General features: G+C 41.3%; 1 protein-coding gene across 1 annotated transcript; it reads right to left on the bottom strand.

Annotated features, from left to right (window-relative positions):
* Window positions 1-64135: 64135 nt before the first annotated feature.
* LOC124722126 lies at window positions 64136-122857 on the bottom strand. The gene is made up of 5 exons (XM_047247331.1): window positions 122831-122857; window positions 102977-103033; window positions 99572-99783; window positions 91664-91757; window positions 64136-65147 (listed from the first exon to the last, which is right to left on the bottom strand). The coding sequence occupies exons 2-5, from the start codon at window positions 103008-103010 to the stop codon at window positions 65035-65037; spliced, it is 453 nt and encodes a 150-aa protein (XP_047103287.1). The 5' UTR covers window positions 103011-103033; window positions 122831-122857; the 3' UTR covers window positions 64136-65034.
* Between the last annotated feature and the right edge of the window lie 21322 nt (window positions 122858-144179).

The following is a 144179-nucleotide window of genomic DNA, read 5'->3' as shown; positions in this document are numbered from 1 at the left end:
TTTGTTGACGCCGACCTACATAGCGAGAAACGTTCATCACAATAAAATAAGGGAAATAAGAGATCGCACGGAAAGATGTAGTGTTCGTTTCCTCCGCGCGCTGTTCGAGAATGGAATAACAGAGAATTGATGCGATGGCATATAAGTGTGCTTTACAGAGTAGCCATGTAGATGTAGGTTCTCGAAACTCTTGGAATCTTTGGGACCGATATCTTGCCAGTGTCAACGTCGGTAGCAGGCGGAACTCATCTACATTCTCGATTCCCGGAACGGATGAGCTGTCTATACAGGTAACAAAGCATGTACAGAACCCTCAGTGCGGAAGTCCTACTGGCACCTGGCTAATTATTTTCGATAAGTTTACTTTAGACTCACTTGAGTCTTTTTGTTAAAGTCGTCGAGACGTATTTGAATGGCTCAGTGTTTGAGAACTTGTTTTGCTACGATCAGTATCAACAAGAAAGCAACATTAACATGCACAAAAGAAAAAAAATTAATCAACGTAGTAAACATGAGTGAAATTAGAATTTGATAGACTGCAATGGAGGGAGTTTGTGGGACCCAGGCGTCCCCTACACAGCAAGCAAGCACACTACCACAGATACATAGTGCTTGTCGAAATATATCTACCTTATTTTACCATATTAAACATGGGCAGAAAACTCAGAGGTCCATTTTCTCTAGAATTCTTGAGAGTTGCACCGAACTGCTTTGGCAGAGGTATATTTGAGTTTTGAGTGTCACGTACGATAAACATAAAAAGATATAAATATCCGATTGTTGTGTGGTCTCCTTACTAGATAAAAACAGGCAATGTGGTCACATGTGGAGGTACAGTTTCATTCTACTTTTTATAAGTCTGACCCATAAATTAATAAACTTTCCAGGTTCATCTTACATATATGGTACTGTGTACGATGCCTTGAATCTGTCACAGTACATCGAAACCCGCCAACATCTTAATACTGTAAACGTATAAAACCCTAGTCATCTCGAGAAAACCGGGCGTCAGACAAGGTCAAATTTAACCACGGTCAACTCCCTCGCTTAAGTTTGATTGAGGTCGGTGTCCGAGAATTTTGCTTTGGACAGGGTTAAATAACAACTTTACCGCGCTTAACTTTTAATCGTGGTTGGTGCTGTTGGTCGTTCCGCATACTTCTGATCAGATAGTGTAAGTATATAAAGCCATTTATATACCATGTAATGCAATTTGGCTGACTTGGAAAGTGTCTTGCGCTCACACGTAAACTTACATCTGCGTCCGTACTGGCTAGTCAGAGACAGTGTAATGCTACTACACTGTTTGCTTCCTTCCGTTAGAGTATGTATCAAGAGGAAAACATCTGTATGTATCCTTCTGAACTCTTCGTATCATGACTGTATGATCATTATGTGTACATCTGAGATGAAAGACTTATTGTCCTCCAGTCAGCCACTGAACGAATGCCGAAATTGCAGATATTGTGAGGAGTGATCGAGGAATAGAACAAAATTAAAGTTACCGAACAGTGGAAATGCATCTAGGCTGGATGAGATAGCTACGAGATTCTACAGAGGTTATGTGAATGAAATTATTCACCGTATAGCAGCAGCTTGTCGTTGGTTACTGGAGCAAGGTAGGGTATCAAGCGATTGGAGAAGAACTGCAGGTCATTCCCGGTTTCAAGCAAGGTGGTCAGACATATGAACACAATTATAGGCCTATATCGCTGACGTCAGTCTGTTGTAGAATTATGGAGCCTGTTTTACGTTCAGTCACTGTGACCTCTTTTGGAGAACGAAAATCTCGTCTTCAAAAATCAAAATAGATTTCGTAAACAGAGATTTTGCAAAACTCAGCTCCCTATGTTCTCCATGAGATGCAGGGGCCCGCAGTTAACGGCGCCCGGTCTGACTTCCGGATTGACTTGATGAACAAAATACCTGCTCTGCGAGTATTGGGCCAGATTTGTGACTGATGTCATCACTTCCCAGTAGATAGAACTCAACTCCTATTTCGCATGAACAGACGAAGAGACCTGTTAATTTTAGAGTTGGTTATAAATTAGTGGAAACAGTAATAACCGTAATATACCTAGAAATGACAGTTAGGACCGATCTCAAGTGGAATTCCAACGTATAACAAATTGTAGGAAAACCAAATGCCAGGCTTAGAATTATTACAATAATCTGAAGGAAATGTAATTCACCCACAAAACAAGTGCTTTACAAAACAGTCGTTGAACTGATTCTTGAGTCTTGCTCGTCAGTCTGGTACACGAAGAGTTGGAGGTTGCGTTAGATTATCTAATAGTAAGCAAGACAGAATTACGGATATTATCAAATGGTTCAAATGGGTCTGAGCACTATGGGACTTAACTGATGAGGTCATCAGTCCCCTAGAACTTAGAACTACTTAAGCCTAACTAACCTAAGGGCATCACACACATCCACTCCCGAGGCAGGATTCGAACCTGCGACCGTAGCGGTCGCTCGGTTCCAGACTGTAGCGCCTAGAACCGCTCGGCCTCTCCGACCGGCGTGGATATTATCAACGAACTGCAGAAGGGCTGTTATTCATCACGGAGAGGATTACTATTGAAATTTCGAGAGCGTACGTTCGAAGAAGAGTCGGGCAATATATTACTTCGTCCTAAATACGTCTCGCGATATGACCACGATAAAAAAATGAGATGAATTAGAGCTCTATGCAAAGTTTACCGACAGTCGTTGTTCTGCCCAATTCGTGAAGCTAACGTCTTAGACCTCCTAGCAACAAACAGACTTGAACTAGATCGAATCAGTTAACGTAGAGGAAGGTACCAGTGTTAACAAGTTGTGGTGGCAACTAAGATTATGTGAACTGCAATGTATGGTAATAAAGGTAGGAAAATATTTTTACTTAGCAAGGGAGACAGGATACAAACTGCAGAGTATATGAGTAACCAACATCAAATATCCAGAGCTGAGGACGAAGGTGAGGAGCACAAATGTAAAAAATTCGAGAGCATCGTTCAAGCGCTTTAGACAGGTATGTTCTGAGTAAGGTCTTAAAGGATAGGCAAGACTCACCGTGGTTTCATAGCTGTGTTCGGTAACTGCTACGCAAGCAAAGAGAGCTTCATCACAGACTCAAGAGAAGTCCAAACCTTACTGACAAACAAAAGCTGAACGAAGCGGAAATGAGTGTAAGGAGACAAATTAGACAAGCGTCCAATGACTTCAGAAGTAGTTTTGTCAACCGACCTGATTAAAAAAACTAAGAGGTTTTCGTCTTGGGTAAAATCAGTAAGCGGTGTGAAATCATCCATTCAGCCATTCAGTGACCATAATGGTACCGAAACGAAAGATAACAGACAAACTATAGCTGTGTGAGTCGGATACGTGTTTGAAATTAGAATCAAGTTTTCTTTGAACCTGTGTCATCTGAGTTGGAATTTCGGTAAAAGGCTCCAGTTATTATTTTTTTCCGGTTGCCAAGAATGATTTCTGCCCATACTAGCTCACAGGAACTATCTACTTCCATTTCACTAGAAGATAAACTGCTTCTAACAGCAGCAAACACCCCACCACTAACTATATTTAGCCTATCCTTTCTGAACATCGTTAGGTCCTTCGCAAAACTTCCGGCTGAACTTATTTCCAGCTTTAACCACCTTTCAGTGCCTATGACGATTTCAGCATCAGTGCTTTCTATTAGCGCTTGGATCTCTGATACTTTCCCAACACAACTACGACAATTTACAACTGTTATTCCGATGGTTCCTAGATCCACGATCTTCCTGTGTTTGACCTGTATTGAGATTGAAGCCATTTCGGCGTTTCCCCGAGACCCTCTAACCTAAAAGTCGCTCCGTCCACGCCACACAACCCCTGCTACCCGTGTAGCGCCCTCCGTGTAATGGACTCCTGCCTGTTTAGCGGAACCCGAAACCCCAGCAACCCATGTCGCAAACCGAGGAATTTGCAGCCTTCAGGGTCACAGAACCGTCTGAGCCTCTGATTCAGACTCTCCACCCGGCTCCCTACCAGAGGTCCGCAATCATTCCTGTCGCCTATGCTGCAAATTGTGAACTCCGCTTTCATCTCGCAGGCAAGACTGGCAGCCTTTACCGCTTCTGATAGCCACTCGAAACCAGAGAGAATCTCTTGCGATCCAAAGCGACACACATCATGGCATGAGCCACAACCTGCAATTTGCTGCAGCCTGTGTTTTTCATAGCACTCGGAAGTACCCGTTCCTCTTCTGAAATGACTTCACCCGGTATTCATATGGAGTGCATATTGGTTTTCTTCGCATATGTGCTAACCATGTCCCTGAGGGACCACATTACGCACGTAACACTGGAGCTCCCAACTTCCAGTAATCCAACCCTCTGTGACTGCCCGGATGTTGCAGGCTGAGAGGTTTCCTCGGAAACAGGACAAGGGACTGCATCTGGCTGAGGGACATTGTCAGCCACAGACAACACGTGGAACCTGTTCGTCAGACTAACCGGGAAGGCCTTACATTCGGCTACCCTATTGCAGTTGAGCGCCCCACAAACCAAACATCATCATCATCATTCGGCTACCCTGGGAAGAATGTTTTAATTTCAAGTTTGAGGTCGGATAACAAATTACAAAAGAAATATTTTTTGATGTCATATAATTAAAAATTAACAATTTCTTTTCCTTTACTTGTACTATGAAATTTTGCAAATTCCGTGATTCTACATCAAAGACAACTACCCTGTAGGTTTTAATGAATGAGTTTGCATCATACCCTTTTGTTGAAATCACTTAGAAGCTAGCGTTTGTTACGCCGCTGAGGGATCATGGGCCTTAGTATATGACATAAATTTCAACTTGATACAGCTACCTCTTCCTGAGAAAAGAGGGTTTTAAGAGTCGGATAGACGGACAGACAGACAGACAAAAAAATGATCCTACACCGGTTCTGTTTTTACCGATTGAGGTACGGAACTAAAAAGCAACCAAAATACAAACAAAACGGACTCGAATCACAAAAACAAAAAGAAGAACAAAAAAATATACGGAAGAAAATTTTCAGGGAGAAACATTGTAACGAAACGTGTTGCAAATTTTTCTCTTTGTTGTTTTTTGTATTTACTTAAATTTGTATAGTTTTTGGTGTTATAAAAAAAAAGGTTCGATTCTGGGTGGATTCAAATTTTTAAACAAAGGTGCATGTTTTAAGAACACTTACGTTAAGTGTAAAATACAAAGAAATGGAATTTAATTTGTAGTTTTTTTAATCATACAATCTTGATTAACAATCTTTTATAAAGGATCGGTAATTAATAATTTTTGTTTGCAATGAAAACTGGATTTTTGCATGTAGTGTATAGTTATAAATATAAGAAGCGCATTTTTCATGAAAATGACTATTAGATGTGTTGGTTGCATGTATTTGACGAATTTCATGACATAGCTATTCGAACTGAATGCGAAAAAAACAAAAAAGTAATGACCGAAATGAGACACTGTACGTTTCTTCTTTTATACTCCAGCCGCCAGTTCTTTTAGTTTCAAGAACTGATATATTCTCACCGACCAATTCTGGAAGTATATCCATCACGTACTTCTAAAAGCTTGGTGTTCTTCTTTTGTTTTGGACATGCATACTGTATATATACATTATTGTACGACATGTACTTTGTAATTTTAATTTTGAAAATTAGTGGTAAGTTAGATTAAGTAGTGTGTAGGCTTAGGGACCGATGACCTCAGCAGTTGGGTCCCATAAGACCTTACCACAAATTTCCACAATTTCCAAACCCACAGTTACGCAATAAATAAACATTACACTCCGCCAAACTGATCATCTCCGCCAAACTGATCATCTCCGCCAAACTGATCATCATCCGACGCAATCATCATTCATGGCGAAAACGCCACATTCAAAGACAAAACGTAATTTGTGCATTGATCATATATGCCTAAAATCGTAGCTAAAGCTATATTTATAACATATTTAGCTACGCCTTATATATAAAGGTGTTTTAAATATCTTTAGCTATTTTTATGCATATATGATCAATGTACAAATTACGTTTTGTCTTTGAATGCGGCCTTCTCGCCATGAATGATGATTGCGTCGGATGATGATCAGTTTGGCTGAGTGTAATGTTTATTTATTGCGTAACTGTGAGTTTGGAAATTTTGGAAATTTTTGGTAAGGTCTTATGGTACCAAACTGCTGAGGTGATCGGTCCCTAATCCTACACACTACTTAATCTAACTTAAACTAACTTACGATATGGACAACACACACACACACACACACACATTCCCAAGGGAGGACTCGAACCTCCGACGTGGACAGCCGCACGGACCGTGACAAGGTGCCCTAGACCTCGCGACTACCCCGCGCGGCTGTGGGTTTGTTACCAAAGGTTACACTAGTAATGTAATATGAAAATGATGTCGTTTTTTTAAGTCTTTCACCTTATTTTATTTCTAAACGTATGTGTATAACACAAAATCAAAATCAGCATCTTTTAGATTTGATCTTTGACTCCCTGTATGAGAGGTACAAATGCTTGGTACTGTACCCTGCAACAAAAATACGGGGTTATATACAGGAGGCCGCGCTATGTCGTCACCTCCTGGCTTTGTATGTTTCATTTGGACGCTATGTGATTTTGTAAAACAGAATTTTTACCATCGCCTGTAATGTAAAATTCATATTTTCATTTGGATGTTATGTTATTTTGTAAAATAAAATTGTTAACATTTCCTGTAATGTAAAATTTGTATATCTTTACTTTTAAAAGAAGTTATCAATAAATGAAATAGAAAGCTAATAGGCAGTCATATGCGTATGCGCGAACGTATGAGGACAACACATACGAAGGTGACCTGTTGACTACCGTAAGAATTATTTGTCAGTTTAGTTGTGCCAGTCAGATGTATAGGCTAATATGGATGCAGGTACTTGTTGCTCAAAGTATATCTTTTTGTACAGTAGCTATTCGTCCCTTTTTCCACCATATTGTATGATTAGTAACGCTTAATAACATGGATATGCATACTGTACATATACGTTACTGTACGGCATGTACTTTGTAATTTTAATTTTGGAAATTTGTGGTAAGGTCTTATGGGACCAAACTGCTGAGATCATCGGTCCCTAAGCTTACACAGTACTTAATCTAACTTAAACTAACTTACACTAAGGACGACACACTCATCCATGCCCGAGGGAGGACTCGAACCTCCGACGGGGGAAGCCGAGCGGACCGTGACAAGACGCCCTTGACTGCTCGGCTACACCGCGCGGCTTTGTAATTTTAAGTGTGTTGCTTGAGAATGGGCATATCAGCCCTGAAGCCGGTAACCACTGCATTAAAAATTTTATATCAATGCAACTGAGACTGACGAGATAAAAAAATATTATACAATCTCCTCAAAATTTCTGCTTGTCGATGAAAATGAGGACATGTGAAAATTACGTCACTCACCAGCGATTGCCTAGAAAACGCATACATACAGGCGACCATTTGCAAATTCGTATCTCTGTTAACATCTTTGCATCTCCAGGGCGCCTTCCATTGCAACACACGGAGTTAACCGCCGTCAAATGCACGGTCGGCTAACAACAGTTTGCTGATCGGCGATTAACGTTGGTGCACTGCAGAGACATTTTAAACGCGGTTTACTTTTAATAGTGATCACGAGACCTCGGTTATCTGGCTTTTTGACTGAGGCTGGTGGACTGGGCCATCAATGTTGCGAGAGGCAGATCTGCCAGTATAAAAGGAGACGGCGGGGGTTATTGCGTTGTCAGTAGAGCACAAATAACACCAGAATGGGTCGGTGCGGTGAGCCGGAATGTGGACTAGTCCCTGGATGTCACCTGATTAACTAAACTATCACGGATATTTAAAACCCTTCTAAAGCTGCCCAGATCGCCTGTTGGCTATGTGTTTGTGACGTGGTAACGCGAACAACCACAGCCAAACCGAGACCGGGCAGTCCCCACGTGACGGACAGAGCGCGTTGAGTATTACGGAGGGTGGTTGTAATAAATCGCGTGAAATCAGCGGAAGATATCAATCGTGATCTCCAAAGTTCTGCTGGCAGTACAGCTAGCCCAATGAATGTGCGCAAGGACTCGAAAAGTATAAGGTGCAACGGTCGAGTAGTTCCTCATTTGACGCGCGTTTCTGTAGTCAGTGATAAGCAACCCCTCAGGTAGTGTAAAAAAACGACGCTACTACATCTACATCTGCATGGATATTATGCAAATCACATTTAAGTGCCTGGCAGGAGGTTCATAGAACCACCTTTACAATTCTCTATTATTCCAATCTACATCTACATCTACATGGATACTCTGCAAATCACATTTAAGTTGCTGGCAGGGGTTCATCGTACCACCTTCACAATTCTCTATTATTCCAATCTCATATAGCGCGCGGAAAGATTGAACACCTACATCTTTCCGTACGAGCTCTGATTTCCCTTATTTTATCGTGGTGATCGTTCCTCCCTTTGTAGGTTGGTGTCAACAAAATATTTTCGCATTCGGAGGAGAAAGTTGGTGATTGGAATTTCGTGAGAAGATTCCGTCGCAACGAAAAACGCCTTTCTTTTAACGATGTCCAGCCCAAATCCTGTATCATTTCGGTGACACTCTCTCCCATATTTCGCTATAATACAAAACGTGCTGCCTTTCTTTGAAGTTTTTCGATGTGCTCCGTCAGTCCTATCTGGTAAGGATCTCACACCGCGCAGCAGTATTCTAAAAGAGGACGGACAAGCGTAGTGTAAGCAGTCTCCTTAGTAGGCCTGTTACATTTTCTAAGTGTCCTGCCAATAAAAAACAGTCTTTAGTTAGCCTTCCCCACAACATTTTCTATGAGTTCCTTCCAATTTAAGTTGTTCGTAATTGTAATACCTAGGTATTTAGTTGAATTTACGGCTTTTACATTAGACTAATTTATCGTGTAACCGAAGTTTAACGACTTCCTTTTAGCACTCATGTGGATGACGTCACACTTTTCAGCCGGCCGCTGTGACCGAGCGGTTCTAAGCGTTTCAGTCCGGAACAGCGCTGCTGCTACGGTCGCAAGTTAGAATTCTGCCTCGGACATGGATGTGTGTGAACCTCACACTTTTCGTTATTTAGGGTCAACTGCCACTTTTCGCACCATTCAGATATTTTTTCTAAATCGTTTTGCAGCTAGTTTTGATCTTCTGACGATTTTATTAGTTGATAAACGTCAGCGTCATCTGCAAACAACCGAAGACGGCTGCTCAGATTGTCTCTCAAATCGTTTCTATAGATAAGGAACAGCAAAGGGCCTATAACTCTACCTTGGGGAACGCCAGAAATCACTTCTGTTTTACTCGATGACTTCCCGTCAGTTACTACAAACTGTGACCTCTCTGGCTACTGGACGGTGGTTGACTGGAAACAATTGATTTGGAGTGGTAAATCTCGCTATACCCTGTGGCAGTCCAATGGAAGAGTTTGGGTTTGACTAATGCCTGGTGAACGTTACCTGCCGCCATGTGTAGTGCCAGAAGTTGAGTATGGAGGAGGTGGTATTACGGTGTGTGTGTGTTATACGTGGGGGCCGCGTCTTCATTTACTGCGCTTAAGAAAAAGTAAAATTCGCAAAGATATGAACACATTTTACAACATCGTGCACTGTGAACAGTAGAGAAACAGTTCGGAGACGATGACTGTTGTCGTCAGCATAACAATGAACCATGTCGTAAAACAGCAGCTGTGAGGCAATGTTTTGTGGACAACAACATTCTGATGTTGTCTGACCTGCCCAGAGTTGCGACCTGAACCCAGCAGAACACATTGTGGATTACTTACAACGCTGACTTCACTCCAGACTCGAGCGTCCAACATTACTACCCTCCCTGGTTTCGTATCTTGAGGAAGAATGGGCTACTATTCCTCCATATACACTCAGACACCTCACTGAAAGCGTCCCCAGAAGAATCCAAGCTGTCGTATAGGTGACTGAGGGACACATTCCATATTAACATATACTAACAGGTGTGCGAATACGATTGATCATATAGTGTAGATAAACAGAGGGTGTACGTAATTCACTGTACTGATTGTGAATGTGTGGCTATGATACTGCTATTGTAAAGATTGAATGTACCGTTCGGACTTTAAATTGAAGCAGTATGGATCACCAAAGTAACGTATTGCATTGGTAATTATGCTCGCGTCGGTTTGACGTGTCGTTTTTCTTTTTATTGCTGCCAGTAACATTCAGTAATAAATATCAAATAAAAGCTGTTTGGTATTTTGGCATTCGTAACATCTATTTTAGACTATCTGCGTAATAAATGAAATGATAATTCACTACAAATAAATTATGCTTTCTTGGCCAGCGGATTATGTAGAATATACACAGTTTTAAGTTAAGTATTTCGCGTGAGGTCTAGAAAAAGACTTACAACTGCTGAAATCGTGTACAATATTCATGTATATTGTACCGTATCCCCAGCTTTGTAGTTTGTGGTATCGATAGTAACGATGCCACATAGTTTCAAAGGTTGGCACTACCACGAGACACCGACGGCAGCGCCCTCTAGCTGGTGCTGTGCAGCTCTACGATCTCCGCTACAGATTCTCCCCCATTTCATCAAGTGCAGACAACCAGGACACTTCTCTTCAAATTGGCTCTACATACAAAGGTCTAAGACTTCGCTTCTGTACAAAGTTATGTATTCTTTCTTGCATCAGTAAACCACCTTTAATCATTGCAGTACCGACGTAATTTTTCTGCTCCTGCTCCTACCCACGCGCCACCATCCAGGCGGGATACAAAACAGTTAATACAGAATTCAATTATATCATTGTCATCAAAGAATTTCTCGAGTAAATATTCTTTTTGTGTGTAGCAGCAACAATATTTAAAGGAACCACCGAATACACGACAGGAAGGAGCGAAGCACACGAAGGCGGCCAAACGTTTCACTAACTCTGATGGTGTGTTGGTAGCAAAAGAAATTCCTGTCTTCGTAGTCATGGCATTTCGGTTAAAAATACAAATTTTTGTTTCCAATTCACTCGTTTAAATATACGGTTCTGAATCACTGTGGTTGCTTCATCATTGATGGCTTTCTTTGCGTAGACGCTTGCGTAACGCTGCATAGTGTCGCTCTGCACATTCTTCATTTTCAGTGCTTGCGTTACGAAGGAAGGAAGCGCGGTCTTCAGGGACGGAGTGCAAGCTCGTATTACGCAAGGACGGAGGTGGAAATCGGCAGTGCCATTTTCAAAGAAACCATCCCAACATTTGCCTAGGGTGATTTAGGGAAATTACGGAAAACCTAAATGTGGATGGGCGGACGGGTATTTGAACCGGCGTCCTCCCGAATGTGAATGCAGTGTGCTAGCCACTGCACCGACTCGCTCTGTCTGTGTGTTAAGTAACAAACAGAAAAATACATAGGTCTTGGATATTCCACCCATTAACCACAGGAAAAAATACCTCTCTCCTTCCACGTCACCAACCACACTATTTACAAAACTTTATTTTATTATACGTATCATCCGAACAGATAAAGTTCCAACTCCTTGAAATGAACGATTCCTAAAACTCCTTTTAAGTAACCAGATATAAGAAAATCGGTTAAAAGATAAATCAGCTGTTAATAAAAAAGACAATTGGTGATGATTATCGCGCACATGCTCCCTCGAATTTGCTGTCGTGCACAAGTCAGTGGAAAGATAATTGGTGGTGTTCCTTGTGTACTATGTTTTTGAAAATTCACTGCTGGTAAACATACGAGTAATATGAATCAACGTCTCTTCAATAGAACCTGACACCTATCTGCCAATTCCATTTTATTCGATGGCCTCAGTGTCGGTAACGTAACGAGCAAACCTTCCATATTCTCCTCTAAGCAGATTTCTACTGGGATAATTGTTTCCGATATAATGGTATTTTTTGCAGTTTATTCTATTCTTCGATTTATACAGTATAGTAATATTATTGAAAGTACTACATCACGTGATCATTTATTATTACGTTTCCTTGCTGTGTTTACCATAAATAGCTGCTAATCAGTGAAGATTATGCTGGAAGAGTTTCTCGCAGGCAGCCAACGCAACGCTTTCTCCTTGAAGAACGGAATGTTATGTTCTGATCAGCAGCTCTAGAGTTAAGACCTCTCTTGCGGCAGCACCCAATCAGGGTCTTACAGCAGTGCTCTAGATTTCATCGAGAAAGAAGACAGTAAACAAAGCCTGACATTTTTGTGTGAACCAGTGTTATGCTGCAGTTATAATGGAATTTTATACAGCATTACTATAAATGTTTCAGAGACATTAACATTTTAACAATTATAAGGTTTTTAATACAGAATTACTTTTATTTCAATATTATTAGCAATCCGTAATGTATTAATTTATTTTAAATTCGTACAGTAAACGCCATTTCTCTCACTAAAATTAAACTTGGAAATTCAAAATGGAGAAATCTGTGGAAGTAATCTGTTTTTGTTGCTAAATTGTTGTGGCACAACATTATGAGGGTGCGGTATTCTCTTGTTTCGATATGTTTGCAGAAATCCGTTGTGATCAGATGACCGGTAAAGGCTGTGTTGCATAAGCCCCTATTTCGCCGAACTGTTACCGAGTGTTACGCCCACAGTCGACGGCAGAACCAAAATATATCATAATACAGAACAACTGCAAGGTGTGTTGTACGACTTCCCTTCCAAATATCAGGAAGATTACAACAGTCGGCTCAAACACGTACGGATTAATGCTGTTATCGAGATGGTACATTTTTTTGGGCGTCTGAGTAGATGACACGAACACATGTGGCATTCGATTAGGGTAGGAAGTTAGGGTTTAACGTGTCGTCGACTCGAGGTCGTTAGCGGCGCAGCACACTCTCAGATCAGGGAAGGAAGCTGACTGTGTGGTATTTTTCTCCTTTTTCCAAATAAACCATCCCTACATGTTCACTAAGTGATGAAGGGAAACATCGAAAAACTTAAAAGTCTATGGTTCGGTCGTTGGTTTGTGAGTGGACCGTCCACAAGCGGACAGTTTGCGTCGGCAAAACGTAAGTACCCGTCGTGAGCGCTGTTCTACTCAAGTACGCTACACCATACACGACAAAAACTGTACACACATTCTGCATGCACAAATAGAAATGTCCTATGCAAATACAGAATGCTTCTCGCACAAAGCAGTAAATACATCAAAATCGGGTCGTATCGAGCCAACAGAAAGTTAAGTAGCTGGTGAAGCGTCGGATTTCAAATTGGTGTGTGTAACGCCCGAAACTAGTTCTGCGAAATAGAGAAATATCCAACTTACACAGCGATTTTCGTGAACCATGTTACAATGTGTTAAAAAATGTGATGGTGACGCTGGTAAACTTACGTGAACGTGTAGCACTCTTTACGTTGCTTAAAAAGATTTGCCTGTGTAACTGTCCATTCTTGACGATACGCAAGAAGGAAGCTTTATGACATCAGTTGGTGTAATATATTTTTCAATTGCACAGTTGTAACAATGGTAAACACAGTACACCGTATTACCTTCTTCAAGATCGAAGTTTCGTGTTGAGCTACCACAAATTTGCAACTGATGATAAAAGCTGTTGTTATTAAGTTATATTTCTGTTGCCATAATGAACAGTAAACACATTCTGAATTTGCTGCCAAGAATTGTGTTTGATACTGACATTCTGGTTTATCATTGTCCATATTCGATCCACTGCGAATATTTAGAATAAGCGTTCTTAAAGTATGTTATCTCTTTGGTCTGCAAGCACATTGAGCTACAGTTGCTTAATAAGTAATATTAAGTGCCAATATATATCTGTGGAGGACTTTACAGTGCTGGATGTTTTTAGATTTAGTCTGTACACAGAAAATGCTGCTAAATGAAACTATGAACAAGGAAGTACAGAATATTTTACGCATCCATCACATTAATTACATAATATCGGTAGGAGGACGTTAATACTGGCAATCCTCCAGCACTGGACAGTGGACTCTTTCTTTGCGGCAGACTCACACAAAACGCTTATCTCGGACCTTCACGTGCAGATGCAAAGCGACGCTTTCATTATTTCAGAAATGCAGGCAACAAAGGAAATTAAGCAATTTTCCATTTAGTCCGTTTTTTCGGCCACATGCATGTTGTCTCTGGCGTGGCAGTTAGCAAGACAGGCAGAAAGCGGGGTATAGCCGAGGAGTCGGTGTCAGTTCTTCTCAGAGGAGCAGCAATAAACATAGCCCTTCCAAAGAGGCACATTCAACATTCACGACACTGAACTTTGTCACAATGGGTCCAGTGTGAAAAACGGCGGCAATTTTCTGTTGCCACACCGATTAGAAATTTAGTAAGGATACGTTCTCTCATTAACCGATATAGCAGGCCGATCTCTTACAAAATTCGTTCCATTATTTAAAACGTAGTCTTCAGCAGCATATGTTCCGAAAAAAAGCGTCGCTTGTTCTAGTCTGTGGTAAACTCTCTTTAAGATATGCCAACATTTCTCCGGAGAACCCGCTATTACACCAGGAGCTGTCCATGAATTTCCCAGAAGGGAACGTAGACGGTAATTGTATTTTTGTGGAAATTTCGTACGTTAACGTTAATTTGTAGCAACTGGCGTAGTTGCGTGGTTATTACAGGTTCGCCATATTGGCCGGCTGCTCATCAAGTAATTACGAGCGGCTGTGGCGCTCACATGGCAGTTTTCTCATAGCGCCACATCTGATACACACGCCGGCCGCTCGTGGGGCTGGCCGTCTGTATGCACGACGCTGCCGTCAGTCTTGTTATCAACCTTCCGCGTGCTAATCCTTTGATTCTGCGTTATAACCATCTACAACTAATATTTTGTCTAGCTCTTTCCCAGTGTGCAATTGAGTAAATTTTGATGCTTCGATGGTCTAAAATGACACTGAATATCCGTGTAACTAATATGTTTGGTTAGTACCTCTCCTCTATCTATGAAGTGGCATTATCCCTCCCAATTCAAGCTATTCATGTTTTTCGACTTTGTGCTTTCTAGATTTAACGGAGAACAGCAAAAAGTGTGCTCCAGATCTTGCAGAATTTTTTCTAGAGGAGAGGCCTAGTACGGCTATTTTAGAGTAATAATGATAAAAAAAATACGTCCCCAACTCTCAGTAAGCAAGGTGTTGAGACTGAGAGTTACACAAGAAAACAAACCTCACAAAAAATAGAGAGGGAATATATCACTTATTAACTCATTTATTGATTCAAAATCAATTGAACAGATTTTTAAAAATTTAAATACTGCCACCTAGAAGTATGTGACCTTTGTAATCATTTTATAATAATTTATTACATCAGCGATCACTTAGATATATGAAAAACGTTCACATTACCGGTTCCAGCAAATAGTTGCCATCTTCAGATGTGCTTCATCCACAAAAGGGCTCGTACAGATAACAGATTATAGTTGGGCACTTTGAACATCATAAAGTCATTTAACATTTGAATCGGCATCATACCATCACATGATAAAAGACTTCATGATGTTCAAATTGCTTGACTGTATTTGTTTATCTCCACGAAAAATTTGTGGACTAGGTACATCTGAAGATGGAAACTATTTGCCGAAACCGTAATATGGATATTTTTTCTATATTAAACAATCGTTGAGGTAAAAAATGATTATACAATCGAATAGTTTCCAGTACACTGTCCTCAACGCACATTTCAACTGTCTCATCCGTGTACTTCTGTCATGCATGCGTTCTTTAATTCTAGAAGAAATATTAATAGGAGCGCGATAGTTCCGGGAGAAATTCGGGTATGCTGGCTGACAGACACGTGATCCCTGAGGATGTTCATGCATTAGAGTAAAGACAGATATTTCTGCGGTATCAACCTACGATTAGCACGCTTAGCGGTACCATCGTCATGGCAGATCAGGCTTATAGTCAAATGGAAACAGAATAAACCGATTTTACTGGGAGTCATCGTACATAGTGCCTGTGTGAGGGATCGGTTTGACGGTAGGCCCCAATAAGACATCTTCAACAGCATCACCGCACGCATCCATAGCGAAACGGTATTTTAATGTATCTAAGCATGAAATTTCACTAGAAAAAAGCTATATTACGTAGTTATTATGGAGCTAGGTCCGTACATGGGGTGGATTCATTCTACCGTTCTGGTTTCCTGTGGTTACGACACATTGCTTTATACGAACGTCAGGACGGTTTCTTAAATAAGCTGTTGGCGATTTTTCAACCCCCCCTCGGGTCCTGCCCCCTCCCCAACCCCCTACTTTTTTCAACAAAGAGTATGCTCCATCATTGATAGCTCTGATGTCGACGAGGCGTTAGCCAACAAATGTTCTTCCGCTTATTTTCAGTGAAGAAAGCCCAATGGTCTACCTGCTTTTGCTCTTTGAAAGAGCTCTATGTACCAACTTCAGATCACCGTCACCCCATACTTGGTGAAATCTGTACAAATTTTTACTTCGCAGCGTCGATAGTATCACTTCCTCAAATATATGATATTACTCCTTAAAACTCTATGCATAAAAATTCAGGGAGAACATTTCATTCTTTTCAGAATGAGATTTTCACTCTGCAGCGGAGTGTGCGCTGATATGAAACTTCCTGGCAGATTAAAACTGTGTGCCGGACCGAGACTTGAACTCGGGACCTTTGTCTTTCGCGGGCAAGTGCTCTACAATCTGAGCTACCCAATCACGACTCACGGCCTCTCCTCACAGCTTTACTTCTGCCAGTATCTCGTCTCCTACCTTCAAATCTTTATAGAATCTCTCATGCGAACCTTGAAGAACTAGCACTCCTGAAAGAAAGGATATTGCGGAGACATGGCTTAGCCACAGCCTTGGGGATGTCTCCAGAATGAGATTTTCACTCTGCAGCGGAGTGTGCACTGATATGAAACTTCCTGGCAGATTAAAACTGTGTGCCGGACCGAGACTCGAACTCGGGACCTTTGCCTTTCGCGGGCAAGTAGAGCACTTGCCCGCGAAAGGCAAAGGTCCCAAGTTCGAGTCTCGGTCCGGCACACAGTTTTAATCTGCAAAGAAGTTTCATTACTCTCTTTTGATACATTATGAACATATCGCTTATTTATTTTAATGTACTTGCTCAACGTTTGTCATCTCATTCGTGAGAGAAGAAGTCGATTTATCTCGAGTAACGGAACTGTTCTGCAACATTCCAACTAGCAGACGCTCATAGACTGACACCAACTGACCCGCGAAAGCCTGTTTACAAAGTTTCAGTAAGCAGTATTCAGCGGGGAATCAAGGAATGTATTACAACCCCTACGTATCGCTCTCCGTAGAGACCAAAATGTCAAGATTAGACTAATCACAGTAAGTCCAGACATTTAAGAAATCACTCTACCTGTGCTTCATATACGAATGGAACGGGAAAGACCACAAAAGTGGTAAAATGAAATGTGCCTAATGCGATGCACTTCGCAGTGGTTTGCAGAGAAAGGATGTATATGCAGAGAATACAGCAAAGTTTCAGTTCATTGCGCTTGCGCCAGCTAATTATAGAATCACAAATCAGTAAGACATTAGAATCAATACATTGGCTTTTCAGAGAAAATGACATTTTGGAGACTGACTACGACGTATGGACACTGATGAAAGATTGTGATTTTACCCTGCTAGCGTAAATGTCTGCACATGCCACAGTATTACTGAGAACAAAAACACATAACACAGGCATAACTGCGAGAAATACAATCCAGCAAAAATTTAATGCATGTTGTTTTCACTGTCATTATGTAAGAGAAGTTTCCATGAGATCCAAAGTTATCATTTGACAGAAGTTTTCTCAGTTCTGCCAAAACGTACATTACCTCGGCCTAAGTTGCTTCCGGAAATTCCTTTCAGTACCAGTAATTTTGTCTTCAGGAATTTTTATAGACTTCAAACGACGTAATAACATTGCTTTAGAAGTAGATGATGCCTACTTGTGAAATTTGTTTTAAATTCAACAGTGTAGACGAAGTATAATAAGCATGAAGTTAAAGCTTAGGTTTAATTCAAGTCATCAGAGCAGATAATTTGCGCTTATGTGATTGTAGTATGCGTCATTTGAAAGAATAGACGGCACTGTTAAAATAACTTCAGAAGATGCCCACTACTGTAGAAAGCAGAGGCGATGTTAAAAGTAAAAAATCTGTAACAAACGTTAGCGTAGTGCAAGTGTATCTTACGTTAATGAGCTAAGTGTTTCGCAGCGACTGAGTTGATTATGATCATGTAACTGCTGCAAAAACACTCTCTCTAAAGTAGTGTGTTGCATTTTCTCAAACGCCACAAATTATTTCTGTGTAACAACATGTGAGTTAAATGTGAGATAATGAACTTGTGCTGTGTATCGACATAGCAAGACCCAATTTAATTCTGATGACTTCAGGCTCTCGGTTTGTAATTTTTACAGATTAATTTTTGTTGGCAATGAAAAAACCTTTCATTTACTAGGACACCAATTTCTTTGAAAGTTACCTGAAACATAAATGAGAAGAACATTTTGAGACATTAACTTTTTTTAAAAATTCTTGTTTCGTTTACTATTTTAAATACACTGTCGACGTTCTTTAAATCACTACCAATATTTCTGTGTATTTGCTTTATTACATCACTAAAACTACAAATAATCTGACGTTCAGTCTGTCGTAGGGTCGGTTTTGCACGGGTGGCTCTAAGAACTAACATATATCAAAATTATTTTTCTATGTACATTTCAAGAAGACAAACTTTAGAAATTACCGATGACCTTATGTCTCATCTCTAGCAGTAGTCCCTCATGATCTAAACTTAACAGCCATTTTTGAACAGTATTTCTTAAGGTATACCGCACACATAAACATTTATCTTTTTCGTATCTTTTACGAGATCTTGTAGTACAAGTTTCGTTATGTTAGGGGTGGACACCATGAACGTACCGTTATTACATACAACGAATTGTCCAAGCGACTGAATACTTATAATTCGCTGTAAATGCTTTTAAGGCCTATCCGGTCTTGTACCATCCGTAGTTTAGTTAAAGCACTCCAGATGAATGACCGTATATGTTTTAAATTAATACAAAATACGTTTCCTTGTTCGTCCCACGACTTGAAATAAGAAGGAGACTTAGAGCTTATGGTCTCACAAGCGGCTAGTTCTTTAGTAAGATGAAATGAGGAAGGAAATGGTTAAGGGGGGGTTGGGGGATTTCTAAAGGAACCAACTCCTTTTGAGGTGTTTTAGGGGAACCACAGGATACCTAATTCGAGATCGACGGATGGGAATTTATCATACCTAAGAAAGTGACATGTTATTAATGATCTATTTGCAATTTATAAGGTTCACATCTTTAATAAATGCCCAGAAGTACTTTTTAATTTCTCTGCTACCGTATATTCTCGATACAGAAATGTAAATAAACGTCCCATGAGGCAGTTGGTAATTCTTTTCTTATTCTTCCCGTTTAAATATTTTTTGGAAAAACTTTGTATTTTCTGTGAGAATTGTTTTACTACCCACTTTCTGGGTTCGCCCTTCTTTGTAGTAAACCCACTGGAAAATTACGTAAGAACTAGACAATAGCGTGCTAAATTGGCTGGATTCAAGTGGTCTTAAGGATCTCCCATAGATTGCCTGGTTACTTTAGCAGACACATGCGAATAGTGCAGGTATGGTATTATTTTATTGATAAAGAACACACTGAAAATAACTCGTGGACTTCCTTTCGTCTTAGGTTACCATTAATGATTAATGTTTGAACATTCTGTCACGCAATTACATTTGGATAATTTTTAATTAACTGTGTAAATATTTATACCTTTTACATCATTTTAAAATTCAATTTTGTAGTTTTACCATATCGTAGGTAACATGTAATAAACGCCCTGTATGGCTTGTATTTCTTACTGACAAATAGTATTTCACCAAACTGTGCGACCTGATGTACTGTACTGTTTCATTCCGTATAAATTAGCAATAAACGTCGCCTACCTTCCGGACAAGGTTCTATTTATTCTATTCGTCTTAAGAGCAGCTGATACTCAGCAACTATAAGTGGAAAGTATTATGAAATGGAACTGTAGGAAGCATCCTCTATCAAAAACCTAATTGCTGTGAATGTATGAATGTAAGTTAAATTTCGAAATTTTTGTGGTCCAGTGTTTTGAGCTACGATGAAGCTGAATTTCTGTCTTTCACATACTCCCCATACAAATGAGTACTGAAAACCCTTAACATTAGAAAGACGTACTGCTTCTTCTTTTTCCAGTATTTGGTCGGAAAAATATATTGCACCCTAGTCACAATCTGTCCAGGTTACAAACTTCGATGTATTTGCTTCATTAAAAACAAAGTTCATTGGCTTTGCTCCATATGTAATGTGAATACTTAGCCCATTAAACTTCGCGTATCTGTATCGCCGTCGAAGACTGTCTTCTGTTCATTACCAACTTTCTTACAAAACTTAATTGTTGCATTTAGGATGAAAATAAGAAATCTGGAAGGATTCCGTCGCTGAGGTACAACAACTCGACCGTACATCTCAAGAAATCTGCAATGAAATTTTATCACTGCTCTACGTCCTTGAGACATTAAATGAACTCGTGTTATGAAACAAGTATAGATTACACTTAGGCTGTGTAAACATCTAAATTTACGAAGTAAATCTTTCAAGTTCTATCTTTAAATGTAACCACGGCACCTGTTGATACCAGAAGCATATAAGATGTGATACTTCAAGCAGAACTCTAATTTTCTATTAAACCGAAACACTTCCATAGTGAGTTACAGGATGAATAAAGTTCGGACTAAAAGCTCTATGTACAGCACCTTGTAAAATAAAGCACGATGTATGGCTAAAGACATAAACAATAGAATGAACTTTAAATGACCAATTTCGTTTATTGCCTTTTATATAAGGGCATTATATTGCGCAATTCTAGGATTAGGTGATAGGTTAGTGGAGCTGGATGGAGGATTATTGAACATTAAATTGGGCAGAATATGTTTATCAGTAGTTCTGCCTAGAATTGAAGATCAGACAAAATTAAAATCAGAAGACAGAAACACAACATGGGAACAAATTGGGAACTACATCATTTCTGAACAACTAATTTTATCGTAATTTTTCGGATATTGAAAGAATCTCAGTCAGAACAGCAACATCTGCTTTAAAAATCAACAACAGAATTTTAATGAAAATTATTCAAGTCTGTGCACCAACGACCTCGCATTCTGAAGATGAGATACATAACCTCCATGAAGAAATACAGAAACTGTGAAATGACAGAAAATCCCATTATCAGATATTAATGGGAGATTTTAATGCTAAAGTAAGAAAAAATGTGAAAACTGATTATTCAGTGGGAAAGTTTGAGTCAGCTGCCGGGAAACACTCATTAGCAAAGTCTGTGGAGACGGAAAACATGTCCACCCTTAACTCGGTCCTTCATAAGACAAAAATTTAAATTTATATATTTTACCAAACAGTTAAAATTATACAGGATATCACGGGTATGTGTTGGAAGAACGAGGATTGCAAAATAATATATAATCTCATACGGCACAACACAACTATGAAAGACAAGGCAAGAGCTTCAAGCAAACATCAACAGGGACACTACAGAAGAGACTAAATTAAAGAACACAATACGGAAATGCCTTCTAGCGGATTTAAAAACAATAATGGAATTTTGGTAACTGTAACAACTTAAAACAATGAGATTGTTTAAAAAACCGAGACTGAAATTTCTGATGGGTAGAAATCACATTTAATGCATTGAGATTGTGTATTGTGCCAGTAACTGACAACGCAGACACAAAAAATATACAAGCGTTTGGAGATTTCATTAAATTTATGTTTCAAGCAATGAGCCAAAACACAGATGATCTATAATAAAATTAACGACATTCTGGAAGTAGTCCCAGATGTAGAGTATAAACCAGTTCTAGGCATGAAGAAAAGAATGGCGCCTGGAGATTACACATTTCAACAAAAGCACTCCGTCTTCAGGCCACGAGTGGCCTACCGGGACCATCCGAGCGCCGTGTCATCCTCGGTGGAGGATGCGGATAGGAGGGCGTGGGGTCAGCACACTGCTCTCCCGGTCGTAAGATGGTATTCTTGACCGAAGCCGCTACTGTTCGGTCGAGTAGCTTCTCAATTGGCATCACGAGGCAGAGTTCACCCCGAAAAATGGCAACAGCGCATAGCGGCCTGGATGGTCACCCATCCAAGGGCCAACCACGCCCGTCAGTGCTTAACTTCGGTGAGCTCACGGGAACCGGTGTATCCACTGCTGCAAGGCCGATGATCACATATTGCAACAGAAATTATTACATCAGGAACAAAATTAACGCAAATTAAAACTCTCAACTTATTTGTTGACAGCCTTCCTAATCAAAGAATTATCCAAAACTGAAAAAGCGCTGTAACTGTACCACTTCATAAGAAAAGAGACCGACGATGAACAATATATTCACCAATATTATCACCAACGGTACTGAAATTTAATAAATAAAAAAACACTATTGCCTTAAAAATGTACATAGCGCAATGACCCAAGACGCAAAGTAAGTTTCAGAACAGAGTAATGAGTATCCTTTGCACTGGACTTCATTGACTGTAACAAATATTTTTACACATTTTCAATTTTTAATAACTGCCTGTGAGGAATAATGTAGGGATTCGGATAGAAATTACTACATTAAGTAAGCAGAACACAGAAGAACACTCAAGGGTAACAGCCATCATTCCGTATTTGCAGATCACCTTATGAATGTGAGCCACGGGCCTACCTTACGGCAAGTCTTGTCATGGGGGAAGCCTCGTCAGAGAGGTTCACAGCATGAGCGTCTAGGGAAGTGATTCCAGTAGTGGTTTCACGTTGCTTTGCACTTATCATGAAGAAATGATAATGAGGACAACACAACACCTAGTTCCTGAGCGGAGTCGAACCCGGGTACTTTGGCGTGACAGACCGCCGCGCTGACCACTCAGCTATCAGGGCGGACAACAGATATAAGCACCGACCTAAAAACTCTTAAATACAGAAAAGCCCTCCACAGAAACAAATAATAGAAGAAAATCACTATAAACAAAAAGCCATAATACAAATAAAAGAAATAATAAATGAGTATGGAGCCCTTTCTAATGGTACTACATTCTATGCTCTTTAAGAAATATCAGAAGATCCGAACACATAATAAAAGTGTACGTACACACACAATGAAGATATGGAAGCAACGAAAACTAAGTTTACAGAAATTACATACGCCCTCCTCCCCACACTCGCCAATTTACAAATCCCATCACAATAACACGTCCTCACAACATTTTCGAAACCTATTACATTAATCGGCTGGTGTCGCCGAGTGTTCCAGGAGCTTCAGTCTGGAACCGCGCGAGTGCTACGGTCGCAGGTTTGAATCCTGCCTCGGGCATGGATGTGTGTGATGTCCTTAGGTTAGTTAGGTTTAAGTAGTTCTAACTTCTAAGGGACTGATGACTCAGATGTTAAGTCCCACAGTGCTCAGAGCCATTTGAACCATTTTATTACATTAATCCAGCAGAAGATAATAAAATACGGGGGCTATTCGGGCTTGGCTAGCACTTACATGGGTCACAGTCGGGTTCTACCGAGTGCTGTTGGCAAGCGGGGTTCACTCAGGCCTCATGAGGCCAATTGAGGAGCTACCTGATCGAGAAGTAGCGACTGCGTTCACGAAAACTGATAATGGCTGTTGTGGATTGGCAAGACAGCCAACCCACTATGAGGAAGCCGAAAGGCACGCGTGTAAGCTCACGCAGGCTGGCGTGAGGTCTGGAACAGGACACGGAAATGAGACTAGTAAAAAACGTACGTAGCTTCTGGAATACTTAACTTTAATCCATAATTGGTGAACATCGCTCTTGACGGTACATGTTTTACAGCATCAATAGTAACTGGTAATGGCGCCTTGCTAGGTCGTAGCAAATGACGTAGCTGAAGGCTATGCTAACTATCGTCTCGGCAAATGAGAGCGTAATTTGTCAGTGAACCATCGCTAGCAAAGTCGGCTGTACAACTGGGGCGAGTGCTAGAAAGTCTCTCTAGACCTGCCGTGTGGCGGCGCTCGGTCTGCAATCACTGATAGTGGCGACCCGCGAGTCCGACGTATACTAACGGACCGCGGCCGATTTAAAGGCTACCACCTAGCAAGTGTGGTGTCTGGCGGTGACACCACAATGGCCATCTAGCGACGCCTAAGGCCTGCGGATGACACGGCGGCCAGTCGTTATCGTTGGGCCTTCAAGACCTGTTCGGACCGTATTTGTTTCTTTTATTCGGAAAGTAAGGAACGATCGGTCGCGAAATGGAAACCACAGTGAGAATCAAAACTGTTTTATTTGCAACAGTTAGCTACATCTTCCAACTATTCTCTATATAGTCGCCGCTCTGGCGTAGCGTTATACCAACTTTCCAATGTCTCCTTCCCTTCCCACAATTTTATACGCTGGACCGCAGCCAAAATGTTGTCTTCACAGCCAGCGGTTCATCTGAGCAGAGATGAAAATCGGATGGGGCTAAGTCGGGGCTGTATGGTGGGTGATCAAACATTTCCCATGGAAAACTGGAGCGTCCTCATTGCCCCTACAATACGTGTCCGAGAATTGTCATGAAGAAGGAAATGCATCACAGTTAGGTAATGTGACGTTGCATGAAATCAGGTGAAATCTCTCGGCAGGCACCTTACTTGGCGGGTGACTTTCTAGGCACCTTCACGCACCCACTGTGCGCTCAGAACTGAGAAGAGCGGCGTGACGCTATCTACGGGCACACTACACAGTGCCAACACATCTGCACAAAGTGTCATCGTATTTTCTCTGTGGTTTCCATTTCGCGACCGATCGTTCCCTACTTTCGAATAGCCCTTGTATAATTAACAAATCAGTGTTCACAGCAGTACAAAATAATAATAAATTTAACACAAATAGTATAGCATTAATGTAGTGCGAAAAACAAATAATTTCATCGTAAACCTGATATCTCTCATTTATTGTTTCGTGGCCTCGGTTCTATGGAGTGAAGCACTTCGTCATAAATGTAGAATCTTGTTCATTTCCGATTCCAAGCAGAACACACATATGCTAGCCAAGTTATTCCATACTTCGTACTGAACAGTCGGGTGCAGGAGTCCATCAGGATGCACGAAGCAGTATTCTCGAACTGGCGATTGATACATTACAAAATGTAAACTCTGCCGATTTTTTTTTATTGAACCCTCGAATCACGGACAGGTTTACCGATAAAATGCAGAGCATGTTCATTGAAAGAATGGTCAAGTGTCATGTTACTTCCACCCACACGACCCTGTTTATAAAATCACAGAAATTAAAACTTCGATAGAGGATTACCGACAGTCGTTCTTCCCGCCCACAAGGAACAGAAATAGAGGACATGGTACTGCGTTTTTATAATTAAAGTGCAGCTACTCACAGAGGTTTAGTATTTACTGTAATTAGCATATGGCAGCGAAACTTGGTAGATATTCTAATGCGTTGATTCGGAACCCTTGTCATGCTGGAAAAAATTTAGTTTCAATTTCGGCCACTAGGTGCAAATCTGGAGCTGTGAATGCAAGAAAGACGTATATAAATGTTTCCATACGTAATGGATTAGGAACGGGAAGCAGAAAAGGTCAAATAAGTGAGAGAGCCATAACTTTTATTTTATTATTAACCGCCGCTTACAATATGGGCACTGTAGACGTCTACGAGATGTTGCTTTCGTAAAACGACACAATCAACTGTTGCTCGCTGCAGTTTCGGTGGAACCTGAGCAACTTGTTCCTATTTACTGGCCTTCTGACCAGGCAAAGAACGAACATGTCCTCCCAGAGTCAAATGTCACGTGGATTCAGATCAGACGATGTTGCCGGCCATGCATCTGGAAAACCTCTGGAGATATCAGAAAACGGTGGTTTCCACACAGTTGGACTTTTCCAAACTGTGGCCGAAATATTATAGTTGATATGTTTTGTTAAACGCCCGGTGAATAGAATATGGACAGGTGAAGAAGACAGATCTGCAGTCAATTCGTGTACCGATGGATCTTCCGGGTATACAGCTGAGTTATTTTTTCCATTTTCTGCACAATATTTCGACGACTGACTCAGCCGTATTCTCCAGGTGCTACCATTTTTGCTATTATGTCTAGTCCAGCAGACTGTGAACTATAGTTGGTCTCGTGCCGCTGTTTATAGCAGAATTCAATACCCGACGCCCACTGCGCCCTTTGATGCTCTTTTATTTTTCAGAGCTCGCATTAACGCAAATTCTCCCGAAGTTTTCTAGCTTTATCAGATGAATACCGTATTTGATAACTACTTACCTTCGGCAGTGGCATACTATCCTTTATAATCTCCAGAAGAATTGCAGTTCCTGTTTATAGACGAAGTATCGCTTTCATTTTAAAAAGAGGTGGTAGCAAAAGAAGTGACAGTATGCTCAGGTGTTGCATATGGGATATTTTTTTAATGTAATAAAACTTGTTTTGAAATTAAATCATATCTTCTTTTACCTCTGACTTAAAAATTTGCTTCCTGTAAAGATAGTCAGCTAATGACCGTTTCCTTCACGTCAACGTCGACACGGGAATTTAAGTTTCGTCTTTGTAAAACGCCTGATCTTCATGAAAGATGCAGAAACCACTTCTACCATATTCACCGTCCGTGTTGATAATCACCTGATTGGTTCTTCATCATAAACTCCTCATATTCGGCATTAAACATTAGCTTCGAGAAGCTAAACATGACGAATTTGGTTGCGAAAATTTGTTGATGTCATTTTTCGATCTTCCTGATCAGACATAGGGCAGTCATTTCGATACTCCTCTTCGTTATCAGTACCTGCCAGTTACTATGTCAATCCTTTAGTTATCATTTGTACTAACCATGACACAACATACTAATTTTTAAAGTTAATAAAACGTTGACGTCATCTCTGACAATACAGAATAATATTAAATGTGATTTTCAAAGAGACGATAGTTATTGATGCTGTTATTTTCAAAAAGATGTTTACCGGAAAACTGGGTCTATATATTGTTATTTATTCGATGGCTTATCGCTAATATAATTCAAAAACAAAAAGACAGTGCGATACTTATTTTGTTACCACAATTTTAAAGGAGAAAGACCAAACGTGATGCAGAACTCTACGAAAATGTTGCCCGCACGAAGTGGTACTGGTAATCAGTCGAAACAGAAGAAAACAGCAATTAAACGTTAGCTGAGCATATCCAAAGCAAAATATAGCCACGAAGTACAGTATCTGATATTTAAATTCAAATAAACATTTAATCCTGTACGATCCTTTGTTTTCCACGAAGCGAAGTTAAAAAGAAAAAAAAAATTCTGTATTTATTTTATGTCCTTGAATAAAAAGTTAAAACTATAGCAAACAGCTAAAGACATTTCATCAGGTAAGTATTTCAGCTAGTGAATAGATTTTGAAACTCCAATACAGAACACTGGACTCGCATTCGGGAGGACGACGGTTCAATCCAGCGTCCGGCCATCCTGATTTAGGTTTTCCGTGATTTCCCTAAATCACTCCAGGCAAATGCCGCGATGGTTCCTCTGAAAGGGCACGGCCGACTTCCTTCCCCATCCTTCCCTAATCCGATGAGACCGATGACCACGCTGTCTGGTCTCCTTCCTCAAAAACAACCAACCAATCCAATACAGACAGAGAACTTCTAATTGCAGTTGTGTCATATATAAAACTTCGTTTACAAGTTTACAGAAGCATCGTTACAGAAGTGTCGCGGTTCCATCTTACGGCAGGACCAAGAGTCGCATTAACATATAGTTAAGCCACTTAGAAATACAGGTATGTTTCTGTAGGGGAAGACAGGGTTATTTGGTACAAGGGGCTAGTTGGCACGCAGTTTTTATTTCCTGTCACTGTGGAGCTAGAACGCTATCATCGTCCAAATGTGGAGTGTATACAAAGGTGCGCCATCCACCGTCACGAAGGAAGAACCCCTGTTTCGTCTTTTTTTTCTGACTGATGAGTAAATTTATTTTTCGTAAATTTTTTTGTCCTGTAGAGCGAACTGAGGCGCACTGATGGTAGTTTTAGAAAGAGTGGTTACTGTGCCTGCATGCATGTATGATAATGTTTTGTTTCTGATTTTTATGATTATGTAGAATCCATTTCGTTTTTGATTTCGCCGTGCGGCTAGTTGGTATAGGTAAGTATGGGATCCGTTGGAATACCTATGACAACTCACCCCAAAACCATGCCAACTAACCCCGCCATTACTGCTCATTAAAAAACAACCAATTGCTGTAAAAATGAATAAATATACATCACCCCCGAAGAAAGTCACCCTTTCCCGCAGCCGTGACACGAGAGCAATCCACCGACGGCCGATAAAGAAATTTTAGCGCTAATCTAACTGGTAGTCCTATCATAGATAGAAACGTTCTGAAAGGACCAATAAGAAGAAAAAACCGTGTACAGTTAAGAAGGGCGACATGGCTAAGGTCGGAAAATCGAAGAAGAAAATACTTTCCATGAAATGTCGATCTGAATTTTCTTGTACGGCTTCTGGTGACAGCGTGTCAGACGCTAGTTATGCCCGAAGTGACGTCAGCTTGGCCTTCCTTAACGACAGTTCACCACAATCTCTCCATGGCGAAGAGCTTAGTCTCTGCCTAGACAATGATGACGGTTCTCATTCGACAATTCCTATGAATCGTGGAGAATCTGAAAAAGATGTCACATTTTACCTCGAACAAGACCAACAACGAAACTCTCTCACTGCCAATAGCCTCCTGATGAGCCTGAATTTCATGTAAATGACTCTGCTTTGGTGAAGCACCATCCCCGCCAGTACGCTGCAAAGGTTACCGAGGGAGATGGCGCAGTGTTACCACACTGGTCTCGCATTCGCGAGAACGACGTTTCAAATTCGCATCCAGCCATCCAGATTTAGGTTTTTCGTGATTTACCTAGACCACTCCATGAAAATGCCGAGGTGGTTACTTTGAAAGATCACGGCCAATTTCCTTTCCCCTCTTTTAAATATTTTTAGCTTGTGCTCCATCTCTAATAACCTAGAATTCGACGGAACATTAAATGTTAGTCTTCCTTCCTTCCTGGAAAGATTGCAGAAACCAATGGCAACGACAGTCGCTTGTCCATTATGATCAGATGGCCAGATGAGAATGATTCAGTCGGATACGACCAAATATTACTTGTGCGGCCGCGCGGGGTAGCCGTGCAGTCTAAGGCATCTTGTCACGCTTCTCGCGGCTTCTTCCGTCGGAGGTTCGAGTCCTCCCGTGGGCATGGCTGTGTGTGTTGTCCTTAGCGTAAGTTTAGATTAGATTAAGTAGTGTGTAAGTCTAGGGACGGATGACCTCAGCAGTTTGGTCCCATAGTCCCTCCCACAAATTTCCAATTTACCTGTGCGGAAATTGAGCTCACCTTTTAAAATAAGCGAACGCCCAACTCCGGTATTTCAGTTTGATTTGAAACACTGATTTAATTCTACTTGAATAACTATAGGCAGCTATAATAATAAGCAAAATTTATATTTCTTAAATAATTCATTGTTTGTTCATACATTTAAGTTCATGCTGTTGTTTATGCATTTAAGGGGAATTTATTTTTGTTCGGCTTTTATTTCTTCACAAGGAACTTATTTTCGTGAACAACTTATACTGTATGCCAACTAACCTCGCACCCAGAGTTAGTTGGCAGAGTTAAAAGCTTTTAGGAAAAATATATTTGGTGTTACCTAAACATGTATTTAATTAATGGTTCCTACACGGTATTATAATCAACAAGTTAAGCTGTCTGTCGCATTCGCCAGAAGCTCTTCAAGTATTGCACAAAATAACAGAAAAACCAAAAACCAAAATCTGTGCCAACTAGCCCCGGTCTCCCCTACACAGAGGAGCCGCGCAAAGACGTAGCTGTAGTTTACGTACATACAGGTAAGCCATCGAGAAAACCAACTGCAATTTTAAGAGGAAAGGATAACAATTTTAAGTTGGACATCCGTGTTAAACAAAACTGATAACATAGCAACGATATGTCGGCAGCATCATCGCCCGATATCAGATTCTATAGGTCATCAACAGTGTCGATGGTTCCACATCCAGTGCTTGCTAAGACCCTGGTTAGACAGGAAAGAGTAGTGAGGGACATTGAGCAATAAAGGACGCGTATGGAAAACTTCTGGCAGATATCTCAGCAAATGCCGTGTACTATAATAGTACACGGTGATGTGTCCGCAACTAAGAGAGGAACGTTGCGATGTGTCTAGCTTCCTGAAGAACAAAAAATTATCTCACAATTTGCAGTATACGTTAGAACCTGTATTTTTTACATTATTTATGAAACAAAGAAGTAAAGAAAAAACACTTCGCGTTACGATGGAAAAGAGATTAATGTCGACACTAACCCAATTAACATTTAATTTACTTTAAGGGAGCAAAGTGGTTGTCATACATATCAGTCGAGTATGCACGCCTAAAGCGAAGTGGCATCTGAGGCTATCTACGGAATCGTCGCCATACACGCAGAAATAGCCTTCAAAAGCATATCCGGGCTATTCGCGAGCTCACCTCGGAGATACGAGAGCGTGCTGAAAAGTAATGCCGCCGAATTTTTTATGTGAAACTCTTAAAAGATTTTTAAGTAAAACAAACGTTATTGACGTCCTATGTCTTTAATCTTCATGTCTACGGATCTGCAGCCCTCTGCCGTTGGAGGGCTCCCAATTGTAGCGTGTAACATGTGTAACGTAACTACGTCGGTGCGTGAGACACAGCGTGCAGTATCGAGTTTCGAGTTTGAAAAGTTCGTCCACACATGGAGCACCCTCTCCTCCAGCATTACAATGTCAGACCACGCGCGAGCGCTGCGACATCTGAAACAATGCGGCGCCCTGGGTTCACTGTCATCGATCATCCTCCACACAGTCCCGACTTTTCCGCAACTGATTTTCATATGTTACCGAAACTTAAAACACACTTCGTGGAGTTCACTTTGACAGTGATGAAGCGGTGCAAGCAGGCGTGAGGTTATGGCTCAGTCAACGAAGTCAAACATTCTACAGTGACTGCACCAAAAAACTGGTCTCTCGTTGGGAGAAATGTATTCATCACCAGGATGACTATGCTGAGAAAGAAATATGTAGATATCAGGAATAAAGATGCATAATGTCAATAATTTCACATAAAAAAATTCGGAGGTAGCACTTTTCAGTACGCCCTCGTAGATACTTGAATTTTCTGATTGTGTTTAACCTGGAAGAACTCTGATCGATAGTGGCTATTAGTATTTCGTATGGTTTGCTAAATTCATTCCACAAGAGTTCAGACCCGATACTTACACAATAACATGACAGATTCATTCCCAAATCCTTAAGATTGACCTATTGCCGCATCTCCGGTGATAATGCAGACAATAGTATCCCTATAGCTATTTTCTGTGGCCCACAAATCGCGTTTTCAAAAGAATCGTTCAAATGACTCTGAGCACTATGGGACTTGACATCTGCGGTCATCAGTCCCCTAGAACTTAGAACTACTTAAACCTAACTAACCTAAGGACATCACACACACCCATGCCCGAGGCAGGATTCGAACCTGCGACCGTAACGGTCGCGCGGTTCCAGACTGAAGCGCCTAGAACCGCTCGGCCACACCGGCCGGCACAAATCGCGTATTGATTGTCGCACAACATGAAGACGTGAGGAATTTCCATTAACTACCTTTCTGCCATCTCTTTATCGATATCGGTGGGAAATCTGTTCTGTATGTCTCTAATCAAACAACATAGACGCTGAGCCATAAAGCCTGAATACATGCAGTGATCAGCCAGGACATTATAGCCACCTCACTAATAGCCAGTATGTCCACTTTTGGCATGGATAACAGCGGTGACGCATCGTGGCATGGAAGCAATGAATCCTCGGTAGGTCGTTGGAGGGAGTTGGTACCACATCTGCACACACAAGCCACTTAATTCTCGTAAATTCCAGGGAGCAGGGCGATGAGCCCTAACGCCACGTTCAATCACATCCCAGGTGTGTTCGATAGGGTTCAGATCTGGCGAGTTGATGGGCCAGCACAACAAGTAGAACTTGCCATTGTGTTCCTCGAACTGCTTCATGATACTCCTGGTCTTGTGACATAGTGTATTGTCTTGTTGAAAAATGTTACTGCCATCGGGAAATATCGTCATGAAGGGGTTTACGTGGTCTGCAACCAGTGTACGATACTCTTTGGCTGTCATGGTGCCTTGCACGAGCTCCACTGGACCCATAGATTCCCACGTGAATGTTCCACACAGCAAAATTCAGCCGTCACCAGCTTGTCTCCGTCCCTCAGTACAAGTTTCAAGGAGCTCTTCCCTTGGAAGACGACAGATTTCGCGCTCTCACATCAGCATGATGAAGAAAGTATCGGGATTCATTAGACCATTTAACGCTCTGCCATTGCGCCAACGTCAGTTGTCGATGGTCACATGCCCATTTCAGTCGTAGTTGCCGACATCGTGATGTTAACATTAGCACGTGCATGGGTCGTCGGCTGTGGAGGCCCATCGTTAGGACTGTTCGGTGTGCTGTGAGTTCAGACACACTTGTACTCTGCCCAGAGTTAAAGTCTGATGTTAGTACCGCTAAATTTCGCCGCCTGTCCTCTTTTTACCAGTCTGCCCAGCCCACGACATCCGACATCCGTAATGAGGGGCGGTCGCCCAACCACACGAGGTCTGGACGTGGTTCCACCTTGGTTTCGCCACGTGTTGAAGACACTCGCCACAGCACTTCTTAAACACTCAACAAGTCGCACAGTTTCCTAAACGCTCGTGCCGAACCTCCGGGCCATAACAATCTGCCTTTGGTCAACAGACAGCACGCTCACTGATACTACGACGTGCATTCAAGCTCTAAGGCCTCCGATTTTTTTTTCTCCGGACTGGAAAGTGATAGAAACATGCGCATTGTTTTAAAATGAGGCCGCGTTCATTGTCAATACGTCCCAGAGATGGCAGCACCGTACAGCAGATGGAATTTTACTGCCAGCGGCGAGAATGAGAACTGTTTTAAATACTTAAAATGGCGACGTTTTCCTTACTTGAACAGGGTGCAATCATTCGTTTTCTGAATTTGCGTGGAGCGAAACCAATTGAAATTCATCGACAGTTGAAGGAGACATGTGGTGATGGAGTTATGGATGTGTCGAAAGTGTGTTCGTGGGTGCGACAGTTTAATGAAGGCAGAACATCGTGTGACAACAAACCGAAACAACCTCGGGCTCGCACAAGCCGGTCTGACGACATGATCGAGAAAGTGGAGAGAATTGTTTTGGGGGATCGCCGAATAACTGTTGAACAGATCACCTCCAGAGTTGGCATTTCTGTGGGTTCTGTGCACACAATACTGCATGACGACCTGAAAATGCGAAAAGTGTCATCCAGGTGGGTGCCACGAATGCTGATGGACGACCACACGGCTGCCCGTGTGGCATGTTGCCAAGCAATGTTGACGTGCAACGACAGCATGAATGAGACTTTCTTTTCGTCGGTTGTGACAATGGATGAGACGTGGATACCATTTTTCAATCCAGAAACAAAGCGCCAGTCAGCTCAATGGAAGCACACAGATTCACCGCCACCAAAAAAATTTCGGGTAACCGCCAGTGCTGAAAAAATGATGGTGTCCATGTTCTGGGACAGCGAGGGCGTAATCCTTACCCATTGCGTTCTAAAGGACACTACGGTAACAGGTGCATGCTACGAAAATGTTTTGAAGAACAAATTCCTTCCTGCACTGCAACAAAAACGTCCGGGAAGGGCTGCGCGTGTGCTGTTTCACCAAGACAACGCACCCGCACATCGAGCTAACGTTACGCAACAGTTTCTTCGTGAAAACAACTTTGAAGTGATTCCTCATGCTCCCTACTCACCTGATCTGGCTCCTAGTGACTTTTGGCTTTTTCCAACAATGAAAGACACTCTCCGTGGCCGCACATTCACCAGCCGTGTTGCTATTCCCTCAGTGATTTTCCAGTGGTCAAAACAGACTCCTAAAGAAGCCTTCGCCGCTGCCATGGAATCATGGCGTCAGCGTTGTGAAAAATGTGTACGTCTGCAGGGCGATTACGTCGAGATGTAACGCCAGTTTCATCGATTTCGGGTGAGTAGTTAATTAGAAAAAAAATCGGAGGCCTCAGAACTTGAATGCACCTCGTACATGCACCGTGCATGTGTCTGACTAGCATTCATCCTTCGCCAGGTGACGCTGCTATTGTCTGGACGGATTTGTATCGATAGTAGGGTGCTGGTCATAATGGCCTCGCTGGTCAGTGTATCTGCACCCATGAGTAAGAAGTTTCAAAAAACTGAATTACCTGCGTTGAGCCTTTTAAATTCCCGGAAGTACTAATGTACCGGTACCGTTTCAGACTCTGGTAATCTACTGTTGGAATGCAACTCTAACACTGTACTGAAAGTGTTGTGCGCCAGTGACATTATATGTTTGTTGTGGTATGACCATCAACTCTGGCCACAGTTGTAGTTGGTCGATTACCGAAAAACACCTCCTGTGTCGAAAAAACTATCAGTTTTCAGTCAGTACACGGATACAGAAGGCTCATGCGAAAGTATAGCAACGTCATAAAATTGACAATAACGACATTTCCATGAACACTTATCAAACCTGAACACTTCTACATTGGAAAACCGGAAACAACTTTATACACTGCCCGAAACAGAACTGAAGCATCCAGAAGTGGAGCAGACCACGAAATTGCCGGCCGCGGTGGCCAAGCGGTTCTAGGCGCTTCAGTCCGGAACCGCGCGGCTGCTACGGTTGCAGATTCGAATCCTGCCTCTGTCATGGATGTGTGTGATGTTCTTAGGTTAGTTTGGTTTAATTAGTTCTAAGTTCTAGGGGACGGATGACCTCAGATGTTAAGTCCCATAGTGCTCAGAGCCATTTGAACCATTTTTTTGAACTCCACGGGTTGAGAGAGTATGTGATGTTATTTCAATAATTATAGAATCTGAACAAATTTACTCTGACGCGCCAAAGAAACTGGTATACGCATGCGTATCCAAATACAGAGATATGTAAACAGGCAGAATACAGCGTTGCGGTCTGCAACGCCTATATAAGACAATAAGTGTCTGGCGCAGTCGTAAGATCGGTTACTTCTGCTACTATGGCAGCTTATCAAGATTTAAATGAGTCTGAACACGGTATTATAGTCGGCGCACGAACGATGCCACACAACATCTCCGAGATAGCGATGAAGTGGGCATTTTCCTGTACGACCATTTCACGAGTGTACCGTGAATATCAGGAATCCGGTAGAACATTAAATCTCCAACATCACTGCGGCCGGAAAAAGATCCTGCAAAAATGGGACCAACAACGACTGAAGAGAATCGTTCAGCGTGACAGAAGTGCAGCCCTTCCGCAAATTGTTGCAGATTTCAGTGCTGGGCAATCAACAAGTGTCAGCGTGCGAACCATTCAATGAAACATCATCGATATGGGCGTTCGGAGCCGAAGGCCCACTTGTGTACTCTAGATGACTGCACGACACAAAACTTTAAGCCTCGCCTAGGCCCGTCAACACCGACACAGGACCGCTGATGACTGGAAACATGTTGCCTGGTCGGACGAGTCTCGTTTCAATTTCTATCGAGTGGATGGAAATGTACGGGTATAGAGACAACCTACTGAATCCATGGACCCTGTATGACAGCAGGGGACTGTTGAAGCTGGTGGAGGCTTTGTAATGGTGTGGGGCGTGTGCAGTTTGAGTGATATGGAACCCCTGATACGTCTACATACGATTCTGACAGGTGACACGAAGGGAAGCATCCTGTCTGATCGTCTGCATCAATTCCCGTCCATTGTGCATTCCGACGGACTTGGGCAATCCCAACAGGACAGTGCAACACCCTATACGTCCAGAACTGCTACAGAGTGGCTCCAGGAACACTCTTCTGAGTTTAAACACTTCCGGTGATCCTCAAACTCCCCAGACATGAACATTACTGAGGACATCTTCGATGCCTTGCAACGTGCTGTTCAGATGAGATCTCCACCCCCTCGTACTCTTACTGTTTTATGGACAGCCCTGCAGGATTCATTCTGTCAATTCCCTCCGGCACTACTTCAGATATTAGCCGAGTCCATTCTATGTCGTGTTTCGGCACTTCTGCGTGCTCTCGGGGGCCCTGCACGATACTGGGCAGGTGTACATGTTTCCTTGGCTCTTCTGCTTATCAGAATGACGTTGGACCCTCTGTAGCCTGGATGCATGTACTGATGCTGTTGGGAAGGATGACATAAAGCCACTGTATCCTCTCGCGATGCAAACTGGCCCACAGTTCTTGTAACTGGTCCTTGATAATCTGTATACTTTCACTGCGAGGGATCTGACGTCCAAGCTGGTGCCATACATATCCTATCGGTACAAAGAAATGTGTGTGAAATCTTATGGGACTTAACTGCTAAGGTCATGAGTCTCTAAGCTTACACACTACTTAACCTAAATTATCGTAAGGACAAACACACACATCCATGCCCGAGGGAGGACTCGAACCTCTGCCAGGACCAGCCGTCTATCGGTACAGATCCAGGAGTTTTACTGCCCACTGTATTACCTTAACAACACGCAGACAGTTCATACAGACAAGTGACACGTGAATTGTCCTATTGAAAAACGGCACGCAGCGTCGTACCATCAAAGTCCTCTCAGTCACTACCGTCAGTATCTTGTGATCTATTGGCTAGCATTGCTGCCTCTGGATCATGGGGTCCAGGGTTTGATTACCACCCGATTGGAGGATTTTTTCCGCCAGGGAAGTGGGTGTTTGTGTTGTCCTAATCATTTCATGATCATTTTGGAAAATGGCGAGACTGGACAGTGTAAAGATTGGGAATTTTCGACTGGAACGTAGACGACAAGTATGACTGCCCTCACGTCCCGATGTAGTCCAACACCAGGTCACTGTCACATCGAATGTTCCACAAATCTGGATATTTCACGATTCGACCAGCCGGCCAGATAGAGATCCAGAATGAACCCCTTTCCAGCTCTGTCAGGTGCTGATCACGCCGTCCCAGACGAGCACACGCCATCTCCGTGCCCTCTGAAGTGTTCACTCAACATCTGACGCTGTTTAGGCCTCTCATATACCCTAACAGGGCAGGTAGAAACAGAAACATCACTAATGCACTCTGGTGGCCGCTCAACAAGTCACAGAGAACTGCCACTCTAAACATATACATACTCACTGCAGGTGTGTACGAATACGAAGTTACATTGAAATGTGACCATGTTGTCTAGCTGCTTCACTTTTTTATTAGGCTCTGTATATTTAGATTACGAGGTAGGCCACTTGTTGGCTTTAATAAATGACGTAATGATATATAACTTGTCCTATTGCTTAAGCCCGAAAAAAATTTGCTGTATTGATTTTACTGAATCCAAACAAACCGTATTTTAGTATCAACATCGACAAAATAGGTTTTCGATAGCCGATTCAAAAATAAAATTTTACGAGCAATGTCAACTAAGAGAATTTCTGCAAAATATGTCAAATCTCCTGGATCTTCAATAGGTCTGTGCAGACGAAACAGATTAATGTATTTAGGTAAAGAATCATGGTATACATTTACATATTTGCAATAATGCTGCAATAAATTACATTTAGAGACGGTTTTAGAATAAGTATAGCGTGGCTGTTTATTCTAGTAAACTACTGATTCATTCTATACCGTCTTGAAGATTATGATTGAAATTGGAGGGAAACATATTAAAGTATTTTCGCCACTATCTCTTCTACAATGACCAATGTTCCAGCTTATGAAAGTGAGGAAGAAACAGTTACTAAGTCAATGAGAAAAAAAGATAAGCACTACTTTCACATGCCTACCCTGTGACGTCATCTTAGTCTTTTATTAAACACATTTGCGTGTAGCATTATTGTACAGGTATTAGTGAGAACTTTCTTCCCGTCTCCTACTCAAATAAGCTTCACGGTAAGCTGCAATCAATACGAAGATTCGGCTTCCAGCAATTTTACATTCTTCAAAGAAAGGGGAAGGAAGACGCAAATCAAGGTAACCGTGAAAACAAGTGGGGAGGGGGGGATGGGGGAGGGGGAGGGGGTGAGCGGGGGGGGGGGGGGGGGAGTTAAAATTATAGTTGACAGTCCGTTTGAGATATGTACATTTTTTAAGTGAAATGAATGGAAAACGAAGCAGAAAACGCGAGTTAACACAAAGAAAAAAATGTGGTTCATTTTATCAGGGAGGAAAATAATGACGTTCATAGTGAAACGGAATAGAAACCAATCAGAATACATGGTCAGCATCCATAAGAGGATATAACATAGGCGAAGAACAACGACAAGAAAATAAATAAACAAATACGATGAGAAAAAATGGCTTTGTTATATTCATCTACCAATCAGTGACGCAATATTTACGTATAATTTTCTGAAACTGTGTGTCTGAGATGTAGCGTCATACCGAAACACACGACGATCTCAACACATCAAACAAGATGGTGGCATGGTGTTCTCAGACAGGTTTCATTTTATACTTTTGTCGTTACTGACGCTAGCAATGGAATTTTCAGTTGGTCCTCACTGTCACGAAACTGATTGTGACATACTAATATATCATTCTCAGTTTTATTTTACGACACGGCCACGGATTTCACGAGATTTAGCATGGATAAAATAACATTATCAACATTTGTTGGCCTTCCTTTTCGCCAAACAACGAATGGGCTAGCTTTCTTTACGTAGACCACGTATGTAGGTTAGTTTTTCTCTCTTCTTCCTCAAAACCCCGCGTGTTGGTGATTTTTCTGATTTCATTTCTGTCATGTAGATTTGGAGACCCTAATTCTCTGAGGTCTTTTTCCGTCTGTTTGTACCAGTTCGGTCTTGTAGTTTTGTTCTTTAAAAATTTATGGATTTTGTGCGTTAACCTGTTTGCGTCCATTCTTTCTAAATGCCCCATGAATTGGATTCTTCTCATGCGCATTATGTCAGTTATTTTCGAGATATTTTTATATATTTCTGCATTGGGTTGTGGATAATGCACACCACCTTTAGTTCTTGGTCCTAGGACTTACCTCATTATTTTATGTTCTTTCACTTACAATTCCCCTTTTAGTGTTCTGCGTTGAAGATTTAGTGTCTCAGATGCGTAGAGAACTTCGGGTTTAATTACTGTTGTGCAGTGTCGTATTTAGCCGTTCCACGACAGACTCTTTTTGTTGTAAACGTTTTTTGTTAACTGAAATGCCGTCTCCATTTTCTGGACTCTTGATGTGACAGATTTCTTTTCATTATAATTTTCTGCAATCCACCCACCTAAATATTTACACTCTTTTACTCGAGAGATGTAGTTATTACCAATTTTGAGATCAGAAGGTGCATCTTTGATGTCAGTCATAAATTTTGTTTTTTCAAATGAAATTCCTAATCCTATTTTTGCTACCTGCTCTTGTAATAATTCTAGCTGTTTCTGTGCATCGGTTATGTCTTGGGCGATCAGTTCTATGTCCTCAGCAAATGCTAAACAGTCTAATTCTAGGCCCTTACGTTTTGGTCCCAGTCTGTGTGCTGGTGCACCTACTTTTCTCCATCCTCGAACAACTTTTTCAAGAGCACAATTGAAGAGCACTGGGGACAGTCCATCCCCTTGTCGTACTCCTGTGTCTATTTCAAATTCTGTGTTCAGTTCTCCCATAAATTTTACTTTGGATTTGGTCTCCGTGAGTGTTTCTTTTATGATGTTTGTTTTCTTTTGATCTAGTCCAAATTCTGCTAACACTTCAAAAAGGGATTCTCGGTCTGTACTGTCGTATGCTTTTTTAAGGTCGACAAATGTGATGACATAACTTTTGTTTGAAGTACTATGCAAATATTTCATCGAGTTTTTCAAGTTAAGGATTTGTTCTACTCGTGATCGACCTTTTCTGACTCCAACTTGGTACTCGCCTAGTTTTGAATCCAGCTGAGGTTCTGCTCGGTTTAGTAGGGCTTTAGACAGAATTTTGTATGTTATTAACAATAAAGAGAGTCCACGATAGTTGTTGGGGTCTGTTTTACTTCCTATTTTGTACAGAGAATGTATGATTGCTGTCTTCCAATCCGTGGGGATTTTTTCAGTTTTTTAGGCTTCATACATTATTTCTTTGAGTTTTGCAATAAGATTTTCTCCTGCATTTTTCCATAATTCTGCGATGATTTGGTCCTCTCCTGACGCTTTGTTATTTTTTAGTGAATGAATTATCTCTTTAAATTTCCTGTAAACTTGGTGGCTTTGAGTCTGGGTCTCGTGGTGTATGACGGAACTCAAATTTTTCTGCAGGCTTTCCACAATTCAGTAATTTAGAAAAGAATTTTGCAATAATTTCACAGTTTTCGGTGTTGGTAGGGGCAATTTCCCCATGTTCATTTTTGAATTGGAGTGATGGAGGAGAGTTTTGTTTGAATACTCTGTAGAAATTTCGGGAATTGTATTTCTTGAAATCGTTTTCCATGTCTTGCAATTTTTTGTCTTCGTGTTGTGTACGGACTGTTCGTATTGCTTTTCTGACTGGTTTCCTGGTATCTTTGAGATCTTTCAGGGTCTTTTGATTTTTGTTGCAAAAAATGGCTCTGAGCACTATGGGACTTAACTGCTGAGGTCATCAGTCCCCTAGACTTAGAACTACTTAAACCTACCTAACCTAAGGACATCACACACATCCCTGCCCGAGGCAGGATTCGAACTTGCGACCGTAGCGGTCGCGCAATTCCAGACTGAAGCCCCTAGAACCGCTCGGCCACTCCGGCCGGCTTTTTGTTGCTCAACCAATTTTGCCATGCCTGTTGTCTGAGATTTATCAGTTGGTCACACTCATCTGTCCACCATGGGTGCTTACGTGTTCTTGTTTTATATTATTTCGCATTACTTAAACGTTTTCCTGTTCATCTGAAAGAGCTTTTCTTCTATTACTCCGATTTATTTATTTTGGGGAATTTGTAATCTGGCAATAATGTAGTATTCACCCATCAGTCTCATATTTTCACCTACAATGGAAGGAATGCACCCTGTCAGTCCAAAAAGTTTGGACATTGGATTAATATTTAAAGTAGAGAAAAGTTAAGATGGTGGTTCCAGTGCTTTAGGTGTTCTACAGTCTACGTGCACTCGAGTACAACGCACAGAGAGTTCCCACAACCGTATGAAACGGCCAGAAACGTTTTTCTTTGAGATGCCTTTCAGCTCGCACGTCATATTGGCTGGGAAGTAGGTTTGTCGTCAGAGCGTTGGCTCTTCGTGTGAATTTCTGTAGTTTCTCGTTTTGTGGTAGGTTCGTATCGATAACAAGTCTCGCCGGCGGTGATGATTTTCTCTAGAAAAGAACTGTCCAGAATACACCATTTCAATCACGTCGCGGCAACCGTCCATGCGTCGTTGTTTTTGTTCGTGAGTGACATACTTGGCACACACTTCTCTCTTCTTTAAAACATTCTTTGGAATGTTTTGGACACTTTATTTAGAGATATATATCCATTACGATTAGTGACACAACAACGTTGACACACTACGGCCGCACGTACACTACTTGACATTGTCTGCTCACATCCTGCTAGTCGAATACACATTTCTTATTTATAGTTGTTTGTTCAAACTGTCACCATACTTACCACTCTGATGTCACTAATACACCAGGGTTAAAATCGACCTCTGAACTTTTTGGACCGTCGGCGTAGGTATTTCACATGTTGTCATCAGGCGTGGAACCCTAGCTGGTTGAAAAGATAGGACAGAAAATAGGTCGTACAATAGTTCAAAGATATTGCCGGGAATTTACCTGAATCGATTTACGAATTTGCCTTTGTTATTGATTAATTGCTATTTCATCATGACCTGTCCTCTTGAAACGCTATTCCAGGTCGTTAAACACACAGGTGAAATTATATACAATCCGTTATTGTTGAAACTACAATGACAAAGTTATCTGCAGCAAAATAAACCGTTAACAAACCACAATGAGTACAATAGAATGAAATGGAAAAGGTGTAAATCCACCACCAACTAAAGATAATAGCTAAACCCAATCAATGAACCACTGTTTTATTTTTTATTCTACACTTCTTCAAGGTTTCATTTTTGTGTCGGAAGAACTTTAATTTATTTATACTACAGAAAATCGAAATCAAGATGGGTATTTCGTTCCCAACGAATACTAGTAAAACTTCTCAAACACTGCACCACCACGATCGCTGGCTGAGAGATAAAAATGAAGAATTTAAAGATAGTAGGTGACACGATTCCTGTTCTAGATATGAAATCGGTAAGTTTCTGTCTTATATACACTGACAGAAAGAAATCACCACATCAAGAAGGAGTTGTGCTATATAAACGAAAATTGGTAGCCGTGTTTCTACATCTGAAAGATGATGTCTATTCAAATTTCGCGCCAGTCACATAAGAGTTGTGCTAGCAGCGCCTCTATGAAGATGTAAATTAGGTTTGCTTTAAATGTAACGGTCGTGAGCGTGTAACAACAACGACTCTGTACTATTGTACATATAAGTAATTCTTTTCATCTGATTTTACGAAAAACTTGTGTAATTGATGTTCTGATTTCATTTCTTTTTTGTTTCATGCCGTTATGTTAAGAAAACTGTAAATAAGTTTCAATGTGAATATTAATGTTTATGTCAAATTTCAAGTAATATTGTAATAGAACTGAAATATAACAAATGTTGAAAGTGTTGCAAGAAGTTTAAAATTGTAACTATGCGTCTGGTCCATACGTAGGAAATGTTTAGGATATGTAGAATGCAAAACATCGGGTGAATACCCGGTCTGTCAGGGACCGGTAAAAGGTGGATGGCAAGCGAGCGTGGGAAAATGCGCGCGGGCACTGCACGGCACAACGAGCACAGTAGTAGTTGGAGTTTGGCCCTGGTTTGAGCAACACCTTCTGGAGCGAGGAGGCTCTCCTGGAAGGCATAGCTTCACTGAGCCTCGGGTATGCCGTTTCAACGCCAACACAGCATGGCAAAATTCCATAGGCATTAAATGGAGAAGTATTGCGACACTAAGAAGAATTAAAGTGCCGATACGTCAACAGCCATAGCTGTTGTTGTATGTGTGCTCTGTGCCTCGCCATCTTGCCGCCCGCCAACCGCCGCATCGATACTAGCAGGTTGAAACTTTTAGTACTGTATCCGTATGGATCAGAGAGTGAACTCTGTTTGTTTGGTGCAATAATAACCTAAATTTTACCAGAACTTTTCCATCATTTAATTATCCTCACGACTAACCTAGACAGGGTCCTTTCCAAACGTTGTGCAATCCGAATGTCCCGAAATGAAAATTAAAAATTGTGTTAATAATTATTATTTGCAGAACTAGCTATATTCGAATGGTGTTTAAAGAACTGTTTTGTTAATGAACCAGTAAATGAATAGCGAATGTCTAACGAAATCGAAAGATAACTTTAGTATTGATATAGTAATGAAGTTTATTATTTCGGGACAGATTTAAAGGCATTTAAATGAGCAATAAATAAGATGAAAAGAGTAGTAACTTATATACTGGAAATATTGAATGAATAATAAATCCAGTAATCATTTTTTCAAATACAGCGATCATAACAGTTTCAGCCCCCCCACCCTTATTCATTTGAATTCTGAAGTGTTCTAAATTGGTTTGACCAGCAAAATTTAAAGTCAATATAAACGTCAAAATATATCAGTGTTTTATCTTTATCAAAATTGACATTTTGTGTGTGGAATTAAAGTACAATTTCTAGGCTAACCTATGCCCGATTTTAATCAGATTAATAGACAGTATAAAGTTTTGTAGTAAACATTATAGTGTAATGTTATGTATTATTGATACTCCATATCAGTACAGAACGTGAAACTATCAGTTCAATAGATTTTCTGGTTCTAAAATTCTACTATATTATGCAGTGTTACAACTTGTTGTTTTGCATGAATATACAACAACTTGTACAGGCAAGAAACTCAGTTAATGCCTAATTAGGCTGGCGACCGTATTATAGTCACTTTGGTAGCATCTTATGGTTTGCTTGTGATGCATCCTGACGTGTAATTGCATTTCGAACTTGCTTGACGGATCATTGTTATTACAGAGTGGATGTAAGTCTGATTTGCCACCATTCGGGTACACGCGGTCGATATCTATGCGAAAATCCTTTCTCGTAAGGTGAATCCCGCTCACTTATCATAGCACAGGCTTTACGGAGTACTGTGTCAGGGATTACAAGCGTTAGTTACTTTTGAGATTGGACGTGGTGAGTTGATGCAGTCGAGAATGCCTTTCAAGCTACTAAAGCACCATTATCAGTACCTAACTGAATTTTAACGAGATCATGTAATAGGACTACGAGAGCCTTTATGTTCCTTTTGCGGTATTGCACAAAGATTTGACAGGAATGTAGCCACTGTACATGCCTGCTGGCAGCGGTGGTCACGAGAAAGTACACTAGCAAGAAGACAGGGCTCCTGGCGGACGTGTGGCACTACTGAGAGGGAAGACCATCATGTTCGGTGTATGGCCATACTGCATATGCAGCAGCACTTTTAAGCAGCAGTTGGTACCACAGTGACACACAGAACTGTCACAAATTGTTTACTTCAACAACGGCTCCGAGCCTGACGCTCTTTAGTGCGCATTTCGCTGATCAGAAACCACAGCCATTTGCGACTTCTGTAGTGTCAAGCGAGAGTCCAGTGGAGGCAGGATGGAGGTCTGTTGTATTTTACGATTAAAATTGGTTCTGCATCAGTCCCAGTGATGGCCGTGTGTTGGTTAGAAGGGGTCCAGCAGAGAGCCTGTAACCAACCTGTCTGCGTGCTACACACACTGGACCTACATCTGCACTCTCGTGGTTGTCCCACGTACCCTGACTGCAAATTTGTACGTCATTCTGGTGATTCGATCTGTTGTGCTGCCATTCATGAACGGCATTCCAAGGGGTGTTTTCCAACAGGATCACGCTCGTCCACATACCGCTGTTGTAAACCAACATGCTATACAGAGTGTCGACATTTTGCCTTGGCGCCGGCCGCTGTGGCCGAGCGGTTCGAGGCGCTTCAGTCCGGGACCGCGCTGCTGCTACGGTCGCAGGTTCGAATCCTCCCTCGGGCATGGATGTGTGTCTTGTCCTTAGGTTAGTTAGGTTTAAGTAGTTCTAAATCTAGGGGACTGATGACCTCAGATGTTAAGTCCAATAGTGCTCAGAGCCATTTGAACCATTTTTTTTAGACCACCATCTTTTTTTTTTTTTTTTTTGCCTTGGCTGCTCGATCATCAGGTCTGTCTCCAATCGATCACATATGAGACATCAAAGGACGTCTAATTCAGCGCCATCTACAAACAGCGTTAACCGGCCCTGTATTGACCGACCAAGTGCAGATAGGCATGGAACTCCATCCCACAAATCAAATCCGGTACTTGTACAACAGAATGCATGCACGTTTGCATCCTTGCATTCAACCTTACATCGGTTATTAATGTACCACCTTACAGTAGATGTGAACTTGTAATGTTAATCACTTAAATATGTTTCCTAGACAAATGGATTCGCGTAGTTTCATTACTCTACATTAATTATTTTTTGGTGTAGCGTGTTTTCCGTCAGTGTATTTGGTTTGCCAACGCTGGATCCTGATATGGTTGGTAATTGATTTGTTGAGGACTTCATAACAGCAATGTCTGTATCTGAGAAACTACAAACGTTTTGGCACTGCTCAGTGGATACGTATACAGACGAAAACGCACTCATTCCTCCATTCATGGGGGCAGAACCAAGTTGCAATAGACAGAGAACAGCCAACGCTTGCGAAAGTTTCCACAGCAAGTAGAATAGTCAGTTCTACACCTGTAGCCAAGATACACACAGACTTCTTGAGGTACTCAAGCAAGTTCCACTGCAAAACAAAATTTCAATCCAGTTCTCTAAAAACAAGGAAAAGGAAATATTTTGTCTCCATTTAAAATTCTCTCATGGTGCAGCAAGTGACGAACTTCAAAGGTGGAAAAATTACAAGAATGGGATTTGTGCAATTAGTTCCATATAAAAAAGCTGAAAGTACTAACTAAAATGAAAAATAGTGCCAATTTTAAAGGCTAGTAGGACAATTAATTTGTGCATATATTTCAAAATACAAGAAAATGTAAATCTGTAAATATTTTCGGGGTGTGAGACAGTTGGCTTCTTCCCTGGGTAACGCTAAACGAGCTGCTTCAAAAACCACTAATTCACAGTTACTTGTTATTGGTGACAGACGCGAAAAAATTTTTGAAACTTCGACTAGAAGTGTGCAAATAGCTGCCTGCTTCGAACGGGAGAACTAGGTCGACCGCGGGAGGAGTGGGTTCTGCGCCCTTCTCGATTCTATCACATTTTGATTGCTGAGAACTCTCCTTCTAAGAAGGAAAAAATTTGCACTCAGGTTAATTGGGCGGAGATCGCACAGTTGCAAAACTCCGATTTAGTAAGGAACGTACAGAGAAGTAAATTGTGCGTCTTAATGAACACATCAAAACTCTAAAAATGTGGTTCTTACATAAGAGTGATACCCTCTACGACGATTAGAAGTATGCGTCTGAAACGTATACCCTACCAAAAAGTCGGTCAAACGCATGTCTCGAACAAATGTTTCACCGAGGCAGGAAGTGAACGGTTGCAGATATTATTAACAATAGTGTAGTATACGTCGAACGATCAAGCTTTAATTTTCTTTAAGACGAGAAAAACTAAGATATAACTCTCATTTGGACTACGTACCATCTATAGTGGTGAATATTTGAGTCCGGGCACGTTCACAGAAGGGAGTGTGAACTGCAGTCTATTTCGGAATACTACTCAAGCATTCAGTTTGACAAAGGAGTGAATCTGGAAGCGCTGAGCAGCTCCTGTTTGTCTTAGAGCTTGCACACTGACAGTGCTCAGACGCCCCTGTCTCTGCAATTGTATTCTCAAGTCCACTTTCGTAGCTTGATAGGAGTCTTATTCCATCACTTTATGTGACTGTGTAGAGGAAAAATTCCATAAAACTCGGGATAGACATGAATTCTTGTGTGAGATATGTGCGTATCATTCGTTTGTTTGAATCTAATGCTCGCCTGGCGTGTATGCGACCAGGCTAGTTCCTTCACTTTTACACTTCGTTTCTCCTCTGTCGGTTTCTCAGTCCTTGAACTAGTCAATATCTTTCCTCTTGTATTAGGTACCTACCATCATTCTGTAGCTGTAATACAAGATACGAAACGCCCAGTGTCTTGAACGTACCCATTTACAACTCCGAATTGTTCTCAAGCTCATTATTTATTCCAGACAATCGTCTTTGAACGAACTATCCAGCAACCTAGATTTAATCAAAGCCACGCTGCGTTCAAAAGAAGTTTAAACTTCTCCTGTCTCCTCTTCTTGTCGAACAGTGTCTCGTTCGGTTCTCTTCATCTCTGTCTCTTTCTGCTTCTTTTCTTCCCTCAGTATCCATGGTCTCTCCATCCGATTTTTCCCATTTTTTTTCACTCTTTTCTTGTCCGATTTTGTTCTTTCGGCGTCGAAGTTTTTCTGAGCATATCGTTAATCCCCGCTGACTGGAGAGATATTTTACGGGAAGCGCATTCCTGAAGAGTTAAGGGGCTTACATTAGTGTTGTAATTATATTATTATTACATCTATTTTCACTATTATTGTTATAATTATTATTATTATTATTATCATTATTATTATATTGTGTGAATGTCCAATAATGTCGAGCAATATTTCCCATATATAATGTAATGTTGTTAGCAAAAAAATTTATGAACGAGTGTCTTTTTAGATATAAGAGACAACGTGAAGTCCCCGACCTTGCCGGTTAAAAAAAAATTAAAAGTTTAGCCATAGTGACTTCAATGCTGCTTAATACGTCAGTAAATAGTTCCGTCTACAATTATCACACTAGTTACATAAAGCTGTATCATCTGCCTGGGACCTATCTTGAAATTTCGGACACTGAAACAACTAGGTGTCCTGCTTTTACGTTAAATTAATTCATTTTACGCATATCACAGAGAGGACCGAGATGCCTCAGACGATAGGTGATGTCCAACTAAAGGCAGACAGCAAAGAGCCAGTTCAAAAAAGAAAAAGAAAAATTGCCTGTGGTCGCAGGTTCGAATCCTGCCTCAGGCATGGATGTGTGTAATGTCCCTAGGTTAGTTAGGGTTAAGTAGTTCTAAGTCTAGGGGCTAATGACCTCAGATGTTCAGTCCCATAGTGCTTAGAGCCATTTGAACCAGGAAAAATTACTTCAGATAAAAGCAACACGTTCACAGTATCGACAGCTTTCTTCTCTTCCAGTGTCAGATGAGGAATTTAGTCCAAACGAAACTTTCTCAGTTTGTTTTCAAATTTTACTTTGATGTCTGTCAGACATTTTATATCACTGGGTAGGTGATCCAAAATTTTGGTTTCAGCATTGTGCACCCATTTTTGTACTAAAGACAACCTTCATGTGGGGTAATAAATGTCATTTTCCCTTCTGGTATCGTAGTTGTGTACATCACTGTTCCTTTTGAACTGTAGTAGATTGTTTACAACAAACTTCGTGAGGAAATAAATATAGTGTGAATCAGTAGTCATAATGCCAAACTCTTTAAACGTGTGTCTGCGAGATGATCGTGGGTGAGCACCACACATTAAACTTACAGCACGTTTTTGAGCAACGAAGATAAGTTACCCCAGAACATTATTCCATATGACATTACTGAATGAAAATATGCAAAATATGTCATTTTACTCATTTGTCTCTCTTAAAGATTTGCAATGATTCTAAGTGCAGATGTGGCAAAACTAATTTGTTTTAGGAGTTCCAAAGAGTGCTTTTCACGGTTTAAATTCTCACCGATATGGACAATTAAAAGTTTTTAAGTTTCCGCCGTATTTATTATTTCCTCATCATATACTGCACTTATCACTGGTATAGCACCGCTAGATATACAGAAGTGAATATGTTGTGTCTTTTTAAACTTGAGTGTAAGATCATTTGCAGAAAACCAGTGATCGTCACTTTTAAGAACTTTGTTTACAATTTCTTCTGTTTCTGTATGTATGCTAAATACAGTGTCATCTACAAAATATATATATACAGGGTGATTCAAAAAGAATACCACAACTTTAAAAATGTGTATTTAATGAAAGAAACATAATATAACCTTCTGTTATACATCATTACAAAGAGTATTTAAAAAGGTTTTTTTTCACTCAAAAACAAGTTCAGAGATGTTCAATATGGCCCCCTCCAGACACTCGAGCAATATCAACCCGATACTCCAACTCGTTCCACACTCTCTGTAGCATATCAGGCGTAACAGTTTGGATAGCTGCTGTTATTTCTCGTTTCAAATCATCAATGGTGGCTGGGAGAGGTGGCCGAAACGCCATATCCTTAACATACCCCCATAAGAAAAAATCGCGGGGGGTAAGATCAGGGCTTCTTGGAGGCCAGTGATGAAGTGCTCTGTCACGGGCTGCCTGGCGGCCGATCCATCGCCTCGGGTAGTTGACGTTCAGGTAGTTACGGACAGATAAGTGCCAATGTGGTGGCGCTCCATCCTGCTGAAATATGAATTGTTGTGCTTCTTGTTCTTGCGAGTCGATTTTCCTGGGCTGCGAGCAAATGCTTGCTTGATGCGTGCTACATTTTCATCACTCGTTCTCGGCCGTCCGGAACTTTTCCCTTTGCACAAACAACCATTCTCTGTAAACTGTTTATACCAACGTTTAATACACCACCTATCAGGAGGTTTAACACCATACTTCGATCGAAATGCACGCTGAACAACTGTCGTCGATACACTTCTGCCGTACTCAATAACACAAAATCTTTCTGTTGAGCGGTCGCCATCTTAGCATCAACTGACGCTGACGCCTAGTCAACAGCGCCTCAAGCGAACAAATGTACAACTAAATGAAACTTTATAGCTCCCTTAATTCGCCGACAGATAGTGCTTAGCTCTGCCTTTTGTCGTTGCAGAGTTTTAAATTCCTAAAGTTGTGGTATTCTTTTTGAATCACCCTGTATATGAGGAACAATAGATATGATATTATCCATTGGTTGGCTATACCATCAGTCCCATAAAACTTCAGTTCATTTAGGAGAATACTGTGATTCACACAGTCAAATGCCTCAGATAGATCGCAGAAAATACCAACCGGTGCCATTTTATTATTTAATGCTTGTAAAATGTGATGAGTGAACATGTAAATGACATTCTCTGTAGAGCAACTCTTCTGAAATCCAAACTTTGAGTTTCTGTGGATATTGTTGTTTCTAAGGTGAGATACCATTCTAGAATACATCACCTTCTCAAAAAATTTGGAAAATTATGTCAGCAGTGAAACGGTTCGGTAGTTATTGACATCTCTCTTATCACGTTTCGTAAAGAGGGATTTAACAATGGCATATTTCAGTCTCTCTGGAAAAATGCCTTGATTTAGTGATGCATTATAGACTTCAGCTAATACTGGGCTTATTGTATGACAACAAAACCTTAGTACTCTGCTGGAAACAGCATCAAAACTAGATGGGCTTTTATTTTTGAGAGAATGCATAAATTTCTTAAATTCAGAAGGAGAAGTTTGTGATACATTCATATGACTGAATTTTTTGACAGTTACTTTTTCAACATGCTGCTACAATTTTTCTCTTGGACTGTTTGTCCCTATGCTTTCAAGTATATTCAAGGAAAGATTCGTAAATACATTTGTTTCCTGTGACTCATCATTTACAGCCCTTCCATTCGGTTCAACAGTGATGTTATCCTGTTCTGTGGCTGGGTGTCCTGTTTCTCGTTTCACTAAATTCTATTAGCCTTAAATCTTTTGTCAAACTTACTGATTTATGACATTATGTGCATGTTTCTTGGTTTTTCATAACTTTTATTCGTAATTTTGAGTAGTTTTTATAGGGTACAACTAATGCAAGATCTCTACTTGTTCTTCCGAAAAGATAGATTTCCATTTTCCTTTCGACATATACTTTAATTCCTTTAGTGATTCACGGTTTTTTTGGCATGGCCGTTTAATGTCATTTCTGATTAGCTTATATGGAAAGCTATTTTCAAATAATGATATGAAATTAACATGGAATAGGTTAAATATCTTGTTAGCCTTTGGTTCATTATAAATTTCATCCCAGGTCATCTCTTCTAAACTGTTTCCGATTAGGAGTGTCCGTGCTGTAAGGCACTATATTATTTATCCGGACTAAATGTGCATCATGATCAGACAGAGCATTTGTCAATGGGTAAACAGTTATTTTCTCGCTTTGAGCTTCACCGAAGGGACCTACCGTCCTTATCCACCCGTGTTTGAAATTTAATCACTGAGATTAGATTGTAGGATCCAACTAAGATTTCCAGATCATTTTTCCTATCAGAATGTTTTCTTACAGAATCCCTAAAACCATAATGAAGTAGCATAGTGACGAAAAATATTGGAAGGCTGTATCTACTACTAATTGTGAATCAGTCTGTAATGAACCTTATTTCGTGCTAGCATTTGTGATAACGGTGGCGCATCATTTTCCATTAGCTGCTCGTGATGCAATTTAAAGTTTTGTTTCGGATATTTCCCGAACATCTATGATGTCTGTTCTGGTAATGGACATACATACTTTGGTTTAAAGCCTCAGTAACTCTTATACGTTCCTTTTCATTCTTTCTGCTATGCGAATATGTAAATTGTGAATAGAAGGATGATGGGTTTAGCATCATGTCGACGAAGAGGTCATTAGAGACAGAACTCAAAGTCTGCTTTGGGAAGGATGGGCAAAGAAACTCACTTTGTCCTTTTCAAACACACCATTCCGTAACCAGCGTTAAGGGATTCTACATCTACATCTACATCAATACTTCTCAAGCCACCTGACGGTGTCTGGCGGAGGGTACTTTGAGTACCTCTATCGGTTCTCCCTTCTATTTCAGTCTCGTATTGTTCGTGGAAAGAAAGATTGTCGGTAAGCCTCTGTGTGGGCTCTAATCTCTCTGATTTTATCCTCATGATCTCTTCGCGAGATATACGTAGGACGGAGCAATATACTGCTTGACTCCTCGGTGAAGGTATGTTCTCGAAACTTCATCAATAGCACGTACCGAGCTACTGAGCGTCTCTCCTGCAGAGTCTTCCACTGGAGTTTATCTATCATCTCCGCAACGCTTTCGCGGTTACTAAATGATCCTGTAACGAAGCACTCTGCTCTCCATTGGATCTTCTCTATTTCTTCTATCAACGGATCTATCTGGTACGGATCCCACACTGGTGAGCAATATTCAAGCAGTGGGCGACCAAGTGTACTGTAACCTGCTTCCTTTGTTTTCGGATTGCATTTCCTTAGGATTCTTCCAATGAATCTCAGTCTGGCATCTGCTTTACCGACGATCAACTTTATATGATCATTCCATTTTAAATCACTCCTAATGCGTACTCCCAGATAATTTATGGAATTAACTGCTTCCAGTTGCTGACCTGCTATATTGTAGCTAAATGATAAAGGATCTTTCTTTCTATGTATTCCAGCACATTACACTTGTCTACCTTGAGATTCAATTGCCATTCCCTGCAGCATGCGTCAATTCGTTGCAGATCCTCCTGCATTTCAGTACAATTTTTCATTGTTACAACCTCTCGATATACCACAGCATCATCCGCAAAAAGCCCTAGTGAACTTCCGATGTTATCCACATGGTCATTTACATACCGGGTGATCAAAAAGTCAGTATAAATTTGAAAACTTCATAAACCATGGAATAATGTAGATAGAGAGGTAAAAATTGACACACATGCTTGGAATGACAAGGGGATTTATTAGAACAACCCCATATTGCTAGACGCGTGAAAGATCTCTTGCGCTCGTCGTTTGGTGATGATCGTGTGCTCAGCCGCCACTTTCGTCATGCTAGGCCTCCCAGGTCCCCAGACCTCAGTCCGTGCGATTATTGGCTTTGCGGTTACCTGAAGTCGCAAGTGTATCGTGATGGACCGAAATCTCTAGGGATGCTGAAAGACAACATCCGACGCCAATGCCTCACAATAACTCCGGACATGCTTTACAGTGCTGTTCACAACATTATTCCTCGACTACAGCTGTTGTTGAGGAATGATGGTGGACATATTGAGCATTTCCTGCAAAGAACATCATCTTTGCTTTGTCTTACTTTGTTATGCTAATTATTGCTATTCTGATCAGAAAAAGCGCCATCTGTCGGACATTTTTTGAACTTTTGTATTTTTTTGGTCGTTCCAAGCATGTGTGTCAATTTGTACCTCTCTATCTACATTATTCCGTGATTTATTCAGTTTTCAAATTTATAGTGACCTTTTGATCACCAGGTATATTGTGAATAGCAACGGTCCTACGACACTCCCCTGCGGCACACCTGAAATCACTCTTACTTCGGAAGACTTCTCTCCATTGAGAATGACATGCTGCGTTCTGTTATCTAGGGACTCTTCAATCCAATCACACAATTGGTCTGATAGTCCATATGCTCTTACTTTGTTCATTAAATGACTGTGGGGAACTGCATCAAACGTGTTGCGGAAGTCAGGAAACACGGCATCTACATGGGAACCCGTGTCTATGGCCCTCTGAGTCTCGTGGACGAATAGCGCGAGCTGGGTTTCATACGATCGTCTTTTTCGAAACCCTTGCTGATTCCTACAGAGTAGATTTCTAGTCTGCAGAAAGGTCATTATACTCGAACATAATACTTGTTCCAAAATTCTATAACTGATCGACGTTAGAGATATAGGTCTATAGTTCTGCACATCTGTTCGACGTCCCTTCTTGAAAACGGGGATGACCTGTGCCCTTTCCCAATCCTTTGGAACGCTACGCTCTTCTAGAGACCTACGGTACACCGCTGTAAGAAGGGGGGCAAGAAATTCACGGAAGACCTAAATCTGGATGGCAGGCCATATATGAATGCGAGACCGAGGGCACGGCCGTGCTACGGTGTCTCCCCGCTCGCTAGGCTGGTCAGCCACTTGCTGCAAAAATATTGCTGTTAGCCTCGTTAATGGTGACAGTCAAACGTAGATTCGTTGAATGTGTGTACTTAAGACGGACAACGAATCTGAAGGTCATATTTTCAGTACCGATTTAATGTTAGCTCAGCTCCCAAAAGATCGTGTTTCTGTGACTTTCAGTGTGTTCTGTGACAACATATCAGGAATTCTTCACAATAAATGATGACAGCCAAAACAGTTGCAGGATAAAAATTTATTAAAATTCTTGACCAAAGTTTCGGTATATATAAATATACCTTCAACAGAAGTATAAAATCCTGAACAGGAAGACACTTTCATTAGCAAAACCTTAGCATCGGAAATGAGAAACACTAAAGCTTAAGTAACAGTTACCAGAGTGATACAGGCACAAAATCTTTTTACCAGAGTAATACAGGCACAAAATCTTTTAGTTACTTACTAAAATTACATCATGCAATGGAGATTAACAAAACAATTGTGCCAAAGGCGTCGTCAATAATTAAGACATCTTCTCCATTTGTACAACATGATTATGGGCACAAGGTCAATGCGAACAGTTTAGCACCAGTACTTCGCCTATGAACTATCGAGACGAGAGTGTGAAAGCACTAGGGCAGATGGTTTCGCCGAGAGAGGGCACTTCTATGTGCCAGACACTCGCGCATATTAAAATCTCGCCCTCTCTCGGCGGAACCATCTGCCCTAGTGGTTTCACACTCTCATCTCGATAGTTCATAGGCGAAGTACTGGTGCTAAACTGTTCGCATTGACCTTGTGCCCATAATCATGTTGTACAAATGGAGAAGATGTCTTAATTATTGACGACGCCTTTGGCACAATTGTTTTGTTAATCTCCATTGCATGATGTAATTTTAGTAAGTAACTAAAAGATTTTGTGCCTGTATTACTCTGGTAATTTCACTGTTACTTAAGCTTTAGTGTTTCTCATTTCCGATGCTAAGGTTTTGCTAATGAAAGTGTCTTCCTGTTCAGGATTTTTTACTTCTGATGAAGGTATATTCATATATACCGAAACCTTGGTCAAGAATTTTAATAAATTTTTATCCTGCAACTGTTTTCGCTGTCATCCTTTATCGTGAAAAATTTCAACAGTTGCTGTTTCAGCCATGTTTAAAATCTTGAAATATCAGGAATTCATAATTTCCTTTAAGTTACTGAGAGAATTACGATTAATTATATCTTCCTACAGGCTGCTAAAGCCCCGTATCTCGAGAGCCCTGAATCCTATTAAAAATTCTCAGGGAGATGACTCAGAAGGATCCGTACGCCGTTTTGTGAGAGAAAGGAGCGACCACCTCGCACCTGCGACGTCGTGTTTCCCTCTGTCTCTCAGTCTCGATGCATTCTTTCGCTACAGACATTGTGAGAATACTTAGCCACTTCTTTTACTTGAAATGGTACATCCTGCCGTGTTGCTAGAGTTTTTACGTACATTGCACCCGAAACGTTTCAAATTATACTCCATTGTGGACGCTGACCGCATAAAGGAAGTTTAATACGTAAAGGAGGAGACAGAGAGTAATTGTCGTGAAATTACGCACATATGACCCATCGTGCACATGCGACTGTTCTGTAATTACGGCGGATTGGCCGAAGCCCGCGCTAGCAGCCGTCCGCCGCTTCGGCTTTTCGGGTATTAACGGATAAGAGGCGAATAAAAGTGGTTACGCATAATGAGGACGGCCACGCGACGTGCGGCGCTCACGAAGCCCTGGCGGGTGGTCGCTGGCCGCTGGCCGGTCGCCGGTAAGCGCTCTGTCCTGCCTCAGAGCCGCACCTGCCTCTTAAAGCATTCGATCGCCAGGCATCTCCGCGGCTGTCGTTTCAGGGGAGGAGACAGGTTAAATCCCCTGCGTGTGCAGCAGCAAAGTACGTAAAATGTGGCAACACTGTGAAATACTTTGTAGAAAACGATCTATTGATACGTAACCAGCACGGATTCAGAAAATATCGGTCTCGTAAATCACAACTGGCTATTTATTCGCACGAAGTAATGAGTGCTATCGACATGGGATCTCAAATTGATTCCATATTTATAGGTTTCCAGAGATCTTTTGGCACCATTCTCGCTTCTAATCAAATTGCTGGACTACGGATTGTTGTCTGAGCTAAGTGACTGGATTCGTGATTTCTTGTCAGAAAGGTTTCAGTTCGTAGTAACTGACGGAAAGCCATCTAGTGAAAGCGAACTTTTATTTGCGGTTCCCCAGGGAAGCGTTATAGGCCCTCCGCTGTTCATAATCTATACAATCTGAGTAGAATTTTGGAACACGTATTATGTTTGAGTATAATGACTTTTCTGGAGACTAGAAATGTACTCTGTAGGAATCAGCATGGGTTTCGAAAAAGACGATCGTGTGAAACCCAGCTCGCGCTATTCGTCCACGAGACTCAGACGGCCATAGACACGGGTTCCCAGGTAGATACCGTGTTTCTTGACTTCCGCAAGGCGTTCGATACAGTTCCCCACAGTCGTTTAATGAACAAAGTAAGAGCATATGGACTATCAGACCAATTGTGTGATTGGATTGAAGAGTTACTAGATAACAGAACGTAGTATGTCATTCTCAATGGAGAGAAGTCTTCCGAAGTAAGAGTGATTTCAGGTGTGCCGCAGGGGAGCGTCGTAGGACCGTTGCTATTCACAATATACATAAATGACCTTGTGGATGACATCGGAAGTTCACTGAGGCTTTTTGCGGATGATGCTGTGGTATATCGAGAGGTTGTAACAATGGAAAATTGTACTGATATGCAGGAGGATCTGCAGCGAATTGACGCATGCTGCAGGGAATGGCAATTGAATCTCAATGTAGACAAGTGTAATGTGCTGGAATACATAGAAAGAAAGATCCTTTATCATTTAGCTACAATATAGCAGGTCAGCAACTGGAAGCAGTTAATTCCATAAATTATCTGGGAGTACGCATTAGGAGTGATTTAAAATGGAATGATCATATAAAGTTGATCGTCGGTAAAGCAGATGCCAGACTGAGATTCATTGGAAGAATCCTAAGGAAATGCAATCCGAAAACAAAGGAAGCAGGTTACAGTACACTTGGTCGCCTACTGCTTGAATATTGCTCACCAGTGTAGGATCCGTACCAGATAGCGTTGATAGAAAAAATAGAAAATATCCAATGGAGAGCAGCATGCTTTGTTATAGGATCATTTAGTAATAGCGAAAGCGTTACGGAGATGATAGATAAACTCCAGTGGAAGACTCTGCAGGAGAGACGCTCAGTAGCTCGGTACGGGCTTTTGTTGAAGTTTCGAGAACATACCTTCACCGAGGAGTCAAGCAGTATATTGCTCCCTCCTACGTATATCTCGGGAAGAGACCATGAGGGTAAAATCAGAGAGATTAGAGCCCACACGGAGACATACCGACAATCTTTCTTTCCACGAACAATACGAGACTGGAATAGAAAAAATGGTTCAAATGGCTCTGAGCACTATGGGACTTAACAACTGTGGTCATCAGTCCCCTAGAACTTAGAACTTCTTAAACCTAACTAACCTAAGGACATCACACTCATCCATACCCGAGGCAGGATTCGAACCTGCGACCGTAGCAGTCGCGCGGTTCCGGACTGAGCGCCTAGAACCGCTAGACCACCGCGGCCGGCTGGAATAGAAGAGAGAACCGATAGAGGTACACCGTCAGGTGGCTTACGGAGTATGGATGTAGATGTAGATGTAGATGTAGCTCTCTTAGGTTTTTTTGATCACGATGCTGTCGCGTACAGTCTATTAATGTCAACGAAGATCGAAAAGAATTACAAAACGATTTAGACAAAATAATTGCATGGTGCGAAAAGTGGCAATTGGCCCTGAAGAATAAAAAGGGTGAAGTCTCCCAATGAGTAGATCCTACAAAAAAAAAAAAAAAAAAAAAAAAAAAAAAAAGCAAATTTAGGCTACTCAATAACTCACACAAATGTATAGGTCCACGATTCAACTAATTACCTAGGGATTACAGTTACGAACAACTTACATTATAACCATCACATGAAAATGTTGTGTGGAAGACAAACAAAGACTAAATTTTATTGGCACTACGCTTATCCGTCCCCTTCCGGAGTATTGCTGCGCGGTATTGGATCCTTACCACATACGATTGACGGACGATATCGAAAATGGTCGAGTAAGTACAGATCGTTTTATATTATCGCAAAACAGGGGAGAGAATGTCACGGATATAATAAGCGAGTTGTAGTGGAAATCATTAAACTAAAGGCTTTCTGCGTCGTGGCGAGATCTTTTCACAAAAATTCGTTCATAAACATTCTTCTTAGAATGTCCAAACATATTTTTGACTCCCACCTACATAGAGAGAAATGACCATCGTAACCAAATAACAGAAATCAGAGTTCACAGGAAAAGATGTGTGGTTGCTACTCCAGAGAGTAACAGTAGATAAATAGTTGGAAAGTGGTTTTATGAACCCACTGCCGTACACTTTACATGTAGATGTACATGTAAAATATCTGCAGGAACGAGCTAATGTCTTACCAGTCGCGTTCTGCTTAGATTTATATCTAACTTATAATAAAATAACACGTGTACAAAATTTCACTGTGGCACTATCTATCCCTCGTGTTCAGTTCCAGGTTGGGGTTTCCCGTTACACCTTTCACGCGGTTTCCATAAATTACTTCATTATGTCACTGGTAGCAATTTTCCTGTGATGACCTCTAATGACCCTGCTAGTAGAACCGATCGGTGAAGAAACGCAGCGATTAATACCAATTCTTTCATCTTCTGACCACGGATGCCGCTGATCCAGGTATCAAGACGTTGATACGTCGGTAACCAAAAATGGTTCACATGGCTCTGAGCACTATGCGACTTAACTTCTGAGGTCATCAGTCGCCTAGAACTTAGAACTAATTAAACTTAACTAACCTAAGGACATCACACACATCCATGCCCGAGGCAGGATTCGAACCTGCGACCGTAGCGGTCGCTCGGCTCCGGACTGTAGCGCCTAGAACCGCACGGCCACTCCGGCCGGCGTCAGTAACCCATTTTTATTCAGTCTCAAGACTTGGAAGCCCTATTGTAGAGAACATTAAATATAATAGAGGTGTTCTACATCTATTCCATGCGAGGCATATATCACTTTGTGTGGCAAAGGGAGAAGGGGAGGGGTAATTCTGGTCCACATTCCTGTTCCGCCACTAATAGTGTGCGAGAAGAACCGCTGTTGGTAAGCATCCTCATCAGCTCAAATTTCTCTGATATTTCTGCCACGGTCATCTCGCGATATGTAAATGTGAGGAAATAATATGTCGCCTAAATTTTCTTTGAACGTCTACGCTCTGAATTTTAAGAGTAAATCACAACGTGATACATTTCTCGTAGTGTCTACCACTGCGGTGTAATGAGTCACCCCGTAAAACAGTGGCGCTTACTAATCGTGCCCGTCACGAAACGTACGGCTTTTCTTTGGGTTTTCTGTGTCTCCTCTATGAATGCTACCAACAATGACCAGCAGTACTCAAGAATCGGTCGAATGGGCGTTTTGTAAGCCACTTCTTTCCGATAAGAATTACATTTTATTAATATTCTTCGAGTGAGTCACAATTTATCTTCTACTTTTCCTGCAACCAATTTTTTGTGGTCGTTTGAGATTAGGTCATTCCGGATGGATACTCCTCGATATTTTACGGTCATAGCTGCAGTAATTTATTGCCAATAGCGTCATCGAACAGTAACGGGTCTTTCCAGCTATTTATACGTAATACGTTACAGTCATTGACATTGAGGGTCAACTGACAACGCCTGCAGCAAGTTTTAATCTGATAGAGGTCTTGCTGTATTCAGTAGATTGCAGCGAGCGAGCAGATTGCTGTGAGCGTACTGTAAAAGTCCTCGTGAAATCGACGCATCGGTAACACGCTCTCACTTGTGAGATAACGAAAATTGCCGCGCGGGATTAGCCGAGCGGTCTTAGGCGCTGCAGTCATGGACTGTGCGGCTGATCCCGGCGGAGGTTCAAGTCCTCCTTCAGCCATGGGTGTGTGTGTTTGTCCTTAAGATAATGTAGGTTACGTAGTGTGTAAGCTTAGGGACTGATGAACTTGGTAGTTAAGTCCCATGAGATTTCACACACATTTGAACATTTGAACATAACGAAAATTAGAACCATTATTTTTTGTGCAAATAGTGACACACTGTTTTTAAATATTTAAAGAAAGTCACGCAAATATACCACCAAGAGCCGCTGGTAAAACAGAACATTATCCGCTACCAGTTTCGATAAAAGCGATTAACAACCGAGATGCAGTTATTACAATAGCCTAAATGGTATCACTCGTAATGTTGCGCTGATAAAAATAAAATTATAAAAAGATCTTGCATTACTGTCGTTAAGGTTAATATGTGTTTATGCAATTAAATAATGTTAGTATTCTGGCCATTTCTATGGTCCCTGCTCCAATGCAGCGTACACTACGCAAAATAGCTAGAACGTAGAATTCTGCCGTATACTAAGTTTACTTAGCTGTATAAACGTATTATACTTAACGGCAGTGATATAATTTATTTTACTAACGCCAAGCGAGTGTGCTACCATAAAGGCTAGTTGATGATTTTCGATCAACACTGGAGCGAATAAAGGTTTATTTTAGCGCCAATTCTGAGTGGCGCAAATGTGTCTTTCTTTAGACATCAGAATATTTTCGTGATGTAACTGCGTAGTTCATTTTTTGAGAGATCCGTGAAATGGTAATTGGGAGGGATGTGATTCAAATCCCTGTTCAGTCATACTGATATCGATTTTCCCTGGTTCTCTAAATCATCTCAGTCTAATGTTCCGACAGTTTATTCAGAAAAGGTGTAAGCGATTTGCTGTTTCTTCTATGCTCTGTCTCTAGTGAGCTCCAAGTTCGTGCCGATAGGACGCTATTTTCAGTCCTTTTGTCAGAGAGGCAATTGTAGATTTCATTTCTACATTAATGCAGGTTGAATACATTAGTCAAACGCCCTGAAATCCGTAATATTTCCATTATCTACCGTCTTGTACATTTAAACTGAATGGAGGTTGCAGTGTCTTAGGGATACGTTGACGACGTTGTGAGATGCGAGCTGGAATAAAGCGACTATTGTTGGACATTCTATGATGGTATACAATATAATCTTCGATTACAATACATCCACATACCGAGATGAAAGTACTACCAAGCCCTCGTTTTACACAACGATACTGAAAACTACAATTTTCACGGCACATTAACTTAAGTCTGAAACAAAAGTTTTTAGAAACGCAGAGAAGAAATGAATATAGCGTATTTTTTCGTCCAGTTGTAGTCGGTAACGTCGAGTAGGTGCGTCAGCAAATAAATCAAGTGAGTCTAAATCTGTAAGTAAAGCAAAAAGGAGAGGCTATAGATGAGCACGAACATTGCACAGAAAGAATAAATAACGTAACACGTTACTACAAAGTTGTGAAAGAGTCCTTTTAATGCATTAGGTGAGTTATGAATCGATTTCGGAAGCGCTCAAGAAATAAACCCAAAACATCTCTCAGGCTCACGCAAGCAAAAACCAAACTACCCTACGGCAGTGCTGGTGCTTTGGTTGCAATCTGAGATCGTTGAATGAAACAATAAAGAACTTAGACGAACGAATACGAGGTTGTATTAGGCTGCTAACCATCATTACCCTTCCGTTATAAAGAGACTACCGTAGTACGATTCTGATATATCAAACGACTTACACAACCTCGAAACAGAGATATGGAAATCAGAAACGTGCGTTCAAAGCCACCAGGAACAGTGCTATTTCTGGTTACTTTAAACACGCGTCCTTGTGTATCGGGACAAGGAAAATTGACTACCGTTACGAATTTAAGGCGCTAAACGCTCAGTCACACTCCCCGTAGTAGGTAGTGTACTAAATTTTTATTGTCAACATTCTGCCAGTAAGGTAGGGATGTACTGTCAGAATTCCACATCAGAAGACATTTCTCCAGCGTTCTGGGTTAAATGGAAAACCTCTCCATAGTGTCTCTTGTGACATTCTTGACTGTTATCCGCCGTCGGGTTCTTCGTCTCTTTTAATTTCATCCATGAAGACGTATACGCAACTCAGGATCACTCATTACAGTCACCAAAAAAATACTGAGACTCGCCTGACACCTAATGACAAATGCAGGAAAGCGACATTCTCTAGGACAATGCGGATGAAGGCAATGGGTGATTCCCGCATCGACACCCAACGCTCGTTTTCTGAACAAAGGACTGACTTTGAATTTTGAAACATTCAGTCTGTTTAAGAACAAAGATGTGATTATAATTAAAGCAAAGTTATCTCACTAATATTGTGGTAATTATGTTTTTCATACAAAAACCTCTTCTGTCTTCTGTCAATTGGGAGTATGAAACAGGACCAACTGAAAGAAAGGAAAGACAATGGCGCAGTAAGAAAAATACCTAGCCAAGGGAAGAATGGAAACAATGGGAAAAGCCAGCAGAAAAGGCGATGATACCCACAGCAACGAATACTCAGGGGAAAAAAAGGGAGGGATAAAGATAAAGAAAATTCACGTAGATGCTTTTTCATTATTGCACAGGATAAAGATATCTGTGATATACTAAGAGGAAGGATATTCAAACGCTGACAGGAACAATTTAGAACTTCAGTTGAACGCAGCGTAGCTTTGGAAGACGTCTAGGTTGCTGAATTGTTTGTCCCACACATGGACTGGAGAAAAGTTGAAGAAAAAAGTATAGTTGTCCATGGGTACATCCCAGACGCTCAGATATATGATTATAGTTACAAAATGATGCTATATATCAGATATATAAGAAAAGTTATCAAGGTGTCCAGTTACATAAATTAGATGAGAGCAACGTGACTAAGGTTCAACGGATTTAAGTGCAGATTTAACAGGCAAATATAAATTTATTCTTTTCTTCTGTAATTAAAAGAAACTGCTAATTGGGAGTGTGCTTACTAATATGCTTGCTAACATCGCAAAGTAAAATATCCAAGCACTCTAGCTATGAGAAAACTGTAGGTTTTGTTTGTATGTTTTTCATTTTCGTTTCATTCGCAAAACACACCGCAGAGGTGAAACTGCACAGTAAACATACGGAAGCAGAGAGTATTTTGCTCGACAGAGTTTAATTAGTAGTTTTGCTGACAAATTAACTTAGAAAAATAGATACTTAATGTTTCTGTTCAAAAATAACGTACGCGAGCTATCGCACTACACGATAATTGGAGTGGATACCAAGAATTCTAAATGACGCTACTTTTATTTGCACATATTTTACACTCTGCATTTCCAGCATTAAGTTGACGAAATTTTTGTAAATCAAGTATTGAAAATTTTCTGCTTTAATTTTTAAAGCCTCCAAATATCGCAATCTATGATGTTATAAGCATACAACTATACATATTTACTATTATCATAAGCTCAAAAAGTAATAATAAATAACAATAAATTCTCTGCTAATAGTTTCAATGTGAACAGCGCCTGTTAGTAGCGAAGCAGCCAGGCGTTTGCAGAAAATCGCCCAAAATTGACACTCATATACGCAAGCGCTGTCGGTTCTGACGAGATTATACATGGCAGTAGTTGCAATTCCATTAAAGGTACCCACTGCCCCGAGGCCTATATACAAGCTACTAATGACACATGTATGAATCATCTTTGTAAATCTACAATGTATCATTTTGACGTAGCAACACCTGAAGCCCGTGCACATACGCTACTGTTCTGTCATACGCCGTACATCGAGTGTGAGTATGAGTCTATTACTCAATATGCGGGAAATCACAGTTGATGAAAGAATTGAGCGAAAACATTGCAGTTGTTTTATGTTCTACGTGATGTAAATGATCTACATTGTGTAAACATTCAGATGATTAGTACTCTGTCAGATAGACTGACGAGCGTGACAAAATACACAAATAAAATATTTGACGATCCAGTGTCTTATTCCAAAAAATTTGTTTGTAAATGAGATTAACGGCAATTATATGTAACAACTGTGTACTACTTCATAAATTATTTTATTTTTTCTTAAAACATTTACACAAAACCTTCACATAACAGTCAGCACCGCCACTCCCAGCTATGACTTTTGTCATTTTTACAGATTTCGTAAAAAACACACGTCACATCAACACTATTTCCCTACGTACTACAATTTGGTAAAAAATTAATACTGTAACAAAATGAACAAAGCACTTGACAATATAATTATCTTTTTACGTCATCCCTCGCTGTTGTCCTCGACACTCTTTGGTACACTGGTATTGCCACAACATTAAAAAATAGTAAACATTTTCACATTTATATTGATTAAAAATTAACGGATATCAATTACAATTATGCATCGACGTAAAAATTTTCAATTTTTAACTCCTTACATTTGCATGTCCGAAAGCCAGGTGCATTTAAAAAATTTCAGAAGTAGTTATGAGTATTCACAGACTCATGCACTTTCAAAACCGGAGAGACGTGTGCTGAAATTCTGGCTGAACCTTAGTATCAATTCTGAAGTTTTACCAGTTATTCATACGATAAACAGTTAGCTCAGTATACTGAAAACGGACCGTTCTCGTAACAGACATTTCCAAAGCTCTTGCATCTTACAGATCTCCAAATCAACGTCATAAATCACCAAATATTTAAGGTAAATTTTCATAGTGAAATATTTCTGTATCCTATCGTTTGATTGTCTTTATTCGAGGAACGATAAGAAATTGTCAAGAGCTATGTCTTCACATAATGTTATTCTTGAACACTGGGAGTTTCAGCTGTGAAGGTCCACAATAACTATTACGTTCTCAGTAGTGAAGGGAGAGAATTCCTTATCAAACAAGCAGATTTCATTCTTTCCGGAGTTAAACGACATCTGAGTGGCCAAGCAGTGACATCTTTGGTCATCTATCGTGAGTTATCAACTTCCCTCGTGTTTCCTGCATCGAAATCGTTCCACGGCCATAGGTCTGGATTCTCTTCAACATCACGGGCAACATCACTCCACATCACAGGCTGGCCTGTAACATTAAATGATTAAGTTAGTTCTTAACTATTCAGCTCTCAGTAACACAGGTATTACTATAAACTATCTGCCGACGGCGAAAGAATAGCTCTCCTAAGCAAATACTAGAAAATATGGAACTGGTGCATAAATATAACGGCATCTTACAAAACTGGAATTATTTCTACATGGATTGTGATATAGTTCAAAACTACAGTTTAGAAAATAAAAATAATGGGGTATTTTTGTTTTTTGTTGTTCTTGTGAGCTTAGTAACGGAAATCCGAAATCAGTATACCTCGAGCAGGAGAACTAGAAAATATATTGTTCAAGAAGTAGCCCAAAACGCCAATATCTTTAAAGCTGAAGCAATATGACGAGTTTTATAAGATACAGAAAACGAGGGAAGCATGAAGAAAACATTTCTAAGTCTGACGTAAATAGAAACATGTAGGGAAGAAGGAAGAAAGAAAGAAAGAAACTTTAGAGTGTAATAATCCGACGATATTGATGTTACCAGATACGAAGCACAAAGTCGGAGGGGTGGGAAACAGATTCAGTCTTCATCTGCTTGGAGGAACCATAACGGCGTTCGTTCAAAATGACTTAGAGGAGCTAAAGGGCATACAAATGTTAACGACATGAAAAGAAATTGTATCTCTCTTCTCCTGAATATGTGTAGTATCTTAACCGTTGAGTTGCACGTTTTTCCATGGAGTAAGGAAAGGGTGGAGCAGGAGGAAGTCCTGTTCTTCCAAATTAACAGGCTAGGACACGCAGGATAAGGATATCTACCAAAATTAAAGTCCTGAGCTTTGGCGAGGAAGTTTGCAGCATGCCACGCAGATAACTCTGTGAATAGCCTTCAGAGCCTTCAGCCATCATGTTAATAAGCCACTGTTGCAAAATATTAACAATAATTAGTTGCAAAAGATTGTAAAAACTGGTAGACGCCGATCTCAGGGAAGAACAGTTTCTGTTCCTGCGAAATACAGGCCATACTGACACTATGACTTACATTAGAAGATTGGATAAAAGACGGACCTACATTTATAGTATTCGCAGAAATAATAAAAGCTTTTGACAGTGCTGATTCTAATACATTCTTTGAAATTCTAAAGATAGCAGGAATAAAAGTAGAGAATGAACGGTTATCTACAAATTTTACAGAAACTAGACTATAGTTACAAGTCGAGGGACATGAAAAGGAGCTAATAGTTCAGAAAGGAGTAAGACAGAGCTCTACACTATCCCCATGTTATTCAGGCAGCACACTGAGCAGGCAATAAAAGAATGGTTAAGTGGAATTGGGAATGTCTTGAAAAGGGATTATAAGACGAACGTCAGCAAAACTAAAACAACTGAGTGTAGGACTTAGATTAGGAAATGAGACACTAAGAGTAGTAGTAGATAAGTTTTACTACTTGGGCAACAAAATAACTTACGATGACTGAAGTAGAACGAACATAAAACGCAGACTGGCAATAGAATGGGAAGTGTTTATGGAAAAGAGAAGTATTTTAAAATCTAATATAATACTCTTACGTTTTCTGAAAGTGCTTGGAGTGAAGCCTTGTACGGAAATGAAAAGTGGAAGATAAGAAGGAAAAGATTCTGAAATGTAGCGCTACAGAAGGATGCTGAAGATTACATGAGATTACTAGATAGGAGGCGCTGAATAGAAATGAGGAGAAAATAAGTTTTTGGCAGATTTTGCGTAAAACAAGTGATCAGTTTATTGGATGTACCCTGAAGCACGGAGGAATAATTAATTTACTAATGAAGAGAAGTAGGGCGGGAGGGGGGGGAGGTAAAAGTTATACAGGGTCACCAAGGCTTGGCTCAGTAACAAGGATCAATTGGATGTATGTTGTAGTTATGCAGAGATGAAGATATTTGCGCAATATAGACTACCGTAGGGAGGTACATCGAATCAGGCTTCCAGCTGAAGGCCACAACAACAACAACAACAACAACAACGATGGAATGTGGCACATTACGAAATTTTGTTAGACGAGCTGGCTATTTTGTGGAAAAGTCATCAACTTTCCTGTTGGGAGCCAGCCAACATTAGCATCATAGCAGATAATACTGAATGGTAAAACAAAAATATCCCTTAGAGTTACCGTATTTAATTTTGTCTTGTAACTTCATAGGCTGAACTTTTATTGATATGACACTCTGATCTATGCCCGTCGACACTGCGCTTTTTATATAACTAGTTTAGCCCGGAAGGATAAATCAGTCTTCTGCAAAATCGATGACGCTAACATTTCAGTGGGTAGAAGGGGAACGAAGGAGTTTATGTATTTTATCAGCTTGTTAAAATTCCGGTCATATACATAATAAATGAATACACATACATCGAGTACGATGGGTGGAATTAAAATTACTTACCTGAATACGTTGATACTGAGTCCTCAAGAAATGTCGTATTTGTAGTTACCTTACAGCAAATCCATTACAATGATAACTATTACTGTAATTTAGGTTTATGAAGCTCAGGTACGTTTCTTTGTCATTTACTTTTCATGTAAGTTTATTTTTGGTTGTTCCTTTGCCTGTTCCGATTATTTTGTAATTAGAGTTTTTACTTTCAACAACAGTAGTTACCTACGTATTCAGAAAAAGAAGCTCTAGAACTGGAGCGCAGATACGTCCACTTTTTAAATAATAGATATAGCAGCTTCCATCGAATTTTTATAATTTCTGTCAGTCAGTTTCTAAGCAATAAATGTCACCTACCGTACCTTTTCGGCATTTTTCAATTGTAATTTGTGTTTAGTAAAAAGATTTATTCCTTGTTTTTTGAAAAGCGTTCTCGTCATTCATGTTTAATACCGTGACGTATTAAGTAAAATGGAATGTATGACGTCAGGAATTGTTGTTAGAAGTTGACCAAAACTGGTGTCCAAGATCAAAGGAAGGGCATAACAGTTCACAGAAAATACAGTACTGTAAAAGGGAAATTTATATGGAAGATAGAATATGGTGCCTGAGACGACATAATTATATGCAGCTTTTAGAGGAGACTTAGCACGTCAACGATTTATCACTTAGAAATTCATTAATGGCTGGTTAGGCTACCTATTTTAAACACACAGCTGCATGATGTTTTACAAACATATGGACATTTCTTGGAATGCCCGACAACAATATTGCGAACGTTTGACTTTCACAGAATGCCCTATAGTCACAACATTTAGTTTGGAATTTCTCCAGCAGATGTAGTACAATGTCTTTGAAAGCACATGTCCATTATAACTTTGCTGTTTTTTAACGAGAGATCTGCGATGTTCCTCAAAATCTAGACGAATTATACGGTACTTTTGTAACCAATATGTGTGGCCACACATATGTAAGAGACCGAGACATGAAATCATAAGGCATTTTACGTAGAGAACAATTTAAAGGACACACAAAACACATCCCATGACTAATTATATTAAGTTACCAAAAAATTAACGTATCATTTCGTCGAGTTGCGAAAAAGCAATTTTTCTGTTACTGGCGCTCACACTAAAGTAAGCAAATATTTGTGGTAAATAATAACTTGGAACTGGATGCAGTTTCTAACACCAACGCGGAAAATCAAATAGTCAAAAGTTAATTATCTGACAGCAAAAATGATGTACAGGTACATGTACAGGGCAGATATGCGAACGATGCAAATTTATTGAATACATATTTGGAAACTGGCACAGCATGAAACCGAGTGTGCGTATAACATGTTAACAGTCATCAGATAAATACACAACAACATCATATTCAGCTACCAGTCCTCAAGTCACATATAGTGAAAATATTATAGTGCAGCAGTAAGGGGAAGTATGTAGTTTACAGCAGAAAACATGTAAACATAGCACCCTGGTAATGTTCGCTCTGAAGGTGTTGCCGTGCTTCTGAGTGCCTACTGCTTCTGTTAATAAAGGGCAAAATAAGTAGCAAATACTTTTATCATCATATTTTATTGCACCTATACGTAATTATCCCATTACCAAGTCCTCAACACTTAGCAGAATCGTCAGCAGAACACAGACTGACAGAATGAAGAACTTAACATTCACACTAGCTCGTAGTCAGCTGGTAAGTACACGAAGAACGACATCATTTGAATAAATATAACATCTAGCACAATAAATCAAGTAGTTTCTCAACATACATGAACTTTAAACATAAGTACCTCTAAAAGAGGAATCAGAGTGCCAAGTGTAGGACCTACATGCGGTTGCTTTAGCTACGTTGGTAGCCGCACAATGGCGAAAATGTTACTGATATCAACAAATTCATGCCACGTCATGACTGATTTGTATATCAGTCTCCAGCATATAATAGCGTATTTGATTTATGATCCTGGATTTTTGGATTTCCTAGTCATTCTGACTTTTTTTCTCTGGTGTTGCAAGGGGAACGATGTATCAACGACGAATCCGAGGAGACAGTGTCAGTGAGTGTATTTCTACCTACATCGCCAGAATGATCGACAGAAACGGTAGTGTAAACCGAAATCACTCAATAAATAAGATATCCGAACAGACTTAAAAAGTCAGTGGCTGGAAAGGTCAGCGCAACTGCCTACAACATCGGAAGCACTCACATTTTGCGCCCTTGTGTGAATAGATACTATATAACACATCAAGAATTCCTTGAAGTTCGGTGAAAGCCAGGTTCAGAAAACGTAAGAAATCTACAGGCTCGTAAAGATTTTTAAACAGACCGGACTGCGCGCGAGATGTCTAGGAAAGTTTATATAACTAACCTCAATGGCATCGGTTCTCGCCACAGCGAGGAATTACCACGATCGTGTTTTCAGTGAAGGGAGAGAGATTCTGAGGGACGACAACAAATTCGTAAGGTGAGCGATTCAAGATAAACGCAGATTATGCTTCTCATTCAAGGGAAAAGTCGTGTGTAAACCGTGCCGATGGAACCGCCTGCAGAATATTAGTATCAGTGTAATGCAACATACAACCTCCGGCTGCAGGCTCGATAGCAATACACCACCACCACTGCAAGGGGGTATTTCTTTGAGGTTACTAGTGACATGTTCAACTGTCATTTGAATAACTGAGAGACACACCAAGGAAACCTGGACAGTTTCATTCATATTCGTTATCATTGTGATTCTTTTAGTCCAGGGAGCAATGTCTTACGAAGTTCAGCTATCTATATGATTATTGTGTGGAGTCTTGTGGTACAACGTAAGTTTCACCCTTCAGACGAATACTCTTAATTTCACAAATTAATGGAGAATCCGAACATAAACTTTGTCATCCTTTACATACACTGATTTTATTAGGAATGGAAACAACGGCAGATATACAGAATTTTATATTTTCAGAAAGTCTTAGATCCGTTAGAGCGCTGTAGAATGACAAGAGAAATACATTACACACCGCAATTGCGAACTTTTTCCACGTTGTAACAATAACGCGTGGTGAAAACATGAACAGTATAGAGATACTACTTTTTTCCTTCAGTAAATTGAGGCAGTGGGCAAGTGGGAAGATTCGATACCTGATAAGTCTTATAGTCTCTTTTTTCCGCCATTATATATGTGTGTGTGTGTGTGAAATATGAAAAAGTCGAACTTTGATTTCAATATGAACTCTTTGTCCCCTCACAGTGGTTGGTTGAGCTGATGCATGAGTGTGCAAGTAGGTGAATGCCTTGTAGGGCACTGGTCTGTTCCCAGACAAACCTCAGTCAATGGTGTAGAAAGAAAATTAAATTGCAGAGGGCAGCATACATTCTGAAGTGAAGTCTGACACTCCTAGTAAGAATTATCATGTTCGTAAGCTATCTTCGCTGCATGTAACCAAATACCTGACATAAGTTTATGCTGTGGTGTATGTGCCTAAAAATGCTACTTCACTGTGACTATCCATTACATACATCATGTCCAAGACACAATACTTCTCGGATATTTGAACACGACAGTAAAGATCAGTACTTTTCTGCACATAAAACATTAGTGACAGAAAAAAAATGAGCAAAGAAAAGATTCTAATGAAACTACGCTAAATGTCCCATGAATTTCAGAAAAATAACAGGACACTTCATAATATCAGGCACATTTTATTATGTGTAGAAATGATAACGGTCAATGGCTAATGTTAAGAATTGTCCTAGAACAATAATTAATTAAATGCTCATTCCTGAATGCGGATGCATATGCTGAAAATTTAGTTAGCACCAGTATAGTAGAACGATGATCATGTGGTCTGTGCCAGTTTAGAAAACGGTCGGCCGTGGCGTGCAAAACCTCACGCAAACACGCTGTGGCTGCATGCGTGTATCCCGAAGAGCGGCGTGTCTCACCACTACTTGCTTCTTCTCGGAAATACTGCGTACGGCGCGACATTTTATTTAGCATTGCGGCGAGGCATTTTCCGGCTGGCACGACATTCTTCAGTTCGGCACAATCGTGGTGTTGGCACTGTTTACCCTTCCCTGTTTCTTCATACAGGGTGACAATTATTGAACTACATGAAAAGAAATGTAAATTAGTTACGAACTACGGCGTGCACACACTCTATTCGACATATGAACGTCACTACACATATTCGGATTTATGTTATAACATGTCCGGTACACCTGCCATCATTGGCGATGGTGTGGCTCAGACGAGTAGCGAAATTCTGCAAGACCCGCTGTAGTGACGTAACATCGATACTGTCGATGACCCCCTGAATGGCTGTTTCCAGCTTAGCAATGATTTTGGGGTTATTGCTGCACACCTCGTCCTTGCTATAGCCCCACAAAAAGGAGCCGCATGTGTTCAGAATCCGGAAAATTCGGCGGCCAAGCGAGGCCCATGCCAATGTGGTCCCCAAAGTGTTCCTCCACGACATCAAACACTATCCTGTTTCGATGGGGTAGAGCTCCGTCTTGCATAAACCGCATCTTGTCGAAATCAGGGTCACTTTAGATAATAGGGATGAAATTATCTTCCAAAACCTTCATGTACCTTTCGGTAGTCACAGTCCCATCAAGGAATACCGCACCGATTATTCCGTGACTGGACGTTGCACATCACACAGTCACTCGTTGAGGGCGAAGAGACTTCTCTAACGCAAAATGCAGATTCACAGTCCCCAAATGCGCCGATTTTGCTTATTGACGACCCCGTCCAAATGAAAGGTGCTTCGTCACTAAACCCATCATACGCATACTAATTCCCATTATGCCACCCGGTCAACCGTGCAGTTTGAACGTGCTAAGGCAAACCGTTCAGTAGTTATGACGATTTTATTTCACATAGTTCAATAATTGTCACCCTGTAATATAATGGAAGATAAGTCCAGTGGCTGTTTGCACAAAAAGAGGCAGCCCAATGGTCTATCCCCACAAGCCTTTATAAATGAAGGGAATGACAGAATAGAAGAGTGAGACGTCCCAATATCTATCATGCAGTCGCTTAATCGACAGGTACCGCAAATTTGGAATGTAGCGACATTACAGCACCACAGAAACGAATTTATAGATTTATTTGACGATGAAGAAGCAAAAATTACAACGGCTGATAGACAGGATTCATTGATCTGTGCATCAAGAAGCAACTTGTGCTAAACTTGCAAGCATGAAGCAGTTGATGAATTTGTTGATACGAATAGTAAATTTTCTGAAGTCGCACGCAGTGTTACTGTCAGTTGCAACAGTTTTAGATGGAATTGAAGGAAGAGTGTACAGATTTTATATATTACTGCAAAGTACATTGTTTAAGTCGAGGGGCATGCCTGAAACGATTTTTCGCTTTAAAACCAGCTATTGTTGAATTTGTGAAGGTAAAAGGAAAGCAGGAGCGAACATTAGAACTTCCGGAATGGATTGCAGATCTCGCATTCTTTTTAAGTGGACTTGACTGTTGATTCCCGACAGTCAGACATTCTAAGGGGAGAAACAACTAATTTCTGGTTTGATGGGGATTCATTTGAAGAGAAAATTACGTTGTGGAAGGGACAAATTCTCTATGCTCACTGGCATTAAAGACAACACCGTTTGAAGAATTCATTGTGACCTTGGAAGAATTAGAAGGATAGCTTTCTAAATGTTTTGAGGACACTGCCAGTCTTACATCTGTGTCTGAGGTGTATTCGAGATTTTCGATTGCAGCTGAAAGTGCCCCTGTTCATATGCAGATGGAACTGATTGATCTGCTGTGTAAATTCCCATTTAAAAGATAAATTCTTCTATGTTAAAACAGTCTATTAGGTCTAAGTTGTTTTCCGCAGGAGGAAATTCCACGTCTACGTAATGACGTTGCAAATGTGATAAAATAATGCGATAAACATATGTGTGTGAAGGCTTTTTCCGATTGTGAGACAAAGTAAATCACGATTGCATAGCAACCGGAGTGCGAAAATCTGTGAAATTGTCTGCATCTCTCCATATGCCGACAGTTTTTACCAGATAAAAATTATATCATGTCTTCAGCGCACAAAAAATAATTAAATAATAATGAAAATTAGATTTGTTTGTGATCTATGTTGTTGCGAAATATGAAATGTGAAATCAATTCTTATGCCGTGCGAATGCACGTAAATGCGGCGCGTTCGCACGTTCCTTCTTTCCCCCTCCTCACGCTCAGACAGCGTGGGTGGGGGTGGGAGAAGTGTGCACCCAAGTCAGAGAGCCATCCATGCGTGCAAGAGCACTACTCGCATGTCGAATTCTTGGCCGTCTCTGGCCTGGAATGAGTATTAGAAAAGTTTTAGGAAATATCTCAATTATACGAAATCTAATTGTCAGTATGATTACATGATGATGGCGTCCTCTTGGGTAAAATATTCCGGAGGTAAAATAGTCCCCCATTCGGATCTCCGGGCGGGGACTACTCAAGAGGATGTCGTTATCAGGAGAAAGAAAACTGGCGTTCTACGGATCGGAGCGTGGAATGTCAGATCCCTTAATCGGGCAGGTAGGTTAGAAAATTTAAAAAGGGAAATGGATAGGTTGAAGTTAGATATAGTCGGAATTAGTGAAGTTCGGTGGCAGGAGGAACAAGACTTCTGGTCAGGTGACTACAGGGTTATAAACACAAAATCAAATAGGGGTAATGCAGGAGTAGGGTTAATAATGAATAGGAAAATAGGAATGCGGGTAAGCTACTACAAACAGCATAGTGAACGCATTATTGTGGCCAAGATAGATACGAAGCCCACACCTACTACAGTAGTACAAGTTTATATGCCAACTAGCTCTGCAGATGACGAAGAAATTGAAGAAATGTATGATGAAATAAAAGAAATTTGATGTGTCGGCAGCTGGGCCAACACCTTGTAGATCGAGATGGCTGAGAAAGCACGCTAGACTAACGCAGACGGGCGTGAAGTACTGGAACAGTCTACGTAATTAATGCTATGAAGAAAAGTACGTAGCTGGATTAATACTTATCTTTAATCAATCATTGTGGTACATCGCTCTTGACGATACACAGGAGACTTTAATTACAATCACTGTAAGGCTAATGGCGCCTTGCTAGTTGGTAGCCATTAACTTAGCTGAAGGCTATTCTGTCTCTCGGCTAATGAGAGAGAAAGGCTTCGTACATCTAGTCGCTAGCCAGGTCGTCCGTACAACTGGGGCGAGTGCTTGTTCGTATCACGAGACCTGCCTTGTGGTGGCGCTAGGTCTGCGATCACACAGTGGCGAAACACGGGTCCGACATGTACTAAATGGACCGCGGCCGATTTAATCTACCACCTAGCAAGTGTGGTGTCTGGCGGTGACACCACAAAATTATTCAGATTGTGAAGGGAGACGAAAATTTAATAGTCATGGGTGACTGGAATTCGAGTGTAGGAAAAGGGAGAGAAGGAAACATAGTAGGTGAATATGGATTGGGGGACAGAAATGAAAGAGGAAGCCGCCTTGTAGAATTTTGTACAGAGCACAACATAACCATAACTAACACTTGGTTTAAGAATCATGAAAGAAGGTTGTATACATGGAAGAATCCTGGAGATACTAAAAGGTATCAGATAGATTATATAATGGTAAGACAGAGATTTAGGAACCAGGTTTTAAATTGTAAGACATTTCCAGGGGCAGATGTGGACTCTGACCACAATCTATTGGTTATGACCTGTAGATTAAAACTGAAGAAACTGCAAAAAGGTGGGAATTTAAGGAGATGGGACCTGGATAAACTAAAAGAACCAGAGGTTGTACAGAGATTCAGGGAGAGCATAAGGGAGCAATTGACAGGAATGGGGGAAATAAATACAGTAGAAGAAGAATGGGTAGCTTTGAGGGATGAAGTAGTGAAGGCAGCAGAGGATCAAGTAGGTAAAAAGACGAGGGCTAGTAGAAATCCTTGAGTAACAGAAGAAATACTGAATTTAATTGATGAAAGGAGAAAATATAAAAATGCAGTAAGTGAAACAGGCAAAAAGGAATACAAACGTCTAAAAAATGAGATCGACAGGAAGTGCAAAATGGCTAAGCAGGGATGGCTAGAGGACAAATGTAAGGATGTAGAGGCCTATCTCACTAGGGGTAAGATAGATACCGCCTACAGGAAAATTAAAGAGACCTTTGGAGATAAGAGAACGACTTGTATAAATATCAAGAGCTCAGATGGAAACCCAGTTCTAAGCAAAGAAGGGAAAGCAGAAAGATGGAAGGAGTATATAGAGGGTCTATACTAGGGCGATGTACTTGAGGACAATATTATGGAAATGGAAGTGGATGTAGATGAAGATGAAATGGGAGATATGATACTGCGTGAAGAGTTTGACAGAGCACTGAAAGACCTGAGTCGAAACAAGGCCCCCGGAGTAGACAATATTCCATTGGAACTACTGACGGCCGTGGGAGAGCCAGTCCTGACAAAACTCTACCATCTGGTGAGCAAGATGTATGAAACAGGCGAAATACCCTCAGACTTCAAGAAGAATATAATAATTCCAATCCCAAAGAAAGCAGGTGTTGACAGATGTGAAAATTACCGAACTATCAGCTTAATAAGTCACAGCTGCAAAATACTAACACGAATTCTTTACAGACGAATGGAAAAACTAGTAGAAGCCAACCTCGGGGAAGATCAGTTTGGATTCCGTAGAAACACTGGAACACGTGAGGCAATACTGACCTTACGACTTATATTAGAAGAAAGATTAAGGAAAGGCAAACCTACGTTTCTAGCATTTGTAGACTTAGAGAAAGTTTTTGACATGTTGACTGGAATACTCTCTTTCAAATTCTAAAGGTGGCAGGGGTAAAATACAGGGAGCGAAAGGCTATTTACAATTTGTACAGAAACCAGATGGCAGTTATAAGAGTCGAGGGACATGAAAGGGAAGCAGTGGTTGGGAAGGGAGTAAGACAGGGTTGTAGCCTCTCCCCGATGTTGTTCAATCTGTATATTGAGCAAGCAGTAAAGGAAACAAAAGAAAAATTAGGAGTAGGTATTAAAATTCATGGAGAAGAAATAAAAACTTTGAGGTTCGCCGATGACATTGTAATTCTGTCAGAGACAGCAAAGGACTTGGAAGAGCAGTTGAATGGAATGGACAGTGTCTTGAAAGGAGGGTATAAGATGAACATCAACAAAAGCAAAACAAGGATAATGGAATGTAGTCTAATTAAGTCGGGTGATGCTGAGGGAATTAGATTAGGAAATGAGACACTTAAAGTAGTAAAGGAGTTTTGCTATTTGGGGAGCAAAATAACTGATGATGGTCGAAGTAGAGAGGATATAAAATGTAGGCTGGCTATGGCAAGGAAAGCGTTTCTGAAGAAGAGAAATTTGTTAACATCCAGTATTGATTTAAGTGTCAGGAAGTCATTTCTGAAAGTATTCGTATGGAGTGTAGCCATGTATGGAAGTGAAACATGGACGATAAATAGTTTGGACAAGAAGAGAATAGAAGCTTCCGAAATGTGGTGCTACAGAAGAATGCTGAAGATTAGATGGGTAGATCACATAACTAATGAGGAAGTATTGAATAGGATTGGGGAGAAGAGACGTTTGTGGCACAACTTGACCAGAAGAAGGGATCGGTTGGTAGGACATGTTCTGAGGCATCAAGGGATCACCAATTTAGTATTGGAGGGCAGCGTGGAGGGTAAAAATCGTAGAGGGAGACCAAGAGATGAATACACTAAGCAGATTCAGAAGGATGTAGGTTGCAGTAGGTACTGGGAGATGAAAAAGCTTGCACAGGATAGAGTAGCATGGAGAGCTGCATCAAACCAGTCTCAGGACTGAAGACCACAACAACAACAATTGTCAGAAGATGTAGTTACGATACATAGGTATTAGACGGATAGAGATCCCTCGTAATTGGACACATTTAAGAATGCTATTTTAAGATCGCAAATTAGTAGTGTCGCCAGCCATTCACGAGATCGGAATCATTTCTTGGAAATTAAAACTTATTTTATAGGCTTTTATAATTGGAATGCAGAGCTAGTATAGTTAATACTAAAAAGTAGTGAACAGTCGCAGATAAAGTCGCATGACTACCTAAGGACCCTAATTTCACCTCTCGTCTTCTTTGCCTAGAGATTAACACAATTTTTAAAGAACCCTGTTCTATGGAAGAAACACGTGCCTGTTTGCGTCAACTTGGCGTAAATCATTCCGTACTGAAAATCACATTTTGCAAGTGGAGCATCGTCTGAAGGGGACACAGCGATTTTTCTATTCAATCTTCAGATAAACCGTCAATGGCGGTGTATTGTCTGAGCTATTCGTCTAATTTCGCTGATTAGATGTAATCAGCCTCAGCTAGACACTGCCTTGGTGACGATACGTTAGAGATGTACGGAACCGCTCGGCATCATCAACAGAGGCCCTTTGTTCCGAGGATGGTGCCAAGTAGTTCCTTAAATCTGTAACGTGTTGCCATTACAACAATGCTCCCATATAATCAAGTGAATAAGATAATACGCGCATTGTGGCGGTTTATCTGTAGACAAACATCAGGTTGTGTGTTATAAAATATCAGACTTCCTAAACATCGTCGGATGCTCCCAGTGCATCTGAAAATGACTACTGCACATTGGACATGGGTCAGTTGTGCTAGAGTCGGCGCGACATGGATGTCAGGCTCATACGCACGTCATTTTTCTTGGTAGTTAAAAATCTGTGTTTACGATAGAGTAAACGAATAAATCGTACATGAATGCTTTAAAAGATTCGATCCTGTCATATGGCTCTATACACTGGATGACCTACATATAAATTAGCAGCCATTGGCAACGATGCATCACGAATATTTGTAAACCATGACCCTCATTGAACTGTAATGGATACAGCAATTACGCATTACAGGGAAAGTGAAAAAAATTATGAATCACAGTAAGTGGATTCGCCACGAATCACTGGCCAAGATCGTTCTCTGCTTTACAGCAAATAAATATTTCATTCTTACGCGCAATAGTAACAGGTAACGAAAAAGAAGTATTTACTAAGTGGAGCGTCCACTGCTTCGTTTGATTGTTAGATGTTGATGAAGCTCCAAAGACATGCAGAAACTACACAAATAAACGATGTTTAGTGGTTTTGTATCACTATCAGCAACGCTAAGCTACTGACAAAATTATGGATTATTTTTGAGCGAAATAAATAAAGAGTTAAGATACAGTGCTTCGCTTAAACGAAGCTATAATTGCAAGAATAAACTAAAGTTCTCTCGAAGTTCAATGTTGATTTGAGCACCACAGGGCCTTATAAGATATGGTCCTATTGGAGATGATATTCCCCTGCCTCCCTCCGACTTTTGATCAGATTTACCCAACCAGTTATTCGAAGACCTGCAGTGTAACGTAGACTCTGAACCATAGTCCAGTTTGACAGTCTTAACATACTGACGGAGGTGAAGGAACCGCCAACTGACAGAAAAAATTCTAGTATAAACGGCGGGTTGATCTCCCTACTTTCGAAGCTGCAGACTGGCACTTACTTAGCTAAGAAACGAGCCATCATTAGTTGCAAAAATAACAATGCAAAATTTACGTAGCTGGCGCAAAGTGCCGCACCGGAGGAAAGTGCGACGGTAAGAACTGTAGGGGGAGGTGACTCCAATAAGCAATTTTAAAAGGATGTATTGTACAATAGTTATCCATATACGAAAACTAGCGTGTACAGTTGCAGCGAACAAATCTTCGGACTCAAAACCACAATAACTTTGTATCATAAAGTCTTTAAGGAATTTCAGGAGTCCAAAGCATTATTTTTCCGGCTCCTTCCTTTCCATGTCCATGATTGCGAAGTCGATTAAATATGGTGATACACCCTCTGGGTGTAAAAGAAATTATTATAAATGGAATATGGCCCACGGGGCATGGGGATTGTCGTTGTATGTAATACCTTTCATTCCATAAAGCTTCAACTTTTCTACGAAAATACCATAATTTACACAGAAGAATGGTGGGGATAGGTAACAGAAGATACCTATGAAAGTCTACATATGAAGGTCTGACAATGAATCCTTCTCGAACGAAAACTGCGGTTTAGTAGATAAATTATTTGTGCTTAAATGTCATACTACTTTCACCGGTCGAAAACGTTGTAAAGAGGCAGATGTTTATACATTTAATGAATGGCAACGAAAAATGCTTTCAATTTGCGTAGTCACGACATACAAACTCACAAAGGGTCCGCGCCCACTCGTCCTCACCGATTTGTTCCAAATTTCTGGTATACGCAGTACCTGCTCATAAATGAACGGTACAGAAGTTGGAGTTCCAGATAGCCAAGTTATCAGAAAAATTAGCACTTTTGTCGCGGATCGGACGAGGCACGAGCCATTTATATTATCTTAGCTTCCCGGCAGCCGTTGGCACAACGGAAAGAGTACGGAACAGTAATCGCAGGGACGTGAGGTCATGGTTTTTTTGTGTTTTCAATTTTTACGTTTCTTATCATGCAAATAAGCCGTAATAATGATCAATATATCATATTGATTAATATTTTCTTAAAGGCAAAGGAATATTTTGGATCGAGGTCTCAAATATCGTCATTACTTCATCAAAATCTGGGGAACTTACAACAGTCTTACACAACAATTTTTTGACTGATGTGATGAATCCCTACGTGCGGAAAACGAATTAATTCTGTTAATTGACCCATGGAGAGGATAAAAAAATCTACAATCATACGAAGAAATTTTTCAAGATGAATAAGCATTGCCATCATGCAGTTTTAAAGTGCTTCTCCCAAATGCACTCCGCTAGTGCAATCCAACAATGTCTGTTTTCATCGTCAGGTAAAGAATTTGATCAAAAGTCTTCAAAGCTGCTCTTATCTTATAGAGAGAGAAGAAGAAATCAAATCACGAGAAGACTGCCTCAAAATACATTGCACTGTACGTCACTAGTTATCCTCATTAATAGCTGGCGAAATAATGCGTTACGCCTGATTTGCTGCCAAACTGTGGGATGAGAGAGAACATTATGAATGTAAATTAAGTGTTTTTATATAGAAATTCTAAGACACCACGTAATTGTAAAAATGCGACATTTATAATGTGTGCGAGATGCCAAGAAAATTACTGCTTCCCCTGTTTTTACAATGAATATCATCCTAGCGCGTGCAAATCATCAACTTTAAAATAATAAAAGTATCAAATTTTATATACGAAACTTTCGTGTACGTCTTACAATCGCTTCCTTGAAATTTATTTGCTCTCTAAGTTTCCTTTGCCTTTTCATGAAAATATTAATAAATAAAATATACAGAGCATTCCGGTTTATTTGTAGTGTAACGTACAAACTAAAAATTGAAAATAATCCACATAGGGACTCAACCCAGCGACCCTCGGATTACCGTCCTGTGCTCTCGCCGCTGCCGGTAACTACGGTAACTTAAGTGGCTCATTCCCCTCGCGATACGCCCCGTAAACGCTGTTTTCTAAACGCTTTGCCATCTGGATTTCCCACTTTTGCCACTTCTCTATCGGTCCAAGCCCTGCATAGCACACAAATTCTCATTTTCTCATTTTCTCATATAGTTCGAATTATGTTAGCACCGTTATTATTTTCTGTTAAGTTGTGAATATTTACAGAGATTTTAAGAACTTCTCTTAACATATTGCAATAATTTTCGTAAAACGACTAATTTATCTTCTCTTGTTCTGGCGATTACTTTAATTTTTCTTATCCGTTTAGAAGATATTTCAATACCATCAATTACACATGGTTGCTTTTTTGTGGAAGTTCTGGACTAGTTCTTCTTGAAAATTAGTTTCAATTATTGATACTAATATTTAAAAAAACACATCGCATTTCACTTTAATATCTCGCCCCCTGTGTACCTTATCACATTCTACCTCTAGTAGTTGATTTTCAATACAATGTATTTTTGTATCTTTAATAAACGGCTTGTTACGGAGTTGCATCTGAGCTGTATGTCTTTACATTGTTCATTTTACTGGTATTATGTTATTCAGAAAGTGCAATAGCAATGCGCTGAATATTAATTTTTTTCGACATCTGTGTTATGTACGAAAATGTTATCAGTTAGAGTCCTGCTATCTTGTTGTACATAAAATGGAAAAGCCATGTAGCAGCAAAATAATATCTCGAACTCATCTTGTTCTCCCATAATCCTTTAAGAAATTTATATCGAAATATTGATAAACCGATCACTGCTTCATCCTGCTTGACAGGCAGATCAAAATAAATCCGGATTTTTTATAGGCAGAAGGTTTCCCTGCAGTGAGATGTGCGCTAATAACATTTACAGGGGTTGTATTCTTTAGTCACAACTGACACGCATATGGCTCCAGTTTTTTTTCTTTCTTTTAACAGAAACGACTTTTACGTTATCTTTAATTTTTAAATGTGTGTAACCCCTTCTTCCTTATATTGACTCTGTATGGAGATGATACTAAACCAGTAACAACTTACATTTTACTTCACTGTCCCCGTTGTTGCATGATGTTCAGAAGGTACGTGTCATCTACAGTAAGGTTTTACCTTTTCCTTTCCTTACATTTTACACTCATCTACAAACATATACTGCCTTTAATTTCGCCGTTTCAGCGTGCTAGGAGGAAAGCACACTCAACACTGTTCCCTAATACTGGGCGATTACTTCGTTGCTTTTTGGGACGTGTAAGTTGCATAGGACACTGTTCTCGGCCAAAGGTGCAGAGAATTGAAGACATGCGCGGAAAAACGGACTAACCCTCAAATGTAAAAGCTTAGAGATAGGTGTTGCCATCTGTTGCTGGGTACGGGAACTATCAGCATTGACATTGGTCTCACCCCTAAGTGATATATGCAGCAACAGATGCCAACACTTACCTCTAAGCTCTTACATTTGAAGGATAGCCCGTTTTTCCGCACATGTCTTTGACGTCACAAATTAACACTGAATCTATGTATCTATCCTCAAACCCGTATGGCACTACTAGAGCGATCTAATTGTAACACCACAGCTCCATAGCTCTACTGACATAATTTTTTTTCTGTTCTACCTTCTGTCATTGTAAATATTATTTGATCGTATTGATAGCACAAGAGTGTTCGCTTTTTCCTTTGTAAAGCCTTTGATTCATGGTTTGATTCTATGCAATGTAGTGTATCTATCATTTAAATTCTTTTTCTCATTTGGAAGGAACAAAACTTAATGTATATAATTGTAATTTTGTTTAAATAATTTTTTATAGAAATACCAATATGTGCAAATGACATGTTTTGTTTAAAGTAACTACTTGTTGTTATGTAAAGACTGATCCTCACTAAGGGCTTTTAGTCACTTTGTATGTAAAAGGTGGTGTGGTTCCCCTCCGGAACGGAACTTAGTAGCGCGCGCAAATTGTGGTTGGCATTGGTAGAAGAGGTGGATTAAGAGTCAGTCGGGGACGATCTACCAAACTATCAACTGCTCATGCAAAAGTTGTGTATTGTGCTGGTGCCGAGAGAAGCTTTTGGTGCCGATTTCCAAGGTGCTAATGCCTCGGATGGATGGATAAAGAGCTGGAACTGTTCTGGAATTGGTATCTAGCATATGACCAAGACCCAGCATTTCCGCCTGCAAATCCACCCAACGACATGCACTCGCCACCACATTGCCCAATCACTGAAAAGGAGCCAAGGAATTGTAGATACGTAAGGTGAAGGATCAGATCATTGGATGTTTAGGAGTGCTCAAATATAAGGTAACTGAATATATGTACCTATCTTGATTTTTTTCCGTATCACAACACCTTTCAGGTTTCCCTCCGTTTGAACTACGATTACCAAGTGTCCTTGTTGTGGAAAAAATGAAAGCCTCAAAGCCAAACAGTTAATTAAATAACGTTGTTTGATATTTGGTAAGAAGGGAGTATTCAGATTTACTGTGGAGTTGGTAAAATTGTGGGAGGTAGTAAATGTAAGTTTGTGAAAGCCTCCCAGTGATTGAAACAGTCCAATTTAAAGTTTTGTGGACTTTCAAAGTTACCTATTTAATCATTGACTTGAAAGTAGAAGACTTTGGTAATAAAGACAGGCAATAAACCATCTTGAGGATGGTTCCAAAAGTAAATATTACTAAAGTTTGGCACGAAATGTTTTTCTTAGTAAACAATTTCCTGTTACTTTAAAATTTAAAAGTTCTTAAAACTGAGGCTTATAAAATTTTGTTTAGTTAATGATCATAGTGCTGCCTGTCGTAAATTGTAAAAGGTGAGTTAGTTTCTTACAAATATGTCAGTATTGCGTCTCACTGCATTTGTTGGAAGCTATATACTCATGTTTGCTAAGTGCTTGTCTCTTATGTATTGAAAGTACATATTAATAATGTAACTGGACCCTCAGTTTGTCTATTGTGCTTATTCTAGGTAACAATTAACAGAAAGACCACTATCTATGATAACAGTAGCTTCTTTTATTCAAAGGCCAGTGAGAAATAGTTTGCTAGTGAAATATTTTTTTTTCCATGTCAGATGGAAAATTAATTGGTAAAAGAAATACTGAACCTATGTCTATTTCATGATTCTACAGTGAATATTGATAGTAATATTATTGAGACCATTCAGTTTGACTAAGCCCTGAAGATAATGTGTATCGTTATCTGTTATATTTATGCAAATAGTTTGTTCTGCTCTACCTGTCAGCTCCAACCTTAACGTTAACATATGCAAGTGTCAGAGTTCATTGCACTCTCGTGTGGCAAAGTATAGGTTGTGTTTGTCCGTTAAAGTTACTCATACCTACTTTCTTGTACAAGAATGTTAATCATTCTCATGTCTAATTAGGCTAGTGACCGTTTTCTTTATTCTTTGAATAGTGTGGATAGGTAAAATATTGTTTATTACTGTTTAAATATGTACGTAATTCTGACTTTCACTTCTGATAAGCCACCTCCGTTAGGTAAATCGCGGTCAACACAACATAAATCCTTTCAGAGGGTAACACTGCTCTGCTTCTTTATACTGTAATTGCTTGGATAAAAATAATTTCATTATACGAACTGCTTCCAGCTTGGAAGTTATGGTATAACAGTAGTAGACGGAAGTGTTATATAATGATTTCGTTTTTACGCATGCAACCTCCGCTTCATTGTGTTTGTAGTAACAAAGACATTTCTAGCGATAAAAAAATAAATGTGCTTGACCACAATCTGGTGAGATGTCAGAAGTGAACCGTAGCTGAGTGTACTTCACGTGATCCCACTATTGATTTTTCTAATGAACTACCTCACTTCCTAATGGGCTCAACTGGGTAGAAGAACGTTGTTCACATTCTCCATCATGGAAGTGTAGAATACCAGTTATAAGTATTAGATGATCACAATATGAGCTAGATGAAGAAAGAAATGAGTTACGAAATCCAACATGTAAAGATTACTACAGATATTCGTATTTAAGTTTTGACACGTTCGATATGCTTGCCATCATTCGCGATGATGTGGCGCAAAGGAATAGGGAAATCATGCATGACCCGCTGTAGTGATGGAACATCGATGCTGTCGATGACCTCCTGAATGACTGTTTCCAGCTTAGCAATGGTTTTGGGGTTATTGCTGCACACCTCGTCTTTTCTATAGCCCCACAAAAAGGAGTCGCATGTGTTCAGAATCCGTAAAATATGGCGGCCAAGCGAGGCCCGTGCCAATGGCCTCTGGGTACCCCAGATCCAGAATGAGGTCCCCAAAGTGCTCCTCCACGACATCAAACACTATCCTGCTTCGATGGGGTCGAGCTCTGTCGTGCATGAACCAAATCTTGTCGAAATCAGGGTCACTTCGGATAATGGGGATGAAATCGTCTTCCAAAACCTTCATGTACCGTTCGGTGGTCACCGTGCCATCAAGGAATATCGCACCGATTATTCCGTGACTGGACATTACACACCACACAGTCACACGCTGAGAGTAAAGAGACTTCCCGATCCCGAAATGCGGATACTCAGTCCTCCAACTGCACCCATTTTGCTTTTTGGCAAACCCATCCAAATGAAAGTGGGCTTCGTCGCTAAACCAAACCATGAAATTCCCACCATGCCCCGCGGCCAAACGTGCAGTTTGCACGTCCTAACGCAAATTATGACGAGTTTATTTCATATAGTTCAATAATTGTGACCCTGTAAAACCTGCGAGTGGGAACGCTTCGGTCGGCTTATGGTGAGCTTTTATCAAGAAATTTCACGATTATACGTTGAAGCATTTGGTAGTATATGTACAACTGTCTTGAAATCATTCACAGTACGACGCGTTTTCCTTAGTCACCACTGTACTTGTTTAGTGTAACGTCACCGTGTGCTTCCGATAACGCCCAGAGCAGGCGAAATGCAATAATATCGTGGTCAAGTAATACATTCTCACATAATGAAAAGAAAACGTAATTTGTTTGAGCAGTTTCTTTATGCTGAAAGACTACACAAACCATTCGGTGATAATCCACATTCAAATGAATGGAAATTAAGCAATTTGATGATACAGTGATTAAAGTTTGACGCTCGAATTCGGCCTCACAGACAGCTTTCGCGGAATTTTAAAAGCTCACTACCATTCTTCCACAAGATGCAGCGATGGATCTGACGCATAATAAACTGTGCATAAAATGATGAATCGCTAGGTGACTTGAAACTGGTCATTGTAAAATAAAGAACTAAATCATCACAAAAGTGACTGGTTGCAGTTATTTCTGAAAACCTTTATCCATCGCATTTGCAGTTTCCCGCATCCATAATGGATAAACGTTTCAAACTGAAACTTGTGGACATATAAATGAATTTAAATATCTGAGACCCTTCTTCAAATAAAATATTAAAGTAATTAATATTAATATTAAATTAATATTAAATTAACATTAAATTAATATTAAATTAATTAATAATATTGTGAAGTAAGTAATATTGAGAAGTAAAATATTAAACTAATATTATGATTAAAAACGCACATGTATGCTTCGTCAAATACCTGAAAGAGCACAAATATATTTATGAAAACCAAAATAATCATATATAAGTTATTATATAACCAGTTGTAGCATATGCATATAAGGCAGCACTCATGATATTCTAGAAGAAAACACTACTTAAAATATAATACAGTAGCCGGCCGGGGTGGCCAAGCGGTTAAAGGCGCTACAGTCTGAAACCGCGCGACCGCTACGGTCGCAGGTTCGAATCCTGCCTCGGGCATGGATGTGTGTGATGTCCTTAGGTTAGTTAGGTTTAAGTAGTTCTAAGTTCTAGGGGACTGATGACTTTAGAAGTTTAGTAACATAGTGCTCAGAGCCATTTGAACCATTTTTTATAATACAGTAAACAGTTTCCTCGTGCTCTGAAATTATGATTTACTTAAATATAGACTGAGTTTCGGCTTCTTAGGCCATCGACAGGTGGCCGACGAGTGGTTTGAGACTGAATAATTGTTAGTTGCAAAACATCAGGAAAGACTTTCCTTTTTCGCATTGTCGTATCCTGTCAATCACTGATGGGGAATTCAGTTAAACTCATATAAATTGTGTAGCTGCAAAGCGCCCTTTCAATGGAGCATGAGTCGGCACCTCGTGGTCTAGTGGCTAGCGTTGCTGTTCGGGATCACGGGGTCCCGGGCTGGATTCCCGGACGGGTTGGGGATTTTCTCCGCCCGGTGTTGTGTGTTTGTGTTGTCCTCATTATTTCATCATCATCAGCAGCAGCAGCATTCGTGACAGTGAATAGATTGGACTGTGTACAAAATTGGTTTGTGAAAAAATTGGGACTTTGTACGGGTGCTGATGACCGTGCAGTTGAGTGCCCCACAAACCAAACATCAGTGGAGCATGACCACTCGTAACAAATATAGAACTATATACACACTACTGGCCATTAAAGTTGCAACACCACGAAGATGACGTGCTATAGATGCGAAATTTAACCGACAGGAAGAAGATGCTGTGATATGCAAATAATTAGCTTTTCAGAGCATTCACACAAGGTTGGCGCCGGTGGCGACACCTACAACGTGCTGACATGAGGAAAGTTTCCAACTGATTTTTCATACACAAACAACAATTGACCGGCGTTGCCTGGTGAAACGTTGTTGTGATGCCTCGTGTAAGGAGGAAAAATGCGTACCATCACGTTTCCGACTTTGATAAAGGTCGGGTTGTAGCCTATCGCGAATGCGGTTTATCGTATCGCGACATTGCTGCTCGCGGTGGTCGAGATCCTGGAATCGGTGGGTTCAGGAGGGTAATACGGAACGCCGTGCTCGAACCCAACGGCCTCGTATCACTTGCAGTAGAGATGACAGGCGTCTCATCCGCATGGCTGTAACGGATCGTGCAGCCACGTATCAATCCCTGAGTTAACAGATGGGGACGTTTGCAAGACAACAACCATCTGGACGAACAATTCGACAACGTTTGCAGCAGCATGGACTATCAGCTCGGAGACCACGGCTGCGGCTACCCTTGACGCTGCATCATAGACAGGAGTACCTGCGATGGTGTACTCAACGACGAACCTGGGTGCACGAACGGCAAAACGTAATTTTTTCGGGTGAATCCAGGTTCTGTTTACAGCATCATGATGGTCGCATCCGAGTTTGGCGACATCGCCGTGAACGCACATTGGAAGCGTGTATTCGTCATCACCATACTGGCGTATCACCTGGCGTAATGGTATGGGATGCCATTGGTTACACGTCTCGGTCACCTCTTGTTCGCATTGACGGCACTTTCAACAGTGGACGTTACATGTGTTACGACCCGTGGCTCTACCCTTCATTCGACCCCTGCGAAACCCTACATTTCAGCAGGATAATGCACGGCCGCATGTTACAGGTCCTGTACGGGCCTTTCTGGATACAGGAAATGTTCGACTGCCACCCTGGCCAGCACATTCTCCAGATCTCTCACCAATTGAAAACGTCTGGTCAATGGTGGCCGAGTTAGTGGCTCGTCAAAATACGCCAGTCACTACTCTTGATGAGCTGTGGTATCGTGTTGAAGCTGCATGGGCAGCTGTACCTGTACATACCATCCAAGCTCTGTTTGACTCAATGCCCAGGCGTATCAAGGCCGTTATTACGGTCAGAGGTGGTTGTTGTGGGTACTGATTTCTCAGGATCTATGCACCCCAATTGCGTGAAAAGGTAATCACGTGTCAGTTCTAGTATAATACAATTGTCCAATGAAAACCCGTTTATCATCTGCATTTCTTCTTGGTGTATCAATTTTAATGGCCAGTAGTGTAATATTTAAGGAACCTAGCATTGTAGCAAGCATAAAAGCATTCGTCATACAACGAGATCACAGGAAGACAGGTTCATCAAAGTTGTAGTAGAAAAACCTTTAGGACGACAGATAATGAAATATTTAAATCATCAAGACTAGGAACTAATGTTGTTGCTGTTAGGGTCTGCAGTCAGAAGTCTGGTTTGATGCGGCTCTCCATGCTTCTCTATCCTCCGCAAACCTCTCCATCACCGATTATCTACATCAACCTACATCTTGCGGAATCTGTTTATTGTATTAAACTCTTAGTCTCCCTCTACGATTTTTACCCCCACCCCCTCCCCCCCAAATACTTCACTCCAATACTAAATTGGTGATTCCTTGATGTTTCAAAATGTCTTCTATCAACCGATCCCAACTTCTAGAGAGGCTGCGCCGCAAATTTCTTCTCCACCCAGTTCTGTTCAGTACCTCCTCATTAGTTATGTGACCTACCCATCCAAGCTTCAACCTTATTCTGTAGCACTACATTTCAAAAGCTTCTATCCTCGTCTTGTGTAAACTCTTTATCGTCCATGTTTCACTTCTGTACATGGCTACGCTCCAGAGAAGATTCCTAACACTGAAGTCTGTAATTAATGTTAAATTTCTGTTCTTCAGAAACGATTTTCTTGCGACTTACAGTCTACATTTCATAACATCCCTTCTTCGGCCATCATTATTGGTGCCCAAATAGTAAAACTGATCTACCTCTTTAAATGACTCTTTTCCTAATTTGATTTTCTCAAAACCACCTGATTAAATTCGACAGCATTCCATTATCCTTGTTTTGCTTTTGTTCTTGTTCATCTTATACCTTCCTTTCAAGACACTGTCCATTCTGTTCAGATGGTGCAGCAAGTCCTTTGCTGTTTCTGACAGAAGCACAAAATCGTCAGCAAACCAAAGCTGTTATTTCTTCTCCCTGAACTTTAAGTCCTATTTCAAATTTTTCTTTGGTTTCCTTTAATGCTCGCTCAATGTATGGTTTCCTTTACTGCTCGCTCAATGTATAGATAGAATAACAGCGGGGATATGTTACAACCCTGTCTCACTACCTTCTCAACTAATGCTTCCCTTTCATGCCACTCGACTCTTATAACTGCCATCTGGTTCCTGTACAAGTTATAAATAGCCTTTCGCCCCCTGTATTTTACCCCTGCTACCCTCAGAATTTCAAAGAGAATATTCCAGTCAACATTGTCAAAAGTTTCCTCTAACGCTACAAGTGCTATAAACGTAGGTCTGCCTTTCCTTAACTCTTCTAAAATAAGTCGTAGAATGAGTATTACTTCGATTGTTCCTACATTTCTGTGGAATCCAAAGTGATCGGCTTCTACCAGTTTTTCCATTCTTTTGTAAAGAATTAGTGTTAGCATTTTGCAACCATGACTTATTCTCTGATAGTTCGGTAACATTCACTCCTGTCAGCACCTGCTTTCTTTGGAATTGGAATTTTTACATTCTTGCTCAAGTCTAAGCGTATTTCGTCTGCCTCATTCATCTTGCACACTAGATGGAAGAGTTTTGTGATGGCTGGACTTCCCAAGACTATCAGTAAGTCTGACGGAATGTCGTCTACTCCTGGGGCCTTGTTTCGACATAGGTCTTTCAGTGCGAGGTCAAATTCTTCTCGGAGTATCTACCTCCCACCTCATTCTCTTCTACGTCCTCTTCCATTTCTATAACATTGCCTTCTGGTACATCTCCCTTGCATAGATCCTCTATACACTCCTTACACCTTTCAGCTTTCCCTTCTTTGCTTAGGACTGGTTTTCCATCTTAGCTCTTCATATTCATAAAGCCGCTTCGCTTTCTCCAAAGGCCACTTTAATTTTCCTGGAGGGGGTACCTATCCTACTATTTTGGAGAGTTACTAATTGAAGAGTGCATTGTAAAAAGTGATAAACTTGGCAAAATATTATTAAGTCCACAACAAGAAGCTCACACTACTCCTAATTACATTGTGATAATAATAAATCATACTCATTTTTCGAATTAGTAGGATTTCGTAGGCTGAAAGGGTGTACGTTATGGTATAAAGGAGAAAAGAAGAAAATAAAATAAATATCTATCTTCAGTAAGTATTTTGAGTGAAATTTCACCATCTAATCAAACAGTTCATCCATCTGCATCTACACTCAGCAAGTCTCTGCGAAATTCACTGCATTGGGTACTTCTCGTTACACTACATATTATGACGCCTTCATGTTTCATTTGCCTGTAGAGCTGGGCAAGGAGGACTGGTTGAACGCCTCTGTGCAAGCGCCTTTGGGATCCCTACGAGGGGAGATGTGGGATATTGCTAGGTACCTCACTTCATTGTGAGTATATAAGTAGGCTTTCGCTAGGTAACTGTCTTCTATCTTCAGGGGTTTGACAGTTCAAAGTTCAACATTTCCCCGAAGCTCTCCCGTGGATCAAAGAAACATGTCACCTTTCGTGCTACCTCTCTTTGTATCAGTTCCATATGCCCTATTTGTTCTATTTAGTGTGGGTACCACACTCCCAATAGACTGCGTGAGTATTTGGTCATGAATATCCTTTGTAGACTGATTACATTTTACCAGTATTGCAAGAATGAACCAAAGTCTCCCAAGTGCTCTTTCCAAAGACTGAGCCCTTGTGATCAAATTGTACTTCATATCTCCACAAACTGTTCTACCCAAGTATTTGTAACACTTGGATGACTCTAATTGTGATTCATTGATGCTGTAGTCATAGGATACCGTGTTTTTTAAAGTGCACAGTTTTGCGCGTCTGAATTTCTAAAGCAAGTTGCAACTCTTTGCGCCCACTGAAGTCTTATCAAGATATGTTAGTATTGTCTGTCAGGTCATTAATACATAGGAAGATAAAAAATAAGAATCAGAAGGCGACTGACCGTCCTTGCGTACGTAGTAGGCCTGTCGTCGTACTGGGGCAGGCATGGCGTCAGCCCCTCCCGGCCACAGCCATTCGCTGCCATCCTGCGCCTCCTGCAACACACCACACACAACCCTCACTTCCTGGCACGTGGCGCTGGCGTTGGCACAAAAATAATGCAAACTCTTTGTCCAGTACGATGGATTCTGGCTTAAGAGCGATTCACTAACAGGTAGCTTGCACGCTTCACAGAAGATAAGTCACACATGTATTACAAAATACTTATTCTACCAGAATATAAGGCGATTTTGATCACCATCTTTAAGTACAAGCAGTTCGCACAAATGAATTTACTTCATTTACTGGTAAGTGGATTTCAGGGTGAAACTATGAAAGAGGACACACTCACAGAAAAAAATGTAAAGTCTGAGTATTTTCTGTTCGCTTGTGTCCGTTGTCCTGCAGTATTTCGGAACTGACAACATGTTCCTGTTCTGCCTCGACTACACATTTGCTGGTATTTCACAACCGCAATTTCTACGTGTGAGCCACTCTCAAATGATAATCCAGCAGCAAGTGTGTCAATTCTTATTCTTTTCGGTTAACAGGATATCTTCCATATGTCCAACCATATCTTCATACTTGGCTTCATCTTTTTAAGTGTCGTACTGTCGAATGCACAATGGAAAAAGGCAGCTGTATTTACACTGACTTTCACGGAGTTATTGTCCTTTTTTATACAAAGATGAGAAATCTGATTTATTCTTACACTTATTGAGTGAAATATGGAGATATGGTTGGACACGAAGGACGACGTCATCTTAACAGTAAAAGATGTGTATTGACGAACTTCATGTTCAGTTAACACTTGAAAATGGCACATACGCCGAAATCGTGATTTTAAAATACTTATAAATAATCTAGTAACAGCCGAGTCGGAAAATGTTGTTACTTAAAAATGTTATGATCATTATGATCAATGATTGTTCAAGGTAAACGTTCCATGAAATGCTTCAGATCGTTTACACTGTCTCATTTTAGTAACTTCTAGTTCCATTTTTCCATTATCGTGTACTCGCGAATAATTAATCCCACATTTTATCGTAGAATTTAGCGTATCTATACCCCTTGGAGAAGCAGTTCTATGTTTTCAAACTCTTCACGTTAGCAGGTGTAGTAATTGAACTCCTTGGTGCTTTACATTTGAAAAAAGAAATGTGCCAGTTTATGCAGGAGAATGACAAACTTGCCTGAACCATTTTGAAATTTTAACTTTCTGGCTAATGGGTGGCATGGGAAATGTATCATATTTGTTGGCAAACAGGCGTACGAAACGCATCGTCGTCTTACTTTCTTAATTAAAATTATGTTAAATAAGTCATACAAACAACCACTGTCCGTTGTAAACAACCTGTTACAAGTGTGTAAACGAAAAAACTTACAATAAAAAAAATCTTTCGTATCATAGGAGCATAAAAGTGTAATTTTGGTCAGTAATTCAAGTTGGGGAAGGACTAACATCGGAGGACATGATTTTAAGCACTTCCGAAAATCATGCAATATTTTAGTATAGAAAATCAGGTGAAACCAAACGTTGATGAGAGGGAGATATTAGGGACAAGTGTTTACCGAAATTATGGTCTACATGAGATGGGATGCGGCGGTTTTCCTTCTGTAGATAAGTGAGTTACACCCACTGATATAACAACAGAATTTGCATATGAAACCATTTTCAGAAGTTTAACTTTCATAAGTGGGATATAAGATTTAGTTGCATCCTTATTCCAGCGCCAAATTCAAAAGTCATACAAAATCTGACTTGATTTATACAAACGTTACTCTGCAATGATGTAATACTTAAGAGAATTTCTCCCAGTTTCAAGCTTGTAGACGACACTAAACTTCTTGCATAACAGTTTTAAGACATTCCTCTGGAAAAGCTTAGAATATACAGTGAAAATGTAGCCAATATTGCAATATATATACAATTATTTCTCAACGAGCAGATTTGACGTCTTTGAGGATCTTACAGATAACAGGATCAGTGTCCATGGTTCAGCAGTAACAGTAACCGCCATACTGATACAAATGGCTACAAAATGAAGCAAAAAAGTTTACTTTCAGATGCTAGCGAAGCCCGCAGGTTGTACTGGTGTATTTGACCACAAACGGCACCTGTGCAATGTTCTCAATACGTCGCAAGTGTGAGCCGTGATTAGAACAGGGTCCAATGTAATTGTTAGTACACTATGGCGGAGCTAAGTGAATTCGAACGTGGGCAAATTGTTGGTGCTCGTATGGGGGAGGGGGGGGGGTGCGTTTCCATAACCAAGGTAGCCTAAGTATTTGGTTTCAAGAAGCATCGTTTCGAAGGCTTCATCGCATACAGGAGAAACGGAAAAACATTATCCTCTATATCATAACGCGGATGAAAGTACGTGTTAAGTGATATTGACGGATGGTCATTGAGGATGGTTGTCACGAGAAATAAGAGGATGACAGTGCAAAAGTCACTGCAGAATTACTTGTTGCACTCGCAAAACCTGTCAGCAGCAAAAACAACACGAAGGGAACTCCATAAGCAGGGAATTCCAAAGCGAACTCAAACTCACCGCGCATCAGTGATGCAAATGCCCGTAACAGTGGAACAGGATGCTGGAGCGCTAAACCAGAACTATGGAGCCATAGAAGAATGTAATTTGGTCGTCTGAGTCTTGTTTCACACTGTTTCCAGCTTCTGGTCGACTTTACGTCCGACGAGTGAAACATGGCGGTGGTTCGTTGGTGACTTAGGCAGCCAAATTGTGGTATCGCATGGTCCCTCGAAGATCGCAATCCTGTCAAGGAGTATATCACCATTTTGGCTGATTGGGTCCGTCCTCCGTCCCCTGGTAGAATGTTTGTCTGCCATTGGTGCTGCTGTGTCCCAAGGCTACAGGACTCCTGGTCACACAGCTCGCATCTTCCAGTTTTGTGCGCACGAGGACGAATTATCACAACTCTCCTGGCCATCTCAGTCATCAGATCTCAATACTATTGAGTCTTTGGGATCTGCCTCAAAGATACGCTGCGTTATCATTACCAACCTCCGTCATCTTTACCTGAACTTGCCACTGTTTTGCACGAAGAATGGTAAAAGGTTCCCTTGAAAACCATAGAGGGCTTGTATTTATCCATTCCGAGATGACTGGAAGCTGTTTTGAATATCAGCTGGTTTTTCTGCACCTTGCTAGGCATGGTAATGTGTTGTGATTATGTTGTTTCCATATTTTTGTCCACCCCCCCCCCCCCCACTTAAATACGTTACATAATGACAGAGGAGAAACATCTCGTGCAGCTCGTGTGAAAATATGCGAGATTACTTAGTAATGTGGCATTCTCAATCTATCAGAGACAGTGACCGACTCGGAAGGCCAGTTGAACGAGAAGGACAGAGTCTGCAGAAGACGTTATACGATGAACATCAACAAAAGCAAAACAAAGTTGACGGAATGTTGTCGAATCAAATGAAGAAATTAGATTAGAAAATGAGGCAACCAAATCAGTACATAAGTTCTGCTTTATAACTGACGATGGCCGAAGTAGAGAGGATATAAAATACAGACTGCTAAAAGGAAGAAAAGCGTTTCTAAGAGAAAGTCTAACATAGAGTATAAGTCAAGTGTTACGAAGTCTTATACGAAGGTATATATCTGTACTGTAAGCAAGTGAAAAGTAAATGTTAAGCGGCTCAGACGAGAATAGAAGCTTTGAAAGTGCGGCACTACAAAAGACGGATAGATCGGATAACTAATGAAGGAACTAAGTGAAGAAATTTATATAAATTTATTGAACTAAAAGAAGGGGTCAGCCATAGGATAATAATAATGAGCGTATGGCATTGGTGGCCAGGAGACCCCTCGCGGCGCGGTTCGGCCGACGCTCCACAAGTTCTTTAACGCCACTACGAATGAGGATGAAATGATGACGAAAGACACACAACACCCAGTCATCTCGAGGCAGAGAAAATCCCTGACCCCGTCGGTAATCGAACCCGGGAACCCGTGCGCGGGAAGCGAGAACGCTACCGCAAGCCGACGAGCCGCGGACAGCAATAGGTTACATCTTGAGGTATCAAACAGTTGTAAATTTGGTAAAGAGAGGAAGTGTGGCAGTAAAAATCGAGAAGCAGTCGAAGGTTTAACGTAAAGCGTGGTTAGAATTAAACTTTCGCTTCTTTAGATGGTCCCCATAAACAAACAGTGATCGTAGAGCAAGGAAACTTCGTGCGAACTTTTGTAAGGACATGCAGAAGAGAATTAACGGATACACGACTGAAAGAAAGACATTTTAATTTCCACATGAGAGGTTAACATCTGTTAATTTTGTATCATGTTTACGTTCCAGGTTACAAACGTGATGACCATCTGCATCCATGACTGCCTGAAATTTCAGTAGAGATTGTTCGCAGATGATTTCGAATGGCGGATCATGGAATGTTCAACTGTAATGACAGCTCGTGCAGTGCTTGAATATCACACGTTGAGTCCAGTATTCTCAGCCATAGCACTAGTAACTTCTTCAGCAATTTGTGGCGCAATTGGCCTGTCCCAGAAGCAATTCTGGAATCGACATTTAACTCGAACTTCCGAATCGTGTTCTTCAACCCCAGTGCGGAAAGACGACTGCTCCGTATTCTTTTAATGTGTCGATACTCTCGAAGAGCAGCAGTACTACAGCTGTTGTTTTGATAAGGCAGCTTTAAGAGTAAAGCCCAGACCAGTGTTGCCTGTCTGCAACTGTAATACGCACTGATGCTTGTGTTTGAACCCTGCGTCACCGTACCAGTGCCGATGCCTAACGACAAGTCGTGACACTAACACTATTAACAAACGAAATTCTGCAGTACACAGTTTGAACATCATTCCATAAAGTTACGAGGTATACCCGGCGAACTTCGTTCCACCTCTGAAAATCTTTATATGTTATAGCTGACCCGGCTAATGTTGTTTTGCCATATAAATTATCTCTAGTCTATAATAATAATGTATATGTGTAGCACAATGTATACGTGTTGTTGGCGGGAGCTCGTGACACAAACAATAATAATGGCCGAAAACTGGGTATGGAGTGAGAAAAGGCTGAGGGGGAAGTCCGGCAGTATCGGCCACTGTTAGTTCTAGCGTTTCTACGGTAACCCCCCCCCCGCGGATTTAACAATTGCAGCCGATACACGGCTCGTCTATGAGCATACAAACACAGCGGCAACTTCGTGTCGAAACGTGTTCGTCAGCATTATGAATAAGGCCAAGCGCACACGCATCGATTTTTACCGCACGGAAAAATATTTTGTACGATTAAATTCTTTTAGAGGGACAAAGGAGAGCATAGGAACTTCTTTGTTTCACTAAAAGAATTTGATCGTACGATATATTTCCGTACGATAAAAATCGATGCGTGTGCGCTAGGCCTAAAGGTCGGTTTGGCAAATGACGCATGCTACCTAGCTAAATTTCTCGGTCTAGTTACGTCGATTCAAAGAGGGATATTCGAGTCGTTGCTTTTGGTACGTTTTCTTCAATTACCAATCTATCGAATAGTGAAAGACTATCATCGGTAGACACCTGGCGCGGGATAACTGATCAAGTGGTAATTGATCAGTTATCGACTGGGGTTGAAAATTATTAAATTACTGAAATCGCTATTAAAACATGGAGGTTGGTGGCAGAAGGTTGAAAATTTAGGGTTGTGTGTATTTTTTAATGCCACATGATAAAAAAATAAAACTAAAAAGTTCTGTCCAAAAAATAAGAAAGAAATTTTTGGGGTGGACCACCCTTGTTACTTAGGGGTATGAAAAATAGATTTCGACCGATTCTCAGACCTACCGAATATACATGTAAAATTTCATCACAATCGATCGAGCCGTTGATCAAGTTATAACTGATCAGTTATCGACCGGGGTTGAAAATTATTAAATTACTAAAATCGCTATTAAAAAATAGGGGTTGGTGGTAGAAGGGTGAAAATTTGGGGTTTGTCTATTTTTTAATGCCACATCATAAAAAATAAATAGTTCTGTCCAAAAAATAAAAAATAATTTTTGGGGTATGAAAAATAGATTACGACCGATTCTCAGACCTACCGAATATAAATGTAAAATTTCATCACAATCGATCGAGCCGTTTCGGAGGAGTATCGCAACTAACACTGTGACACCAGAATTTTATATACAGGGTGAAAAGTATTGAAACCGACAAACTGTGGGAGGTTGTAGGGGACATCAAAACAAATATTTTTCCCTAATGTCATTTTTTCCTATGAGAATTATTTAAACCGGTGGAGGCCGTATTACGCTCTTTAGTTGTTAGAGGCTGTATTACGATCTTCAGTTGTTAGAGGACGTATTATGCCTTCAGTTGTAGGCAACTGCTGTCCACCAGTGTAGTAGTACATTGTCTCTGTTTACTAATGGAGCGATACACCTGGAGTGAATACACTGATATGGTTGGTGCGTACTACGTAGAGCACCACAACGGACGAGCTGCACAGCAGGTTTATCAACAACAATATCCTAATTGCCGTATCCCGCATCATACGACCTTTGCTGCTGTGTACCAACATCTGCGTGAGATCGGGTCATTTAGCAAATTACCTGGACAGGGACGCCGTCGCACGGTAAGAGCGCAGCAAGTTGAGGAAGCTGTCTTGCAGCATGTGGGGCGGGATCCTTCAATCAGCACTCGTGCAATTGCACGTAACATGGGGACGAATCAGACGAATGTAAGAACAGTCCTTTGAGAGCATTTGTTACGTCCATTTCACTTACGGCGTGTCCACATCCTGGAACCAGTTGATTATCCACCCACAGCACAGTTTTCGCAGTGGTACCTGGAACAGTGTGAAATGCATCCTACCTTTCCATCCACTGTGTTGTTTACCGATGAAGCAACGTTCGGGCGTGATGGAGTCTTCAACATGCACAATTCGCATGTCTGGAGTGAGGATAACCCACATGCCACATTTACTAGCGTTCATCAAGTGTGGTTCTTCGTTAATGTGTGGGTCGGTGTTGTTGGGGATTGTTTAATTGGGCCGTATCTGCTACCCATACCATTAAATGGCAAGCACTATTACAATTTTCTCAACAGAGCATTGCCAGAAATGCTGGAAGACGTCCCACTCCCTACAAGACAACGCATGTGGTTCCAACATGACGGGGAGCCGGCACATTTCAGCCGTCCTGTGCGTCGATTCCTGGACCGACGGTTCCCAGAAACGTGGATTGGCAGAGGTGCTTCTGTACCATGGCCTGCTCGATCCCCAGATATGTCCCCTTTGGACTTTTTTGTGTGGGGAGAGATGCACAACCTCGTTTACGCAACTCTTGTTGCATCAGAAGAGGATCTGGTTGCCCGGATAGTAGCAGCAGCAGGAACAATGCAGGATACTCCTGGGGTTTTTGCCCGTGTCAGACATAAGATGATCCGACGGTGTAACCTTTGTTTACGTGTCAATGGAGGAATTTTTGAAAATCTAATGTAATTGAAATTGGGTTATGTTAATGTGTTGTCTCTTAGTCATTAAAAAATGGAAAAGTGTTTGTTGGTTTAATTAATTTGCCGCCAGAGAAATCTTCCTCTACCGGTTTAAATAATCCTCATAGGAAAAAATGACATTAGGGAAAAATATTTGTTTTGATGTCCCCTACAATCTCCCAGAGTTTGTCGGTTTAAATACTTTTCACTCTGTATAAGGATAAAGTAGCCAAATGGTAAATAGTTTTACGTCTACACTGGCTCAACTAACGAAAGTTTAATTATAACCAGCCTGTATACTGGCATAGTTACGCAGAGAAGAACATTATTCCACAGGATAGACTAACGTATAGAGCTGCACGAAACCAGCTTTCGGACCGAAGAGCACAGCAACGACAATAATAACTTACTATTGCTGCCAGATTTGTGCGGCGGCCAATCCTGGGCACTGATTTGGCGCTCTTGAGGAAGAGATCGCTTCTGCGTCCGATGCGGGGCACCGACTTGGCCGTCTTGAGGAAGAAGTCGCTGCGCCGGCCCACGTGTGGCACCGACCTCGAGGCCTTCAGGAACAAATTGGCTCCCTCGTCCGGCTCCGCTGCCACCAGGACCACCAGCACCGCTGCACACACATGCACACACTTTACTCACTGGACGGTACCCTTGCGCTTTTCTACAAGACTTTCTGCTCTCAAGCCGCGCAGGCAGACTTGTTCTGTTAGATCTACTGATAAGAGGTCGGTATGACATTTTCAGATCATCCGCAGCTCGAAATCACAAAATTTTTGTGGAGAGGTGAAGTGTTCAGAGTACCTGCTAAAGTAGCCACTTTAGATCCTAAAAATGGTGGACTAGGATTAACTGACATAACGGATAAAGCCTCTGCTCTTTTTATCAAAAGGCAAGTTAATTTAATAAGAGACTCGCGAGAAAGCATAACCAGCCAACTTTTCGAGATCATTAAACCTCCAAGCCTGCTTCCCCCGATTGACGTGCAGAATATCAACAGTCGCTTACAGCACGTGAGGATTTTCTATGTTGAGTTTAGTTATGTCAGTGTCGAACTCAGGCAGTCCCGACACTTAACATCGAGAGCCATAATGCGGGAACGAAAGAAAAGCGAAGGAAGAAACAAAATAGAACGACAGTTTCCAAACATTGAGTGGACTGAGATTTGGAAGAACATTAGTTCTAATGTGCTCACGTCTAACATAAAAACGTCATGGTACAAGACAGTTAACAACATAGTTAGCACCAATGAAAGACTGCACGCAATCGGACTCTGTGAAACAAATTTATGTCAACAATGCCATCTAGTTGACACAGTAATTCATAGATATACTTGCAGTGGTCACATGAATAGTTGGAAGTGGATCCGGGAGCAAATAGCTCTGATTACAAGAACATCCCCTGAGTATATATCGCTGTCATTGATAAACAGGCCTGAAGCACGCTATTTCCCAGAAGCAAAAAATAACGCTGTGTACTGGTTGCTGGGAAATTTTGTTAACTACGTCCTTAACAAATTAGGATCCGATAGCATCATAGAGTTCAAGGTACACATGCTGTGTGAGTTCCACAAAATTAGAAGCTATTCGAATCACAAGAAAAAGTTCGGTAATATGCTAAAAATTGTATTTGAAAGAATGGGCATTGGTTAATATAAAAAAGAAGACTGTGTTGACAGTGATGTATTATAGTTACCTTAAGGATACTATTTAAGATTTTACAGTATATTTATTATGTGTGCTTTCTCTACTTCAGAGAGTAGTTTTTTGAAATTTATAAGCTAATGTACAGAACTTATGTGACATTGAGATTGTGTGTCTAATAGTGCCAAACACAAAACATGAAAGGTGCATTATTGGCTTATACTAGAAATTTGGAAACAGACAGTTTTTTATAGAAATTTCCTTATCGATTGGTTAAAACCATAAGATTCTATCCGATAAATGTAATATTCAATGGCTGGCACATTGCCCTGTTCATTTTTGCAGTGAAAGACTGATTATATAGATCTGATCACTTGAAATACTTAGATTCAATTAATGTCCAGAAAGTGTAGTTGGAAGGCTAGTCAACTTTATTATATATCTCCTTTCCGCCATTCTCAAGTATTTATGTTTAATTTAATTCTTTCTGGTGATTTAGTCAGTAACACAATCTTCTGTTGTCTTTCCTTAATGTCAGCGCAATTGAAATGATCAAACCGCTTTGTTTAAATAACTTCATGTATGTATAACTTAGTATGTATTTGCAATGTGTAACATTGTTTTTTTTAATAAAGGTTTTATAAAAAAAAAAAAAAAAAAGTGGTCTTGCGGTAGCGTTCTCGATTTCTGCTCACAGGGTCCCGGGTTCGATTCCCGCCGGGGTCAGGGATTTTTCTCTACCTCCTGAACTGGGTGTTGTGTGTTTTTCATCATCATTGACTCGCAAGTCGCCGAAGTGGCGTCCTCTACAAAGGACTTCACGAGACGGCGACCGATCTGCCCGCATGGGACCTCCCGGCCAACAATGCCATACGATCATTTCATGTTATTTTCACCACCACATTTTGAAATTCACGTCCCTGTTTGCGCTAGGGAAAATGAGGAACTTGAAGCATAATTCTCAAAGTTAAATTATAATTATTTTGGCAGAAATATACTTTTGAAGATATGTATCCACAATCTAAAATTTTTCCTCACCTATAAAACGTTATGCGGTGCTGCTATGCTTCATTACAAGACCTAAAACATCGTGGTACAACTGCACATTCGAAAAATAAACTTAGCCTGCAAGTTTTGCAACCTGCAGTGTTTTTCATAATTAACAAACCATAACAGGTGCAAGTACACAATAATAGACGTAAACTTAATCCGATAAATATGGGTCCGCAAACAAGCGGATCCTAGATAATTGTGGATGCACGCTTACGAGCCGCTGCCAGCTTCAGTTTGAAATGTTGCCTTAGTAGAAATGTGTTCGAAATGTAAACTTTTGATTAAATCCCCGTATAAAGTGGCTCTGAGCACTATGGGACTTAACATCTATGGTCATCAGTCCCGTAGAACTTAGAACTACTTAAACCTAACTAACCTCAGGACATCACACAACACCCAGTCATCGCGAGGCAGAGAAAATCCCCGACCCCGCCGGGAATCGAACCCGGGAACTAAATCCCCGTATAATTCGGTTCCACGATTTATGACTATACAGTTCGCTTCTCCAGTTCTTCGAACTAATCAACAGATGTCCTGTACACTTGAGTTTTGAGATAGCACAGACAGAAAAATTCAGCGGATTGAAGTCATGTGATCCTGGACGCCAAGGTACACGCCCTCCTTCAACAAACCACCTGGAATCACATTGGCGCTTTAGACGTTGTATTATATTAGCAGAAAATGAGCCGGTGTCCCATCATGCGTTTGCTGGATTCGGGCCATGGATGAAAAATGAGCTCACTTAGATGAGGATTTCAAAACTTTCCATTTCAAACATATTATCACTTCCCAAAAAGATACTTCATACTGATGACAATGGTGGCATGTAACCATACATTCGCAGTTATCCCTAAAACTGCTCGTTTTCGGATTCATAATTACTAGAACGTTTTTGCTTATGTTATAGTATCGCCTCACCTGTGTCAGTTTTCCTCACTAATTATCATACAGCTTTTATATAATAAATATTATACTCTGGATACCCAATGTTTTATCCTGTAAAATTTACAACTTGGCTATTGATAGCACTTTGTTAATATAAGACATAAACCTATTATTTTTTACTTTTAATTTCGTTCATTATATGGAGGCGATGAAGGTGGCACTTACCGAGAGAAGCAAAAGTCTCCTTGAAGAGCAGCATGGTTTTATATGTCTCGTTCCTTCCTGCAAACAGAGAATTCGGATTATATGTCCGGCTAAAACAAATAATAATGGTATAGGTAACACATATTTCACAGTCTGAAAAAAAGTATTTGAAAATTCTGTAGCTTGAACAGTGTAAACTAGCCTTCTTACATGCTTCTTTCCTTACTTCATTTCTGTTTATCGCATACGCACTCATTATGTTTCTTTTAAATTCCTTGTCTGCGTGTTGACTAACCGGCAACCTTTTCAGAGTCATGCAACCGAGTGAGGTAGCGCAGTTGTTAACACTCTGGATGCGCTTTCGGGCCGGCCAGTGTGGCCGAGCGGTTCTAGGCGCTTCAGTCCACAACCGCGCGACCGCTACGGTCGCATGTTCGAATCCTGCCTCTAGGGGACTGATGACCTCAGATGTTAAGTCCCATAGTGCTCAGATCCATTTGAACCATTTGATGCGCTTTCGGTAAGAATGGAATTCAATTATCATTTTGGTTTTTTGTGATTTTATTTAATCGCTTAAAGCGAATTGATCAGAAAACGGCCGAAGTGTTCCATTATTCTTGTCCTATACTGACTTGAGCTCCCTCTAAAATATTGTCTTTTAAACTTTTTTCTAAGAATACCAGAGACGTCGTGGTTGAAGGGATGCTAAATCCTAATCTTATCTCTCCCTTTTTCCTACTGAATTATGTAGCTGAATGGTCAACAAATCTGACTGCCATGCGGTGAATACGACTTGGATTCCCCGAACTGTTTGTGATGGAGTGAATGGGACACGCTGGTCATCGTAAGGCCGACTGAGAAACTACATCAGGGAAAAGTAGCGGTTGCGGTTTGGGAAAGCTGACACTGTTGCATGCGAGTAAAAACTCATCCTCCTTCGTACCGACTTTCATAGGTACTTTGAACGAGTCATTGGTCGGTGGCAATGTTAGCCTATTTTCTGCAGTCTCACACAGATCGTTATATTTATGTAGCATACAACAAACAATAAAACTATATTAACAGATAGCTCCGTTTCGAGAGTCAAGTTCTCAACATCTGACTATCCGAGCTTAAATCATCAACCACAAGTACCTGAACATGCAAAAAAACGGAAATGAAAGTATGGCATCGTTGGCCGGGAGGCCCCTATTCGGGGAAGTTCGGCCGCCACGTGCAAGTCATATTTCATTCGACGCCACATTGGGCGCCGGAATGGAGATGAAATGATAATGAGAACAGCGCAACACCCAGTCCCCGAGCGGAGAAAAACCTCCAACCCAGCCGGGAATCGAACCCGGGCCCTCTTGCATGGAAGGCGAGCACGTTACCACCGATCTAAGCAGGCGGACCCTGAATATGTAAAGTAGCAGTCATAAAATTATTTGCACTAGAAGTCCGCCTCTTACTTTAAAATATCCAGCTCGTGTTTCACTGTTCCGACCTATCACACTTCCTTTCATTCACAAGTGTGCCTCTTTTAGTACAATATTTCATAGCCGTGTCTACTTGCTATCACACCAGCTGATTTCTAGCGTATTTGTTTGTCCAATGAATGAGAGATGATGAGAATGTGACTCCAAAATACGTATATGGGTGTAAACATCGCTTCATTTTGTATTGTATGCCAAATATACGTAACTACTGACTTAACAACCCCTACCTCGAGTCCATGAGGATTTAAATAATACTACGAATATTGTTGAAATTGAGATTTGGTTCCATTTTTATTCATTTTTAGACCTTAAAGATGAATGTTGTTCATGTATTTTCTGTATTAAGTAAGCAATAAAAGTTGGTCTCTTGTGGTATGAGTGTTAAAAGCAGTGATTGTTGTTAGACAGACCATTGGTACGATCTCGATATTTCTACTGTTTCGATTTATTTTAAGTCGGAATATATAATATGTTTACTTAGTTCAGTCAAAAATTATAGTTTTGAACGTGGCTCTCTTTTAGCAGCCGGATATTGGTTTCAACAGAAAAATAACATAGCCAACCTGCTGAAAATCGTTTCATACATTTACCTAGCTTTCGACATCTCGAAGGATGTCTTCATCGGAATGAAAATTTAAAAGCCGTGAAGTTACATTGCGAGAAGGTAATAGGCAATGTTTAGGGCAGATATGCTCAAATCAAAAATTAAAAATTAAAAATTTTCCAGATTTTGGTACGTACACCTTGCAAAGAACACAGTCAAAAATCAAAAATTGTGTCTGGAAGAGGGACTGACATAAAAAACACTTTACGGTGCTGCATACAAAATTATAAGTACTCATTTTTACATTCTTGCGAGAGAAAGTCACGGTAATCACATATTTTAATATAACGTAGCAAGAGCGTCACATGTGTTCATGACAAAGAATTACATTTTACTTTATTTCTGTATTCAGTGCTATACACTAACAACAGTTTATAGAGAACGTTGATTTAAGTGTCGTCCCTATTCAGAATCGATACGTACGTACTTCCTAAAAGCGTAAAATTAACACAGCATTCAAAAATTTCGGATTCATGATAATAACTTTTGCCTACGATTTACATGAAAACATGTTTGTATTACGTAGAACTTTAGCATGTTACCTAAAAATTTAAGCATTTCATGTAAACTAAACTACGTCGGTACCGACCGACCGCCGCGTCATCCTCTCCTCAGGCGTCGCTGGATGCGGATACGGAGGGTCATGTGGTCAGCACACCGCTCTCCCGGCCGTTGACAGTTTTAGTGACCAAACGTATTATGTAAAAGTTACGAAAATTACTCACGGAGCAGTACCGCAGAGAAGACAATTAACTACATCGCGTGTAATCAAGAGTCATACGAACAGTTCGCGTTCTACGAGGAATACTACTTGTTAGTGACGTTACGACTACTGTTCCTAATCGAAATTTAAAACAGATTTATAAACATTCCTTGTCAGGCACAAGCGTTTTGGCAGTATCATTCGGACCATGTTCATACTGTAAGATTTAACAACTCTTCACGGAACCTCTGTGTACAGAGGAAACAAAAAATGTATTCTCTCTTTAATACTTTGACACAAAAAGAAATGCAGTTATGGTTCATGCGGTGGATTCTATTTTTTTTTTTCGACAAAGGACACATAAGTTACGTGGGTGCTACAAGCAGATGGCAATGCAGGAAGAATGGCTGAAATGAGCTTTTCTTTTGAAAAGTACGAGACCTTGTAAAAGAACGAGCACATTACAGCGGCGAAACGATAGTGTCAAAAAAGAGTTTGGAGGTCTGCAACATACGTGTCATACAAAAATATGAGCGACCCCGCAATAAACTGTGAATTGTGTGTGCACAAAAGCTGGTCAGTTGTGTGTTCAATTCGGAAGACTGCAAAATGGAATTGTGCATTCGAACGCAACTGCACGTTTGAACAAAAACGATCTGGCTCGAAAGTTCCGTATAGTGTCTGGTTTCAAGACATGGTAGGTAAAGAGGAAGAGAATGCAGGGGAAAGAACCTGGTCTGATGAGATGTTATTCAAACAGAGCCATGTGGGCAAAGCGCTCTAGCTGTGTGAATTAGGCTTCTGTAAATTCATTCATTTACGTGAACAAGGTAGCAAACCTATCGGAGGTTCACGTGTCGTGTGGTCTGAATATAGCTACGCTGCTTGGTTGGTAATTTACTTTTAGGTACCGTAGCGAAGTTCACGAAGTGGTTCCTACTTTCGGCCGACGGACGGATGCGAAAATGACAGATGTAGAAATAAGCGAACATGGAACTGAAAAATAAATCAGAAAGCCAGTGAGAGGAAAGTACACTGTACCTGATGGATACACACTAGATTTTGTATCGACTATATGGAAGAACTGTCATTTCTTCCAGTTACAGTCCAATGTAAACTGCTATAACAACGGAAAGTTCCTCTTGATAAACAGTGCACGTCGTTCCGATCTGTAGGAATGTCTCGGTACAGATGCACATTACTACAGAACCCGACTTGTTCTGTTCGTCCATGAGGTCCAAAAGTGCACAGGGAGTGCCAGCCGTTGTGGTCGAGCGGTTCTAGGCGCTTCAGTCCGGAACCGCGCTGCTGCTACGGTCGTAGGTTCGAATCCTGCCTCGGGCATGTATGTGTGTGATGTCCTTAGGTTAGTTAGGTTTAAGTAGTTCTAAGTCTAGGGGACTGATGACCTCAGATGTTGAGTCCCGTAGTGCTCAGAACCATTTTTTGTACAGGGAGCGATGTTTCTTGAATAGCGGAAGGTCTTCAGTTCGCTCTGCACAGTCGCCCAGTAAACAAATTGCCTATTGATGGTAACAAGGATATCGTATACGATTGAAATGAAGACTTCCTGGAAAACAATACCCAAATTGTCTTCCTTAATGAGAAACATCACAAGAAGCGGAAACACGTATGGTATACTTGGTAGCAAGGTTACTATTCACGGCATATACAAATACAGAAAAACTTCGTAATCCACTGTGGCTCTTCTGCAGATGGTATAGTCGTTTCCGAAATGCGGAAAGACTTAACCTATGCGCAGTATTGCGTGCAAAGGGTAACACAAATAAATGAGATGTGATGTCCGTAAATGCACCGGCCCGGAAAACCGTGAGCGTTAGCACGCTGCTTCCGGAATTTGGGGAGACCCGGCGGATCCTGATCAATTTCGCCCGGCGAATTAACGGCGAAGCCCGGTGTGCTGGCCAGCCCGGATGTGGTTTTTATGCGGTTTCCCACATTCGACTAGGTGAACACCGGAGCGGTACCCACGTCCCCCCTCAATTACGCGATTTGCAAGCGTTTCGTAAACATTCACGAACTGTCACATGGGACAACACTAGACGCAAACAGATGGAGTACACAAATTCCTCCTGTGCGATGTGGGGAGGGGGTGGGGCGACAAGAAATGCATCCGGCCACGCCCTACCCTAACATAGCCAAATCCAGAGTGACATTCCGATCCTGTGAAGACGCAGAATAAGACTAGGAAAAAGAAGAGAACGACCGTAAATATGTGGAAACAACCGCTACACAATACACCATCAGTCACTGCAATTAGTCGCATCCGTCAAGTATTGAAAGTATTTAAGTACATCTGTTCCGAGTGATCTGATGTGGAATGACCATATATATCTAGCCGTGGGGAAGGCAGATAGCAGACTGACAATTATGCGAATAGCTCTAAGGAAGTGTCATTGAATCACGAACCGTACACCATCAGTCACTGCGATTAGTCGCATCCGTCAAGTATTGAAAGTATTTAAGTACATCTGTTCCGAGTGACCTGATGTGGAATGACCATATATATCTAGCCGTGGGGAAGGCAGATAGCAGACTGACAATTATGCAAACGGCTCTAAGGAAGTGTCATTGAATCACGAAGGAGGTTGTTGTTGGTTCAAATGGCTCTGAGCGCTATGCGACTGAACTTCTGAGGTCATCAGTCCCCTAGAACTTAGAACTAATTAAACCTAACTAACCTAAGGACGTCACACACATCCATGCCCGAGGCAGGATTCGAACCTGCGACCGTAGCGATCGCTCGGCTCCAGACTGTAGCGCCTAGAACCGCAAGGCCACTCCGGCCGGTTACGGTTGTTGTTTGAACACTGTCAGTGGTCTGGGCTCTTCACCAAATAGCCATAAGGAGATTGAGAATATTCAAAGGAGAGCTAAGCGTTTCGTAGCAAATTTGTTGTTTAGTCAGCACGACACCATTTTAGAAATGCTCTGCAAATTCCAGTGGTAGACGCTACAGGATGTACGTAACGAATCGCGAGTGACCTATCAAAATTACGAGAGTCCACTTTCCAGTACCAGCAAAGAAACTTTTTACTTCCTACAACATTCATGTGACCTGATGGTCATGGCGGCAAAATTGGTGAAATTCTGGCTAACAAAGAGAGTCGCTGGCAACCTTTTCCCCGTACACCATGAACGTAAGGAGCAGGACGGAGTAAAAATAATTCAAGTAACACACTATACGCTTCGACACACACAACGGACGGTGGCTTGCAAAGTACAAATTTGAACGCAAATGGAGATACTCAGCTGTTTGTCGATAAGCTTCAAACATCGATATTCCCTTCCTTTGTGGAGATGTTTAAATAATGAATAATTTACCTAGTATCTCACTGTCACTGAAATGTCAAAACGAATTTGGATGACACTCTACGTGGAAGACATATCAATCTAAGATATGCTATCGAGTAGCGTCCAACCGTAACATTCCTCGATTTGAAAGCTATTTTTATCGACACACGTCAACTATATTGAAGACGCATGTACATCACATTTTATATATTTATAGTTGCAGTTTTCTCAGTTGTGCGCCGGCATTGTCACTATTTGGAAGCTAATGATGGCCACCCGTACTGACTCATACACGACGCACATACAGCAACTACATTTCATTTTCTCCGATATCGACTAACAAAAGTGAGTAAATTTTTCAAACTACATATACAATTAGAAGACAGAACCAAGCTCAACATTCTAATGTCTTATACGAAATCCGAGCTCTTCACAAAATTAGTATTAACATAAATACAGCCCCCAAGTAAAGATATGATTTTATTACATGACGAAACTATACGCCTTCTAAACCTATACATAAGCGTTTATCTGCTACAAGATCCGACCTCTCACTCTAAAGGGCGAAAACATTTTGAAGAAAGGAACCAGCAGAAATATTCATTACAATATGAAGGACTCACTTTTGGGATGTGTCGGTTGAAATTCCGGCTCAGTAGTCCTTGATTGGCACATTCTAAGAGGTTGTAAATAGTTGCAAATGAATGCAGGCATAGTTGTTTTAATAATGTCACCGCGAAAAATTCTTGTGAGATTATATTGTCTTTGTTACGTAGTCTTTTCACAAAAGGCACAATGAGCAATTGTCTTATTTTATTTTACTTATTTATCAGGTTCCGTGAGATCATGCGAGCCAAAGCCATGACATTGTCATGATCAATACATTGTTTACGAAATCATGATTAGGATATTTATAAACAATCGAAATTAAAGAATTAATAAAATTAGGGGAAAAGTGATGATAGAGTATACGAATAAATACCACATTACAGAGAAGCGTTCTCCACCATTGCGAAGATCTCCTGTACAGAATAGGAGCCGGCCGGTGTGGCCGAGCGGTTCTAGGCGCTTCAGTCTGGAACTGCGCGAACGCTACGGTCGCAGGTTCGAATCCTGCCTCGGGCATGGATGTGTGTGATGTCCTTCGGTTAGATAGGTTTAAGTAGTTCTAAGTTCTAGGGGACTGATGACCTCAGATGTTAAGTCCCATAGTGCTCAGAGCCATTTGATTTGAACAGAATAGGAGTGTGCCACAAGGAAACCTTTCAACTTAGATTTGACGAGTTTGGGTTTATTACTCAATCTTTCAAGTTTTGCTTGAAGTCTACTGAAAATGAAAGCTGCTGAATAGTATACACCCTTCGGTACAACGCTTCAAGAAATGCTTTTTCGTCTTTAGTTCTATGAATGAGTGTTGCAGTTTCTTCTGAATAAGTCAGTATTGTCAACAACAAATCCTTTGATAGAGCATGCGTACAGGAATGGCACAGTTAGAATTTCGAGGAACCTGAACAACGGCATACATAAAATTTGCGAACTGGCATCGCAGATCTGCCTGTCCGCTCTTTTCTGGGCTAAAAGTATTCTTGACGAGTGAATAGAGTTGCCCAAAAATATGATGCTATAAGAGATATTAGCGTGAAAGCAAACAAAGTAAAATTTTTTTTGCGTTTCAGTGTCAGAGAATATTTCCTATACTCAAGATAGCTATGCTCAGCTTCTGCACGAGATGTCATACTTCCAAGAAAGATTTTCATCCTCCAATAGTCTTTACGAATTTAATATGATCAATATCAGTGACTGTTAGTAAAATTTTCCTTTTACAAGAGCTCCGTGTCAGAAACTCTGTGCACTGTGGTTTGTTACAGTTAAATGTTAATCAGTTATGTGAAAACCACGTGCTGATGTTACCGACTATTTAAAATAATTTCCATCACATTCCACTTCTTTTACAACAATATTTGTGTAACTATTGAAGTTTCATCACCTGCTGCAAATCCTAAAACTTATGCGCAACACATAATTTAGAACACTTGCAAACCAATTTAAATACATATACAAACTTCCGAGGCACTCGAGTCGCTCTACGCTATGTAAAAAGAGATAAACTTTACTCTTTGACTGTAAAATCATTGAAGTATTCGGATTCAGCCATACTAACAAAAACGATAAACACGGATCTAGTGCATGAGGATCGTTGCCGGCAACACTGGCAGCCTTAATGAACGGAGTTGCTGCATATTCCTCGGCTGTCTTCAGCTGTCTTAGCATGGTATTTCTATTATGCTTTCGATGTTAAATGGCTCCCATAAATCAATTCAGGCGAATGCCGGAAGAAGGCTGCAGTCGATTACCTGCTCGACCCTTTCGGTCAGGAGAAACTGTTCTGTCTGTAAAAACGAAGTTAATCCCAAGTACAGTAGACAGGCAAGAAAAAATGCCAATACTGTTGTGGTATCTTGCTCAGTATCACAATAAAGGATGAATCCATGTTGAGATGGAAATAAAATATTAAAACAAGTCGGAAAGTATCATTCAACTTGCATCTGAAAAACTGTAGTTATTTCTCAGTGGTGGATCGTAAAACTGCACAATAAGCAAGGAAAACAGATACTGCACTTAATCTTATAGAAAAGCACAAATATCACTTTGCAATGTAAACTACAGTTACGAATGAAACAACGAACAGGAAACAACACCACATGTGTCTCACATACGTACTGTATTGAAACACTATTTTACAGAACCCGTTCATCTTTGCCATACTTGGGAACGGAATACCCCTGAAACAGCTCGTAACTATACAGATTTAGTAACCGAAATATTCAATGCTTTCTGTTATTGCGTTCAGTATTCGATATGTTTTATTAAACAGAGAGGAGCCAGAAGACAAATCACGCGTCTTACCTGTGATAGAAAGGATAGATTCCATTGTAGGAGCACAAACAGAGACATCGCAGGAAGCTGTTCACTGCTCGGACCAACTTACACTACACTGACGTTGCGAGCGACGCAGCTATATATATAAAAGGAAGGAAATAGCCGAGATCACTCAGAACTGCCGCCTACCCATTGTCCGATGCGGACCATTAAGGCCTCACCACTGCTATAAGCACTTCTCATAAGTGGTGTAATTTTTGCAGTTCCAAGCGTAATTCACAGAGTAATTTGGTAATATTACCCTGCAGCCAGGAATAACAGACAATAAGTAGGATAGACAGCAAAATGAAATGAACTACCGACAGAGAAAATTTTCTGGGATTAAGTCCAAAGCATCTGTTCAATAAATACCTGCTTTCACTATCTTTTACTTATTTTCAGAATTACGTTATAATCGTTGGCTTCTTACGCTGATGAAGTAATTAGTTTGTAAATTGTCAGCCACAGATAATCTCTGAATAATTAGACTCAGCGGCGCAAAAACGCGCTGTACTTTAAATCAGCATGGAGGATCGAGACGAAAATTAACCATTAGGGGTCTGTAGATTCGCTAGCACTTACGATCTATTCTACGTAACTGGTGAAAAGACTCCTTCATTGATAGCACGGCCATGTCCTTAAGTAATCAATCAACTATGTGTAAGCGCTCTCCTGGGAACGCTCTTCATGTCAATAGAAAATTCAAATAGGATTAGTGTTTAGTTGATTTCTTCATAGATCACGCAACCGGTCCTATTAATGACACTTGATAGGACGCATGTTATTTCCGTAACCGACCGAAGTGGCACACTGGTTAAGACATAGGACACGCATTCTAAAGAATCGGAGATTGAATTCCGTCTACATCTACATCTATAATCCGCAAACCACAGCGAAGTGTATGGCAGAGGGAACTTCCTATAGTACGAAATAAATGCTTTCTTCCCGTTCCATTTACGTCTGTTATTATTATATTGTCTTTGGGGTCCATACTGAATCAATATTTAGGGTGATGTATATTTCTATATTCATCACTTAACTGTGCATCTTCGATCTGTGTAAGTAGGTATTCGCGGGACTGATGCTGTGTGCCAGTTCAATATTTCTTCAGCATCTCCAAAAAAATGGTTCAAATGGCTCTGAGCACTATGGGACTTAACATCTTAGGTCATCAGTCCCCTAGAACTTAGAACTACTTAAACCTAACTAACCTAAGGACATCACACACATCCATGCCCGCGGGAGGATTCGAACCTGCGACCGTAGCAGTCCCGCGGTTCCGGACTGCAGCCCCTAGAACCGCAAGACCACCGCGGCCGGCTTCAGCATCTCCGTGACGCCCGCCAATCAGTCAAAGAAACGTCTCGTCATTCGTGTTACCCTTCTTTGTATACGTTCAATATCTCCTGTTAGTTTTATTTGGTGTGGGTCCTTCCATTTTAGGCTGACTGCTTTTTCCCTTTATCCACCAATGAACCGCAGCCTGCGACCGCCTTACCTACGGCTAAGCCTAAGGGGTAATTTCATTTAATATCCCACAAACTGTTACACCTTGGTGTTTTCATTAGTAGACTGATTCTAATTGTGATTCACTGACGTTTTATTCATAGAATATTACGTTTTTTTCGTTTTTTAAAGTGCACAATTTTACATTTCTATATATTAAAAGCAAGTTGCCAATGTCTGAACAATGGGAAATCTTATCAAGATCCGAATGAATATTTGTCGCGCTATTTTGCTATATAACTGCATTATAGATAACTCCACGATTTGCACAAAGTCAGAGGTTACTGTCGGGTCACAATATACGACATGGACAACCACCCAGGCATATTTCCCTGAGAAGCTTTCGAAGTTATGTCTGCATCTATCGACGACTCTCCATCCAAGATCCCGTGTCTTCCCTACCAAGAAATGCACAAATTATTCACAAATTGATTTTATACCCCATAGTATCATACTTTCGTTAATAAGCATCGTTGTGGTAAGAAGTTAACTATTTTTTTGAAGCAAAGAAATACTGCATCCACCTGATTGCCTTCAGCCATTGCGTCTACTTGGTAGCTGTCCAGTCATTAAGATTCAGACTATCCGTAGTGACCCGAAATCAGTTAAGACGAGTGTCGAGATTGCTACTTTGAAAAACATACGACCGATTTCTTCCCCCATTCCGAGCCTCTCCGTCTCTAATGCTCCGTCTCTAATGCTGTGGAGGTGACGTTAAATCTGAATCTCCATTTCCTTTTTTCGTTGCTGAGATTGGAAACCGTGACGTATTCTTAACAATAAGGTAGCACCCATACATATTCCTGTATACTTACAGATTTTAATCTATGCCTGACGAACGTTTCATTAGAGATATCGCTGATATATTTCACCAAAACACTTTTTAAAGTAATTTTCGGGCAGTTTATTAAGAGGCATTGCTGGAATTGTTCGAATTATTCAGAAGTCGAAATCCCACATTCATCGATCGGAGCTCAGACGCATACAGTTGCGTATTGTAGGTAGTACTTCGACTGATCACACCTCACGCAGTAGTTCAGAGCTTCAGCCTGCTATTAGCTCTTCTCCATATATCCAGAGCCACATTCCCGCGCCAGCACACATTTTGACCCATTATAACCGATCAGCACCTGAAATAATTGTCCCACGACGAGTAACATACACTACTGCCCATTAAAATTGCTACACCAAGAAGAAATGCAGATGATAAACGGGTATTCATTGCACAAATATATTATACTAGAACTGACATGTGATTACATTTTCACGCAATTTGGGTGCATAGATACTGAGATATCAGTACCCAGAACAACCACCTATGACCGTAATAACGGCCTTGATACGCCTGGGCATTGAGTCAAACAGAGCTTGGATGGTATGTACAGATACAGCTGCCCATGCAGCTTCAACACGATACCACAGTTCATCAAGACTAGTGACTGGCGTATTTTGACGAGCCAGTTGCTCGGCCACCATTGACCAGACGTTTTCAATTGATGAGAGATCTGGAGAATGTACTGGCCAGAGCAGCAGTTGAACATTTTATGTATGCAGAAAGGCCCGTACAGGACCTGCAACATGCGGTCGTGCATTATCCTGCTGGAAGTAGGGTTTCGCAGGGATCGAATGAAGGGTAGAGCCACGGATCGTAACACATCTGAAATGTAAAGTCCACTGTTCAAAGTGCCGTCAATGCGAACAGGAGGTGACCGAGACGTGTAACCAATGGCACCCCATACCATCACACCGGGTGATACGCCAGTATGGCGATGACGAATACACGCTTCCAATGTGAGTTCACCGCGATGTCGCCAAACACGGATGCGACCATCATGATGCTATAAACAGAACCTGGATTCACCCGAAAAAATTACGTTTTGACATTCGTGCACCCAGGTTCGTCGTAGAGTACACCATCGCAGGCGCTCCTGTCTGTGAAGCAGCGTCAAGGGTAACCGCAGCCATGGTCTCCGAGCTGATCGTCCATGCTGCTGCAAACGTCGTCGAACTGTTCGTGCAGATGATTGTTGTCTTGCAAACGTCCCTATCTGTTGACGCAGGTATCGAGACGTGGCTGCACGATCCGTTACAGCCATGCGGATAAGGTGCCTGTCATCTCGACTGTTAGTGATACGAGGCCGTTGGGATCCAGCACGGCGTTCCGTATTACCCTCCTGAACCCACCGATTCCATATTCTGCTAACAGTCATTGGATCTCGACCAACGCGAGCAGCAATGTCGCGATACGATAAACCGCAATCGCGATAGGCTACAATCCGACCTTTATCAAAGTCGGAAACGTGATGGTACGCATTTCTCCTCCTTACACGAGGCATCACAACAACGTTTCACCAGGCAAAGCCGGTCAACTGCTGTTTGTGTATGAGAAATCGGTTGGAAACTTTCCTCATGTCAGCACGTTGTAGGTGTCGCCACCGGCGCCAACCTTGTGTGAATGCTCTGAAAAGCTAATCATTTACATATCACAGCATCTTCTTCCTGACGGTTAAATTTCGCGTCTGTAGCACGTCATCTTCGTGGTGTAGCAATTTTTATGGCCAATAGTGTATGTAATTTCAATGGTTTCGCACTGTTTTAACGTTAATAAATACCAACATCACTTTCAAAAATTTATTTTTAAGTATTTGAAATCAAACCTTATTTCCGTCAGCTAACAGGGAACATCTCTTTATAACTCTCCGTAAAAAAATAGTGCGTTTTGCATTCTGGAATTCAAACCTCGTTGCGGTTATTTTGAATTCGGGTTCCACGTGTTTCTGCTCCAAAGCAAAAGCAGTAATGTTTCCTCAATAATGTCACGACCGAGTCGTTGTTTAACAGAGCTAGGGCTGCGATTCTATGCGAGCGGGTTCCAAATCCCGTTCGGCTGCCCACATTTAGTTTTTCCGTGGTTTCTGAAAATCACTTAAGCCGATGACCGGGATAGGTCATTTGAATAGACCTCCTCTGCCTTTGGCCAATCTAACCTTGTGCTCCATTGGAACGTTAAACGCTAGTATTCCGTTTACATCTACATCTATTACCCACAATCCAACTTACGGTGTGTGGTGGTGTGTAGTGTGACATTCTATCATTTCTCCTCCATTCCTGTTCCATTCGTGAATGGTGCATTGAAGAACGACTGTGGATCAGGCTCTGTAACACCCCTAATTCCTCATATTTTCCTATTGTGGTCATTTCGCGGTATGCGTGTGGACAGTAGTAGTATGATTACTCTCTTCTTAGAACGAACGATCTCAGCATTTTAATAGCACTTATCTCCACAATGTACTGCACCCATCTTGTAACATGCGTTCCGTGTGCACTTTCATAACGCCCTCGCGGCCACCCGATGAAACCATGAAGAAAAAAGCACCTTTTTTGTATCTTCTCTTTCTCCTCTATTAAACCCAGCTGGCAAGAGGTCCACACACAGAACGACTGTTCTGCAAGTTACCTCCATTGCGGATGAATCACACTCGCATTGTATTCTTGGAATGAACCTCAGCCTACTATATGCCTTTCCTGTCTGTAATTCTATCCATTCGTTCCACTTAAGGTCACTCCGAACACTAAACTACTCGATAATTAACAGTTGTTATATTTTCTCTGTGTTTCATCGCCAATAGCGCAGTCAATCGGTAATGGACCTTTCTGTCCATTTACACGCACTGCGTTACACTTATTTACGTTAAGGGTCAACCAACAGCTTTTCAGTTCTCTACAGGTTATCCTGCTTCTCATTGCAGCACTCTGGCACAGTATGTCTCATTTATAGAACAGCATCAGTCGCTTGTGCCTTCATGCAGCTTCTAGTTTTATACTGGTGATCTTCAAGCTAAAGGGACACTAACCCTTCTCCTCAACCTCCGGGGTCAGATCTCCCCCTTCACATCAATTGAGTAATTTTATTATAAAAGCGACGGAATTCGATCTCATGGTATCTTTCGCATTCGATTCACGTACCAATTTGAACAAACATTAACACTCAGTTAATCAATGTATACAGAAATAACCGTAATGAAGATAGGAGAATTTGCCCTGATGGAATTAAAATCAAACGGACGCGTACAGCTATTTGTAGGAAAAGCCGGCGCTGGCTGAGTTTCTTTGTAAATATCTTAAGGAACGGTAATTCACCCACGACAGGGGTTTTAGAGACACGTCATTCGACCAATTCGTGAGTATTGCTAATCAACCTGAAATCATAATAAGAACGGTTAACAGAGAAGATCCAAAGAAGAACGGAAAAGAAAGATTAGGATTTAACGAACTGTCGACGACGACGGCATTAGAGACAGAGCACAAGTTCGAAGAGAGGAAGTGTGACAGCGCCCTATCAAAGTAACCATCCCAGTATTACACTCTAAGCCATTTAAAGAAATCACGACATAGCTTAGTCTGGAGGACGATATGAGAATTTGAACCAAGATGCTCCAGAATGTAAGTCCAGTGTCTTAACATTGTGCCGCCCCGTTCATTCAAGGAAGAACTGCGCGTTTCATGTTGGGTTCATTCGTTACCGCGAAAGGTCACGCAGACGTTCATTAAATTACAGTGGAAACTGATGCAAGAGAGACCAATTGCAAAAATATTTAAACAAGGTATCTGTGTATTGTGAAAAATGGTTCAAATGGCTCTGAGCACTATGGGACTTTACAGCTGAGGTTATCAGACCCCTAGAACGTAGAACTACGTAAACCTAACTAACCTAAGGACATCACACACATTCATGCCCGAGGCAGGATTCGAACCTGAGACCGTAGCGGTCGCGCGGTTTCAGACTGTAGCGCCTAGAACCGCTCGGCCACTCCGGCCGGCTACTGTGGAAAGTGGCAATCGACTCTAAATATTAAAAAAAACGTGAGGTCATCCACATGAGTACTAAAATGAATACGTTATATTTTGGTTAGGTGATAATGACACAAATTTGGAAATTTGTGGTAAAATCTTATGGGACCAAACTGCAGAGGTCATCGGTCCCTAAGCTTACACACTACTTAATCTAACTTAAACTAACTTATGCTAAAGACAACACACGCGCACCCATGCCCGAGGGAGGACTCGAACCTCCGACAGAGGAGCCGCACGAACCGTGACAAACCCCTCAGACCGCGCGGATATCCCGCGCGGCAAATGACACAAATCTAAAGGTTTTAAATTCTGCTAAATTACCAAGGCATTACAATTACGAACAATTTAAATTGGAAGGATTACATAGAAAATGTTTTGGGGAAGGCGAACCAAAGACTGTGTTTTATTTGAGAGCTCTTAAGAGATGCACCAAATCTACTGACAGTGATTATGCGTGTGGCTAGGCAGGGAGACACACGTGCGGGGAGCCTGGCGGCCCCACTTTGGCGACTTACCTGTTGGTATGGGTGGGAAGACGAAAAAACAATTCAAAACGCCCTCCCCGAGCCAAGAAAATCTCCGACCCAGATGGGAAACGAATCCGGGTCCCTCGTATGGCATTTCGCTGTGGGCCTGTGGAGGCGGACTACCAGACCTACGAAAGAGACCGCCTACACCACGCCTGTCCGTCCTATTACGAAGAATTGCCGCGCGGTATGGGATCCTCACGAGGCAGTATTGACGAAAGACATAGAAACAGTTCAAAGAAGGATAGCTCGTTTTGTATAATCGCGAAATAGGAGAGAGTGTCACAGATATGATACTCGAGTTGGGGTGGCAATTGCGTTTTTCGTTGCGGAGAGGTCTTTTCACGAAATTTCTATCACCATCCTTCTCTTCAGAATGCGAAAGTATTTTGTTGGCATCAACCTACATTGGGATAAATTACCATTGTAGTAAAATAAGAGAAATGAGTTCGCGCTGTTCGATAATGGAACGGTAGAGAAAGAGTCTGAAGGTGATTCGATGTACCCTCTGTCAAGATTTTAAGTGTGAATGGCAGAGTAGTTGTGTAGATGTGGATGTAGATACGTTGTGCATCACGTAATTGTTTATTGCTGAAATTCCTAGAGGATACGTTCCGGGAAGAATGAGACAGCGTCTTACTTATTGCCACTTACAACATGCGAAATGCCCATTACGGGAAAAATCTAAGACATTCCGGGAAGTACCGCCAGTCGCGTTTCCGCCTCAACACTTGCGAACTGATAATCAAAGTGTGGTTCAAAATGGTTCAAATGGCTCTGAGCACTATGGGACTTAACAGTTGTGGTCATCAGTCCCCTAGAACTTAGAACTACTTAAACCTAACTAACCTAAGGACATCACACACATCCACGCCCGACGCAGGATTCGAACCTGCAAAGTGTGGAAATGGAAGCGGTACTCGGGATCCACACACCATAAAGTGGCCTGTGGAGTTTACACGTTCATGTAAATGTATAGGGCCAACAGCCTTGCTGCAGTGGTAACACCGGTTCCAGTCAGATCACCGAAGTTAAGCGCTGTCGGGCTGGGCGAGCACTTGGATGGGTGACCGTCCGGTTCGCCGAGCGCTGCTGGCAAGCGGGGTGCACTCAGCCCTTGTGAGGCAAACTGAGGAGCTACTTGACACAAATAGCGGCTCCGGTGTCGTGAACTGACATACGGCCGGAAGAACGGTGTGCTGACCACATGCCTCTCCGTGTCCGCATCCAGTGGCGCCTGTGGGCTGAAGGATGACACGGGAGCCGGTCGGTACCGTTGGGTCTTCATGGCCCGTTCGAACGGAGTTAAGTTTAGTTTTTTATGTAAATGTAAGAATTAGTACCAAGAAGGAAACAGGATTGCGAGATTGCGAAAATATTTTTCGAGGAAGTAAAGGCAATGACGCAACCACATAGAGGTGAAGATACGCGCGTAGATTAGAGAAAAAACACAAAAAATGAAAGATAAAAGCGCAAGCTGGATCCGTGGTTGGGGCACTAGACTCGGGGTGGCATTCAAATCCTGAGCTGGGTTTCCCAAGATTCGTCTGAGCCACTTAGTTAACCCTCGCTGTCGTTCCTCGAACACATCCTCCCTGATCCTTTCTCAACTAAGCCACCACTGCGGCATTAATGCTCTCACTGACGAGAGACGCTGAACTCTTGCATTCTTACCAGAAGAATCAAAATTGGCGTTAAGTCCGCCACTAAATAAATCACTTCTTCGGCTGCAAGTAATTAATGAAGAAAATTAAAAATTCCGGCATCTTTACGGTAAATAGACAGGTTTCGCAAACACGACTGGCTATCAAACCAATACTATTAACCGGCAACGTCACTGAAATTCTTGGCGAATGAACCATAAAGTTAACAAATTTTTCATAATGTGGGGCCACAGTCTTAAAGTCAGAACTGCCATTAGACTGTTTTCTGTTATTTGCAAAAAAAATGGTTCAAATGGCTCTGAGCACTATGGGACTCAACTGCTGAGGTCATTAGTCCCATAGAACTTAGAACTAGTTAAACCTAACTAACCTAAGGACATCACAAACATCCATGCCCGAGGCAGGATTCGAACCTGCGACCGTAGCGGTCTTGCGGTTCCAGACTGCAGCGCCTTTAACCGCACGGCCACTTCGGCCGGCTGTTATTTGCAGTGTGACATTTACACGGTCATGATTTCGGCTTTATGTTGCCTTTATCAAGTGTAAATGTAACACCGCAAATAAAAAAAAAGAACAGTCTAATGGCGGTACTGACTTTAAGGGAACCATAAAGTGTTCAGACTGTTAAGACAGAACAAGGTGGGGCAGAAATTAGGAGATTGGACTCGCATTCGGGAGAACGACATAACAAATCCCCATCCGACCATCGCAAGTTGGGTATTCCGTAGTTTTCCTAAATCTCTGAGGGCAAATTTTGGGATCGTTCCTTTGAAAAGGACATGTCCGATTTCTTTCCCCATCACTCTCTCAATCTGAAACTGTGGCTTGTCTCTCATGACCTCATCATCGAAGGAACGTTAACATCTACATCTACATTTATACTCCGCAAGCCATCCAACGGTGTGTGGCGGACGGAACTTTACGTGCCACTGTCATTAGCTCCCTTTCCAGTTCCAGTCGCGTATGGTTCGCGGGAAGAACGACTGCCGGAAAGCCTCCGTGCGCGCTCGAATCTCTCTAATTTTACATTCGTGATCTCCTCGGGAGGTATAAGTACGGGGAAGCAATATAGTCGATACCTCATCCAGAAACGCACCCTCTCGAAACCTGGACAGCAAGCTACACCGCGATGCAGAGCGCCTCTCTTGCAGTCTGCCACTTGAGTTTGCTAAACATCTCCGTAAGGCTATCACGCTTACCAAATAACCCTGTGACGAAACGCGGCGCTCTTCTTTGGATCTTCTCTATCTCCTCTGTCAACCCGACCTGGTACGGATCCCACACTGATGAGCAATACTCAAGTATAGGTCGAACGAGTGTTTTGTAAGCCACCTCCTTTGTTGATGGACTAAATTTTCTAAGGACTCTCCCAATGAATCTCAACCTGGCACCCGCCTTACCAACAATTAATTTTATATGATCGTTCCACTTCAAATCGTTCCGCACGCATACTCCCAGATATTTTACAGAAGTAACTGCTACCAGTGTTTTTCCTCTATCATATAACCATACAATAAAGGATCCTTCTGTCTATGTATTCGCAATACATTACATTTGTCTATGTTAAGGGTCAGTTGCCACTCCCTGCACCAAGTGCCTATCCGCTGCAGATCTTCCTGCATTTCGCTACAATTTTCTAATGCTGCAACTTCTCTGTATACTACAGCATCATCCGCGAAAAGCCGCATGGAACTTCCGACACTATCTACTAGGTCATTTATATATATATTGTGAAAAGCAATGGTCTCATAACACTCCCCTGTGGCACGCCAGAGGTTACTGTAACATCTGTAGACGTCTCTCCATTGAGAACAACATGCTGTGTTCTGTTTGCTAAAAACTCTTCAATCCAGCCACACAGCTGGTCTGATATTCCGTAGGCTCTTACTTTGTTTATCAGGCGACAGTGCGGAATTGTATCGAACGCCTTCCGGATGTCAAGGAAAATGGCATCTACCTGGGAGCCTGTATCTAATATTTTCTGGGTCTCGTGAACAAATAAAGCGAGTTGCATCTCACACGATCGCTGTTTCCAGAATCCATGTTGATTCCTACAGAGTAGATTCTGGGTTTCCAGAAACGACTCCTCTTTCGTACTTACTGTTGATCTGATGTAAATAAAACATTCCACCACCGGAAAACTATACCGTATACAGAAACGTCTTCTAACTATTTTTTGTTATGATAGTTACGCTGTAAACAAAACTGAAGAGCAAATAAGCCAACAGTCGACAGTCCTGTGAAGACGAGAGCTGGCCGGCAGGAGAAGTAGAGACGCTTAGCACGGGCGGCTGAGGGCGGTACGTACCTGCGTGAGCAACGCGAGATGCGTGGCGCGAGGTGCGTGCGACGTGCGGTGCGGTGGGGTGCGCCTATATAGCAGCGGCAGCGGCGCTGCGGGCTGCCCCACCTGCCGGGGCAACGACTGGCCGCAGACGCCGCCTGCATGCCCGTGCCCTACTTAACCACCCGCAGCTGCCGGCTGCTAGCTGCTGCACCACCGATCAGATCCTCTACCGGATAAGTTTTCCTTACCCTACACTCGATCACGCGCCATTTGACTCTCTTCCGAGACCACTATCAGGGGGTAGTGTTTGACCACTCTACAGCACGTCTCAAATATTCGACCTGCCGCAACATAAAGAAGATGGGTATGAAATAAATCATTCCCACTGGACATCTTACAATCAACAGATGCTGGTGAACAGATAGATTCCGTCTTCCCAGTTTTCCATAAGAAGTTTGACATCGCACCACATGGTGGATTATTAACCATCATACGATCCTACAGTATATCTTAGCAGATATGTGATTGGATTGATGAATGTTTGACTAAGGGAACCCAGTACATTATACTGAGCGGTATGATGCTGTGGTGTACAGGAAGGTGTCGTCGTTGAGTGACAGGAGGAGGATACAAGACGACTTGGACAGGATTTGTAATTGGTGTAAAGAATGGCAGCTAACTCTAAATATAGATAAATGTAAATTAATGCAGATGAATAGGAAAAAGAATCCTGTAATGTTTGAATACTCCATTAGTAGTGTAGCGCTTGACACAGTCACGTCGATTAAATATTTGGGCGTAACATTGCAGAGCGATATGAAGTGGGACAACCATGTAATGGCAGTTGTGGGGAAGGCGGATAGTCGCCTTCGGGTCATTGGTAGAATTTTGGGAAGATGTGGTTCATCTGTAAAGGAGACCGCTTATAGAACACTAATACGACCTATTCTTGAGTACTGCTCCAGCGTTTGGGATCCCTATCAGGTCGGATTGAGGGAGGACATAGAAGCAATTCAGAGGCGGGCTGCTAGATTTGTTACTGGTAGGTTTGATCATCACGCGAGTGTTACGTAAATGCTTCAGGAACTCGGGTGGGAGTCTCTAGAGGAAAGGAGGCGTTCTTTTCGTGAATCGCTACTGAGAAAATTTAGAGAACTAGCATTTGAGGCTGACTGCAGTACAATTTTACTGCCGCCAACTTACATTTCGCGGAAAGACCACAAAGATAAGATAAGAGAGATTAGGGCTCGTACAGAGGCATATAGGCAGTCATGTTTCCCTCGTTCTGTTTGTGAGTGGAACAGGGAGAGAAGATGCTAGTTGTGGTACGAGGTACCCTCCGCCACGCACCGTATGGTGGATTGCGGAGTATGTATGTAGATGTAGATGGTGAATGTTCTACATCACATGTCACACAAGAAAGCGAAATAGGACCTCTGATGTCGTAAGAATAAATGATTTATTACATAGGATCTGCACTATCCTTTGGAGAACAAAACATAAGATTACAGAGTATCGAACCACATTTGTATTGGATTGAGGATTTCCTTGCAGAAATAACTCAAAGCGTCGTTCTTAACCCTAGATTATTAATACATATCCAGTGGTCACAGGCCCTGCACACCGCGCGCTGCTTGCACAAACTGCCTCCATTCCTTTCTCTTTGTGCTCGGTTCCTCCAAGTGTCTTTATTCTCCATGGCTGCCAGGTCGTCCATCTGGCGCTGCCTTTGTCGCCCTTTGGGTCGTTTGGTACTTGGTTTCCCCTCAAGTGCTCTCTTCGCCTGTCTTTCTTCTGGCATACAGGCTACATTACTACTAGATTACTAAGCCCTCCCAAAATTTACGATTGTACTCGGTACCAATTTGCGGTTCCCGCCAACCAGGTATTATCACTATAGGGTGTAAAAGAGGACATTTTGTATTTATTTTGTGTGACATACCACTGGAGACCTTAGTAGTGTAATTAACTCGTGAATTAACTATAAATTATAACTTCCTTTGAATACAACGCGATTTAGTATAATTTACGATGGTTTAGTAACAATGCAACATTTTCCCCCAACTTGGTGTTCTAGGTTTAACGGAAGAAAGTCGACAGATAGAAGGGTAATATCGGAATAACGAAAGAGAGCGTTATAGAGACGGTAATGTTTATAATCCGTATTAATTAACTACTGGATAACGTTGTAGGCAGAGTGAAGCTATTCACTTACGACGCTGTTATCACTAGGAAGATTATGTACGCCAAAAGACTGTAGCGAATCCAAGAGGATCACCAGATGATCGACGATTGGTGCTGGGACCGACAGTCGTTCCAGAACGTAAATAAATGGCACGTACTGTACGTAAGTAGGCGAATAAATTCATCATTGTTCGATTACGCTATTTACGATAAACCACTGGAAACAGTAGCTACCGTAAGATACCTAGAGGGAAACCACATAAAAAATACTAAGAAAATCAGTTGCCAGCTTGAGACCTATGCATGGATGTCTGAAGGTACAGACATCGTAAAATGGACTATGTAATACATGCCCAGACGGGCAAAACGACGATAATAATAAGGTTGAACACGATGTTGTTTCACTCTCCCTATTGTGTGAATCCAAGTGATGTTGCGGCCTTAGGGGATGTGGACAATGTGGATACGGACGTACAGATTGGTGCGGTAAACGTGCGCGGATAGCCGAAATAGTTAAGGCAAGCATTCGGTATAAGCAGGAAATTTTGGTTCGAGTACCGGTCCGCCACAGATGTTCACGTGTTACTAATAGCTAGTATACTGTATCTATACCTAATACAGCTAATGCCAATGAACTCGCATTCAGCGAATACATATCGTAATAGCTGTGGATCGTCAGTAGTGCCTATTTCCTCCAAAGTGCATGCGCGTCCGAAGGAAAAGACATTGTTAAATAAACTACGTAGAATGTTTTTACTTCGGCTAAGAGAGACAAGACGCAAATGCTGCCTTGCAGGAACAGACAGAATACGTGCGGATAAAGAAGAAAGAGGGAGGTAGAAAAAATTGGAAGACAAACAAAATTACATAGCTGGCCGGTGTGGCCGTGCGGTTCTAGGCGCTTCAGTCTGGAACCGCGTGACCGCTACGGTCGCAGGTTCGAACCCTGCCTCGGGCATGGATGTGTGTGATGTCCTTAGGTTAGTTAGGTTTAAGTAGTTCTAAGTTCTAGGGGACTGATGACCTCAGATGTTAAGTCCCATAGTGCTCAGAGCCATTTTTTGAAAATTACACAGTATCTACTTCTTTATCTTCTGCTGTACTTCCTTCTTCATCATCTGATGATTCAAATAAGTCATTTCCAAGTCCAGGTGAAACCGATGTTGGTGATGGTTAGTTTTTAGAATGTACTTCTGAAAGTAGTTCATTGGAGAAGGCTGCAAGGCGATGAACCAAAGATTTTATTACTGCAAAATTAGCTATTCCCTTGCATAGATGTCAGCTGAGTATAAGAGATTCTATATACATTCTTTAGGTGACAGCAGAGGCACTTAGTCATGATACTGAGGAGCTCTGTATTAATAAATCTTCTCTCTAGAGAATCAGACAGAAGATGAGAAGAAATGGTCTCAAACAACAAAATTAACTGTAAAGAATGATATGCCTGCTGTTCTTGCTCATCATTGAGGAAGGGAACTTGCCAGCATTAAATGTCAGGGACCCAAAAGACGAAAGGCTTCCAATTATTGTTGCATTTGGGGATAGTGAAGAGCCGGCCGAAGTGGCCGTGCGGTTAAAGGCGCTGCATTCTGGAACCGCAAGACCGCTACGGTCGCAGGTTCGAATCCTGCCTCAGGCATGGATGTTTGTGATGTCCTTAGGTTAATTAGCTTTAACTAGTTCTAAGTTCTAGGTGACTAATGACCTCAGAAGTTGAGTCCCATAGTGCTCAGAGCCATTTGAACCATTTTTGATAGTGAAGAGCTCATTGGCTTTCCAAGATTACAGAATGTTTCTGGTAAAGAGCAAGTGAATGCTTTTTGAAACGCATTAACGTATTGGGGTATTGAAGGCAATGTACAAATTCTATGCAGCGATACAAATGCCTCACACTCTGGTCGTCTTAGTGGCACGCGCGTCTTACTTGATCACATATTGGACGGTGAGTTGTTGACTTACCATTTTGTCATCACATATATGAACTTATTCTGAAAAATGTATTTTAATGTAAAGTACATGGTTTAACAAGCACCCCTGACATTCCAGTTTTTCAATATGTGATAGAAAACTGGAAAAGTATCAAAATGGTTCAAATGGCTCTGAGCGCTATGGGACTTAACGTCTGAGGTAATCAGTCCCCTAGAACTTAGAACTACTTAAACCTGACTAACCTAAGGACATCACACACATCCATGCCCGAGGCAGGATTCGAACCTGCGACAGTAGCGGTCGCGCGGTTCCAGACTGAAGCGCCTAGAACCGCTCGGCCACACCAGCCGGCTGGAAAAGTATCATTGTCAGTAATTTTCACATATCATTGTCAGTATTTTTTGGAGGAGAGTTTGGTGGAAACTTAAAATATACCCTCCTGGAGCGATATATCGGTCCAGAAGGATGCCAAGAGCAATTTATTGCTTCAAAATGTTTCTGCTAAGCACACAACTTGAACTAATCATTGAAAATAAAAATGCATTGAGAGATGTCTCTCTTTTGATTGTGTTTGTTGAAACCGTGGCTTTAGTGCAGTGGAGCTGTAGAAGCTTCTCATCCGAATCTCTGATTTTTAAAATATTTAAAATCATATGAAAAGATAGAGATAGCGGTTTTATAAGCAGTTTAGGAAATTCGTCGTCAGTTTTGGTGTTCATCAGACCAGTTGTCTCTGTTATAGGTCTTGGAGGATGAGGTAGACGTACAAACCAAAATCCAAATGGTTGAAAATTTAGTCAAAGAGAATCAACAAATGGAAAAGACTATCTCGAAAGAATTGAGAGACGTTCTGCTACGATAGTAGGAGGAACTTACAGCACTACCAAAGCCTATCAGCAATGGTTCGGGAACTTTAATGGTAAGAGAGATAATGGTGGATAAAGAGGAATGAAAGACGGTCATTCCTCCCTGGCTCAATACGCAAATGAAGTAAAACAGAAAATCGATAAAACTGGTACGAAGTTCCCTCCGCTACGTATTGTATGGTGGTTTGCGCAGTACGTAAGTAGATGTAGCTATAGATCAGGTATTATTTCACCACACGGTAGTACATCTCGAATTATCACTCTGAACCAAAATAAAGACGACGTATATAGAAGAAGCCGAATTACGGAGGGTGTCTTCATAGACCTTACAGCAGCTCGTGACATTGTGAACCATCATATCGCATATCAAGAAGTCTAAAACTTCACAAAAGACTATTTCTCTACCTGTCCTATCATAAATCACCTTCAGAAGCGATTCTTCTTTGTGGAATTCCAAGGCCGGAGTAGCAGATAGTGGAAACGGGTAAACGCAGTACCTCGAGAAAATGAATTAGTGCTCTCTTGCTCTAACATCTCTACAAACGTCATCTCTTCCTGAAGGTATCCAAAGTCTCATCTGCGCTGAGTATAATGTTTCGACTGCGCAAGACGAGAGAAACTTTTTACACCCCTAGATCCCCTCTCCACATAATATGAAATGATCCAACTCAAAGCGAACCCACTGAAAACTCCAACATTTGTGTTTTCATCTGAAGAACAAGGACACAAAGAGAAGCTTAAACCAGACTTGGAAAGGAAAAACACTGGAACGTTGTACAGCTACAGAATAAATAGGGGATATACCTCGTCTTTTAAGCAGCACTGTCTCAACACGAAGCCGAAAGTGGCTGCCAGATATAATCCGCGCCATTTAACAGGACGAACTGGGAACGCAGCTAGAAACTCGAGGTCTCTTGTGCCAGCTTTGTGATACTCTACAGTTGTACCCAGTCCAGTATAGTACTGGATCCACGATACCAAGGCAGTGGATGTAGCTATCAACGAGACGTGCTGTATCACTACAACTTGTCTTTTGCCCCACTCCCCGAGCTAAGTGATATTGTCTTCCTGGAATCGCTCCTCCTGAAGAGAAGTAGAAGCCAGAGAAGAAAGATCAAAGCCGGCCGCGGTGGTCTCGCGGTTCTAGGCGCGCAGTCCGGAACTGTGCGACTGCTACGGTCGCAGGTTCGAATTCTGCCTCGGGCATGGATGTGTGTGATGTCCTTAGGTTAGTTAGGTTTAAGTAGTTCTAAGTTCTAGGGGACTGATGACCACAGCTGTTAAGTCCCATAGTGCTCAGAGCCGTTTGAACCATTTTGGAAGATCAAAGCAACAGCATTAGAAGCTCATCTTCTGTTCACAATTCAAATCGATAAAGAGTATCCATACGATAAATGAGGAAGCCACAGCATCACCGCTCCAAACAAGACTACAAACATAGCGTGCTAGAACCCTACATCTGACAAAACGGGTAATACCTCAAAGATTTTCCATGGCCACACAGAAGAATGGATTACCTGGATGTCACTCAATCTATTCCGTTCCTGTGCCACGAGAAGCAAATGCTTTTTATGTGGGGCTGAGAAAACCAAAGCAATGTCGGCTAGCCCCAGTGTGGCGCACCATGGAAAACATAGTAAAAGCTATGATCCTTATACCTGAGGTTTCCAAGTCCTGGTCTGCAGTAGTTAAATATTTGCATTGTTTGTATTTTGTCCTTAGCTAAGTTTTCATATGTTGTACGTTCTTCGCTTCGGACACAAATAAAAACTTAAAAAACTAGTAGACACGGAATTCGGCCTCAACCATCAAAGAGTGCTGATAGTATGATATTTACAGTGGAACGACAAAGCAAATATTGTAGCAGGGATGTTAGACTGATTCATTCGAAGAGATCTAAGCAAATGTAGTTCATCCACGAACCACGTAGTTTACAAAGTTTTAGTGTATTATTCGTTAGTCAGCGATCAATACCTAATTGGAGCCGGCCTGTGTGGCCACGCGGTTAAAGGCGGTTCAGTCTGGAACCGCGACCGCTACGGTCGCAGGTTCGAATCCTGCCTCGGGCATGGATGTGTGTGATGTTCTTAGGTTAGTTAGGTTTAAGTAGTTGTAAGTTCTAGGGGACTGATGACCTCAGATGTTAAGTCCCATAGTGCTCAGAGCCATTTGAACCATTTTTTAACCTAATTGGATTAAAGTAAATGGTGGAAAAAACTGAAAAAAGTTATGCTGTACGATTTGTCAGTGGTTCCTTTACTCAGAATCACAGAAGTTCTCGATGATCTCAAGTGAGATACGCTATAAGGAAGACGTTCTCCGTTGCGTAAACTCTTACTCCTAAAATTCCGCGAACGGACAGAAGGGGAGAGTGTTGAACATGGAGGATAGACCATGTACAAATACATTATGGTTTTTGGGCCGTATTTCAATCTGGTGAATGATTCTAAAATTATATGGACGAATGCGCATTAAACTCTACTTTCCAACAGGCCTCGTAAGACCCAACGGTAAAACCCAACGACGTGTCTTTCACAGCTGACTGGCGTCATTAGATGCGAATGTGGCTAGGCGTGGGATGAACACAGCACTCTCGCGGCCACTGTCAGTTTTCGCGACCTGGAGCCGCTCCCACTCGGTCAAGCAGCTCCTCAATTGGCGTAACGAGGTTGAGTGCACGCCTGGAGGTCAGCAGCGCACGGCGGCCCGGATGGTCACCCATCCAAGTGCCAGCCACACCCGGCAGTGCTTAACTTCGGTAATCTGACGGGAACCGGCGTATACATGCCCGTCGACGACGCACACTACCGCCATGAGCAGTTTCCGCCGTTTTCTACACTATCTGTTGTTGCTAAACATGAGGTTGCGTTAAGTGCATCATTCATAAATATTTCGAGTTCTACACAGTTTAGTGTTGTCTTGAGGTACAGAATGTTATGGCAAGTAAAATTCTACCTTTTTTTAAAAAACATAGTTACATAAAGTGTAAACGGTTAAACCACACTTCCTCTGTCGTGCACCATCTTGTGCCTTGAAACCGGAGAAGGTCTTTTACCTTCAAACATGTGATATTTTCAAGTTAGCTAAGTTTCATTAATGTCTCAACTGTTTTACCTAGCTTGAAAATGGAAATTTATGTTGGTTTCCAGTCGCTTCAGTATCAAAATGTATTTAACTTGTAACTAATTTTTGTTAATACGTATGCGTTACTGGTTTTTGCTGTGTATTTGAGTAATAACGTATCGTACAGACGACTAAATGCAGTACTGACTAGATTTCCTCGATTGCAATGCCTTTAAATTTCAGTTGAATATTGATTGCTACGTATGTGACCATGTTGCACCTCGGGACATGTTTTAACATTTGGAATAATCTTAATTTTCCGGAACTGTGTCATAATTTAAAAGTGGAATAAGGAAATATATTAAACTTGTATTACAGCGAGGGCTGATAAGTGCTCCAAGGTACAACACTTTTCCCTGCTTTTCAAGACGACTGAAGGAACATATTACTTGTTCCAGCATACCTTTTGTATAATGCATATGTCGGTAAAATTACAGAAATTGGGGCTTACCGACAGTAAATCACACCATCTGCGAATGCGTAAAATATGAGTATATATATCAGTAGTTTCGTCGTAGAAGCAGCACACTGATTAGGTATGTAAATCCATTTCGATCGAAGGCATTTAAGTACAGTAGATTGAAACGTTGAGTATGAATGTGTCACCAGAGATATGGCTTTTAAATATGCTGTCTAGATAGAAAGGTCTTGTAACAAGACAGAAAGTCAGAGGAATGTCGATATGTCACAGCGCCGTCATACATCCGAATACGTCAGAGTACCGATCAAGATAGCAGGATTTCTAACAAAAATGGACTGCTATTCAGAGGAAGCGGAGGTCATATCCTTATTCTGTCACACTACTTTGAGTTTCCTGTCATTTCACCTAAATAGTTTACATCTATGCCTCTGCTTTTTCCAACTGCGACTCCAGTACTAGCTTGTCTACGGGAAATAAAAACCGAATACAAGAAATTGGTGTATAGAAAATATTACTTTGATTTTATTTCTAAGCTTCATACATCACACACATGTAAGCAATGGAATTTGAAGCAGTTACCTGCTAGACTTCCGCCCTGCGTTGCACCTTGGCGTGTACTTCATACGACCAGAGCGTTGTCATACTACAGTGCTCCTGATACAGCTTCATGGCTCCACCACAGGTTAAAATATCTCTTCTCCGGTTAACTGGAACGATGTTACACCAGACTCACTGTTTCCGTTAGAGAACTGAGAAGTAATGGTTCTGTATTCAGCTGCTTAACTTTATAGATGCTAAAAGGGATGAAGTATTTCTAGTTAAATCCTTCTGCTGAAGAATAGAAAAGTTAGTCTAAGGTTAGGTTGAACGAAAAAGTAATACTTCGAATTGCACAAAGAGTAAAACGTAAAAAATAAAGGACTTGTGTGGCGCACGTGCACAATTGAGTAACATATTCGTAAATTAACAATCCGTGGCACTTGTAATGAGATATACTACTGAAGCGGATTCTTACATTACGAAAAACTAAATGGTTATTGTTAGTACATAACCACGTCCAGATCAAAGCCGTGTTTCTTCACATCTGGAAGACTTTTCACAGAGTTCCGCGCTGTCCCCTAGTGAAAGAATGACGAGCTTACGGAACATCAGACCAGATTTGTCATTAGACTAAGGATTTCGTAACAGATAAAACTCAAGTCGTTCTTGATGGGGTGAAATCATCAAATGTAAGAACTACTTTAACCATATAAGTGATAGTTGTTTTCGCAATAACAATGAAATAGCCGGCCGCGGTGGCCGAGCGGTTCTAGGCGCTCAGTCCGGAACCGCGCGACTGCTACGGCCGCAGGTTCGAATCCTGGCTCAGGCATGGATGTGTGTGATGTCCTTAGGTTAGTTAGGTTTAAGTAGTTTAAGTTCAAGGGGACTGATGACCTCAGATGTTAAGTCCCATAGTGCTCGGAGCCATTTGAACCATTTGAACAATGAAATAAATTCACTGATGGAACAAAGACGCAACGCCAAGAAGTTGTGCGACACAAACTAAAATTGGTAGGCGTGTTTCTACATCTGAAAGGTGATGTCTGCCCGATTTTTTTTCCAGTCGCATAACAGCAACGCTAGTTGCGCCACTATGAAGATGCAAATCAGGTTTACTTTAAATACACGCAGTAATTGTAGCGAGCGTTAGTTACCCTTGAGACTGGACGTGGTAAGTTGTTGTTAGCCAAGAGAGTCTTTAAGGCTGCATAGACGCCATTATCGACACCTCACTGAGTATGAAGGAGATCGAGTAATGGGGCTACGAGAAGCTATATTGCAGAATGACTTGGCAGGAATTTAGCCACTGTATATGACTGCTGTCAGCGGAGGTCATGAGAATTTACTGTCGCAAGAGTACCGGGCCCTGGACGGCCACAAGGCACTACCGAGAGGGACGACCATCATGCTCGGCGTGGGGCTCTGGCGAATCGTTCCTAAGAAATTTTGGTCTTATGTCAAAGCGGTAGGTGGATCAAAACAAAATGTCCAGACACTCTGTGACCAAAATGGTACTGAAACAGAAGATGACAGACTAAAGGCCGAAATACTAAATGTCTTTTTCCAAAGCTGTTTCACAGAGGAAGACTGCACTGCATTTCCTTCTCTAGATTGACGCACAGATGACAAAATGGTAGATATCGAAATGGACGACAGAGGGATAGAGAAACAATTAAAATCGCTCAAAAGAGGAAAGGCCGCTGGACCTGATGGGATACCAGTTCGATTTTACACAGAGTACGCGAAGGGACATGCCCCCCTTCTTGCAGCAGTGTACCGTAGGTCTCTAGAAGAGCGTAGCGTTCCAAAGGATTGGAAAAGGGCACAGGTCATCCCCGTTTTCAAGAACGGACGTCGAAGAGATGTGCAGAAATATAGACCCATATCTCTAATGTCGATCAGTTGTAGAATTTTGGAACACGTATTATGTTCGAGTATAATGACTTTTCTGGAGACTAGAAATCTACTCTGTAGGAATCAGCATGGGTTTCGAAAAAGATGGTCGTGTGAAACCCAGCTCGCGCTATTCGTCCACGAGACTCAGAGGGCCATAGACACGGGTTCACAGGTAGATGCCATGTTTCTTGACTTCCGCAAGGCATTCGATACAGTTCCCCACAGTCGTTTAATGAACAAAGTAAGAGCACATGGACTATCGGACCAATTGTGTGATTGGATTGAAGAGTTCCTAGATAACAGAATGCAGCATGTCATTCTCAATGAGAGAAGTCATCCGAAGTAAGAGTGATTTCAGATGTGCCGCAGGGGAGTGTCATAGGACCGTTGCTATTAACAATATACATAAATGACCTTGTGGATGACAACAGAAGTTCACTGAGGCATTTTGCAGATGATGCTGTGGTGTATCGAGAGGTTGTAACAATGGAAAATTGTACTGAAATGCAGGAGGATCTGCAGCGAATTGACACATGGTGTAGGGTATGGCAATTCAATCTCAATGTAGACAAGTGTAATGTGCTGCGAATACATAGAAAGAAAGATCCCTTATCATTTAGGTACAAAATAGCAGGTCAGCAACTGGAAGCAGTTAATGCCATAAATTATCTGGGAGTATGCATTAGGAGCGATTTAAAATGGAATGATCATAGAAAGTTGATCGTCGGTAAAGCAGATGCCAGACTGAGATTCATTGGAAGAATCCTAAGGAAATGCAATCCGAAAACAAAGGAAGTAGGTTACAGTACGCTTGTTCGCCCACTGCTTGAATACTGCTCAGCAGTGTGGGATCCGTACCAGATAGGGTTGATAGAAGAGATAGAGAAGATCCAACGGAGAGCAGCGTGCTTCGTTGCAGGATCATTTAGTAATCGCGAAAGCGTTACGGAGATGATAGATAAACTCCAGTGGAAGACTCTGCAGGAGAGACGCTCAGTAGCTCGGTACGGGCTTTTGTTGAAGTTTCGAGATCATACCTTCACCGAGGAGTCAAGCAGTATATTGCTCTCTCCTACGTATATCTCGCGAAGAGACCATGAGGATGAAATCAGAGAGATTAGAGCCCACACAGAGGCATACCGACAATCCTTCTTTCCACGAACAATACGAGACTGGAATAGAAGTGAGAACCGATAGAGGTACTCAAGGTACCCTCCGCCACACACCGTCAGGTGGCTTGCGGAGTATGGATGTAGATGTAGATGAACTACAGCACCAATTAAAGCAGTAGTTGGCACCATAGTGACTCAACGAATTGTTACAAATTAGTTACTTCAAAGAGAGCTGCGAGCCACACGCCCTGTAGTGCTCATTCCACTGACCCTAGACCACCGTCGTTTGCGACTTCAGTGGTGTCAAATGGTTCAAATGGCTCTAAGCACTATGGGACTTAACATCTGAGGTCATCAGTCCCCTAGACTTAGAACTACTTAAACCTAACTAACCTAAGGACATCACACAGATCCATGCCCGAGGCAGTATTCGAACCTGCGACCGTAGCAACAGCGTGGTTCCGGACTGAAGTGCCTAGAACCGCTCGGCGACAGAGGGCGGCTCAGTGGTGTCAAGCGAGAACTCACTGAACGGCAGGGTGGAGGTATGTTGCGTTTTCTGTTGAAAGCTTATTCTGCCTCAGTGTCAGTGATGGCCGTGTGTTGGTTGGAAGGTGACCAGTCGAGGGCCTACAACCGGCCTGCCTGCCTGCTATATACACAGGACCTACACCTGCCGTAATAATCTGGGGTGCGATTTAGTATAACAGCAGGCGCGCTCTCATGGTTATCCCACGCATCCTGAGTGCAAAATTGCATATCAATCTGATGATTCGACCTGTGGCGCTGCCTTTCATGTACAGCACTCCAGGGACTGTGTTCCAGCCGAACAACGATCGCCCATTTACCGCTGCTGTACATGACATACTCTACAGATCGTCGGCATGTTGCCTTGGCCTGCTCGATCACCAGTTTTGTCTCCAGTCGAGAAGATGTGGAACATCATGGGACGACAATTCCTGCGTTATCCACAGCCACCATTAACCGTCCTTGTATTGACCGACCAATTGCAACAAGCGTGTAACTCCATCCCATAAACTGACATCAGGAACCTGCACAACACAATTCATGCACCTCTGCATGCTTGCACTCAACATTCTGGCGACTACACCTGTTATTAATATACCAGCATTTCACATTTGCAATGGCTTATCTCACCCTTACATTAACCTGTGATATTGGAATGTTAATCACTTACGTACGTTACCTAGACAAATGTATTCCCGAAATTTGATTACTCTACACCAATTTCTTTGATATTGTGATTTTTTCCGTCGGTGTATTATATGCACCCTTACAACAGAGCTATTAATAAAACCGTTCACTTTATAAATTTTTCTAAGTCTATCATGCGTTATGGAAGGGTAAATGTTTACACCAATGTATCAGATTGTTAAAATTTTACACGACAGTTTCATTTGAAAAAATTCTCACCATTCATGTACTATACTATTTAGTTACAGTAACTGCGTCAAAGAAGTTTCTGGAAAATTACTGGTACAACTGTTACAGTAAAATAATTGCTACATATAAACAACTCTTCTGTTTCATAGTCGATGTGACTTTCGTACGTGGTAAGGAGTGAAACATTACAGACTGCAAGTTCACATTGTTGGCATACAGTGTTGCTCCGGTTCTGTTTTGCTATAGTGCAGCAGTAACCAAACTTGCGCTACGTTCCTGGAATAGGTAAATTTTCTGCAACACAACTATAAAAAATACGACTTTTAGTGATCTGTCAGCATTTGGTTATTTATCTTTCTTCTACTTCTACATTTCCGGATGAATTTCTAATTGTTCTGTTGCAAAAAAGCTGATTTGCTGGTTTGTTAATTGACTCATAACATACATACGGGTAACAGGTTTAAACCTGCTACGTTTCACTGTATGTGAATGCGAAATACAGCTGTTCACAGCTGAGGAAGCCAGAAAATAATAACATACCTTCATCTACCAGCGTTTGAATTTCCAAACTTCTCCATATCATCCTTCTAATTATAACTATATACTCAAACAAGCATGTGCCTATTACATTTACATGTGTGCACAAACAGTTTTATTTATGCTCCTCACTTCCAACAACCAGCCAACGCATACACTGCCGGAAGAAATAATTTACTTTATTTGAGTGGCTAACCTTTCTCAAATAATTTCAGAAAAAGTATTATTCTCAACGTTCATTCATTTGACAAGGCAGTGAACATTGTATAATGGGTAAAATCGGATCTAAATTGGGAGTGAACTCATTAGAAACTATTTGTTTAAAATATGGGCTGTAAAAAAAAAGCTAATTGTAGATACGCAAACAAACGACTCCCGTATGATAAACTCTTTCTACATGAACACAAAACAAGCCGCGAAGAGGAGAGGCTCAAAGAGTGTCAGTAAATATTCATACTATTCCTCACTTTCTTACAGATGTCTCAAGTCTACATACAAACTTAGAAAGATATAAATGGTACAGATACCTACCAGAGACAATATACTGATGACAATAAAGTCAATTGGTTGCAGAAAATTAAGTAAAAAACACCATTTAAGACCAGTGTTAAATAAGCTCACCAGACGAACCCTTGGCCTTCCCATTAAATGACCATAACGGTCGACTTGGAGCCATTTAGATAGGATATAGTCTATCTGATCAAGAGTATCCGAACATTAATATGGGATGCATCTACCCTTCGCCTTTACAGAGGCTTGAAGTCTGCTGGGAAAGTTTTCAATGACCGGTCTGAATGTCTGTGGAGTAATGGCAGGCCGTTCTTCCTCAAGAGCTGAAATCAGTTGGACGCAGGGGTCTGGAGAGAATTCGACGTTCTAACTCATCCCAAAGGTGTTTCATTGAGTTCAGATCGGGACACATGGTAGGCCTGTACATTTCAAAAATGTTGTTGTCCACAAATCATTGATTCACAGACGCTGCTTTATGACAGGGTGCGTTATCAGGCTGATACAAACAATCAACGTCTCCGAACTGCTCCTCTACTGTACACAGTACACAGTGCTGTAAAACCCCCAGCACGGGGTCCCGGGTTCGATTCCCGGTGGGGTGAGGGATTTTCACCTGCCTCGAGATGACTGGGTGTTTGTGTTGTCCTTAGCATTTCATCATCATTCATGAAAATGGCGAGGTTGGACTTAGCAAAGGTTGGGAATTTGTAAGGGTGCTGATGACTGCGCAGTTGGGTGCCCCACAAACCAAACATCATCATCATAATGCTGTAAAATGCGTTCATATCGTTCTCCATTTAGAGTTTTCTTAAGCTCAGTAGGGAGACCATATCCTAACCAAGGAAAACACCCTTTACACATTTACAGTAACAATACCGCCATACTTCACTGTTGGCACTACACATGACGGCAGGTAGCGTTCTTCAGACAATCGCCGAATCCTAACCTAGTACGATTCGTCACTGCAGATCACTCATTTCCATTCATCCACTATCCAGTGACGTCAATCTTTACACCGCCTCAAGAATTCTCAATGGAGAGAAGACTTCCGAAGTAAGAGTAATTTCAGGTGTGCCGCAGGAGAGTGTCATAGGTCCGTTGCTATTCACAATGTACATAAATGACCTCGTGGATGACATCGGAAGTCCACTCAGGCTTTTTGCAGATGATGCTGTGGTGTATCGAGAGGTTGTAACAATGGAAAATTGTACTGAAATGCAGGAGGATCTGCAGCGAATTGACGCATTGTGCAGCGAATGGCAATTCAATCTCAATGTAGACAAGTGTAATGCGCTGCGAATACATATAAAGACAGATCCCGTATCATTTAGCTACAAAATAGCAGGTCAGCAACTGGAAGCAGTTAATTCCATAAATTATCTGGGAGTATGCATTAGGAGCGATTTAAAATGAAATGATCATAGAAAGTTGATCGTCGGTAAAGCAGATGCCAGACTGAGATTCATTGGAAGAATCCTAAGGAAATCCAATCCGAAAACAAAGGAAGTAGGTTACAGTACGCTTGTTCGCCCACTGCTTGAATACTGCTCAGCATTGTGGGATCCGTACCAGATAGGGTTGATAGAAGAGATAGAGAAGATCCAATGGAGAGGAGCGAGCTTCGTTACAGGATTATTTAGTAATCGTGAAAGCGTTACGGAGATGATAGATAAACTCCAGTGGAAGACTCTGTAGGAGAGATGCTCAGTAGCTCGGTACGGGCTTTTGTTAAAGTTCCGAGAACATACCTTCACTGAAGAGTCAAGCAGTATATTGCTCCCTCCTACGTATATCTCGCGAAGAGAACATGAGGATACAATCAGAGAGATTAGAGCCCACACAGAAGCATAACGACAATCCTTCTTTCCACGAACAATACGAGACTGGAATAGAAGTGAGAACCGATAGAAGTACTCAGGGTACCCTCCGCCACACACCGTCAGGTGGCTTGCGGAGTATGGATGTAGATGTAGATGTAGAATCATTATCATTGGCTGCAGAAACGTACGGCTGAGAAGGAGCTGCTCCACAGTTGTACCCCATTGTTTTCAACTCTTTAAACATAACCGTTGTTCAAGCTGGACTGCTGGTAGCACTTTGGAACTCACGATGATTCTTTCCGCTGATTTCATGCGGCTGTGTACAACCACTCTCCTCAATGCACGACGGTCCCAGTACATGAGGTCTGCGTGGTCTTGGTTTAACTGTGCCATTCCTTCGAGATTCCACTTCGCACTCACAGCACCAACAGTCCACTTGGCAACTTAGAAGGGTTGAAATGTCCAATGTCCCTGATGAATTTGTTCCTCAGCTGACATCCAGCGACCAGTCCATGTTCGAAGAACCATTCTGCTGTTACTGCTTCTCTACTGACAAAATAATGTTCTCCATCTCTTCTTACACTCCGGGTCCGCCTCTCGTGATGTCTATTGGTCAACTCCGTATTGCATAGGGTGTCTGGGTACTTTTGATCAGATATTGTAACTAGTACCAGGCAATTAGGTAACCCTGCAGAGCTAATCCAAGTCACGGTAATGACGTGGTGTATTATTGTCAGTGAGTTGTATGAAATCACACAATGAGATGGGTAGACGTGAAAGAATCCAAAGAGGAGGTCCAGTGTTTGGACGTGTCCCTGGAGATGTCGGAAATGGCGTTGCTCGGTTAGTTGGTGTGTCAAAGTTGACTGGCCAATGTGTCTACAAGAGATGGTGTACCCGTAGCACCAGTATAAAACGGCGTAAGAACAGGGGAGTAAAAAGGTCCTGGTAGTAACTGAGGACGATTGTCTCGCAACGTCAGTGACAGTCGGTTTCGGTCTCGACAGGAACTGCTGATAGCAGTCAATGCAGGTCCACCCAGCCAATGTTGCGGAGGGAACTGCATGCAGTGGACATTTGGAGTGGGATAGCTCGCAAAAGTTCACTGTTCACGGAGGCATATGAAGCTGCACGTGTTCAGTGGGCCAGACAGAGTAAAAACTGACTGCAGGTGTGTGGTGTGGTCCGGAAAGCTGCGATTTTGCCTCTGTTCAAATGACGCAAGGTGTCAAGTGTACTGACAGCCCAATGAACCATTAACCCCAAATATGCGGAGGATAGAGTTCAGGTCGGAGGTGGTCCTGCGATGTTTTGGGGACAGATTTCGTACCATGACTTGTGCCCACTCATTAAGGTTAAGCTGAAAGTAAATCAGGATGTTTATTTCATCATTGGCGGTAACCAAGTGTTGCTCTTGCTTCTACATTTTCATGATAAATATATTGTGGACATACCCCTCTTCCAAGATGACAACAGTCGTGTTCACACAGGGCTGCATGCGTACGTTCCTGGTTTGACGAACTCTCAGGCATATTATCACAGACCGACTGGCCCACTACGTCCCGTCATCTTAACCCCATAGAAATATTTGGGACTATTTGGAACAGCGGGTGGAATGAAAAAGTAGCAGTCTTCATTCTAGTAAGTTGATAGCTCTACATGTATTTAGCAACGTCACTTGAAGTATTTTGGCGTACCCCAAGGGCGAGTTTCCGTTCATTATGAACATAAATGAAATGGAGGAACCACGTGAAGCTTCGTCAGGCTTTCCGCAAATGTAATAAATGTAACTTATTTCGCATAAACAAGCGGAAAAACCGAGTATTGTTCGATCATACCGCGGTATCGTCCAAAGATCGCGGTGTCACACCGACGTCGATAACGCGAATCGATAGCACAGACATTAGCGAGGGCTCGCTGCATTCCTTAATACCCAGTGGGAGACACTCAGAAGACATGCACTTCCTCTCAGTATAGCAGCGCCCTCACGCTGAGGTCAACAGTGTGAGCATGGAAGAGCTCTGTCCCAGTTCGAGAGCTCAGCTACAGCAATCAGTATCATCCTGTAGGACACTGACAGTTAAAGTTTCTGATGAAACGTACTTTCGTAAACGTTGCATTTCGTACTGAAAGAGGACAGTTTGTTTATCTGTGCATCAAATTATAATTTATAGTCAAAGCAATCCTGTAGCAAAGAACTGTGTCAAAGTTAAGTAAATCTTTTATTCATTTATGTAATAAAGTGAATTAATATTTCACGTGTTCTACTTTGATAAGCCTGTACATGTTACTTCCGCCCACGTACAGCTCACAAAATAATTATTCTGGACAAACCAGAGATACCTGAGACACGCATTGGCTTACCGATGGTCCTTCCCGCGCACCCTTTGCGAACGGAACAGGACAGAGTAGAAATAACCGTAGTCCGCGAAGTACCCTCCGTTACACTACGTAAAGTGGCTCCTGGAGTACAGATGTGGCTGGGAGGTGTTCAGCAAAGAACGATGAGTACCTGATATCTATTACCAGAGACGAAGGGAGGACAAGCTGTCGGTCTGAAATTGCCTTCTGTAGTGCTACAATTAAAATTATCCACGTCTGTATCCAAGCAAACTCAGATTTTAACGTATCGTTTGATCGAACTTTCCTAGATACCGTTAAAAGTCTGGCCCTCCGTCCACATCTACATCCCAGATCTTTAACAAATAAACTGGTGTTTTGTTATACGCGTAAGTAAAACGTTCGTAAGCAGTCGTGGAAGGTCACGATGCAGGAACCGAGAATGGTTCCGTCCACTAACCCGTGGAAGAATATGTGTCCTAATAAGGCGATCACCAAGTAACCCTGATTACATAATCAGTGTGAATCGTTGCTAATGCGATGATTTATGAACATGGTGTCAATTTTGTTACAGTTCATTAGAAATATTATAATTATGAAAATTAAAACTACCATCAGGAGTGAAACCAGTCTTGTCTGTAGTTGAAATTTTATTGCATTGAGGAGGATTAACTGCAACATACTCTATGAAAAAAAATCCCGCTCTGTAAGGTATATGCAGAACTCCTATTTTTTTGGAAGTGCTGAAGTACCGTTGTATACATTCTACCCTCTGGGTGCCTTCGATCAGAGTATGCTTACTGACACATGTGTACTGCTACCAGAGGATTATCGTTCTCCCTACACACAGAAGACTGTATGCTCATACTCCTCATTATTTTAATTTTTAATTCTCACTACACTACAATACAACTAACGCTCCTGAGACAGATGAGACGAGTATTTCAAATACTCTGTACGTTGTTGCCTCCTTAAGCAAATTCGCTATTTCCAAGTTTTGGGTGAGATAGGTCTAAGTCCACACCTTGCTCATGAATCACAGTGTCAGCAGTGTTTCTTAAAGAATGTGTCATTAGGGGATACTAGGAGAAGTGATGAAAACAAGTCACAGAAATATATTTGCTGTTAAATACTTCATGCTGTATGTTAACGGTTTCTCATTGTGCACACTGTCAGCATTATTATATATCGTAGATATGTACTCGTATCCTGTAGTATAAGACCATAAATATGTTTTCACGACGATTACATCTCACAGACACATCTGACATATTTTAACATTTCAACGTGCACTTGACAATGGCTACAAAGTCAAAATCCTGATTGTGTAAAATAAACGACTAATTAACAGTCAAATGACGGAAATTTCTTCAAAAAACAGACACTCTGCTTCTTTATTTATTTTTTTATTTACACGTCTAGTTCCGTAGGACCAAATTGGGGAGCAAATATCCAAGACCACGGAACGTGTCAGTACCTGAAATTAGAACATAAAAGTAATGACCGACAAAAAGTTAAATCTTTATGAACCCAAAAAAGTCAAGTTTAAGGAAACGTTATCAACAATACAACATAAGAATCAGCTTAATTTTTCAAGGGACTCCTCAAGAGAAGGACTGACCCTTGAGGAAATTCTTTAGTTTCGATTTGAAAGCGCGTGGATTACTGCTAAGATTTTTGAATTCTTGTGGTAGCTTCTTGAAAATAGATGTAGAAGTATACTGCACACCTTTTCGTACAACATCTATGGAATTTCTCCCGAGAATTATCTGCGTGAAAGCTGCCAATTCTTGGGAATAAGCTGACATTGTTAACAAGAAACAACAGCAAAGAATATATATTGTATATTGAGGGGGAATGTCAAAATACCCAAACTAGTGAGCAAGGGTCGATAAGAGGTTCGCGAACTTACACTACTTACTGCCCGAACTGCCCGTTTCTGAGCCAAAAATATTCTTTCAGAATGGAAAGAGTTGCTCAAAAATATGACTCCATACGACTTAAGCGAATAAAAATAAGCAAAGTAGACTAGTTTTCGTGTCGAAAAATCACTCACTGCAGATACCGTTCGAATAGTAAAAATGGCAGAATCAAGCCTTTGAACAAGATCCTGAAAGTGAGTTTTCCACGACAATTTACTATCTATCTGAACACCCAGAAATTTGAACTGTTCAGTTTCACTAACCATATGCCCATTCTGTGAAATTAAAACGTCGGGTTTTGTTGAATTGTGTTTTAGAAACTGTAAAAACTGAGTCTTACTGTGATTTAGCGTTAGTTTACATTCTACAAGCCATGAACGTATGTCATGAACTGCACTATTTGAAACCGAGCCATTGTTGCACACAACATCCTTTACTACCAAGCTACTTGCATCAGCAAACAGAAATATTTTAGACTTACCCGTAATACTAGAAGGAACAGAAGTGGCCCCAACACTGATCCCTGGGGCACCCCCCCCCCCCCCCCCACTCAGACCCCACATCACAGCCATTCTCAACACTGTGAATAATGACCTTTTGCTGTCTGTTTTTAAAGTAAGAGGTAAACCAATTGTGAGCTGCTCCCCATTTTCCATAATAGTCCAACTTGTGGAGCAATGTTTTGCGATCAACACAATCAAAACAAATGCCTAGCTGACGAAACATTTTGTTTAATCGATCCAGTACCTCACAGAGAAAAGAG

Source organism: Schistocerca piceifrons, chromosome X, assembly GCF_021461385.2.
Source record: "Schistocerca piceifrons isolate TAMUIC-IGC-003096 chromosome X, iqSchPice1.1, whole genome shotgun sequence".
NCBI lineage: Eukaryota > Metazoa > Arthropoda > Insecta > Orthoptera > Acrididae > Schistocerca > Schistocerca piceifrons.
This window is presented reverse-complemented; position numbering and strand designations above follow the sequence as displayed.

Coding starts and splice junctions, on each gene's coding strand:
- LOC124722126 (XM_047247331.1), bottom strand. CDS start 103,010: ATGCTGCTCTTCAAGGAGACTTTTGCTTCTCTCG. Junction 91,758..99,571: donor GCACAAATCTGGCAGCAATA/GTAAGTTATTAT, acceptor GGTGTGTTGCAG/GAGGCGCAGGATGGCAGCGA. Junction 65,148..91,663: donor CTACTACGTACGCAAGGACG/GTCAGTCGCCTT, acceptor TTAATGTTACAG/GCCAGCCTGTGATGTGGAGT.